General features: G+C 35.7%; 11 protein-coding genes across 16 annotated transcripts; 5 read left to right on the top strand and 6 right to left on the bottom strand.

Moving 5' to 3' along the window:
• The first annotated feature begins 1,871 nt into the window (after positions 1–1,871).
• chmp3 (charged multivesicular body protein 3) lies at positions 1,872–6,804 on the top strand. Its single transcript, XM_051133797.1, has 6 exons — positions 1,872–2,019; positions 2,288–2,348; positions 2,439–2,618; positions 2,883–3,004; positions 3,089–3,203; positions 6,427–6,804. The coding sequence occupies exons 1-6, from the start codon at positions 1,975–1,977 to the stop codon at positions 6,567–6,569; spliced, it is 666 nt and encodes a 221-aa protein (XP_050989754.1). The 5' UTR covers positions 1,872–1,974; the 3' UTR covers positions 6,570–6,804.
• Positions 6,805–11,994: 5,190 nt separating this feature from the next.
• On the top strand, positions 11,995–27,820 carry reep1 (receptor accessory protein 1). Its single transcript, XM_051133796.1, has 8 exons — positions 11,995–12,235; positions 14,838–14,910; positions 15,015–15,091; positions 15,235–15,355; positions 15,824–15,937; positions 16,856–17,027; positions 20,234–20,499; positions 24,461–27,820. Exons 1-8 carry the CDS (start codon positions 12,204–12,206, stop codon positions 24,536–24,538), a joined length of 933 nt encoding a protein of 310 aa, XP_050989753.1. The 5' UTR covers positions 11,995–12,203; the 3' UTR covers positions 24,539–27,820.
• A 1,189-nt stretch (positions 27,821–29,009) lies between these two features.
• Positions 29,010–31,828, bottom strand: mrpl35 (mitochondrial ribosomal protein L35). Its single transcript, XM_051133798.1, has 4 exons — positions 31,702–31,828; positions 31,176–31,326; positions 30,914–31,058; positions 29,010–29,335 (listed from the first exon to the last, which is right to left on the bottom strand). The coding sequence occupies exons 1-4, from the start codon at positions 31,730–31,732 to the stop codon at positions 29,147–29,149; spliced, it is 516 nt and encodes a 171-aa protein (XP_050989755.1). The 5' UTR covers positions 31,733–31,828; the 3' UTR covers positions 29,010–29,146.
• Positions 31,829–37,683: 5,855 nt separating this feature from the next.
• Positions 37,684–46,207, bottom strand: si:dkey-21a6.5 (sushi, von Willebrand factor type A, EGF and pentraxin domain-containing protein 1). Its single transcript, XM_051133795.1, has 9 exons — positions 45,824–46,207; positions 43,174–43,317; positions 42,951–43,089; positions 42,778–42,866; positions 41,164–41,227; positions 40,887–40,975; positions 40,523–40,635; positions 40,168–40,324; positions 37,684–38,372 (listed from the first exon to the last, which is right to left on the bottom strand). Exons 1-9 carry the CDS (start codon positions 45,870–45,872, stop codon positions 38,215–38,217), a joined length of 1,002 nt encoding a protein of 333 aa, XP_050989752.1. The 5' UTR covers positions 45,873–46,207; the 3' UTR covers positions 37,684–38,214.
• A 270-nt stretch (positions 46,208–46,477) lies between these two features.
• On the bottom strand, positions 46,478–51,681 carry nt5c1ab (5'-nucleotidase, cytosolic IAb). 2 transcript variants are annotated; one of them, XM_051132623.1, is made up of 6 exons: positions 50,996–51,303; positions 48,980–49,147; positions 48,661–48,790; positions 48,305–48,427; positions 48,042–48,226; positions 46,478–47,963 (listed from the first exon to the last, which is right to left on the bottom strand). In XM_051132623.1, exons 1-6 carry the CDS (start codon positions 51,026–51,028, stop codon positions 47,583–47,585), a joined length of 1,020 nt encoding a protein of 339 aa, XP_050988580.1. In that variant the 5' UTR covers positions 51,029–51,303; the 3' UTR covers positions 46,478–47,582. The 2 variants fall into 2 exon arrangements, with proteins under 2 accessions (XP_050988580.1, XP_050988578.1); XM_051132621.1 differs by lacking the exon at positions 50,996–51,303 and adding an exon at positions 51,316–51,681 and having other exon boundaries at positions 46,479–47,963.
• Positions 51,682–53,532: 1,851 nt separating this feature from the next.
• On the bottom strand, positions 53,533–74,818 carry zfyve28 (zinc finger, FYVE domain containing 28). Of its 3 annotated transcripts, none has more exons than XM_051132846.1 (14): positions 74,496–74,818; positions 71,128–71,268; positions 70,076–70,213; positions 69,658–69,860; positions 69,330–69,419; positions 69,098–69,187; positions 68,842–68,943; positions 64,784–66,214; positions 64,524–64,622; positions 62,204–62,367; positions 61,727–61,843; positions 61,526–61,627; positions 59,909–60,012; positions 53,533–57,433 (listed from the first exon to the last, which is right to left on the bottom strand). In XM_051132846.1, the coding sequence occupies exons 1-14, from the start codon at positions 74,532–74,534 to the stop codon at positions 57,302–57,304; spliced, it is 2,952 nt and encodes a 983-aa protein (XP_050988803.1). In that variant the 5' UTR covers positions 74,535–74,818; the 3' UTR covers positions 53,533–57,301. The 3 variants fall into 3 exon arrangements, with proteins under 3 accessions (XP_050988803.1, XP_050988804.1, XP_050988805.1); XM_051132847.1 differs by having other exon boundaries at positions 64,524–64,619; XM_051132848.1 differs by lacking the exon at positions 64,524–64,622.
• On the top strand, positions 74,272–90,678 carry cfap99 (cilia and flagella associated protein 99). Of its 3 annotated transcripts, none has more exons than XM_051132852.1 (15): positions 74,272–74,293; positions 76,670–76,814; positions 76,927–77,021; positions 77,178–77,290; positions 80,848–81,025; positions 81,580–81,660; positions 81,772–81,840; positions 81,930–82,016; positions 82,115–82,203; positions 84,591–84,795; positions 84,884–85,025; positions 85,107–85,258; positions 87,167–87,372; positions 89,516–89,702; positions 90,251–90,678. In XM_051132852.1, exons 3-15 carry the CDS (start codon positions 76,944–76,946, stop codon positions 90,371–90,373), a joined length of 1,710 nt encoding a protein of 569 aa, XP_050988809.1. In that variant the 5' UTR covers positions 74,272–74,293; positions 76,670–76,814; positions 76,927–76,943; the 3' UTR covers positions 90,374–90,678. The 3 variants fall into 3 exon arrangements, with proteins under 3 accessions (XP_050988809.1, XP_050988806.1, XP_050988807.1); XM_051132849.1 differs by lacking the exon at positions 74,272–74,293 and adding an exon at positions 75,207–75,504; XM_051132850.1 differs by lacking the exon at positions 74,272–74,293 and adding an exon at positions 75,466–75,533.
• A 35-nt stretch (positions 90,679–90,713) lies between these two features.
• On the bottom strand, positions 90,714–99,254 carry rtkn2 (rhotekin 2). Its single transcript, XM_051132853.1, has 12 exons — positions 99,074–99,254; positions 96,931–97,118; positions 96,748–96,800; positions 96,593–96,646; positions 95,413–95,530; positions 95,079–95,279; positions 94,887–94,981; positions 94,703–94,809; positions 94,463–94,594; positions 92,672–92,837; positions 92,481–92,588; positions 90,714–92,346 (listed from the first exon to the last, which is right to left on the bottom strand). Exons 1-12 carry the CDS (start codon positions 99,203–99,205, stop codon positions 91,754–91,756), a joined length of 1,947 nt encoding a protein of 648 aa, XP_050988810.1. The 5' UTR covers positions 99,206–99,254; the 3' UTR covers positions 90,714–91,753.
• Positions 99,255–99,576: 322 nt separating this feature from the next.
• znf365 (zinc finger protein 365) lies at positions 99,577–113,723 on the top strand. Its single transcript, XM_051132854.1, has 5 exons — positions 99,577–99,921; positions 102,847–103,568; positions 104,833–105,004; positions 108,315–108,361; positions 108,671–113,723. The coding sequence occupies exons 2-5, from the start codon at positions 102,859–102,861 to the stop codon at positions 108,810–108,812; spliced, it is 1,071 nt and encodes a 356-aa protein (XP_050988811.1). The 5' UTR covers positions 99,577–99,921; positions 102,847–102,858; the 3' UTR covers positions 108,813–113,723.
• A 13,836-nt stretch (positions 113,724–127,559) lies between these two features.
• On the top strand, positions 127,560–129,156 carry adob (2-aminoethanethiol (cysteamine) dioxygenase b). Its single transcript, XM_051134247.1, has one exon. It carries the CDS (start codon positions 127,802–127,804, stop codon positions 128,567–128,569), a length of 768 nt encoding a protein of 255 aa, XP_050990204.1. The 5' UTR covers positions 127,560–127,801; the 3' UTR covers positions 128,570–129,156.
• Positions 129,157–130,216: 1,060 nt separating this feature from the next.
• Positions 130,217–132,504, bottom strand: egr2a (early growth response 2a). Its single transcript, XM_051132620.1, has 2 exons — positions 132,164–132,504; positions 130,217–131,227 (listed from the first exon to the last, which is right to left on the bottom strand). The coding sequence occupies exons 1-2, from the start codon at positions 132,333–132,335 to the stop codon at positions 130,218–130,220; spliced, it is 1,182 nt and encodes a 393-aa protein (XP_050988577.1). The 5' UTR covers positions 132,336–132,504; the 3' UTR covers position 130,217.
• Positions 132,505–143,409: the final 10,905 nt, after the last annotated feature.

The following is a 143,409-nucleotide window of genomic DNA, read 5'->3' as shown; positions in this document are numbered from 1 at the left end:
AATGAGTGAATGAATGGATTCAACACTGTCAGCTTTATAATAGAAAAGGAAGGCGCTGCCAAACTGATTTTTAATATTTGGTGATTAAAATAAACAAACAAACAAACAAAATTATATATTTAACACTGTCGACTTTAGGACAGAAAATATCTGACTAAAAGTGAAGATTATTATTATTTTCATGTTAAAGGAAGGCGCTGCCAAATTGATTTATTATTTGTTGACTAAAATAAATAAATAAATAAACAAACTAACTAAATTATATATTTAACACTGTCAACTTTATAATGGAAAATATCTGACTAAAACTGAAGAGAGATTATTATTTTCATGTTAAAGGAAGGCGCTGCCAAATGGGTTTATTATATTGTGATTTAAATAAATAAATAATTTAATGAATGAGTGAATGAATGGATTCAACACTGTCAGCTTTATAATAGAAAATGTCTGACTATATGAGAAATTATTATTTTTATGTTAAAGAAAGGCGCTGCCAAACTGATTTATTATTTGGTGATTAAAATAAATAAATAAATACATACATACATAAAAACACTGTCAACTTCATGATAGAAAATGGGTTTTGAGTGGGTTTATTAATCCATTTTTTATCATCTGTTTTTAATTACCGGGTAAAATTAATTCGTGAGATTAAAACGTATCTGACACGTTTCATTAAATATGCTTATTCTTATCAGGAGTTATTTTTTTGTTGTGCAGTTTAGCTGTGCCTCATTACAATTCATGCCTGTAAGAATAAGATTATCATTTCAAATGTTCAAAGCCTGGTGAGAGCAAAAGAGTCTCTCTATCAAAGGGGCGCTCTGCACTCTTGGTTCAGCACAGCAGCACAATTTCTAAACCCTTTTCCGGTGAGCCACACACAGTGAAGAAGAGCACAAAGTGAATGACTAAAAAAAAATTTAACTAAAAATATTTAGGTATCTATCCTAAGATTTTTATCCTGGGTATATATCCTGTCAGCCCTCTCTTACAAAGCAAAGAGGTCAGATTCATAGAAATGTGTATTTTACAAGCTAAACGTATTATTGCTCTTAATTGGAAAAATATAAATGAACCTAGAATTGGAAAGTGGATTAAAGAAATGGCGTCACATATGTCAATGGAAAAGATCACATACATTGTCAAAAAGAAACAAAATGTCTTTGAAGATATTTGGAGACCTTTTAATAACTTCCTAAAGTACAATGCAAATGTTGGTAGTCTGCTACAAGAAGAACAAGCTCTGAGGGAGTAGGGTAGTATCGTGGTCTAAACATAGACTTGGGAAACACTCCTTACCTGATTTAAGCATCTTTTTTTTTCATTTATTTAAATGGATTTATTTTTTTATAATTTTTAATTTAATTTTATTATATTATAATAATATATTTATTATTTCCTTTTAATTAATTTGTTTTTTGGTTGTTTTTGTTTTGGTTTGTTTTTTTTATTTTTTTTTTTTTTAGGGAATGAGTTGATGGGAGGGAGAATAGGCTGTAAAATGTTTGCTGTGTCTGTAACTGTGCAATCTGTTGTGATATGCAAACTGAAAAAAAAGTAATAAATATATTGGTCAAAAAAAAGGTTTTTAATCCTAACTTTTCAAATCACTGTCGTATTATTTTATAAAATAAAATAAATACATAATCAAGTGTTTATGTATTTAAATAACTGTATGTTTGTTAAAAGATAGTTTTTAATGTTATTTAAAAATGTTACATTTTTATCATGTTTGACAGCATTTACTGTCTCTCAATGTAAAAATAAAAACATTAAAAACAATATGTGTTAAAAATAACGGGAAAATACGGTTCAACTCGTGCTTTTATTATGAAAAGTAAACTTTACTCACCACAACCGGATATTACCTATGTTGTCATACGTCGAGAGGCTGGAATCAGGAAGTGGACTTGTAATGTACTATTTTGATTGAGCTCGTCTGTCTTCAACTATCTAGTTTACAAGTTTAAAATGGGGCTTTTTGGAAAAACACAAGAGAAACCACCGAAGGACCTCGTAAGTGAAACATCGATTATGCCGGACGACCGAAGTTAACGGTTTTTATTAAATGTTACATTGTAAATAACAGCAGGCCTATAAATAGCTCGCTTGTCACATTTGTTGGTAACACTGAATTACGTAATGCCATAATAAACGACGAACTTTAAAAAAAGTTTCGTTTCAATACGTGTGTTGTTATGGAAAAACAAAATCATAGTATCGTTAGTTAAATCTAATCACAACAGGTAACTGATCTCAAACTGTCTTCAACTCTTTTCCACAGATCAATGAATGGTCTCTCAAAATCAGGAAAGAAATGAGGGTTATTGACAGACAGATTAGAGGTGAGGTCATGTTGTTATTATTAACTTGTTCGGTTACAGAACTGTACGTAACAAAATTTGTAATTGTGTGTCTTTTATATTTTTCCAAAGATATACAAAGAGAGGAGGAGAAGGTGAAGAGATCGATCAAAGATGCTGCAAAGAAGGGACAGAAAGATGTCTGCATCATCCTCGCCAAAGAAATGATTCACTCAAAGAAGGCTATTAACAAGCTGTACGCCTCTAAAGCCCAAATGAATTCTGTGCTGCTCAGTATGAAGAATCAGTTGTGTGAGTAGTTTTTATCTGCAGACCCAACAATGTGCTCTGTAACTAAATAAAATTAAATAGAATGGAAATTGTGGTTATTTGGCTACAAAATTCCATTTGAAGGTGTTTTTATTTTTCGATCAATGTCTAAAAAGAGATCTTTTACAGCTTTTATTAATGTTAGATAGATGTTGTTTTTTATTTTGTGTTAGCTATTGCATTAAATTATATAAACCTTATTATAAAGTGTTAGTTTTACATTTGTTCGTTTGTTTCCCGTTACAGCTGTATTAAGAGTGGCTGGTGCCATGCAGAAGAGCACTGAGGTCATGAAGGCCATGCACAGCCTGGTTAAAATCCCAGAGATTCAAGCCACCATGAGAGAACTTTCAAAAGAGATGATGAAGGTACGAACGTGAACAATAATTCAAATATTCTGCACAGAAACATCTCTGAGCAATTCTCTAATGTGGAGCGCTTTTACTACACAGGCTGGAATCATAGAGGAGATGCTGGAGGATACGCTGGAAGGGATGGATGATGAGGAGGAAATGGAGGAAGCAGCAGAGGCTGAGGTTGACAAGATCCTCTTTGAGATTACAGCTGGTAAGAAACCACGTAACCATCACCCACACTATTAAAAAAATGTTTGTAAAAGACTAAAAATTCTACAGTAAAATCACTTTAATTGGGTAACAGTAACCTTACTGTGTATGTTGAAAAACTAATGACATTTTACAGTAAAATAGGATTCATTTACAGTTTCAGTAGTGAAAAAAAAAGAATATATTTCCTTTTTTTATAGTGTGTGCTTTGGTGTGCACAAATGTATATTGGCTTCTTATATCACTTGGTTCTTTTGTGTCCTTTTGGCGTCTCCAAATGGCCTTTTCTAAGAATATATCTTTACATAAGCTTGCCGAAAATAGTTTTGTAAGAATCATCCTTCAATCTGTTGGTTTACTTTGCTGGATGTAGCAAGTAATGACAAAATTAACATAATAAGCAAGATAAATATGCTTAATTTCATAATATAGCATGCAATTAATCGTGATTAATCACACAAAAAGTGTGAGTAATCTAAATAGAAATTTTAATCTATTAATGGCACATTAAATATTTAATGTGTTATTTTAGTGCCATATGTCGGTGTACTACCACAATCTATTTACCTCAGCTTCTGGAAAAGATTTTGCCAGTCAAAAGTTTTTGAACAGTAAGATTTTTAATGTTTTTTTAAAGAATTCTCTTCTGCTCACCAAGCCTGCATTTACTTGATCCAAAATACTGCAAAAGCAGTAATATTGTGAAATATTTTTACCATTAAAAATAACTACTTTCTATTTAAATATATTTTAAAACTTTCAGCATCATTACTCCAGTCTTCAGTGTCACATGATCCTTCAGAAATCATTCTAATATGATGATTTGCTGTTTAAGAAACATTTTTTTTTGTAAATGTTTCTAATTATTTAAAAACAACTAATTTAAATATCAGTATTTAAAATAGTTGAGTACATTTTTTCCAGGATTTTTTTTGATGAATAGAAAGATTCAAAGATCAGCATTTATCTGAAATAAAAAGCTTTTGTAACATTATGCACTATACCATTCAAAAGCTTGGAGTCAGTGTCATATGTGAGTCTTAACTAACACAGGTATATTTGTAGCAATAGCCAAAAATACATTGTATTGGTCAAAATGATCGATTTTTCTTTTATGCCAAAAATCATTAGTATATTCAGTGAAGATCATGTTCCATGAAGATATTTTGTAAATTTCCTACTGGAAATATATGAAAACGTAATTGTTGATTAGTAATATGCATTGCTAAGAACTTCATTTGGACAAATTTAAAGGTGATTTTCTCAATATTTTTTTTTTTTGCACCCTCAGTTTCCAGATTTTCAAATAGTTGTATCTCGGCCAAATATTGTCCTATCCTAACAAACCATACATCAATGGAAAGCTTATTTATTCATCTTGTATAAATCTCAAATCGGAAAATTGACATTTATGACTGGTTCTATGGTCCAGGGTCTCACACACACACACACATGTCTGGTTTATTATCTTTGTGGGGACTCTCCATAGGCGCAATGGTTTGTATACTGTCCACACTGTATTTTCTATCCCCTTACCCTAACCCTACCCCTAAACCTAACCCTTACAGAAAACTTTCTGCATTTTTACTTTCTCAAAAAATCTCATTCTGTGTGATTTATAAGCTTTTGTACCCATGGGGACCTCAAGCCGGTCCCCCACAATGTCAAAAATTTCAGGTTTTACTATCCTTATTAGATTAATAGCAAAAACAAGTGTACAGACACACACACACACACACACATATTTACACTGCCCTCCAAAAGTTTGGAAACACCCCTGGCAAAGTGTGGTTTTGGATGATATCAGCATAAATCCTTATCATTTTCTGGTGCAAATACATTAAAGTAACTTGACATTATCATTGAAGACCAGCAATAATAATTTTCATTTTGATTACATAATAATGCCAATATATGCCTGTCAAAGTCAGACATGCCCCTTTGCCAGCTGTGATGCCTGGTTACTGCTTTAAACTTGGCCCAGGTTTTTAAAAGATTTTTGGGTCAGCACACGTTAATAGCTTCAACAATTGATTGACAATTAAGTTTAGAATACAATGAATTCAGGCCCAGATTATGTAGCGTTGTAATAGCTGCTAATGGTGGATATTTTGATGAATCGAAAATGTTATTTTTTTCTATGTATAAACTGTTTATGTAATAAAATATGTTTGTGTTGTCCATTATCAGTGCAAAATTATGACAAATTAAAAAGGATTCATGCCAATATTGTCCAAAACCTTCTAGGGCGTTTACAAACTTTTGGAGGGCAGTGTGTATATATATATATATATATATATATATACATATGTGTATATATGTGTGTGTGTATATATATATATATATATATATATATATATATAAACTGGGGGGATTATAGAAATTAATACTTTTATTAACTTTTATTTAACAATTTATTCAAAAGTGATTATAAAGACATTTATAATGTTACAAAAGATTTCTATTTCAGATAACTGCTGTTCTTCTGAACTTTCTATTTATCAAAGAAACCTGAAAAAATTATACTCAGCTGTTTTCAACATAATAATAATAATAATAATAATAATAATAAATGTTTTGGGAGCAGCAAAACAGAATATTGAAGGATCATGTGACTGGAGTAATGATGCTAAAAAAATGAGCTTTGAAATCACAGGAATAAATTACATTTTAAAATGCATTCAAATAGAAATAGAAAACAGTTATATCAAAAAGTAAAAATATTTCAAAAATGTACTGTTTTTGTTGTACTTTGAATCAAATAAATGCAGGCTTGGTGAAAAAAAAACATAAAAAATCTTACTGTTCAAAATCTTTTGAATGGTAGGCTTTATCATTGCCACATGCACTTGGGGGGAAAAAAGTAGCTGTGAAACAGTTTTGACCCAGAATTTGCTAGGAAATTTCACAAATAATTATGAAGAAAAAGCAGGTAACACATTTATTTGACATTACATTTTGAAGAAAAAGAAAACACTTTCTTGTTAAAAAATAAATAAATAAATAAATAAATAAATAAATTTTTGTTTTGTGTTGCTGTTACTGTAAATTCAAATTTAATTCGGGTCTGCCGTTTTTTTTTTTGTTTATTTTGTTTTGTCTTACAATGGCCATTTCATCTCGCTTCCCCAGCCTTATTATGGAAAGTGCTACCGGACAAAACATTTTATCTTTACGCATTGAATATGAATCAATGATGAAAGTATTGCTTTGTTTAATAACAGGTGCCCTCGGAAAAGCTCCCAGCAAAGTCACAGATGCCCTGCCTGATCCAGTGCCGGTTGGAGCCACGGCAGCCTCAGATGAGGAAGAAGAAGAAGAAGATATCGAGGAGATGCAGTCCAGGCTAGCAGCGCTGAGGAGCTAAAACATCTGTGTTTTTTTTTTTTTACCCTTGAGCTCTATAGGCATAGACAGCATATCTTACATCATCTGTAGCTTTTCTTACCCATGAAGACACTTTGGAGCATTTAGCACTAAATTCAGAATTCACATAAAATAAGCAGAAGTGTATATTGAAATAAAATGAACTCTGAAATCTGACATTTAGTTGTTATATTCATACGGTTGCAGGTGGATGGCTATTTCAAATCATTCACTTTTTATTTAAGCCCATTTTATTTTTAGATATTCTGACTGTGCTCATAGGCTATGCCTATAGTTAAGCAGCTTGTCCAAGAATCTATTGTGCAGTGGTGTCATATCGGTGTTGGTCATAAGTGTTTTGTCTTTTGTTGAATTTGCAGTTTTATCTCAAGCCTTATTTAGGCTACGTGGATAGTTCTTTTCCTATATCTGGTAAATTGGTTTTTACTAAGTAGGACAAATTCATGGAAGCCATTACTTGTAAATCTTGTACAAATACTGAATATAAAAATATATCTGTTTGCATTGTGATTTTGTAAGTAAAGTCGGTGGCAAGTTATAAAACAGGCTTACGGAATAAAGGAATGGTTGTGCTCGATAACTGACTGGCTTTTACACACTAGGTGTTTCAGACTTCAACAAGCTGATCACATTTCTGCTATTTTTAGACTTTTGTTAAGGTTTAAATCCACTTCTGTCTTTGTACGTTATTAATTATGAGTATTTTTATTATGCCTTTGCTTTTAGATGACCGAAATGCTTACATAACAGATTATGTAAATGCCTGTCAATTTATATTATAGTTTTATCAACCAGATCCCAGTTATATTTTCATTTTAATGTTTTAAAATTGGTCAGCTGAATAGTCAGTTTTCTAACATGTCTACATATGGAACAATTACTCTTTGTGCATTTTGGCATGACCAGTTAATATCTGCGTATTTGACATAAATTGTGCACTCTGGAGTGACAAGTGCATGGATTTTGTACAGGTCCGGATTATTTTTGCTTCATTTCAGACCTTGACTGTTGTGGAAAAACATTCACATCTGCACAAAACTGTTTTGTATATTGGAAACATTGCTAACACTAATAAAATTTTACAGGCAAAAAGAGTACATTTCACAACAGTGATGAAACCAGTGTCATATTGTAATCTGTTAAACTCTTACGTGAGTTGGAAACGTCTTGAAAAAAATCTTTTGTATAATATCCAAGGTACACATTTCTAGCAATTGTGCAGTTAATTGGTATACTGTATTTTCAGAAAGTTTTGGAATATTTGTCCTCTACCCAAATTTGTCACTACCAAAACACAGTAATGTATAATTTAATAATAAGGGTTATATTGACCTATTAAGATTTCACTTACACCTTCCTTGTAAATACATATATATTTTTTTCTATTTTATTCAGAAGTTTTCAGAGGTACATCAATAACAGTTACAATTTTACCAATATTTCAAGTTTGATTTATGAGGTTTGTTGCATTTTGAAATTTTCCTTATAAAAGGCATAAGGTTGATCAAACTTAAGAATTCATTAGTTTGAATATACATTGAACCAAACACTATCATAACATCTTAGTTGATAATTCAGCATAATTTCTTTTTATCAAAACATCCCATGTTTCGGTAGTGACAGTATTGTTTTGGTAGTGACCACATCACATTACAGAATTTTAACTCATACTAAAACACTACTAAAACATACTAAAATACAAAAAAAATTGCATAACTGTACTAAAATTTAGTTTATTTCCTTTAAATAAAGGATTATGTGTTTCCTTTTGTCACTACTGAAACAATGATGACATGTTTTGGCCATGACTGTTTTGGTAGTGACAATTTTATGGGATAACACCCCAAAAAACTAAGATATCATTACTAAAACGTCAGTGCTAATCAGCACATGGTTAACTAGCACAGTTCTGAACAGTTTGACACATATAAACAGCCAAAGAAACAAAGATGTCACTACTGAAACTTCACCAAATGTTTAGATCGAGACTGTTTCAGTAGTGACAATTTTATGGGATGTCCAAAACGTCACCAAATGTTTTGATCATGACTGTTACGGTAGTTACAATTTTATGGGATGACACCAAAAAAAACAAAGATGTGACTACCAATACGTCACCAAAGCCAAAATAATCAGCTCAGGGAGCCATGTCAGGGAGCTTGGAGGGCCATGGCGGAGCAGACAGTTCAGGAAACCATGGCGGGTCAGGCCATGGTGGGACAGACAGTCCTAGGAGGCATGGTGGGTCAGGGCGCTCAGGAGGCCATGGTGTGTCAGACAGTTCACAGTGCCATGGTGGAGTAGACAGTTCAGGAGGCCAAGGCGAGTTACTACGGTCAAGGGTATATGCCGACCGACATGTCTATGAGGTCTGCGGGAGCAGACTCTGGTGTGGCGGCCATCTTGGCCAGGAACTCTGGCGTGGCGGCTTGGGTGTTGGGAGGTTAATCAAACTAAACAAGAACAGGAAACATGACCATAAAAGGAAAAACAAGAACTGAAACAAGGGAAAAACACAGAACATAGTCTATATAACTGACTGAAACAAGGATGTCACTAACAAAACGTCACCAAATGTTTTGATCGAGACGGTAGTGACAATTCTATGGGATAACAGTCAAAAAACAAAGTTGTCATTACCAAGACATCACCAAAGCATTAAAAAAAAAAAAAAACAAGTTTTCACTACCGAAACGTCACTGAATTTTTTGATCGTGACTGTTTCAGTAGTGACAATTTTATGGAGTAATAGCAAAAAAAACAAAGATGTCACTACCAAAACATCACTAAATGTTTAGATCAAAACTGTTTCGGTAGATACAATTTTATGGGATAACACCAAAGAAACAAACATGTCACTAAACGTCATTAAAGCCAAAAAAAGCAAAGATGTCACTACTGAAATGTCACTGAATGTTTAGATCCGGACTGTTTCGGTATCGAAATGTCACCAAAGCCAAAACCCCCCAAAGATGTCACTACCGAAATGCCATTACAGCCAAAAAATCAAAGATGTCACTACCGAAATGTCATTACAGCCAAAAAATCAAAGATGTCACTACCGAAATGTCATTACAGCCAAAAAAGCAAAGATGCCACTACCGAAACCTCAATGGATGCTTTGATCGTGACTGTTTCGGTAGTGACAATTTTATAGCCAAAATATATATATCATATATATACAGTGGGTACGGAAAGTATTCAGACCGCCTTAAATTTTTCACTCTTTGTTATATTGTAGCTATTTGCTAAAATCATTTAAGTTCATTTTTTTTCCTCATTAATGTACACACAGCACCTCATATTGACAGAAAAACACAGAATTGTTGACATTTTTGCAGATTTATTAAAAAAGAAAAACTGAAATATCAAATGGTCCTAAGTATTCAGACCCTTTGCTCAGTATTTAGTAGAAGCACCCTTTTGATCTAATACAGCCTGAGTCTTTTTGGGAAAGATACAACAAGTTTTTCACACCTGGATTTGGGGATCCTCTGCCATTCCTCCTTGCAGATCCTCTCCAGTTCTGTCAGGTTGGATGGTAAACATTGGTGGACAGCCATTTTTAGGTCTCTCCAGAGATGCTCAGTTGGGTTTAAGTCAGGGCTCTGGCTGGGCCATTCAAGAACAGTCACGGAGTTGTTGTGAAGCCACTCCTTCGTTATTTTAGCTGTGTGCTTAGGGTCATTGTCTTGTTGGAAGGTAACCCTTCGGCCCAGTCTGAGGTCGTGAGCACTCTGGAGAAGGTTTTCGTCCAGGATATCCCTGTACTTGGCCGCATTCATCTTTCCCTCGATTGCAACCAGTCGTCCTGTCCCTGCAGCTGAAAAACACCCCCACAGCATGATGCTGCCACCACCATGCTTCACTGTTGGGACTGTATTGGACAGGTGATGAGCAGTGCCTGGTTTTCTCCACACATAGCACTTAGAATTAGGGCCAAAAAGTTCTATCCTGGTCTCATCAGACCAGAGAATCTTATTTCTCACCATCTTGGAGTCCTTCAGGTGTTTTTTAGCAAACTCCATGCGGGCTTTCATGTGTCTTGCACTGAGGAGAGGCTTCCGTCGGGCCACTCTGCCATAAAGCCCCGACTGGTGGAGGGCTGCAGTGATGGTTGACTTTCTACAACTTTCTCCCATCTCCCGACTGCATCTCTGGAGCTCAGCCACAGTGATCTTTGGGTTCTTCTTTACCTCTCTCACCAAGGCTCTTCTCCCCCCGATAGCTCAGTTTGGCCGGATGGCCAGCTCTAGGAAGGGTTCTGGTCGTCCCAAACGTCTTCCATTTAAGGATTATGGAGGCCACTGTGCTCTTAGGAACCTTAAGTGCAGCAGAATTTTTTTTGTAACCTTGGCCAGATCTGTGCCTTGCCACAGTTCTGTCTCTGAGCTCTTCAGGCAGTTCCTTTGACCTCACGATTCTCATTTGCTCTGACATGCACTGTGAGCTGTAAGGTCTTATATAGACAGGTGTGTGGCTTTCCTAATCAAGTCCAATCAGTATAATCAAACACAGCTGGACTCAAATGAAGGTGTAGAACCATCTCAAGGATGATCAGAAGAAATGGACAGCACCTGAGTTAAATATATGAGTGTCACAGCAAAGGGTCTGAATACTTAGGACCATGTGATATTTCAGTTTTTCTTTTTTAATAAATCTGCAAAAATGTCAACAATTCTGTGTTTTTCTGTCAATATGGGGTGCTGTGTGTACATTAATGAAGAAAAAAAAATGAACTTAAATGATTTTAGCAAATGGCTGCAATATAACAAAGAGTGAAAAATTTAAGGGGGTCTGAATACTTTCCGTACCCACTGTATATTAAACATTGAAACAAATAATAAAATTATCTTAGTAAACTTTTAAGATTTGAATACCTAAATGCTTTTTAAATGTGTTTTTGGTTGTGGGACAGCAGTTTTCACCAATTCTGTAGAATGGCCAATGCAAGACATAATTTACTATCAAAAAGCATTGGTGTAAAAACAGTAACACAACAACCTCACTGACTGTATTATCTGCTGCTTTACCAGGGTCTTTTGGGATTCTCAGAGGGTTATTTTACTTACCTCAGTCTTTCTCCTTTTGACCCCCTCCCTGTCCACTCATCCACAGCTTTGTGAAGGAAACCTGATCTTTTGAGTGTCTTTTGTAAATCTAGGTTACTTCTCTATAGAAGCTCTGTTTATTTCACAAAGACAGACATCTGAGCTTAAATAAGTGAGTTTAACCTCAGATTTGGTAAATATGAGTATTGCAGCTTGTTGTCAGAAGATTATTTAAAACAGTTCATTTGTTCTGTACAGTTCTGGTGTCTGAGAGAAACGTTATATCTTACCCAGGCAGCATTTTTGGACATCATGTGACATGAGCAGCTACCTTTTTACCCCATGATTTGAGGCACATGAAAATGCTGTCTGCATTGGCCCATCCAATCACTTACGGGTAGCTTATTATTTCTGTCCGTTATGTTTATTATTTTTATCCATTATCTATAACCCACATGTTCAGACCAGAGCGCCTGCGCTGACGCGTCTGTCAAACGATAAATGCCGACAACAGTCTCGAAGGAAACTCCTCCCTGTTGACAACACGCCGCTCTCATAGCGCAATGGTCTCCTGGATTATTTCTAGGCTTGTGGTGTAAGTCTTTATTCTGCTCTTGAAAAGCATTTTCAATGGGATGCATGAAAATTCAGTGCGTAATCTTTATATGAATAGGTTGTTTTATGAATAGCTTTTTTATGCGTAAACGCAAGGGTTTCTAGGGCAGCGCTTAATTCTAGGCAGAATGAAATCACATATGGTTATGTATCCGGCCCGATTCGTCCTGGTTAGTCTTTTGATTTTTCCGTTTACATGTTGACAGGCTATTTCAAAGGTTACCTTAGGTTACTGTACACCTGCAAGCTAATGGATAATGATGGTTTTCCAAAATAAGAATCTGACACCATGTGGCACGGTGAATTATGTAGGATATCACCCCGTTTTAGCTCAGCTTTTGAAGCTGTTCGTTTTATGTAACACTTTTAAGTGCAGAATCTTCAATTTAGCGGAAATGCACAATGTAGGGTGTCAATATTGAGTCATTGTTTGGAATCGTATGTACAGTAGAGCGGGTCTTTGATGTGTCAGTATAGAAAGACAATGGGATGGTCATCCAGCTGATGGTCACTGAGTTTTCCAGTATTTGGTTTATTTTTTAAATGAACGCATTTTGATGTTTTCCACGTAAATGTCTTTTGTTTAACGCTTCAGTCCTCTTGCTGTGTGTGCAAAATCTCTAAATAGCCGTTCAATTCATTTTAGATCACAATATCCGATGACATTGCACATATGCCAACACTTGTGCTGTAAACTAGCTGTGTGAAAGTCTAAAAATAGGCAACAAACCGGTGTTTTTGCTTGGCATGCCCTAGATAGTCTGCAGTGGGCTCTGTTTGGTCGGAAACGTTTTGTTTTGTGGGTCCCTGACGGTGTCGTTGTGACTCTGGATTCGGTTTGTGGGTCGGTCATTTGATCGGGTCAGAGGCGCAGCTGTTGCTGGGCTCGGGGACCTGGAATAGTGTTGAACTGAAATGCTTAAACACAGGTGCAGGGCACTTCTTTTGGTTATCTGGCACTTTCCAATCACCCATTTAACCTATACAGCAGTGTGAACGGTATTCGTTCCGTCCCATTTGATTTTGATCTTTTCTTTGCGCCCTTGACCAGCATTCACTTGTCGGGTCTATTTTTATCAAGCATGCAGAATGTAAACCTGGAACATAAACGGGGTCGTGCAGATATGTCGGCTGTTTACATGCTACTGTGGCGTTACAATAGGCAAGAACTGAAAGAATAATATTCTGGGCTGAGTAAATGGGAGTCCAGGCCTGCAGTAAAGGGCCCTTATCTCAAATATCAATAATGGAAAGGGAGTGGAGCGGTTTCCTTTCAGGGAAGTGGTGGGCCAGATTGAAGTTATAAGTGGCCATTGTTGTGTCATTTTGTAATACTAGAAATCACGTAACATAGTCGTTAATTTCAGTCACAAATAAACCCTACATAACCATTATATCTTTTCGGAAGAGATGAGCATTTTGCTGTATTTTGTGGTAGGGGAGGCTGGGGTTACTTGTTTTTATTCCAGTGAATATTTTCTCCAAAATGTGTCAATACCCCATTGTTATTGGCCAGGAAAATATTCAAATCTGGTAAATTAATTTAAAACACATTCTATAGCAGGGCGGGTGGGGTATCCACTATTTGGGGTAAGTTGTCACAGATAGAAATTGCTATTTATTGACACTGGCAAAAAAATACATTTGATATTTTAAATTACAATAAAGTGTTACGTAAACATGAAATTAAATGTGAAAAAAATACTTAAATTATCATAAGCTATTTTTAGAGTATTTGAAGTACCTGTATTTACTGACTACTCTGTTTATTGTTAAATAAGTATGAAACGTAATAAATAAAATAACAAAAAAAGCAACAAGTTCGCAATTAATCGCATTCAAAATAAAGGTTTGTCTTTACATAATGTGTGCTGTGTGCTGTGTGCAGTATATTTATATATATACATAAATATACACACATGCATGTATATATTTAAGAAATAAATATAATATATAGAGCTGCAAAATGATTAGTTGCGATTAATCGATTCAAAATAAAAGTTTATGTTTGCGTACTTGATGTGTGTGTGCTGTGTATATTTATGTCTATATAATATGTAAATACACACACATATATGTATATATTTAAAAAAAATTGTATGTAAACACTTGTATATAATTTACATTATATATAAATATTTTATATATAAATCTAACATATTTTTCCTAAATATATACATGTATTTGTGTGTATTTATATAGACATAATAAATATACACAGTGAACACACATCTAGTATGCAAACATAACATTTTATTTTGAACTAATTTTTTTTTTTATTGCGACTAATTGTTTTGCAGCTCTAGTAATATTATTTATGCTTATATTCATATATAATATAAATGATGTATAAATATAAATACATATATAGGTGTAAAGATTTCTTAAATCTACACATGTATGTTTGTGTATTGATATATGCATATACACAGCACATGCTCATGTATTATGTAAACAAACTTTTTTGATGTGATTTGACAGCACTAATTTTGAAATAAAACATATAAAACTCATGTCAGAGTTGTCTATTCGAATTATTTTTCATTTGTTTATCTTAAGCATGTTTTCTGCAATTTTCACAGGCTCATATTTGGTACCCTTTACCCGGCGTACTCCTCATATAAAGCTGTCAAATCGAAAGATGTGAGAGAATATGTAAGTACATCTCTGACATATTTCCATCAGTTGAGTTCATTAACATTAATGTTTATTTGCTTGCTGATTCTGTAAACTTTTACTATTCTGCTTATTTCCAACAGGTGAAATGGATGATGTACTGGATAATATTTGCACTTTTTACTACAGTTGAAGTGATTACTGATATCTTTTTGTGCTGGTGAGTACAATGTGCCATTGCTTTTGTCATTTCCTTTTGTTGGGAATTACCCATATTTTTATTTCTGCTGATGCATGTGGGCAGTATCCAGCATGACACATGAGCATATGATTGTATTTTATTGTCTTTTATTTCTTTTGAAGGCTCCCATTCTACTATGAGCTCAAAATCGCCTTTGTGGTGTGGTTACTTTCCCCGTACACAAAGGGATCCAGTGTGCTGTACAGAAAATTTGTCCACCCTACACTGTCCTCTAAAGAGAAGGTACAGTATTTGATGTGATTTTTCCTTTGTAATGATCTAGTTATTTTTATCCTGTCTAGGCTGTAAAGTATATTCAACTTTCATAGTCTAATACATATTCTAATTTTCTACATATTAAGCAAATGAGCAAACACTTAACAGTGTTTTATAATGCTAACAAACTGAATTGTTAGAGGTGCGGAGGAAGTACCTTTGACTCTTTTTCCTGTAACCGTTCTAAGTTCATTTCCTTGGCTGACGAGGATGAGCGGTGGTAAGGAAATGATACTGTTATTTTCCACAGTCTTTCCTCTGCTTTTTATTCTTGGGGCAGGAAATTCGTCATGAGGACACACTAAGGGCAAATGCATATGACAAACACCAAGAGAGAACGAAAAGTCATTTCAAAAAATGAAAGTGTACAATGAAATAAAACAGTACCATTTTTAATGCAACTGATGAGAAATGTTCTTTATGACTCTTTCTTAGGACATCGATGAATACCTTTGCCAAGCAAAAGATAAAAGCTATGACACCCTGATGCATTTCGGAAGGAAAGGCCTGAATGTGGCGGCAACAGCTGCAGTAATGGCTGCCACTAAGGTAGTAATCTAATACTGATACATTGGTGTTAGAGGAAATGTGCAAAGGCTTAAAGCTCTTGAAGTTTTTGTTCACCTTGTTATCAAAATTTGTTACCAAAATCTGCATATAGATTTGAATGGTTTCATTATTGTCTAGCATTAAACAAAAAATAAACATAATTACATGCATAAATAAAATATAAGGAAACAAATAAATGCATTTTTTCACAAACAAACAAAAAACATTAATAACAGGGATGCAAGTTTACCCTAAATTAAGATACGTTTCAGTACGCGTTGGGGATATTTATAAAATTATATTTTCAATAAATGGGAGAAAAATGTTTATTTGATAATTTCTTATAAGTTACTCTGGTAACAGCGTTGAATTGTTGAGCATGACAAATGCAGTAAACACTACAACTCATGCGAATACTGAAATAATGAGTCCAAATGATTTCAGATATTAAACGTCATAATATTTTCAAATTATCCATTTTTAAAATCTTTTTCAGAAGGAGAAAATCATGTTATAACAGGATTCCGCATCTATAATGAATTGAACATCAATTAAAAAGATGTCAAAATTATGAGTTTACTTTAGGCTTGATATGTTAGATAATAGTTTATCCAACTCCAAAGAATATGGGAGTTATTGCTTAAAAGTATCATTTTGATATATAACTTTTGGGTGCGTATCCCATATTAAATGGTTGTTAGTTTATTTTAGATAATATGTGTTTCTTTTGAAGTCAGTATTTACTATATTCATACCTTATTATAATTTAAGCAGATTGCATAAACAAAACATACTTGCACATCTTCAGGCTGATGTTGTATAAACAAAACAGACTGTTGATGATAATCTAAAACACAGCATGACAGTATTTAGAGCATCTTAAGGATTTCCATCTGACTCTCGGTGTTTTGGATCCAGGGCCAGGGCGTTCTCTCCGAGCGACTCCGCAGTTTCAGCATGCAGGACCTGTCATCTTTCCAGGCAGAGGGCCAGGCAAAGAATGCAAGTTCTGTAACCACTCAAGCTGCAGCCGCGCAGCACAGAACACGCACCATGATGCGCAGCAAATCAGAGACTGGTTACAGCAAGGGTAAGCAATGCCAAGCCAAACGATCAGTGCTGTATTCCTCTTAACCCTTTGAAGAAGCTCCTACAATCAGATTTATGCTAATCTTGTTGGGTTTAGCTGCTTCTCTTAATCATCCGTTACATGCAATTAATTCTTAACCTGAGTGTTGTGGCCCTGCCAGTGTCCTGGGTAAATGTTTGATTAGGAAATTGTTTATTATTCCGTGTTCTTCATCCAGTTTTATTGCGCATTACTGTGATTCAGTATCATGGATAGTTCACTCCAAAAAATACATTCTGGTAAAGTCATGTTGTTTCAAACCATATGAGTTTCTTTCTGCTATAGAACACAAAAATAGATATTTGGCAGAATGATCCTGCTGCTCTTTTACATACAAATAAAGTAAATGGCAATGAGCTATCATTGCTTTAAAAATGATGTAGAAAAGGACCAAAAAGTACCCATACGAGTGTCTGCAGCATTTCAAGTGCTCTGTAGTCATTAATGGCTTTGAGGAACCGAATTAAATTGTCACTCCCACTCTAGCTGTCAAATCTTATTTATATCTGCACACATTTGCATATGGCAAATCACTGACGTTAAACCATGCACGTTTTCACATGCCAAATGTTAATTTTCTCACTTAAAGCTATGGCTTCAAGACGACTTGACTGTTTTTATCGTGTGTGTGTGCGTGTTTTCATTCACTTCCTATTCACTTAAAGGAGAACTCCACTTCCAGATCAACAATTTACAAATAATTTACTCACCCCCTTGTCATCCAAGATGTTCATGTCTTTATAGGAAAAAGCATTTAAGGATTTTTCTCCATATAACAGGCTTCATTGGTGCTCTGAATTTAAACTTCCAAAATGTAGTTTAAATGCAGCTTCAAAGGGCTATAAATGATCCCAGCTGAGGAAGATGGGTCTTATCTAGTGAAATGATCAGTCATTTTTCTTGAAAAATAAAAATTTGTATACTTTTTAAGCACAAAAGCTTGTGTAGTACAGGCTCTGGGATGCACGTCCACGATGCTACGAATTATTGTTGGGTCGTTCTTGAACGATTCGAATCTTTAATGTGACTCGGGAAGAACGAGTTGTCTCAGGGAGTGATTCGTTCAGTCGCGCATGCGCAACATCCTATTAGGTTCTGTACAGGAATTAGTTCACCTGTTTCGAGTCTTTGGGTTTTCTAGTCGTTAGTTCATCTTATGGGGCTGTCACTTGATGAACGAACGACTCGAACCCGAAGACTTGTCAGATAAGAGGTGAGGTGAGCTAATCATAGACTAAAGACCCAGGTAAACAATGAATTAATCTTTTCTGTTTCTTATAGCATTACAGTTTTGTCTTGTTTGTAGTGTGATCAACGTTTGTGTAAGCAGTAGATGTGTTAGAGAAATAACACGTAACATTTTAATTGTATTTTGCTAAAATGAATGAAATGAGAAAGATTTGTTCATTTTGCTGAACGAGACTCAAAGGTCGGTAAAATGATCCGAACTTCCCATCACTACTACGAATCACGTCTAAGTTCATCGTCTGTGTACTCCGGCTCGAAAAGGTAGAGTATGGTGAAAAACTCCATCTTATTTTCTCCTACAACTTCAGAATCGTCCAACATCGTTGTACCTTTTTGTTTGTAAACAGCGTTTGACTTACTTGCACTTTCTTAGTCTTTGCGCGTTCGCTTTGTAAACACTGGGTTCCGCGTGACCTTTCAACGTGATTCAATAGTACGTAGTGTTGTGAACGTGCATCCCAGAGCCTGTGCTACACAAGCTTATGTGCTTAAAAGGTATACAAATTTTTATTTTTGAAAAAAAATGACAGATTGTTTAGCTAGATAAGACCCTTCTTCCTTGACTAGGATTGTTTGAAGCCCTTTGAAGCTGCATTTAAACTTCATTTTGGAAGTTCAAAATCGGGACACCAATGAAGTCCATTATATAGAGAAAAATCCTGAAATGCTTTCCTCAAAAACTATAATTTCTTCACGACTGAAGACATGAACATCTTGGATGACAAGGGGGTGAGTAAATTATTTGTGAATTGTTGTTCTGGAAGTGGACTTCTCCTTTAAGGTAAATGCAAAAGAACTGGTAGGAAATTCTGCTAAAGCTATCCATTTTTGTTCCTCAGATAAAGGAAAGTCATATGAGTTTGGAACTTTTCTTTGAAAAATAAGCATTGTTTTTATCTATTCCACCATACTGTATGTGTCAACAATTCATCAATACATAGCCAAATAACAAGACTTAAAGCGATAGTTCACCCCAAAATGAAAATTACCCCATAATTTAGTCACCCTTAAGCCATCCTAGGTGTATATGACTTTTTTTCTTTCAGATGAATACAGTCGGAGTTATATAAAAAAATGTCCTGGTTTAGACATAAGCAGCTGTTTTTATATGTAAACTTTGTGTGTTTTGACAGAAGCGATACATAACTTAGTTCAGTAATTAGGCGCTATTTGACAGGATTTTAGTGTGCCCACACTTATATACGCACTGGAACACCATGCATATGAAATGTTTAACCAGCAAGGCTTTAAAGCAAATAATGTACTTTTGTGATTGTGAATAAGTGCAGTTTCCTGTGAGTGTAACTCTACTGCTGAGTTAACACATGTGAATGTATGCACAGTATATTGAGACAGAGGTGCCAAAACTGCAACTGATAGAATAGCACAAGACTACAATATTTCTCCAAAAGCAGATGGTGGAGACATTTTTATCGTCCACGATCAAAACATATCGCAAACCCCTACTTGAGGGTGAGTAAAACATGGGGTAGGCCTAATTTTCCATTTTTGGGTGAACTATGCCTTTAAGGCCTGTTCACACTACGAACGATATCTGTAATGATAACTATAATGCTTTAATAATTAGTCTAATGCTATAAGAATATCAAAGTCCACACTATAAAGGGTCATTCAGACAGAATGTTTTGCATTAAACTGCTGCTTTTCCATTGTTTTTCTATGTACAAAAGAAATCAATAGAACAGTATGTTTCGTCATTAGCAGTATTGTCTTTCACACAGTGTCAAAACTAACTATGGTAACTCAATAGCTTCTGTCATTCAGCTTTGCATGAGTTTCAAGTCTTTCATAATGACATTATATAACACTTTGGCTTAATATTAAAATCATCAGAATAGAGAGTATAAGTGCAGTTGGAGTCACAATCTGTGTTTTGATGTGCTGTTGTAATGGTACAGGCCATGATTTTGACATGACCGAATATGAGATGTTGAATTTGGAGCAATATGCTTCCATTGAGCCTCCTGGTCCGCTGACACCCACCCCGGCTCCATCCCAGCCCACTCCACCTCATCCTGAGCCCACAACTCCAGTGCTTTCCCCTTATGAGTCCTTCCAGGATAAATCCGCATCCCAACCCATAGCCTCAGAGGAGCCTGAGGAGAAGGAGGAATTTGCCTCATCTGCTTCGGCCCAATTCAGATTTAAGAGGCGTGCCCCTGAGGTACCCCTGTTTTCTGATAGTTAGCTGCTGATTTGCCTGGCTGCAATGAGCTAACTGTTAGCTTGTTGTGACTAACCCACTAAATCACTAACCAATGCTGCTGAGAGTCAGCTGAGTGAGTCTCTAATGAGTCTGACACTCTCACCTCTGATCACAACTAGCATTCGGTTACAATGAGTCATAGGAGAGACGTGGCTGTCTAAAATGGCAGGGAAAGATGACTCAATACTTTTTGATGGATGAGAGACATCGTTACACACATATTTGTTTATAACATAAATCTCACAAAAGGTCAGTTTTGAAAATGCTACTTAGCTGACAAATTTTTGTTATTGAATAGTCTTTTGTTATTGTCTCTGATTGTTCTTTTCTGCTGGTAAAAGGTTCTTTATAGTGGAAAAAGGTTATTTTGATTATTAAGGAAAAAAATAGAGACTGTTCACTGAGGAACCCAAAATGTTCTAGCCTAGTTTCCATAATCGATTGTGCTATTTTCCTATTTATCACTGTGAAGCTGCTTTGACACAATCTGTATTGTATAAAGTGCTTAGTAGTGACTTGACCTCTGACGACCCCCTTACAGTGGACCATATTTTGTTGTGGTGGTGGTACTATGACTTCTCCAGAACTGGTCAGGTGTCAGCTGACCTGGAATCATGGGATGGGATTTCATTTGTAGATGTTGATCAGAGTTGCTCTGCCCTGTAAAGAACTGAGTTTGCTGCTTATAAGAATTGTCTGGTATGAACCATGCTTTGAATGGAAAAAAAACCCCAAAAACAAACAACTCATTGCACCCAAGATTAAGAATTAGTGACTTGCATAATGCTGCAAGAGCTACACAGGCATCTCTCAAAACCTTGATGTTCATCACTTTACTGTAATTGTCTATAAATGGAGAAAGTTCAGCACTGTTGCGTGTCCCCTAACAATCACTGCAAGAGTGCCATAATGTCATATGTTGATTCATTTCAGTATTCCTGCTGCTGCTTTTTACAGAGGTGTGGATGGACAGGAGTAGCATCTAAACACACACACACATTAATTTTTTTTTCTTGTAATTGTGATTTCATATCTAAAAATGTAGACTATTTCTTGTACTTGTGATCTTATTTCTCGTTATTATATAAATAATTTATATTATATGAATTATTATACACGTTATTTCTCACAATGGTGACACTTTTAACATAATTTCTTACAATTAATTACAAAGACTTTATATTACGCAATTGTAAATATATTTTGTAACTGCAGTTTTATATCTCACAGTTACATTTTTATTTCTCTGAACTGCGAATTTGTTTCACAACTGCAACATCTGTGTTGGATATTTTGACTTTTCTTACAATAGTGACCTTTTTCACATACGTTCTTACAATTATTTAAATGACTTTATATTCCACAATGACTTTACTTCTTGTAATTGTATATATATTTTGTAAGTGCAGTTTTCTACTTCACAGTTGGAACATCTTTCTTGTAATTTCAACTTTAATTCTTGTAATTGTGACCATATCCCACAATTCTGACTGACTTTCTTGTAATTGCAACTTGGTGTCATAATTGCAACATATTTCTTGTAATTTTGACTATATCCAACAATTTTGACTTGATCTTGATCTTGTAATTGTGACTTTGTTTTTTAAATTCAACATCTTCCTTTTAATTTTAACTTTAATTCTTGTAACTATGACTATTTCTCACAATTCTGACTTTTTGTCATTGTGACTTGGTTTTAATAATTACAACGTATTTCTTGTCATTTCAACTTTAATTGTTGTAATTGTGACTGTATCCCACAATTCTTACTGACTTTATTTCTTGTAATTCCGAATTGGTGTCATAATTGCAACATATTTCTTGTAATTTTGACTTTAAGTCTTGTAATTGTGACTATATCCCACAATTATGACTTTATTTCTTGTAATTGTGACTTTGCTGTTATAATTGCAACATCTTTCTTGTAATTTCAACTTTAATTCTTGTAATTGTGACTATATCCCACAATTCTGACTTTATTTCTTGTAATTGCGACTTTGTTTCATAATTCCAACATCTTTCTTGTAATTTCAACTTTAATTCTTGTAATTGTGACTATATTCCACAATTCTGACTTTACTTCTTGTAATTGCAACTTGGTTTCATAATTACAACGTATTTCTTGTAATTGTGACAGTATCCAACAACTTTGGCTTTATTTCTTGTAATTGCAATATCACGTTCATAATTGCAGATGAATCACATTCGATTATGAGTGCGATTTTGCGTAGCTTTTCACCAGCTTTACTAAGAAGGAGATGTGCATGACAATCGGATGCGATTTATCATGCAGCCCTACTTTATTTCTTGTAATTGCGACTTGGTTTCATAATTGCAAAATCTTGTAATTTCAACTTTAATTCTTGTAATTGTGACTATATCCAAAAATGTTGGCTTTTTTTCATAATTACATCTTTCTTGTAATTTTGACTTTATTTCTTGTAATTGTGACTGTATCCCACAATTTTGACTTTAGATCTTGTTATTGTGACTTTGTTTTTATAATGGCAACATCTTTCTTTTAATTTTAACTTTAATTCTTGTAATTATGACTATATCCCACAATTCTGACTTTATTTCTTGTAATTGTGACTTTGTTTCATAATTTCAACATCTTTCTTGTAATTTCATGTTAAATTCTTGTAGTTGTGACCATATCCCACAATTTTGAATTTATTTCTTGTAATTTTGTCATGGTTAATTGCAACGTTTTCTTGTAATTTTGGCTTTAAGTCTTGTAATTGTGAGTATATCCAACAATTTTGTATTTATTTCTTGCAATTGCAACTTGGTTTTATAATTCCCACATTTCTTGTAATTTCAACTTTATTTCTTGTAATTGCAATATCGCGTTCATAATTGCAGATGAATCGTATTTGATTATGAACACGATTTTGCGTAGCTTTTCACCAGCTTTACTGAGGAGATGCACACGACAATCGCATGCGATTTATCGTACAGCCCTACTTTATTTCTTGTAATTTCGACTTGGTTTCATAATTGCAACATCTTGTAATTTCAACTTTAATTCTTGTAATTAATATCCAAAAATGTTGGCTTTATTTCTTGTAATTGCAACATATTTCTTGTCATTTTTGCGTTTATTCTTGTAATTGTCACTATATCCCACAATTTTGAGTTTATTTCTTGTAATTGTGACCTTGTCTCACAATTGCAACTTTATTTCTCTTAACCTCATAATCACTCAATTCTGGCTTTACATTTCACAATCACTTTACTTTGATTTTAAAAATCTATAATTAAAAAAACCCTTCACAATTACCTTTTTATTTTTGATGCCATGTCTACACTAGGCCAGACTGTTGTCGTGCTGAACCTTGAGGCTGTTTACACTAAATGTGTCAAAGCGAAAGTTCCAAATGCATTTTGTCCTGTTGTCGGAAGTAGCGTAAACGCGTAGAGTACATCAGAAATAGAACAGGGAATTAATTTACTGTCTGTGCCTCAGAGTTTTACTGATTATAATGGGTTTACTTTGATTTTGTTGCATCACTTGTATCCAGTGTAGACACAATGTGGGAAATTTGCTTCCATAGATTGCTAACACCCAGTGTTTTGTGTTGTTTTGTTTTGTGTGAACATCATTTTATTCTTTTATGATCCAATGCTAGTGGACCGGTAAACCTATGATCATACCACAAATACAACCAACCTAACTGACTAAAAACAGGCCTTTGTACACAAAGCATGTTCAGTCATGCATTCTCAGATCATGTTTGTCTTTCCTTAGATTGGCACGTCACAGAAATATCCATGCCCTTGCTCATGTTGATCTGATCTTGTGATCATGTTGATCATGTTGTGATCAGACGAACTGCATTCTGATTGGAACTGCTGGTTCACTGATTGACTTATTTGTTTGATACATTGTCTCATATATCTTCTCTTTCACTCTCAGCCTCCTCCTAGATCCCTAAGACCCGTCACCCGATCCAGATCAAAGAACGCCCTCTCTTCGGACACTGAAGCCATGTGACTGTGCATATGCTCCAAGAGCGCTTTAGCTGTCTTACCTGCAACCTGAGGAGACGCAACAAGAGAAGGCAGAGAAAAAAAAGGAATGCAGCCAAAATGTTCAAATATTCAAAAGCAGCCTTGCTCTGTAATGAGGTAACCAAAGCGATGTGCAACCTTTCGCTTCTGATCTTTGACACTCAAGGGGGAGGGAATTCATTTAGGTAACACGTTCGTGTACATACTGCTGCTCTGAGACTCTTTGGGAGTTATTAAACTTGTTTTGTATATATTTATGGTATGTTTGAGTGTAGACTGATTTCTTGGTATGATTTTGGGAGAAACAAACGCATGCACGTCGTCTCCAGTCACCCATCCATAACCACTGCACACAGTCATAATAGTTATTGTTTATGAACATACTTTATTTTTAGGGGGACTGCACTCATTTTGGGTCACCTAAAGCCCGCTCGACAACTACTGAGCAGCAAGGTGTTTCCGAATCAGTCTTTCTTAGAACAGCGAAGTAGTACTGCACTGATGTGGTAGGTGTGTTTGACAGCAAACATAACATTTATTTCATGATTTATGTGTTAACAAATACAAGCGTTCATCTGTAAAGAGGGATTTTTAATACAAGCTTGTAGTTGAACCAAAAAAGGTATTGATCACAATACCTAACGTGATTTGTGATTTAAAATAGATGGACAAAGTGCAATGGATTTTACAGTTCTTCGAAACTTTCAATAGTTCAGCTATAAACTTAAAATATTGTGCTGTAACTTCATATACGTATAAAGCTAATCAGTAACCGTCTTGTTTAAAATGCACTAAAAAGCTTTCCTACACAGAAAGAGGCAATTAAGTTGGTATTTGTTTATAGATGTTCTTATTTTACTTCATTACATTAATTATTAGTCATGTACAGTTTATTTTATCATTTCAAAACACAGCGCTGATTGATCAGCATGAAATTTCACATATTTTGAAGTAATTCTAAATGGATTGTTTATCCAAAAATGAAAATTCTGTCATCAATTACTCACCCTCATGTTGTTCCAAACATGTAAGACTTTGTTCATCCTCAGAACACAAATTAAGGTATTTTTGATGAAAACAAGCTTTCTTACCCTGCATAGACAGCAATGGTACTACCACATTCAAGGCCAAGAAACAAAGTACATTGATAAATTAGTCCATGTAACATTAGTGGTTTAACTGTATGTGTGCAAAGAAAACAAAAATAACGACTTTTCAAACATTTCTTCTCTTCTGTGTCGCGTCCATTCCTCTGCTTGCAAACAAACCGCACCACAACCACAGCGCATCCGGGTTCTACGTCAGTTATTTTTGTTTTCTTTGCGTGCGAAATATTCTCGTCTCTTCATAACATTACGGTTAAACCACAGATGTCATATGGACTATTTTATCGATGTTTCTGAGCCTTGAACGTTGTAGTTTCGTTGCTGTCTACAGGGTCAGGAAACTCTCAGATTTTACAAAAAAAAAATCTTAATGCATGTTCCGAAGATGAACGAAGGTCTTACGAGTTTGGAACGACATGAGGGTGAGTAATTAATGAAAGAATTTTCATTTTTTTGTGTTAACTTTACCTTAAAACTGAATGTTTTCTGTTATTTCTTTGCTTGCTTCTTAAACCTCTTCATTTGCTTGATGTTGCATGTATTCACATTGACGATTTGAATGTGTCTCACTTTTTGGCCTCCACTTTCTGAACGTGTTCAGTATTAAGTACCTTATCAGAGTTGAGCAGGCGTTAGTGGTGATTTGGTACAACACAAAGCGGGTCCTTCAGTTAGTGTAGTCGTTTTAGTTTTGTAGCATTCACAGATTTAGTCATATGAGGAGGAACAAATGTCTGAAAACACTGTGCAATTACATTAGCGTGTATCACTAAGAAACTCACAGTTTGCCGTTGTATCATTCCTGATCACAGTCGAGAGTAAGTTGTAAATCTCTATGGACTATCAAACACATAGCAAACACAGCTGGATCTTAGAACATTCTATCCACCTTTTTTCCTCAACGCGATAGTAAGCCTATGGGCGAGACTTCCGGTTCATTCCGCTATAGGGAAATTACGAAAAGAATAACAGCGTGCAGTAAACGGTAAAACTGTTTGCTCTACAAACCAGTGTGTTCATAATTAAGATAATACGCAAAAATAATATAATAAATCACACCAATTTGCACGAGCTGTTTTGTACATGAATGAGACCGGAAGCCAGACCCATAAAATTTACAAACTCTTACAGGAAGAAAAAGGTGGATATTTAGAACGCTTTTCACAATGTGTTTTATACTGTGAGAATGATGACAATCCTAATCTCATAAACGTGCTTTGTCAAATTACAGATTTTATGTGTTTGAGATCTTGTAGCTGTTCAGATGCTTATATCACTGACAAAATATCTGGCTCAGGAACTGTTTTTGTCATTTTATCACACTTTTATTATTTAGACTTGATATTTTGACTTTTATTATTTAGAAATTATCTACAATGTGAACTGAAAAAATCATTGGAATAGTGATAATCTGGTTGGCTTTTTGTTGGCTTTGTGTTTCCAGTATTTACAGCGAGATTAAAATCCAGCATTTTCTCTGTAAAATGGTATGATTTTGAAGTGCTCTGTGTGGAACCATCTTTGGCCTTTTACAGCATATAAAAACAGCTGACTGTTGCTTCTTTGAATATTCAGGTCATTAAAGGCACAACCTTTGAAACTTCATACCGTGTGAAGAGCAGTTTAGATGTGCGTATAGTCATTCAGTGGGAAAATAGCTATTTATGAACCCATTTTAATATTAACAAAATGGTGTCCAAAATGAATCTCGTGGACTACTTTCTGAATTCTCAATTTTCGAATATGAAAGTGAGACATTACATATGCATGCTTAATCATGTCAGATGAATTTATGTTTTTAAATTCAGGGACTTGAGTAGAGGCTGTGCCTTTAAAGACTAGAAAAGTCCATTTGGAACTGAACTATCGTGTATTTTTGAGTTGTTTGTGCCAGGTTGTTCTGATTAGGAGAGTCAAAATGTCTTTTCACCATTCTGTTATTAAAACATAGCGGCTTGCAGCATCTCCATAAAAAAAGTATTTCCATATTCCGCAGCTGTCACATCTGGCAGGCCAGAATTTACTGCATCTCAATGTTCTCAAGTCCTTTACTGAATAAATCTTGAGTGGAAAAAGACAGAAGTTGATGTAAAAGAGTGAAATGATCTCTGTTAAAAAAAAATGTATTGGCATTCAACGATTAAAAGGTGAATGTGAAATGTGTCTTGTGATTTATTTAATCTGCAGAATACAAGATTCACTTTTATTTTCTCCCATGATCTGGTCTAAATAATAGTTACAAATGAAAGACTTAATTGTATAATCTACACTACCAGTCAAAAGTTTTTGAACAGTAAGATTTTAATGTTTTTCTTCTGCTCACCAAACCTGCATTTATTTGATCCAACGTACAGAAAAAACAGTACTTTTTTTTTTAGTATTTAAAAGAACTGCTTTCTTTTTGAATATATTTTAATTTATTTCTTTGATTTCAAAGCTGAATTTTTAGCATCATTATTCCAGTCACATGATCCTTCAGAAATCATTCTAACATTCTGATTTGCTGCTCAAAAAACATTTATTATTATTATTAAGTTAAAAACAGCTGAGTGGAATTTTTTCAGGTTTCAGGTTTGATGAATAGAAAGTTCAGAAGAACAGCATTTATCTAAAATAGAAATCTTTTGTCACATTATAAATGTCTCTATCATCACTTCTGGTCAATTTAAAGCGTCCTTGCTAAATAAAACTATTAATTTCTATCATTTGTTCCCCCCCACAAAATAAATAAAAAATCATACCGACTCCAGTCTTTTGAATGGTATAGTGTATAATGATACAAAACCTTTTTATTCTATTTGGATCTTTTTATTCATCAAAGAAACCTGGAAAAAATGTACTCGACTGTTTTAAATATTGACAAAAATAATCATAAATATTGTTTCTTGAACAGCAAATCAGCATATTAGAGTGATTTCTGAAGGATCATATGACTGGAGTAATAATGCTGAAATTTTAGCTTTGATCACAGAAATAAATTACATTTTGAAATATATTCAAATAGAAAGCAGTTATTTTAAATAATAAAAATATTTTTACAATATTACTGCTTTTGCTGTATTTTGGATAAAAAAAATGCAGGCTTGGTGAGCAGAAGAGACTTCTTTAAAAAAACATTAAAAAAAATCTTACAAAAACTTTTGACTGGTAGTGTAGATTGTATAATTATAATTATAGAATTGTTATGAATTTTCATTGTTATGTGTTTTCAGTATTTCATCAATAAACATTTAATTTAAATTCATTTCTGAAACCAACTGCATTGCATTAAAATGCAGAAAACTAATAATCCTAAATTCCTAATATAACTAAATATTTCTGTAACAAATTGAAATAAATAAAAGGAAATAAACTGTAACAATTGAAAATTTATTCAGGAGCAGTTAAACATGAATCCTCAACGTATTCTTAAATAGTGCATTCATACACAATTGTATTATGCTGTTATTTGCTTAAACACTGGACAGAATAAGGTTAGGATGGTTTTACACTTTCAGGTTCACTCTATCATGGTATTTCTGGTATGGGTCGTTGAGATACCAGTTTCTTCTTTTCCAATAGGGTGTTGTCATCTTGTCCAGCAATTTACATTGAGTTTTATTACAGAATACATGTTCTCTGAGGCGCTTCTTGCGGGCTGCTGACTTCTTCCACAGCTTTTTCTTATATCCAGCCTAAAAAACAACAGTATTATTGAACACATGAAGAACCAGTTTCAGTTCAGGTGTGTAGGCTGGACTATATACAGGTGCATCTCAATAAATTAGAATGTCGTGGAAAACTTCATTTATTTTGTGTATTAAATAAATTCACTGCACACAGACTGAAGTAGTTTAAGTCTTTGGTTCTGTTAATTGTGATGATTTTGGCTCACATTTAACAAAACCCCACCAATTCACTATCTTAACAAATTAGAATATGGTGACATGCCAATCAGTTAATCAACTCAAAACACCTGCAAAGGTTTCCTGAGCCTTCAAAATGGTCTCTCAGTTTGGTTCACTAGGCTACACAATCTTGGGGAAGACTGCTGATCTGACAGTTGTCCAGAAGACAATCACTGACACCCTTCACAAAGAGGGTACGCCACAAACGTTCATTGCCAAAGAAGCTGGCTGTTCACAGAGTGCTGTATCCAAGCATGTTAACAGAAAGTTGAGTGGAAGGAAAAAGATGCACAACCAACTGAGAGAAGCGCAGCCTTGAGAGGCTTGTCAAGCAAAATCGATTCAAGAATTTGGGTGAACTTCACAAGGAATGGACTGAGGCTGGGGTCAAGGCATCAAGAGCCACCACACACAGACGTGTCAAGGAATTTGGCTACAGTTGTATTCCTCTTGTTAAGCCACTCCTGAACCACAGACAACGTCAGAGGCGTCTTAGCTGGGCTAAGGAGAAGAAATGGACTGTTGCCCAGTGGTCCAAAGTCCTCTTTTCAGATGAGAGCAAGTTTTGTATTTCATTTGGAAACCAAGGTTTCCACAGTCTGTGATGATTTGGGGTGCAATGTCATCTGCTGGTGTTGGTCCACTGGGTTTTTTGAAAACCAAAGTCACTGCCCCCGTTTACCAAGAAATTTTACAGCACTTCATGCTTCCTTCTGCTGACCAGCTTTTTAAAGATGCTGATTTCATTTTCCAGCAGGATTTGGCACCTGCCAAAATCACCAAAAGTTGGTTAAATGACCATGGTGTTGGTGTGCTTGACTGGCCAGCAAACTCACCAGACCTGAACCCCACAGAGAATCTATGGGGTACTGTCAAGAGGAAAATGAGAAACAAGAGAACAAAAAAAGCAGATGAGCTGAAGGCCACTGTCAAAGAAACCTGGGCTTCCATACCACCTCAGCAGTGCCACAGACTGATCACCTCCATGCCACGCCGAATTGAGGCAGTAATTAAAGAAAAAGGAGCCCCTACCAAGTACTGAGTACATATACAGTAAATGAACATACCTTCCAGAAGGCCAACGTATTCTAATTTGTTGAGAGTGAATTGGTGGGTTTTTGTTAATTAAATGTGAGCCAAAATCATCACAATTAAAAGAACCAAAGACTTAAACTACTTCAGTCTGTGTGCACTGAATTTATTTAATACACGAGTTTCACAGTTTGAGTTGAATTACTGAAATAAATGAACTTTCCCACGACATTCTAATTTATTGAGATGCACCTGTAAATACCAAATTGGATTTTGAACATGATGCCCAATAATTGTATGATAGCTCTGAAAAATATGTGAGCAGGAAATTACCTTTCTCCTCACCCACAGACCACAGTGTAGCCTGAGAAACCTTTGAACAACCGACTTGACAGACTTCCTCTTGCCTTTCCTCAGACTGTAGTATGTCAAGTTCCTGACCGGCTGGAGCATCAGTGAAGGGATGAGGGGCGTTACTCTGCAGAACAGAGAAGATCATAATTAGAAAATAAGGAAATATTCTTTAATGGCTGTGTACGCACAATAAACAGAATAATATACACATTTGCAGAGATATAAAAGAATAAGGTCTTACCGATTGAGCAGGCTGGTCTGTTGGAGTGAAGCAGTGGGATGAGCAGCAGGCAGTGGTTTACAGACATGTCTCTGTACTACAGCTGAGAAGCGAGCTGTCTGTGTGAGTCTGAGACAGTCTCTGCCTAAAACCGACAGCGGTCTCAGCAAACCTGATCACCAGAGAAAGAACGAACTCTAGTTTACAGATCACAGCCACATGAATACAATACAGTGTTTATGGACGTTTTGTATTGTCTAATTTTACAGTAGCGTGACATACAAATGTAATTCATCACATTTTTCACATTCTACTAAGATATAAAGACGATGCAACAGAAAGACATATAATAAAGTCGAATGCAAACGCAATAAATTGTGGAGGAAAATGTGTCCAGTGCGCACTCGTCCTTCACATACTGTGGCAGATACAGGACATTTTAATTGCATATTCCAATGCACGCCAAATTTAAAAGTCTATAGAAAACTCGTATTCATTTTTAGCAACATATTTCTAAACTTACAACTTAAATATGCACATTTCATACCTGACAGACCTCTCGTCAAGGTGGCCGCCATCTTAAACGCCACTGACGCCGCATCAACTACAGTGGCCTGATAGGACAAACAGAACGCGCTGCGAAAACACAGAACACGGGGTAGCAAAAGGTCCTGCCAAAAATGACCTAAAACTGATTACCAGACATGAAATAAGCCTAATATGTCTGCTCTTTTTATATTCATCTAAATCTAGATAACTGTGAAGAATAATACTTGTGTAAACGGATGCTGGCTTTGTTAAAAAAAATTCATAATAATATTAATAATAATAATAATGATGATAACAATAAACGCCACTGAGAAAATATATTTATATATATTTATATATATAGTGTTCAGTATAGCACGATCCTTCTGAAAACAGTCTAATTATGCCAGTTTACTACCAATGTTAGAAACGTTATTTTTATTTATTTATTTATTTTGGAACCTGTGGTACTTTTCATGTGTGGCAATCTCGATTCCATATTTATTTATATGTATATACTGTACATAAGGGGATAAAATGCAGCTGAATGCCTTTTTAGCACCATTAAACTTGGTCTAAATTCAGTATTTGCTTGCATTCTTTGTGTGTTATCATTAAAAAAGGATGCAAGTTATTAACCTTTTAAATTTCACATTTAAAAATATAGTGTTTAATCATTTCTAAATATTATTTCAATATATATATATATATATATATATATATATATATATATATATATATATATATGTTGGAATTTAAAACCCTTTTCTCTATTTAACATTGGTCCTTATTTTTATATTTATTTTATTTTATGTTATTTATTAATGGACCATAATTATTGGACAAATAATATTTAGTACTAAATGAACTCCTTAAAATATTAAATAAATATTATTGAACTAAAATATAGTACATGCATGGTCACATTATAAGTAAGCAATACCTGAGGGTAACCCTTACGAAAATTAACCATGGTTTTATTATAGCAAAAGTGTAGTAACCATGTTTTTTTGGTGCACTGATTACAATTTGTACAACCAGTGTAGTTTTACTACAAATACCATGGTTAAACTATGGTTAGTGTAGCAAAATCATGGTTAATTTGTGGTTACCATGGTTTAACTATAGTAGCCATGTCTTTTTTTTGGTTTTATTTGTAAAAAAAAAAAAAAAAAAAAGGGTTGCCTCTCCATCACTCAGGATAAAATTATACTGTAAATGTAATCGACATAAAAATCAATAGATACTATGCTGTAATGTTTACCAAAAACTGCTGCAAATACCTGTATATTGAAACTGTCTTCTCTATCCTATTTAAACACATTCAAATGTACCGTCAACGCTGGTTTGTTTTGCGGAGCTCCGTGAATCACGTGACCGCGTGGCGGCGACACCGGCGAGATCAAAGCTTGTCGCAGCTGTGTTTTACAATGGCTCTGGCGTTAAACGCATACTCATGCATAGTTTTTCAGGTAGCTTTGCAGGTAGGTTTCTCGAAGCATCTTGGAGATGTTGCCACACTTCTTCTGGATTTACTCTGTTTCAGTTTGTTCTGTTTCTTCATGTCATTCCAGACAGACTGGATGATGATGAGATCAGATCTCTGTGTGGAGCACTGCCTGTTGTCAGACTCCTTGTGCAAACAAAAATCTCACTGGATTATTACAATTAATGGCAAAATGAATGTTTGTAAATGTAAGCTGATATTTCCACTGACACACTACAGCAAAAGATAGAAATAACTGACTTCAAACCATTTTTAGCTGGTGAAAATACTAGTGTTCTAATAATTATGGCCACCACTGTAAATAAATTAATAAATAAATAATAGGTCCTTGATTCTGATTAGCTGGGAGCTCTTTGACACAGGAACTGTTTTACCTTGCAACATTTCTCACAGAGAGCGTCATGGTGGAGGACAGGGGCGTCGTTAGGGCTAATCATTCGGGGCTCGAGCCCCGAAAGATTTCTCTTTAGCCCCGAATGTTTTGTATCGCCGTATGATTTCCGAGGAATTCACGGAATTTGTCATAGTTTGAATTAATTAATCATAGGTCGGTCATTACACTTTAAACAAATCGCGTTGTGGACTAGTATCTGTAAATATTACGCCGCAAAATACCATTTAAATATGAATCCTGCATGTTCTGCGTGTCTCTTTATGAATGAATGGTGCAGACGCAGGCGCGGTTTCCTTTACTACACACAAGCGCGCGTGACGCTCCAGGTGATTTCAGCGTCTGCCATAAAAAATGCATGAACATCTCCAGAACTGCTCTGAGAGTACTAGTGAGCAGTTCACTGGTTCATTTGAGTAAACCAGGGTTATATACTCACAGAAATGTAAAGGTATTTTACGGAAACCTGTCAAAATAAAAGTTCGGTTTAGCTTGTAGACATTGTGGCAGAAATACATTACAGTCATTCAGTCGAAGGTATGTACCTACAGTACTACTACTACTACTGTTGAAAAATTAATAAAACTTTGTTACACGATATTTCTCCCATCTTTTATATTTTATTAGTGCACCCCCTTTATTTGCCAAAAATAAAATTTAATTTTCATGAATAAAAAGATAAATTAATATTTTATGCCTTTATTTCATAACCAGAAAAATTTAAATACACAACACATCATTTCATAAGGCTGTTGTAGAAATAAATAAAAGTTGTTTTATGCATTTAAATAAATAGACAAGCTAAAACAAATCTGATAACATTAAAATACAAGGTGAGAAAAAATAAAACGCTTCATAGGGCCCTAAACATAACTTAACTCTTGATAAATTGACGTTAAATTGTATAAGTTTCTTTGTTTTAATTAAGTAGACATGTTTTTTGATTAATAAAATGAAATTTAGCCATTAAAAAGGAGTCCAGAAAAATTAAAACAGAAAAAAAAAAAAAAAAATTAGAAAAAAAAAATGGGGCCCTATTTTTGCATGCAAATATATATATATATATATATATTTTAAATGTATTAGTTTATTTGTGTAATATATTTTTGTAAAGTTATAATTTTGTGATAATACTTTGGTATGTTTGCTATTTGCAGTGATTACTATTTACTGTTTTTTCATAGTGTAACAATGTTGTTTTGTGGCACTGCTTTGGCAAAGTATCTGTCAAATGAACTTTAATCGAAAGCACAATATGACTTTGCTCACACGGTGAGTTCATGATCCAATGTTATTAGAGTATCAGAAGAGGGGTAAGGTCATCTACCTTTTTTCTTTATGTTTGCACACTGAACATGGGTTAACTTATAGCTCTTATTTTTGAACTCTCAAAGTGCACCAGATTAATGAATTTAACTTTAAAATATATCCAATTTTCTCCTGCGGGACATGCCCCCAGACCTCCCTAGAAGGATCCAGGTTCACCCACCTGTGTCTAACAAAATCTTACGTAATTATGATGTAAGCTCCCATCCACCACTACTAGTCCCTGATCTTTTGCCACCAGCCCCTGATGTTTTCAAATCCTAGAAACACCCCTGGTGGAGGACCAAGCCCATTGTAATTTTATAAATAATACTGTTGTTGTTGTAGTTTTAAAAGCTTTTTAAGGTGAGAACATAGTTTAAGCTATGGATTATTAATAAAGATAACGGCTAATTGAAATTTTGCTTTAATGTTCCCTTCCCATTTCCACCTCTCAACGTTGCGTCACGATGACGCTATGGGGAAACACATTTTGCCTTGAAATACTAAAGCCACACTGGCGTAACTACAATGCACACTTGTCCAATGGCATTTAAGCGCACAGAGTAGAGCTGGGAACTCGGTGTATACAATGCAGTGCTTGGTGCCATTTTCTCTAAATCTTTCTTGTTGAGCTTGTTGAGTTGTGTTTGATTAGAGTTGATGTAGGGCTGATGTTGCCCATCCCTGGCCAAATGCATTGTGTACACCAACCACTGTGTGTTGGCATTGCTGCCGTTCATTGCCCTTTCTATGATCGCACCGGCTGTGAGTTTGGTCAGCAAAGAGCCCCCTTTACCAGGCGCTTCTGTGTAAATAAACAAAAAGTCTTTTCTTTTACATTTTCTACATAAAATTTCACATTTTTAAAATTTTGCATCTACAAAATAACGAATAAATGTGCATCATTGTGTTGTTGCTGTTTTCTGTTTTTATTCAATTTATGAAGGTGATGTAAACTGTGTCATTATATATTCTATGGTAATTATACAATAATGTATTTTGCTGTACATTACAAAAAAAAATCATTTTATTCATTTCAACAAATTTACTGTCAGTACAGATGCCTTATATTTATTGTCTCTGTCTGCGTCCATTGCATCAGACACATTTTTTTTTTTAACTGACACGCCCCCAACTCGGAAACTTGGGGCTTAAAGGAGAAGTCCACTTTCAGAACAACAATTTACAAATAATGTACTCACCCCCTTGTCATCCAAGATGTTCATGTCTTTCTGTCTTCAGTCGTAAAGAAATTATGGTTTTTGAGGAAAGCATTTCAGCATTTTTCTCCATATAATGGACTTCATTGGTGCCCCGATTTTGAACTTCCAAAATGTAGTTTAAATGCAGCTTCAAATGGCTCAAAATGATCCCAGCTGAGGAAGAAGGGTCTTTTCTAGTGAAACGATCGGTCATTTAAAAAAAAAAAAAAAAGGTATACTTTTTAAGCACTTGTAGGGCTAGCTCTGGGATGCGCGTCCACAATGCTACAAATCACGTCGAAGTTCATCGTCTGTGTACTCCAGCTCGAAAAGGTAGGGTATGGCGAAAAACTCCATCTTATTTTCTCCTACAACTTTAGAATCATCCAACATCATTGTACCTTTTTGTTTGTAAACAGCATTTGACTTACTTGCACTTCCTTAGTCTTTGAGCATTCGCTTTGATCTTTCGACGTGATTCAATAGTACATAGTGTTGTGGATGCGCATCCCAGAGCCTGTGCTGCCCAAGCTTTTGTGCTTAAAAAGTATGCAATTTTTTATTTTCCAAAAAAAAATTATGGATCGTTTCGCTAGATAAGACCCTTCTTCCTCGGCTGGAATTGTTTAGAGCCCTTTGAAGCTGCATTTAAACTACTTTTTGGAAGTTCAAACTCGGGGCACCATATCAGTCCATTATATGGAGAAAAGTCCCGAAATGTTTTCCTCAAAAACCATAATTTCTTCACAACTGAAGAAAGAAAGACATGAACATCTTGGATGCCAAGGGGATGAGTAAATTATTGTAAATTGTTGTTCTGGAAGTGGAGTTGTCCTTTAAAGAAAATTTAGAGTTTCCCCCTCGTAATAACGACTTTGTGGTGACGTTCATGTGCGTTCAGCTCGTAATTACGATCTATCATGACTTGAACGCACCAATACATACCAGCAAAGGATGTGTAACCCGCATCAGTAAGGAAGTCACCACACCCAAGTTAATCAATTTGACTTCAAGTGTGTCCGGGTTAACCAGAAGGTTGCCTGCCACATGATAACCCAAGCCACGTCCTCTTCAATGGTCACTATTTGCCATATAGGGCTAATCCATATAGTTCCTTACTGGGCTGCTCTTGGACTAAAATGTAGTGGTCAGGCTCCACTTGACAGAGCCCTTGGGCCTTTATTTGCAAGAATTAACAGAGCGACCTCCAGTGGAGGATGTCTGGAATAACCGTCTTAGATACAGACAGTTGTTAGATGGATCTTAAAGAAGTCCTGTTGACTATGGCAGACTGTCTAGACAAAAATCATTTATAGTCTGTGATGTTATGAATGCTAACGCATATTACCTTATTTTTATTTTCAGCACCTCATAAGATGCAAGGTGGGATGGTACTCATTTATACACATTGTATATACCAATGGGTCCTGTTTTAATAAAAGTGGCTTTGATGTGGTTCTTTATTATCTCTATAAATCAATAAAACTGGATTTGTCATATGACAGTTCAGATACTAAAAGTAAATGTTGGGGATTTCTAAAGGGAAGTTTGACTCATCAAACTTGCATAAAGACACCACACTTTTATATCAAAGTTGTGAAAAGCTGTTTATTCCAGTTTACAACCTTGGAAATGGTCCAAAATATTTTGTTTTAAAAGTAATATGTGACACAGCACATGTTAAATACAAGAAATACTGCAAATTTATATAATACAATATACTTTAAGGACCCTAGGTAGACAAATGTAGTGGTACCAAAAACACATTCAAACATCTGTGAACAAAATAAGCATAATCCAGCAACTTAGTCCAAAAGTCTTTCAGTGCCATGGCTTAACATAATATCCGGTGCAAAAATTTATACAAAAGAACCCACCCCCCCAAAACACTGAATGGTTTCTCACACTTTCAAGACTTGAAAAGCAGTCAGAATCAAAAGAGATGTAACTCCACAACATAGTCAGTAGTAAACAGATTTTAAAAATGGAATGCAGAAAAGTGCGTCTTCATTCTTTAAATATTTAATAGTTACCAAGATAAAGCTTAGAATGGTTTTAAGTTCTAAACAGAAACTTTCATACAAAATTTGTGCAGCTGAAAACAGGTCGATGTACACAGTAATGTCACCAGCCTGCGTAAACAGGCTCTGCATCACAAGGGATTCCGTAGAAGCGACTAGGCGGGCGATCTTTTCGCAGGAGGGGCGTCCGAGCAAGGGAAAGCTCGCTGTCATTATCTCTTTTCCTCCGCAGAACCAAAATGATGATGAAGAGAAGACCCACTGTGGAGGAGAACAAGTATTTGAAAGAGTCTGACAGCTTACTTTTTGCTAAGCTCCGCCTTAAAAATGGTACTGGCACTGACCACTTAAAGGGTTACTCCACCCCAAAATGAAAATTTTGTTATTAATCACTTACCCTCATGTCGTTCCAAACACGTAAAAGCTTTGTTCGTCTTCGGAACACAATTTAAGATATTTTGGATGAAAACGGGTAGGTTTCTCCTCGTCTCCTACAGATAATGTACTCACCCTCTTGTCATCCAAGATGTTCATGTCTTTCTTTAAAGAAATTATGTTTTTTGAGGAAAACATTTCAGCATTGTTCTCCATATAATGGACTGATATGGTGCCCCGATTCTGAACTTCCAAAATGCAGTTTAAATGCAGCTTCAAACGATCCCGAATGCAGTTGTAAACGATCCCAGCCAAGGAAGAAGGGTCTTATCTAGCGAAACGATCAGGTATTTTCATTAAAGAAATACAATTTAAATACTTTTTATTCTCAAACGCTCGTCTTGCTTTGCTCTGCTTGAACTCTGTGTATTCTGACTCAAGACAGTTAGGGTATGTCAAAAAACTCCAATCGTACTTTCTCCCTCAACTTCAAAAATCATTTCAAAATCATCCTACCTCACTGCAGAAGTACCGACCCAGTCTTTGCAACGTGAACATGCAAAGAAGATCAAACACCCTTAACAAAAAATGTAAAACAGCGATATTGGGCGATTTTGAAGTTTAGGGAGAATATGAGATGGGAGTTTTTTTTAACATACCCTAACTGTCATGAACCAGAACAAAAACAGTCCAGGCAGAGTTAGACAAGACGAGCGTTTGGCATTAAAAAGTATATAAATTGTATTTCTTTCTCGGCTGGGATTGTTTACAACTGTATTTGGGATCGTTTGAAGCCACATTTAAACTGCATTTTGGAAGTTCAAATTCGGGGCACCATATCAGTCCATTATATGGAGAAAAATCCTGAAATTTTTTCCTCAAAAAACATAATTTCTTTACGACTGAAGAAAGAAAGACATGAACATCTTGGATTAAAAGGGGGTGAGTACATTATATGTGAATCTTTGTTTTGGAAGTGGACTTCTCCTTTAAGTTGTGTTACGAAGAAGAACAAAGCTTTTACAGGTTTGGAACAACATGGGGTAAGTGATTAATGACAAAATTTTCATTCTGTGGTGAAGTAAACCTTTAAGTTAAATAATAATTTTAGCTCGTATGACTGAGTACATTTACTACTGTTCAGCAAAATTTTGAAGGTGAAATCCATTCAGGAACATGTGATGGGAAATTCTGCATGAGGGCGAAAGATTTCCCCACACAGATTTCATAACAGGTTAAAGTCTATAATGACCTCGCCACACCGACCAACAGAAATCTGCTTGGTTTGAAAGTGATTTCTGTGAGATGCATTAAGAGTCATAAACTTTTTTTAAATTGAAGATCAGGGTAAATTTAACTTATTTTGTCTTCTGGGAAACAAGTATCTTCTTTAGTCTCTGAAGGGCAGTACTAAATGAAAAAAAAGAAAAATGTACACATCTCCATTCTGTTCAAAAGTTTTAACCCCTGGCTCTTAATGCATAGTTTTTCCTTCTGGAGCATCAGTGAGCGTTTGAACCTTCTGTAATAGTTGCATATGAGTCCCTCAGTTGTCCTCAGTGTGAAAAGATGGATCTCAAAATCATACAATCATTATTGGAAAGAGTTCAAAAACAGAAAAATGCTGAAAACCCCAAAAATGTTTGGGAACTGAAGGATTTTGTAATGTGAACATTCATACCTCCTCCACCAATAACAAGCAGTGCAATAGTAACAGGAGCAAGTTCACACGTCTCCCCTGCCTTTCTGAAGAAGGTCTCCATGCAGTAACCTGGGGCCGTGCTGCCCTCAGGACAAAACGCATCAGCGGGACACTGGATTGGATTTACATCAGGACTCTGCGATATATAGACAGGTGTACAAGGACACATTGGTAATCATAAATATACTCTCATTTAGAATTTTCTTACATTAAAAAGGAAGTGTTAGAAAAACCTACAGTATATGATTTGCATTTCTAGCAAGAGGAAGTCCAGCGGTAACAGTAAAGACTGTTTGTGTGTATGTGTGTGTGTTTAGAGGAAGTAATCACTTACAGGGCAGTAGTGGTTTTCAGGACATAGGTCACAGTTCTCTTGGCCCCAGTGGATCTGATAAAAACCACTGCTGCAAATCTGACACATGGTTTGATGGGAAGGCTTGTGCATTCCTGTTAAAAATCATTGACGACATTGGCGTTTCATAAGTGTGCTGTGGAAATTGATTTTGTTATTCAACAAAGACCTTTATTCATGTACTGAACTATGACAAAACTTGTATCACACTGATACGATCAATTTCATTATGTCCATCATGTTTTCGAAGTAGTTTTTATAATTTGGAGGACCTGTCTCCAGTTTTACATCACTGAAGCTGCATTTGATTAGGTAGCATTTTCAAATAAAACAAAGAAGAAGATACCTGGACGACAAGGCATGCATTCTTTGGAAGCGGTCTGTAGAGCCTCTGAGCCTGCAGGACAGACCCGGCACTGACTACAGCTGGAGGAACTATCAAAGGGTAGAAAGGAAGAATTGTAACAAAGAAACAACTGTTTAACAACTATTTCTGACATTCCTGTGGTACTGCTATACATATAATTTAACCTTTGTAAAAACACAATGAACTTAATGTTATTAAATATCCAAAGTGCCTTAGATGTATTTTTTTTGGTGCAATGTTCAGAAAAGGAACTTACTTGCAGTACGTGCCTTGTGGACACGGGTTACATGATGTTGAATTTTGCAAAGATGTGTAGAAACCTGAAGTAATAAGGAAGAAAAAAAACAGTAGAATAATCTTTTAAAATTCTTTTTAAATTAATTAATTTCTGATTACTTTTTACAACTCATAATTATAAGGTATATACTACTCATGTGTTTTTTTATTTTTCATAAATAAGTGTAGTTTTATATAATAAAGAATAACTTTGGATGATTCCAGTGATCTGCAATATAATAATACACACACTACCAGTCAAAAGTTTTTGAACAGTAAGAATTTTAATGTTTTATTTTTTTAAGAATACTCTGCTGCTCACCAAGCCTGCATTTATTTGATCCAAAATACAGCAAAAGAAGAAATATTTTACTATTTAAAATTATTTTCTATTTAAAAATAGTTTTCTATTTGAATGTTTTAAAATGATCTAATTAAATTTACAGCACCTTTACTAAAGTCTTCAGTGTCACACGATCCTTCAGAAATCATTCTAATATACGGATTTGCTGTTCAAGAAACATTTATTTTTATTATTATTATTATTATTATCAATATTTTAAATGAGTACACTTTTTTCAGAGTTTTTTTGATGAATAGAAAGATCCAAAGATCAGCATTTATCTGAAATAAAAAGCTTTTGTAACATTATAGAAATAAAATTTCAAAAACTTTTTAAATAATTTTTTTTTTTTTTTTTTTTTTTTGGGGGGGGGAAGAAATTATAGAAATTAATAATTTTCAAGGATGTCAAATCAAGGATGCTTTAAATTGAACAAAAGTGATGATAAAGACATTTATAATGTTACAAAAAAAATATATTTCAGATAAATGCTGTTCTTCTGAACTTTCTATTCATCAAAGAAACCTGAGGAAAAAAAAAAAAAAAAACAATAACAAAAACAACAACAACAACAACAACAACAACAATAATAATGACAATATTTTTTTTTTTTAGCAGCAAATCAGAATATTATATTGATTTATGAAGGATCATGTGACTGGAGTAACAATGCTAAAAATTCAGCTTAAAAATCAGGGATAAATAACATTTTAAAATATATTCAAATAAAAACAGTTTTTTCAAATAGTAAAATATTTCAAATTGTTACTGTTTTTGCTGTACTTTGGATCAAATAAATGCAGGCTTGGTGAGCAAGGATGTGTTAATTTTATATATAAATGCTGTTCTTTCTAACTTTTTATTTATCAAAGAATCTTACAAAAAATGTTTAGCAACACAACTGTTGTCAACATTGATATTTAATAATAAATCAGCATACTAAAATGATTTCTAAAGGATCATGTGGCACTTAAGACTGGATCATGGCAGATGAAAATTCAGCTTTGCATCACAGGAATAAGTTGTATTTTAAAGTATATTAAAACAGAAACCATTATTTATATTGTAATAATATTTTGCAATATTACCGTTTTTTCTGTATTTTTGAACAAATAATGTAGCCTTGATGAACATAAGAGACTTCTTAAAAAAATATTACAAGTCTTAGCTAATCCCAAACTGTTGAACTACAATGTATATAGCAAAAAAAAAGCATAAACTGAATAAATGAATCAATGAATGAAATATCACCTGGTGCACAGGCCGAACAGGACACAGAGCCTGTGTTATTACTGTAGGACCCATTAGGACATGGCTGGCAGACAGGGCTTCCAGTGACACTAATGAAAACAATGGTTAAAGGCTTGGCATATATATATTGTTATGCTTTGAATAAACAACAGCATAATATTTTTTCCTCTCACTTGCTATAAAACCCAGATAAACAGGGCTGACACCCCTGCTGTCCTGCTAGAGGCTGGTAGAAACCCTGGGCGCACAGACGACAGGCTCCAGGTGACACACACAGGCCTGCCTCAGGACAGCAAGAACACAGCAGAGTTTCTGAAAACACAGAAGGAGAAAGTGCATGTGTCAACTTCAACTCTTAATTCAATACACGTCCTTAACACACAAAAAAACACCCACCATTATCATAATAAGAGCCAGGAGTGCAGGCCTTGCAGGTGGAGATGTTGAGGCCGGAGCAGCTGGGAGCGGCAGTGGTTATGTTTGCACTGACTGTGGTGATCGTCACAGCAGGACTGAGTGTAGTCTGACTCATCACCACTCCTACACACAAAAAAAATCATATGACAATGGTCTTAAAGGCATAATTATGCATTTAAAGGCTTAGATCATCCAAAAACAATCTGTCATCGTGCAATTATCCACGTGTGATTCATAAATCAAGATTTTTTTTTATTTCTTACGTAAAGAAAAAAAAAAAAAAAATATATATATATATATATATTTTTGCAGAATGTTCATGCTTCTCTTTTTCATACAATGAAATTATGTTTTTTGAGAAACACATTTCTGGATTTTTCTCCATATAATGGACTGCTATGGTGCCCCGATTTTGTACTTCCAAAATGCAGTTTTAATGCAGCTTCAAACGATCCCAGAGAAAGAAGGGTCTTATCTAGCATAACGACTGGTTATTTTCATAAAAATAATACAATTTATATAGTTTTTAATGCCAAACGCTCATCTTGTCTAACTCTGCCTGGACTGTTTTTGTTCCAGTTCATGACAGTTAGGGTATGTCTAAAAACTCCCATCTCATGTTCTCCCTCAACTTCAAAATCGCCCAATATCGCTGTTTTACCTTTTTTGTTAAAGGTGCTTGATCTTCTTTGCATGTTCACTTTGCAAAGACTAGGTCAGTACTTTTGCAGTGAGGTAGGATGATTTTGAAATGATTTTTGAAGTTGAGGGAGAAAATATGATTGGAGTTTTTCGACATACCCTAAACTGTCTTCAACCAGAATGCACAGAGCAGAGCAAAGCAAGACGAGAGTTTTGAATAAATAGTATTTAAATTGTATTTTATAATGAAAATGACTGATCGTTTCACTAGATAAGACTCTTCTTCCTCGGCTGGGATCGTTTACAACCGTTTGAAGCTGCATTTAAACTACATTTTGAAAGCTCCAAATCGGGGCACCATATCAGTCCATTATATGAAGAAAATGCTAAAATGTTTCCTCAAAAAACTATTTCTTTATAAATTAAGAAAGCAAGACATGAACATCTTGGATGACAAGGGGGTGAGTACATTATATGTGAATCTTTGTTTTGGAAGTGGACTTCTCCTTTAAGTTGTAAATGTCTTATAAACCACAAATAAGGTCATAAAAGCAGTCAACATGATATGGTTTCTCATTTCGACTCAGTACTGCTCAGATTTTTGACAAGGTTGGTTTAAAGGTCTCTTGTAATAGCATCACGTGAATCACACTCACATTTCTTCGATTGTGTGCGTGTTTTTATTGTCTGTTGGTGTATACTTTAAATGGCACTGCATGGTTATTAACCATCAGCAGAAATGCAAACAGAGTCCTTATTGTGACTGTAATCACATTAGCCATGAGGCCGCTCACCCTCAGCGACACAAGCACCCACTGAAGAAATACAATTATTCTGAAGGGGTGGTCATATGACTCCATTTCACTCCAGAAATACTAAGAACAAGCGAGGGACCTAGAAACCATGTTTCTGTTTGTTCTCTTCCAAGCTGAGGAAAATGGTTTACTTGACTCTTACTGACTTGTTAAGATCATATGTGACCCTGGACCACAAAACCATTCTTAAGTAGCACATTTGTAGCAATAGCCAAAAATACATTGTATTTGTCAAAATAATATTTTTCTTGTATGCCAAAAATCATTAGGATATTAAGTAAAGATCATGTTCCATGAAGATGTTTTGTAAATGTTCTACTGTATTAAACTTAACTTTTGATTAGTAACATGCATTGCTAAGAACTTCATTTGGACAACTTTAAAAGCGATTTTCTCACTATCTTCACTATCCAGGTTTTGAGATATGTGTACCTCAGTCAAACATTGCCCTATCATAACCATACTTCAATTCAACATTTATTGAGCTTTCAGATTATGTAAAATCTAAATTTTAAAAAAATTACCCTCATGACTAGTTTTGTGGTCCAGGGTCACATTTGAGATCATTTTAACAAAACATTTGAAACACACAAATGACATGTTCACTGACGAATGAATCAGAGGTCATAAAACCATAAAAATGTCACACTGCGGTCCATGCATGTAATGTAAATAAACCCAAGTAAGCCAGTACTTGTTTACTTCACAGCAGAGCTGTATGGTGTTACTGATTTTGGTCTAAAGATTTGCTGGTATTGTTGGGTTTAGGCCTGTTTTAGTAATCAGGATGAATGTTGTTGATAAAATACTTCACATTTGTACTAAATGTGTATCTGTATTGAAAAACAACAAAAAAAAAATACATAGTGGAAACATCTAAACACAATTATAAATTATTTGATAACAAATAAATATTGTCTAGATAGACATTCAATATTATTTATTGTGAGAAGAAAAAAAAAGTCAAATAACCAAACATACCACATACAAAATGTCTGTAACTGAAATGAACATGGTTCATTCACAAAGCGAAATGTCGCTGCCGTTCAAAAAACATTTAACGTTACATGTTTTTCCTCACGACCATGCCACTTTGATATATTTTAAAAAGTTAAATACTGCTGGATGTTAAAAGTCATAGTTTATTATGTGTTAGTGACTCGTAAACTCACCCAAAACACAAGCGATGGCGAAAACAGACAAAACTCCCAAACGCTCCATGATCCAGCGGTTTACTTCAGGAGTCCCCACATCTGTTTATCCGTCTGAATTCATCACAGTAGACGACAGTATTACTAAAAGAGTGTATTATTGGGAACTGTTGAAGATTTCTGTTCTCATTCCCTCTTTCGAGCGCTCATCAATGTCATATGACACTAATCATGTGATCAGTCACATTCCTAAACAAAGACTGAAACTATTATTATTACCTTACTGTTGTACCATCTAACAACATTAAACTGAGCACGATCCATATGTTAGTCGTAATATTTAAAGTGGGTGACACATTAACCAACTGAACACCAAATGTCCAAGAGTTTCTCAAATGACGAGTTTTTTTTTTTGGAAGTCCCGCCCTTCAAAAGTCAACAGGACCTACTATGGTAACTGTAGTTTACACCCACACCCACTCCCTATGATCATTTATAATTAGGGGTTATTTAAAGAAGTAGAGAAATGGGTAAATTTCTGTAATTTCGTCAACCGTGTCATTTGTTTTGCTTTACACAAGTGACAGAGCAGTAGAAAAGTAAGCAATTTCAGATGGGTGGGAGAAAGTCTATTACTTACTTGAATATTCTGCACTCCAAGGGGAAAAAATATGCTCTATTTTTCAACATATTTATTATTGGTGTTAAGTGCAAAACACTTGAGCATGCCCTGAGTAATACATAGGATTTCACATCCATGATAAACACAGCAACAAGTGAACCAAATTTGTACATACAGTAGTAACACAGATCGATTAAAATACTGCATAACAGATATACACACATAAAAGTTACAATACAGAGTGTAAAACAGCCCTTTACGGTAAACAACAACAGAGACGGTCATTTAGAACAAGGCAAACGGCAAAAATATGCATGGATAGAAGTGTTAAAGATGATATTTCTGATATCCAACAAGAATTTGGTGCATTTTAGCTTCAGATAGACTGTGGCATGATAAATTAAATAACATTTGCTATTACATCAGAACAGAAAATGTAACATTTTAACTTAATAACACATATTGCACGTAACGGTTTTCTTTCTGTGTTTATTTATGGCTTGATATAACTTCGTAAACAACCTCAAAACTATGGTATTCAGTGGAGAGGGTCTTAATTTATTTTTAGGGTATTTACTTACATTCTGAATGTAATCAATTATAAAGAAACACTAAAAACGGTCAGTAGCCAGTTGACGGTACCCATTGACTTCCATAGTATTTTTTCCCCATACTGTGTAAGTGAATGGCTGCCGCCAACTGTTTGGTTACCAACATTCTTCCGAATATCTTCTTTTGGGCTGAACAGCAGGAAGAAACTCATATAGGATTGGAACAGAGTTGTTTACCTAAAAATTAAAATTCTGTCATTTCAGAACACAAATTAAGATATTTTTGATGAAATCCGAGAGCTTTCTGTCTATTCAGACTATTTTTCGTCAATGTTCTTGTTACCTTTCTGGGCCTTGAACATGGAAGGACCCTTGTTGTCTGTGGAGAGTCAGAAAGCTCTCAGAAGTCATCAAAAATATCTTAATTCATTTTCCAAAGAGGAACGTTTTACAGGTTTGGAACGACTTAAGGGTGAGTAATTAATGACAGAATGTTCATTTTTTGGGTAAACTATCCCTTTAAGGTGAGTAAATGATGACAAAATTTTCATTTTGGGATGAACCATCTCTTTAAAAACCTTTACACCCAGGATGGACAGAGCAGTATTCACTCTAGCTGCTTGGCTGACATGTCTTTTTTTACTTCCCTCGCTTTATTTGATTGAAGCTTCTGGGCAATTCCATAGGGAACGTGAGCCGCCACAGTCCCAAGTTCTGCCGCTCCCTCCACGTGGAACATTTGATCATCGAAGAAGATGTGAGGTCTGATCTTTTCCAGCATGGGGCCTTTAGGGGCTCCTGCTAGGAAGAGGGCCTCATCTGTCTCTAGACCCCAGGAACGTAACGTCTTGAGGGCCCGTGTGCCTGAACTGGCAGCACTGCGAGCTGTAACCAAATAGGTGCGGATGGGACAGTCCAAGCGTTGACCTTTGGCATAGAACTTCTGTTGGAGTTTCCCCAGAGCTTCCAAGAACCCCTTAAGTGGTCCCTATGAAAAATGATAAGAATTTAATATGGTCAGAAATAAAATATCCTTGTTTGCTATTGCATTTAAAATTGAACATACGTGATCAAGAGGTTTATTTTCATGGGCTTTCTCATGCTCAAAGAACTTTTCCAGTCCTTGGGCTTTGTAGATTCTCTCCGACTCGTCTGAGAAGAGAACGGCGTCTCCATCAAAGGCCACTCGCAGCTGAGTCTCCGGCACCTCTGTGATTTTTCCAGGTGAGAATACTGTAGCTGCTGCAATTCCTAAAACAAAAGAATTTCATATTGAATTATAATTTCTATTGTTAAAAGTTAATGAATTCTCCAAAGCCCTTCACTGACCTTCTTCAATGGCTTCTATGACTTTCCTTGAATCAGCTGACAGATAAAGGTTGGTGTGGTAGGCTTTCAGATACCCAATAGGACTGTTGCCTCCAGTCATACAAAAGCGCTCTATAAACAGCTCTGGAAATAAAAAACAACACAAGATATTCTTTGTGCTTTTACACAATGTGACTGCCACCAAACCGTTATGTGAATAAAAAGATGTTTTAATAACTACAATGGGAATTTTATTAATTTTAAACACATTAGATGATAAATATTGGTATAGTAGTTTTATGTTTCACAGGGATTCAAAGTCCTGGTGTTTGTCCAGTGTAAGACAGAGCTTTGTGGTCAAGCGTCTATTGACATACGGTGATGGTTAATTGAATTTATGAGTCGAAGTCCCACATGAGCATGATTGCTGGTCATCAGAACCACATCAAAGAGCTCTTCACTGTCTGGATAAAGCTCCCTGAGTCGAGTGTTCACTGCCTCCACTGCCTGCACAAGACAGAAACATATAATTTCCCTCTATACCCACAGCTCAGAATGGACAGAATAATTACTGGATGACAGAAATGATTTTTTTCTTTTATTAAGTTGGGATAACTTTTTTTTTTTTTTTTCAATCTTATGAATGATAACATTGCTAATCACTGATGTGTCTAGGTACATTAGAACAGGTTTGACCTTAATGAAGGGGAAAGCAGGTCCGGGTGTGAATGGCTCAGTCTCGTGTTGGATCTGGTATTTGAGGTAATCCTCCATTCCCTGCTGCTCATAAATGTCCTGCTCTCGATCCATATTGAAGAGGGCACGGGAGGACACGGCAAGGGTGATGGCATTCTGAGGCTTTGGCTAAATAAACATAATATTACATACTGACAGCAGGAATATATATATATATATATATATATATATACACACAGATGTTAGATCGATTGATAGACAGACAGATGGACAGAGACAGATAGATGATAGATTGATAGAAAGACAGATGATAGATACATTGATAGACAGATAGACAGACAGACAGATGTTAGAATGATGATCGATAGATAGATGATAGACAGATGTTAGATCGATCGGTCGATCAATAGACAGACAGACAGACAGATAGATAGATAGATGTTAGACAGACAGACAGATCGATCGATTGACAGATAGATGGACAGATGGACAGAAAGACAGATAGATATATAGATAGACAGACAGACAGACAGACAGAGAGATGATAGATAAATTGGACGGACGGACAGATCGATCGACAGATAGATAGATAGATGTTAGACAGACAGACAGACAGACAGACAGATCGACAGATAGATGGACAGATAGATATATAGATAGATAGACAGACAGACAGACAGAGAGATGATAGATAAATTGGACGGACGGACAGATCGATCGACAGATAGATAGATAGATGTTAGACAGACAGACAGACAGATCGACAGATAGATGGACAGATAGATATATAGATAGATAGACAGACAGACAGACAGACAGATGATAGATAGATCGGACAGATGGACGGACGGACGGAGGGACAGATAGACTTACAGACAGACAAATGATAGATTGATGGACGGATGGGTGGATAGACAAACAGACAGACAGACAGATAGATAGATAGACTTACAGACAGACAGATGATAGATAGATTGACGGATGGACGGACGGACGGACAGACAGATAGTCAGATAGATGTTAGATCAATTGACAGATAGAGACAGATACACGGACGGGCGGATAGACAGATAGACAGATGGACAGACAGACAAATAGACGGACAGACAGATAGACACAGACAAACAAACAGATAGATAGATAGATGTTAGACTTACAGACAGACAGATGATAGATTTACAGATGGATGGACAGACAGACAGACAGATAGATAGATAGATAAAAACAGATAGTCAGATGTTAGATCGATTGACAGACAGACGGACAGACAGACAGACAGAGAGATGATAGATAAATCGACAGATAGACAGATAAATAGATGTTAGACAGACAGACAGACAGACAAATAGAAAGATATATAGATAGGCAGACAGACAGATTGATCGATCGACAGATAGATGGACAGACGGACAGACAGATATATAGATAGACAGAGAGACTGACAGACAGAGAGATGACAGATTGATAGACAGATGATAGGCAGAGAGATAGATCAATAGACAGACAGACAAACAGACAGACAGATAGATAGATAGATAGATGTTAGATTGAACGATAGACTGATGGACAGACAGAGACAGGTAGCCTATTGAATGAATGAATGAATGAAGGAATGAACAAACAAACGTGTGTAATAAGACCAACAAATGTAATAAGACCAAAAATCTCAATTTCGATTTAAAATGTTTTAGGCAGACAGACAGAAACTAACATTAAAAATAGCCTGTGCAATAAGAACAAAACAAATGCAGTTAACAATATAAAATGTTATTTATATAAATAATGCAAAAAATGTCAACAGTTTTTTTTTATTGTTCTAGACAGTCATATTGATAGATAGACATTGCATTAATAAATAAATAAATGCCAACAAGTGACTTCACAAAATGTCCTCAAAATAAACTTTTTCTGTTGTAAATCCCTGCGTAATCTGCGTTGTTTCTGCAGTGATCCGAGCACGTATAAAAGCAACTGGTCTTCATATCGCTTTTGCTAAAAATGTACAAACGCTCCTACCAAATTCTGCGCTGCTTGTTTATCTCGGATCATGGTCGTCTTTTATGAGCTGCCTTGTTATTTGAACACCGTTGAATACAGGTTTACTCCTACTTCACCGTATTCCTCGACAGCATCACTGCACCAAACGCTATCACGGTCAGTCACGCCATCGCTTACGGTCGCATGTTAAATGTCTCGCTGCGGGTGGCGCGGGTATTTTTAGAGCCATTATCAAATACAGACACCTCTGGTGAGCTCAAACCAACCCTTAATGCTTTCAGTCACAACCGGTAGCTTCTATAGAAGACATATTATAAGCAACTTGGCTGCAGACTCACCGGTGTAGGTTTCTTGCTGGGACTCGACTGGTTACAGGTTTCCTTCCGCTCCCCAAAAGTGTGCATCTCTTTCATTTGTGGCTTATTCATGATGAACAGCTGAGAGACTGATGGTCAGAAGAGCCCTGCTCTGTATGACCTTCACATACACATACAAACACACACTGTGCAGTCGTATCCCCTGGGGCAAAGCAGAACCCAGAGAGCAATCAAACGAGCACACACTGATTTAGATGTGGTGCTCAGATTGAAGGGGACGGCTGCCGTCATCCTCACCTCCTTCCCACACCATCAGCACCACTACATCTCCATCATCTGCTGCTTCTGGGAATCAGTGATGGAGGACCTCCCTGTGGCAGCTATGAGTGTGTGTTTACAATCTGCAAATGGAGAAAATGCTTATTTGGACTCTGGGGGTCTCTGGCAAATTGATGCACATCTCAGAAATGTTCCCATGACAACTACTGGTGCTAAGAGGTGCCTAAAGAGAGGGAAAGCCCTTCAAGATCAGCACTAATGCACAAGAGCACTCCATAATGACTCTGGACACTTGCTGTGCATTGTATTTTTCATGAGCCTCAAAGTCAGAACATGAACATGTATAAACTACCATTCAGGTGCCGTTCAAAAGGTTGGGATCAGTAAGACTTGTAATTTTTTATTTTATTTTATTTTTTAAAGACGTTTCTTATGCTCATCAAGGCTGCATTTATTTGATAAAAATATATATTAAAAAAAAAAGAAAACAGTAATATTGCTAAATGTTATTACAATTTAAAATAAGGGTTTCTATTTTAATATACTTCAAAATATAATTTATTCCTGTGATGCAAAGCTGAATTTTCTTCAGCCATTTCTCCAGTCTTACGTGTCACATGATTCTTCAATATCAATGTTGGCAACAGTTGTGCTGCCAAATATTTTTTTGCTTTTTTAAAGATTCTTTGATAACTTATGAAGAACAGCATTTATTCAAAACAAATATTTTGCAACAATACCTTTGCTATCACTTTTTATCAATTTAACATCCTTGCTGAATAAAAGAATTAATTCCTTTCCAAAAAAAAAAAAAAAAAAAAAAAAAAATAGAGGAAAAAATAGTAATTGAATAGTAGTGAATTGTTAGAAAATATTTATATTTTAAATAAATGCTGTTCTTTTTAACTTTTTATTCATCAACGAATCCTGAAAAAAGTATCACAGATTCCAAAAATAAATAAATAAATAAATAAAAAATTAAAAAAATTAAATAAATCAGCATATTGGAATGATTTCTGAATGATCATTTGACACTGAAGACCGGAGTAATGATGCTGAAAATTCAGCTTTGATCAAAGAAATAAATTAGTTTTTTTATTGTATATTAAAATAGAAAAATGTTATTTTACATTGTAATAATATTTCACAATCTACATTTTTTTTGTATTTTTGATCAAAAAAAAAAGCAGCCTTGATAAAAATCTTTCAAAAACATTAAAAATCTTACTGATCCCAAACTTTAGTTTTCTTGAAAGTGTTCTTGAAATATAATACATTTTATTTATAATACACCTTTCTTACACTCAAGGTGTTAAAAAAAGTCTCTTATGTTTATCAACACTGCACTGATGATTTAAAATACAGTAAGAACGGTCTTATTTTGATGTATGATTACAATTTGAAACAACTGTTTTCTATTTTTAATTTGTTTTAAATTGAAATTTATTCCTGTGACGTAAAGCTGAATTTTCAGCAGTATTACTCTAGCAGTTGTGCTGCTTCATATTTCTTGTGGAAAGGTCAGGATTTTTTGAAGAATTAAAAATGTTCAAAAGAACAGCATTTATTTGAAACAGAACACTTTTGTAACATTATAAACAATTTTTCACCATTTTGATACATCCTTGTACATTTCTTATTATATATTATTAATGAAATCTCAAAGATTTCAGCATTTAGTCCAACAAAAACCAGGTATGTGATCGCAATATCCACTCAGCATCTCATAACACAGGAATATATCTTGTGACATCATTCGCACTCAGAAAACAAAGAAACAAGACAAAAAAATGGCAAAGATCTCCAGTTATGTAAAGAAAACTTCATTTATTACTTTCATTGCATGACATAAATACTTGGTAGACTTTGAAAACGTTTTCTTTACATCTTATTGACTGAACCGGCCATTACAAAATAAGAACAAGCTTTGAATAAATAGAGTAAATTCTCTCATTGTGATTCTCTTTATACAGAAAAAAGTAATTTTGTACATATATAATTTCATTATTTTTGTTCTCTGTAAAATAAAACATCTGTAGAATTTTAAAGACTCATATCTTATTTTCAATTAATACAAAAAAAAGGCAAAAAAAAAAAAAAAGAATGAGAATCGGAAGAGGGCACAAATCAGAAACTGAGCTTATCGCGTGACAGGCTGGAAGTTGAGTCTGCAGATGCTGAACCTGCCGTTCGAGGAAGTGTTCGACATTTGGCTGATTCCCAGTCCTTCTCACTTCAAACCAAAATACATTCCAAGAGCAGCGGTAAAAATGAACCCCCCCGGTATCGCGCCAATGTACAATCAAGACATTCCTGAGGAACAGTCATGATAGCAAAACAGGAAGCCACGAGAAAGACAGAATTGATTCATTCGGCAAACATCTACTTGATCGTACCGCTAAATAAAGATGAAAATCGGTATAAGTCACTATATCATATCCATCCCAGAAGTAAAAGCTATATAAGCAGTATTTTAAGTGGTGTAGTGTGTCAGCGTCAGCCGTAGCCGTCTATCCCAATACTGACGGTACTAGAATCAGGTCAGCTGACTACAAGTGAGCAAAGGCAAAGCAATCAAGAGGTACTTTTCAATCTTATCATAACTTATTGTGGTAAAAGTGGTAAATCTGGAGATGACCTTAATAACAACAACTGCAAAGTAGGCCAAAGAGACATGTTTGAACAAAACATAGCTGTACCCTGCCATTCCAAATGCCATTCATCAACATAAACCTCTGAATATTTATAATTTGCAGAATTGCAGTGTTTTAAAGCTGTAGACATTGTCTTGTAAATGCAGCAGTATGATGAGAGAGGACAGGTTTGACAGGAATGATTTGACTTAACACTTGGTCAAAGGTCATGAGACAGAAAGAGGTAAAGTATTAACCAACCACCAACAGAATCTGCCTCAAGTGTGACGTATATGATAAATATTGCTAGAACCGCTCATACTCAAATTACTTCACAATATGCATGCAAACATATTAGACCTTTACCTTACTAGAAACCTGTTGTATGTGGCGCCAAGGATTTACAATATTGACTTTGGCAAGAAGGAATGTGTTTGACAAATAAGGCAAAACTCAAATCATGTAATCCATAGTAGTGTCAATCAGATTTTTTAGTGTTGATAAAGAGCATCTAATAAAGCATCTGCTGAGATTGTTTAATAACACTTATGTAAGATCTCAGAAACAATTTTGTCTGTAGTTAACATCTGAAATCTGGTGCAAGGTCCAAGTTTAATGTTACTGTAAAACGACTTGAGATCATTACACATGATAAATCAGCAAATGTGCATTTGCTTGTCAGCTGGAGCTCATTTCAAATGCCATACAAAGTGCATTCCATGCTCGCCAGTAGTGTTTGTCATATCAGATGAAGTGTTTTGGTGAAAACAGTTTTGCAGCACAATATCATTAGGATCGATTTCAGATCTTGACTGCAAAACCAAGTGCATTTATATGATTCTTGATTTGAATTGACAGCAATTACAAATCTTGCCTGTTTAGGTCCTTGCACACAGAGTCTGAAATTTGTCCAACATTTTTGCGTTTATAAAAAAAAAAAAATAAATAAATCACATTGTGTCAATCACATTTAAGCACTGCATCCAAAACTTTCATCCAACATTAAAAAAAATAATAATAAAAAACAATAAAAATATTGGATCGGTTCGGGTTCAATTTTGTGTTTTCGCATTTGAAACAAACGCATATGAACATTTCTGACTTTTTTGATTTCAGGAAGATGACAAGGTCACATAAGCCGATGATTTGCAGTTAACCTTGAACCAGAGATTGAGGTTTCAAAAGCAGTGATCAAAGCTAAAGCATTTTCTGATAATATTGAGATCTGAAACCAACAGAACATCATCTTTCATTGGTAAATGTCAAAAGAGGTCAGATTTCCAGGTCATATTTGACCCTAAATTCAATAGGAAATCAAAAGAAGTGCATTTTGCATAAAGAAAATGAAGCTGATTTTTTAAAAAAAATTAAAATAGCATAATTTAAGTATACGGTGATGTAAAAAAATACTGTGTAAAATAATTCACAATTTAAAATAATTTTATGAGTATTTACACTACCAGTCAAAAGTTTTTGAACAGTAAGATTTTTAATGTTTTTTTGTTGTTGTTGTTGTTTTTTTAAGAAGTCTCTTCTGCTCACCAAGCCTGCAATTATTTGATCCAGAGTACAGCAAAAACAATACAATTTTGAAATATTTTTACTATTTAAAATAACTGCTTTCTATTTGAATATTTTTTTAGCAGCAAATCAGAATATTAGAATGATTTCTGAAGGATCATGTGACTGGAGTAATGATGCTGAAAATTCAGCTTTGAAATCACAGGAATAAATTATATTTAAAAAAAATATTAAAATAAAAACGTTATTTTAAATAGTAAAAATATTTTAAAAATTTACTGTTTCCGCTGTACCTCTTTAAAAAAAAACATTAAAAATCTTACTGTTCAAAAAATTTTGACTGGTAGTGTATGTTTCACATTACAATAATGAGAATGGGGATTGCATGCTTAATTAATCTAATGTTATTGGCTCTAAACATTGGCTTAATTTTCTTTATGAAACTTTTCGATTTTTTATTAAGTGGTAAAATATGACCCAGATGTCATATTCTAGACAGGTTTCATGAGATTTGCCATTATACATTTACAAATATCAATTAACTTTCTACAATTACAGACAAAGTAGTGGTTGGTCACTATATTTAAAAAAAAGTGTGCAAAGACAAAGAAAGGCATCTGCCTTTTAGTGTAGCAGACAGTGAGGACTGACTGAGACGGTAGTGTAGGCATACTGTAACGGGACAGAACCGTGTGAGAGGGGTAAACAGGGATGAGGTAGGGACTTTAAAGTGTTTTTTGTACCAGAGGGAAAAGCAGAAGCCTCCCAAACTGCTGTAAAAGGCAATTACTTTACAGTATAAGTTAGAGAAAGAAAAGAACATCCAAATGTTGCACATTCATTTGCATGAGGAATATGAGAGAATCTTCTCTTTTGGAAGATACAATAAATCAAACTTTCAGCATATATATACACATCTTTTTTTTGGCCATTCGTCTAAATCCCAAATATCACTTCTCTGTTTTACAGAAAGCAGCATTATTTTCTAAATAAAACATTTGAAAAAAAAACAAAAACAAAACATCTGTGCTATATAGTGCCATAAAGGTGTCACTGATGGTGCAGTTAGTGTTAGTATTATTGTCTTCATATATGTCACAGTTTTGTTATTCTCCTATTAATAATGTGCTCACAGTTTACATTCACTCTGGAAATCTGAGCCCGTAGATCCTCCGGCGCTAATAAAGCCAGATGAAATCCTATATATTTTTGGCTGCACTTCTGTTTTACAGAACAGCCCGCTTGTTCCATGCTCGGTTAAAGCAAATCTGTAATAAGCTCATTATTCAAAAGCAAAGCCCTAAATAAATACTTTGGCTCCCATAGCGATGGGGTACTTCCTTTATGTGCTTGAGGCGCTCCCAGATCCATTCATTTCAGTCCTTCTCGCTTTGTTTCCCTGGTCAAGGCTGTTTCTTTCGCGTTGAAGTGATTGCATTTAGTGTTCATAATTACATTTTCTTTTGAGGATGATGAAAACGATGTGCGTGTGTATTCTTGCTGAAGTCTCAAACCTCAGTAAAACTCATGGTAGTGTGCTTACGTCTGTGTGTGTGTGAGAGCGAGCGCTGTGGTCAGATACCAGTCCTGTCGCTGTAGAAAGGCGTTACGTGGAACATGTAGCAGTGAGTGCAAACTCTCACCGGTTTCATCTGACCGTATCTAGGCAACGGGGCTGAGTGCGATGAGCAGCGGGAACAGAAGATCTGCAATAAAACATCATCATCTCATTAGGATTTGAATCAGCTGAAATGATTGTTCTAAACAATTTTCATTTAAGCTGAATGCTAGAGGGAGCAAAAGTGAGTGTGTTTATTTTACACAGATTAAGCTTAAAGGAGTAGTTCACCGTCAGAATTAAAATGTCCTGATAATTTACTCACCCCCATGTCATCCAAGATGTTCATGTCTTTCTTTACTCATTAAGTTTAAGGAAAACATTCCAGGATTTTTCTCCATATAGTGGACTTGTAGGGTTTCCAACAGTTTGAACAGTTCCAAACTGCAGTTTTAATGCAGCTTCAAAGGGCTCTACACAATCCCAGCCGAGGAATAATGGTCTTGGACATTTTCTTTAAAATTTATATACTTTATATAATTTATATACTTTTAACCCCAAATGCTCATCTTGCACTAGCTCCGCGATGTGCATACGCATCTTCACGCATTGCATAATCACGTTGAAAAGGTCATGCACGGTTAGTTTTTGCTGGTTCAAAGAGGCAGGGTAGGGTGAAAAACTCGCCCTCATCTCATTTTCATTAGATCAGACGCTTCTTCCTCAGCTGGGATCATGTAAAGCCCTTTTGAACCTGCATTGAAATGGCAATTTTGAAGTTTAAGTGCACTATTTGGAGAAAACTCCCATCTCATGTTCTCCCTCAACTTCAAAATCGTCCAATATCGCTGTTTTACCTTTTTTGTTGAGGGTGTTTGACCTTCTTTGCATGTTCACTTTGCAAAGACTGGGTCGGTACTTCTGCAGCGATGTTGGATGATTTTGAAATGATTAAAAACCAGAATACATAGAGTTCAGGGAGAGAAAGACAGGATGAGCGTTTGAGATTAAAAACTATTTGAATTGTATTTTTTTTTAATGAAAATAACTAATCATTTCGCTAGATAAGACCCTTCTTCCTTGTCTGGGATCGTTTACAACCGCATTTGGGATCGTTTGAAGCCGCATTTAAACTGCATTTTGGAAGTTCAAACTTGGGACACCATATCAGTCCATTATATGGGGAAAAATGCTGAAATGTTTTCCTCAAAAAACAATTTCTTTATGGCTGAAGAAAGAAAGACATGAACATCTTGCATGACAAGGGGTTGAGTACATTATCTGTAAATTGTTGTTCTGGAAGTGGACTTCTTTAAAAAAAAAAAACGTCACTTATTCAAATGCTCATACAATCATACAAAGGCTGATTAGCAGTTTTTCTGTTTGACTTTTCAATGTTCTAGTGGATTTTTCAAAATAAGCAAGTCTTGTGCGTGCGTTTCCATTCTGATGTCAAAACATTAGAAACACTCATGTAAACGTGGTTTTCTTGTGTTTTTATAATGAGCTAATTTTTGGCAATTATCCTATTTTTTTGTACGGTTTGTTTTGAGCCCAGTTTCTCAGTGGACTTTGTTCTGCAAGTATTTCCCCAATTATTTTTACCATACAGAGCAACAAAATTCAAATTTAACCAAATCATCCAAAATGAATCACAATATTACAGACTTTGATTTGAAGGGTTAGTTCACCCAAAAATGAAAATTCTGTCATGAATTACTCACCCTCATGTCAAACCCGTAAGACCTTCATTCACCTTCAGAACACAAGATGTTTTTGATCAAATTTGATAGCTTTCTGACCCTCCATAGACAGCAACACAACTACCATGCTCAAGGCCCAGAAAGGTAGCAAAGACATCGTTAAAATAGTCCATGTGACATTGGTTCAACCTTCATTTTATGAAGCTACGAGGATACTTTTTGTGTGCAAAAAAAAAAAAAAATTAACAACTTTATTCAACAATTTCCTCTCTTCCTCTTGCACTGCTGTCTACGCAGGGTCAGAAAGATCTCAGATATCATCAGAAATATCTGCATTTGTGTTCTGAAGATGAAGGTCAAGAGTTTGGAATGACATGAGGATGAGTAATTAATGACTTTAATTTAATCTCTTTACAGCACAAAATGGAATTTTGTTATATGAGGGAAAATATTCAATTTTTATTATTTACCATTATTTTGCTAATTTATATTACCTTTGGGGACATCTATCACTCACTTCAAAATAATTTAAAAACTAAAAAAAGAATGTTAACTATTGTACTAAATTGTATTAAAATAAAACTAAATATCCTATTATTATAAAATTAAAAAAAAAAAAAAAGGAAAAGCCCTCTAAAAGCTACTTTGGTCAAAAATTAGATAATGATACTGAGTGAATGTTCTTGACACATATTATACATTCATCAAATACTTTTACTTCAAACTCACTAAATCAGAAATACTTGGAGCCTGATAAAAATGTTTATTTTAAAGAAAAAACATCAGATGGACTTTTTGCATCTGGAGGCTTTTGCATCTAAACTCTTCCTATGTATTTGTGGAGAAAATAAATGGGATTTTTACGCATGGAAACGGCTGAACTCTATTCTGACAAGGGCTTGAGGATCAGGCCACTGTACCTTTCCACAGCTCCTGCAGTGATGTTTCCTTCTTATGACTGTAAATGGCGCTTTACATGCAATGCAGGAATTGCAGGCCTCATCTGGAACCCATTCAGGAGGGTCTGATGTTGAAAGAAGAACAGAGAAAAGGTTTTAAAAAGGGTCCAAACAGTGTTGTAAGCAATGTCCACTTATAGCATTACATATTAGCATTGCTCTAAAACCTAGTACCCTGGCAACATATGAATTCCATTAACATTATTATTGAATTTAAGTTTGCTGATGCTGTTGTTTAAAAGCCCACAATTCTCATTAGGAATTACTGGAAATGTCAAACCTGTTCACATACTTGCGCTATGACATATCTTAAAACCTTTTAAAAAAATATCTGTGCACAGTGCAAGCCTATGATGCTTTAAAGGAGAAGTCCACTTCCAGAACAAAGATTTACAGATAATTTACTCACCCTCGTCATCCAAGATGTCTTTCTTTCTTCAGTCGTAAAGAAATTATGCTTTTTGAGGAAAACATTTTAGGATTTTTCACCATATAATGGACTGATATGGTGCCCCGAGTTTGAACTTCCAAAATGCAGTTTAAATGTAAATGATCCCAGCCGAGAAAGAAGAGTCTTATCTAGTGAAATGACTGGTTATTTTCATTCGTCTTGCCTTTCTCTCCATGAACTCTGTGTATTCTGGCTCAAGACAGTTAGGGTATGTCGAAAAACTCCAATCCAAAAATGATTTCAAAATCATCCTACATCACTGCAGAAGTACCGACCCAGTGTTGGCAAAGTGAACATGCAAAGAAGATCAAACACCCTTAACAAAAAAGGTAAAACAGTGATATAAAATGATTTTGAAGTTGAGGGAGAACATGAGATGGGAGTTTTTCGATATACCCTAACTGTCATGAACCAGAAAAAAAACAGAGATCAGGTAGAGTAAGACAAGACGAGCGTTTGACATTAAAAAAGTATATAAGTTGTATTATTTTTATGAAAAAAAAAAAACGGTCTTTTTGCTAGATAAGACCCTTCTTCCTCGGCTGGGATCATTTACAACCGCATTTGGGATTGTTTGAAGCCGCATTTAAACTGCATTTTGGAAGTTCAAACTCGAGGCACCATAGAAGTCCTCTACACTGAGAAAAATGCTGTAATGTTTTCCTCAAAAAACTATTTCTTTAAGATTGAAGAAAGAAAGACATGCACATCTTGGATGACTAGGGGGTGAGTGAATATATGTGAATCTTTGTTCTGGAAGTGGACTTCTCCTTTAAATTGTCTATATCCAAATATGCCTTCTTTGCTACAATATAGAGTATATAGAGAGTAAGTGACGAGCAGTATGTCTGAATTCACAGCTTCAAGAAACAGTAGGTGAAAAGTACCCGGATGACCAACTACTTTACTATCCCGTATGACCAAGGGTGAGGTTTCATAAAAGATGGATAACCTATATACATTCATACTACATAGAACAGTCTTTATCAGTCACAAAGTATGTCCTGTTAAAAAAAACCTGCCAAGTGAGGGAGAACACAATTTCAGATGGAGCTTAGGAGTCATATCATATACATCAAAATAATCTTCTTCATATTGTGAGAATATAGGCGCAGTACTGAACTAACCTTCAAACTGACCCTCTCGGGCTTTGGCAGCGAGCTCTGATGAAGAGATGGTCTCTTGACAGAGAGCACAGTCTTCCAGTACAGCACTGCCCAGACATGGACCTGAGGTGCATATCAAACAGCATATTAAACTAATGGTGTCTGCGCGATAAAAACATGCAGTTACAATATCTGTGTCTTTCAGAAGTGTGGCTCACTAACCTTTCTTGGGCTTCTCATTGTCTCCTTGGTCAGATTTTGTAGCCATGACCTCAAACAGAGTCTTTAAGATGCTTCGCAGGTCACTCGCATAGTTTGTTTGCAACTGATCAGCCACACCTTCAGATATTAGAAAAGACAACAAGCATAGTTAGTTTTACAGAGCTTGTTATATATTTTATAGTCGGAATTACAGTGCATTTAGTAGGTTCTACTTTACAGTAAACCTAGCACATTTTATATCAGGTTTCTTGTCCATTTAGTAGGCTTTAAAACTTACAGTGCACTTAGTAGGTTACACTTTACAATTAACTTAGCAGGCTGAATACTGAAATGTTAAACATTATCACTGAATTTAAATTATAGGACTGTATCTCAAAAAAGTCAGCCAATGCAAACTAGGTTTAAAGATGTTCTGCCATTCAAGAATCACATATACTTCATGCGACTACAAATCCCACAGATCATTAGGTAACACACCTGATATACAGACGAAAAGGCGATGGATGAGGTCACTACTGCTATGGAAACGTGAGCGAATTTTGTTGTGAGCAGCGAGTTTGGCAGCTTGCAAAGCCACTTGAATCTCCTGATGATCCAGATCCTCAGACATGTCCGAGCTAGTTGTCAGACTACTAACAGGGCTGAAAGGGAAGATTATTAGGTTAAGGACAAACTAATAACAGCAATAATAATAAAGTAAATCTATTCCAAGATATAATTGTCTTGTGCTCGATCTTTGAAAAATGATCAAGAGTAAAAAAAAAAAAAAAAAAGTATAACTATATAAGTTATTATAAGTAATTCCATGGTTTGAAACAGGGTCGAAATTGCTGGCCGCGTTATCACTCTAATCGCGTTAATCCAGAAAGCGTGACCCTATGGCTGAGGGAACACTATGGGGATTTGTGCAACAGCTTGCTGGAAACACAGAGCACATTTTAGGACTTTTTCACATATCATTCACACTGATGTTAAAAGAAAATTTCTAAAAAAGTATAGAAGTTGTTATATGGATGCTAAGATGTTATTATAAATGTGAGTTTAATGCAGTTGCTAGGGTCTTCTGGGTGATAGCTAAGACATTCCTATGTGCAACAATATTTGGAGAGGTTGTTTTTAGCATTGGCAAAAAGAGTCAAAAGAACCCACTCCTTTAAGGTATACATGTAAACAGTCATACTTTACTGCCTTGGGGTGAAAGGCAGTGATAAGAACTAATTAAACATTGCTGTGTTTGTTTAAACAGAAACACTTCTTTGAAATGCAAAATCACAAACCTCTAAGCCTTAGCACCAAAAACTACGAATAACCTATAGAGTGCTTTATGTAAAACCCACAAATAAATGAGCATTTTTGCACTTCCTATTCCATTGTGCATAAGAGAATGGGTTTTTTTTGCAGTTATTTTGGTTAAATGCCTGAAATATATGAACTTTTTATCTCGTAACTCATAACTGCGAGTAATAAAGTAAGAATTGCACGATATAAACTTGCAGTTCTGACTTTTTTCTTAGAATTGCATGATATAAACTTGTAGTTTTTACATTTTTCCTCATAACTGCAATAAAAAATTTGCTGTCGCACGTTATTGTCAGTATTCCATGATATAAACTCGTAATAGCGAAAAAACTCAGAATTTTGTATAAATCTATACTATTCTGAGAAATAAAGTCAGAATTGAAAGTTTATATCTTGCAATGGTGACTTACGCAGAACCGTGAATTTATATGTTGCAATTATGACTATAACACGCAATTGAGATATAAACTCGCAATTCTCTCAGATTTGAACTTTATAACTCGCAATTACAAGAAAAAAGTCACAATTGCAAGATAAAAACTCACATTTGTGAGAAAAATAGTCAGAATTGTGATTTTTTTTTCATCTTGCAACTGAAAGAAAAAAGTCAGAATTTGAGAAAAAGTCACAATTACCTTCTTTTTTTTTAATTCAGTGTCAGAAACGGGCTTCCACAGAAATGAGTCCATATTAGCACACGCTCAAGATATTTACTCTTTTTCCATAACATAAAAGATTTTTAATACTTCACTCATGATTTTTTAAGCTTTTACATGCCTGGAAATAGGCAGGGGGGGGCATTAAACTCCATCACGTTGAACAGGTAAACTCATCTACTCACTGGAATAGTGTTATACTCGTGCTCTTGCTAACTATTAAACTTGCAGACGTGTAGATTTTAATAAAAACTGATAAAGTCGTTGGAACCTTAGTGAAGGTGACGTTGAAGTCATGTGAATGTGGTTTATATTGTTGTTTATAGCCTAACATTAACTTTTTACTTCTGGCAATTGTGCTTGGACCACAAAATTCATGGACCTTGTGTTCAGTTGTAAAATTTATCTTGATGACCAAACGTGCAATAATTGTAAACTTTTGTTAGTTTGTTTTGTCAAGAAAACCAGTTCATGCTAACTTCTGGGTTGGACTACAATACATCATCCCTGCAGCACTCTATCTTATTTTTACTCATAGGAGTGGGCACAGCCATTCGTAAATTTTATGGGTCTGGCTTTTGTACAGCTAATTTTTTGCTTGTTTTGCTGCTTTATATTGCAAATTGGTATGTCTTACATATTATTCTAATGTATTATCTTATTCTGAACACACTGGTTTGTTATGCAAACAGTTTTAACATTTACTGTACGTTGTTATTCTTCACCTTATTTTCCTACAGCGGCTAATGAACCAGAAGCCTTCCTTCGGCATTGAAGAAGAAGGTGTATCGCAACAGTACTTACATATTCTACCTTAACCTATCAGCCAAAAGTTTGTTTACCTGGGTGTGTATGAACTCGACAAACTGCATGTAGTGACAGAAACACCATCAATGTCACTGCTGGGGACAGAACTGAGAGGGGACTCCTGAAAACTGCTGCTGAGCATTGCAAAATAAAAACACATATGGAAGCAACAGATGAAAATGAAACATGAGAACCAAAAAGTAATGAAATCAACTCAAAAAAGTGTCAAAGTAGTCAAATCAAGAAAATCTGATTCACTTCAGTGAAATTAAATTTCACACACAAGTAAACGAACCTAGAGAGCTTTCTGTTATCCTCCTTGGGTTGTTTTCCAAAACCTTCTGATTTCCCTTTAACCGTAGTTTTAGGATGCGTCCGGCATCCTGTCTCTTGATGGGTGCAACTTGGTCCTCCCTCCCCTTGTCCCGGGCCTCTATCCTGAGTCAGAATAACCCCTGGGGCGCATTTCTCACAGCAGGGATAGTGGGAACAGTCCTGACTGCCCTCCTCTTCTCTCATTTGGTTCTGCACAGAACAGTGTGGTACAGAAGGGGTAAGGTGGCCCTGAGAAGGGGGCAGGGTGAGTGGTAAATGTCCATTTCCCTTCCCTGGGCTGCCAGCAGCTACTGCTGACTGGATAACAGAGCTTGTAATGGTGAGCTTGTGCTTCTCAAACCCCAGCGCCACGCCCTGTCCAGCAGGCTCCATGGCATCCTCATGGTTGTCGACACATCCGCCAGTGCAGCACACACAGGAGTTAAGCAGGCACTGAGTGGCAACTAAAGCCCCGCCCTCACCAGCATCCGGAACGTCGGCTGAGTGAGGTACGACGACGGCCAAGTCGGTCAAGCTTGGGGAATGAGGGTTAAAAATAACCGTGGCCGACAACTTCATTCCACCGGTCCGATTGGCAATTTCTTCCGCAGTCTGTACGCTTTCTTCGTCCTGCAATCCTTCCCAGCCGTTCATCATGGGTGACCTTTCAGAGTTGCCTATGGACTCGGCTGACTGGTGCTGACAACCCAGATTGGTGTCGTTGCTTGACTGACAGACCGTCAACCAACCGTTACACGAGGAGTCAGTCAGTGGGGCGGGTCTACTGTGTTCAGGGGATCTGAGGCATACGGTAGGAAGCGGAAGCTGCCCACGGCAGAGCTCACTAGTCACACCAGACTCCAGATCATCCATAAAGAACACTCTATCATCATCGTGGTAAGATCCCGGGACTCTCCGTGGGGATGCCTGAGTGCTGGAGGCGGCACTGGAACCTTCGAGACTGCTTCCTCTATAGGGTCGAGGCCGATGGGCTGGAGACTGATTCTGACTTGGAGGGGAAAGCAGTGTAGACATTTCATCCCCCACTTGATGTACCATCATGTTAAGTTGCTCTATCTCTTCTTCATCATACTGCATGGAGCATGCCAAGTCTGCATCCGTGGTTTCCTCCTCTTCACTCCCACTGGAGGTTTCAGGCTGCACCTTTATCTCCTCATCCTCTTTCCATACAGAATCTTCTTCCTGGGCTACACAAAGTGTGAGATCCACCACCTCCTCAACTCCGTCGTCCTGTTCCAGTGTCTCTAAATGGGTCTCAGGACCAGTGGAAGCAGCTGGGTCGTTGGTCGATGGCATACTTGAACCTGCAGGGAATTCTCCATCCTGGGAAATGCAGAGGCTGCGCTCCAGCGTTATGAGCTCTTCTTCTGTCAAAGTCTGCAGCAGGTCCCTGATAGGAAGAAGACAATTATGTGATTCACAAATCTGCCTTGTTCTTCAGTTGCAACATCAAAGGTTGTTAGGGTTTACATTTTAAACCTCAATGGTGATGTAATTTAGCAATTAAAATAATATGAATGTCAGTTCTATCGAACCACCATAAAGACCGCAGGGAAGGCAATTTTTGTGGGGGGTTTTCTTTTGTCTGTGATATCCAACAGTTTTCTACAGAAAGAAGTACTTTCGAGCTAAGCTACAAGGACACAGTAAATTCTCACAGAAATAAATGTCAAAGAACATTATATTCATTCTATGGCTGACAAGCAATACAAAGCCAGATATTACAAATCTATACAATTTCATGTGTTAAAGAGAAACCCAGTGATGTGCAAATAAACTCAGGCATCTTTTAATAACCTGTATAAGACACTTGTATACTCTATATGGTGCTGACAGGTGTTGTTCTTTCAAAGGAAACCCTTTGAAATCTCAATGGTGATGTAATATAGCAATTTGTCAAAGGAAACCCTTTGAAAGACTAGATGTGGTGCAGTGAGACTCTGAAAGTTACCTATTGTCCCACTCGATTTCTGACATACTCTTCGTGCCTGCACTCAGTGTTGGGAGTAATGCATTACAAGTAATGCAAGCCACATAATCAGATTACTTTTTCCAAGTAACTAGTAAAGTAACGCATAGGGTTGGACGATTAATCATAATCGAAACTGAAATTCAGAAACTTTAAGCCAGAGGTCCCCAACCTAGTGGGGCGACCCACTACCGGGCCGTAGCAGAATTTCCAGAATTTCCCACTGTTCGGCATGTAATTCGCAGATTAATATGCCAATTTACACGTTCAAGCTATTTACAATTAACATCACACAAGCAATGTGCAAACTTAGTTGTGCGCAATAGTTCAATTCACTGTACAGAAAAAAAAAAAAAAAAAAAAAAAAAAAAAAAAAAACAAACTGACAAAGATTCCTAATGCTGCATTAAAGGTGCATATTCTCTCAGAGATGACAAGAGACAAATCTACTTCAACATATGCTGATAACGGTGTATAACTGACTAAAATTAGCGCTCCCCATCCCCCCGGCCCAAGAGAATATTTTCAAACCGCAACTGTCACGCGGAGTAAAAAAGGTTGGAGACCCCTGCTCTAAGCAACATAATTTTTCCATGCCGGTTATTTCGTTTTTTAATTTCTGTTAATACTTACCATTTTAAAACATACTACTGCATGTGTAGTCGGCACTATACTGACATGTATGACCATTGCACTTGTGTCTTTCGCAGCGTCTTGGTCATGAGTGGCATGTTTAAGACATCGTATCAAGTTAATACACGCAGTCAGCTCATCAATGTCAGTTCCAGAGCAGTCTCCAAAACAGTGGACCAATTGGAACACCAAAGGCGGGGCTAAGCACTGCCAGCTTTTGTTTACAGTAGCAGGATGGCATAGAGTGCATTTAGGTCACGCCCACACCCATTTAATTTCTCAATACATCTCCTCCTCTCAGGTTCACATAGGGTGGTGAAATAATCCTTTAACATGGTTGAAAATAATAAATGTTTCCAGTCGCCAATTAAGTTTCAGAATAAAATGACATTACGCTCTACTTTCGTGTCCTCGTTTTTTTGGGTCGACGGCTTATAAAAACATAGTTCTGTTTATTAGCTTGTTTACTGTACACCTTGTCACATAGCAGCTTGTTCTGTTTTTTTTGTTGTAAGTCAGAAATGACAAGGAGGCAGGTTCCCACAATACAAAGTCAATGGAGAGCATTGGATTGGTTTCCCCCCCGGTGTGGTTGTGTGTCTATGATAAATGCACTCTGTCTCTATGAAACACTCGTACGTAACCTACACGCATGTAAACAATTAAAGTGCATATATTAAACCTGCATTGCATATTTATTTAATTGAAAAGCAGCGTTTGGGAATTTTAATAACTTTATGCCTTACTATGATTTTTTTAAATGGGTTTAATATGTGGAATGTGCTTCTTCCTATTTTGTACAATTTTGCCAATTACTCCACACGGGCAAAATGCAATCCAGGATTTTTTTTTTAACTGAATACTTGAATAGAATCGAGGAACGGTTGCAGCCCTAATTTAATTTACAGCCCTAATTTACTCTGAGGTTGTAAAAAGCTCAGAGTAATCATGTCATCTCCATAAGAACGCTACAGTACAGATGCAAATTTATAAGCCTAAGGCTTATAAATTTCAGTTTTGGTGTGAAATTAAAAAAAAACAAAAAACAAAAACAAAACAAAACAAAACAAACAAACAAACAAGCAAGCCCAGCCCAGTCAAGAAAAAGTAACACAAAAAGTAACAAACCATTTCTTTCCATAAAAAGTAACTAAGTAACACATTTAGCTCCTTTTTTTTTTTTTAGGGAGTAACGGTATATTGCAACTTTCCCCAGCACTGCCTGTGCTACTTCTGACAACAGTACAAGAGCTGTTGTGGTGTGCTGCAGACATGTTGTAAGTCTTCAATACATTATTGACTACAAATATCATGCAATCAAAGCAACCTAACCACTTCATAACCTCTGGCTACACCTGCATCAGATTACCAAATCAGTGATGTCAGTGAATGACTATTGCGAACACTAACCCTACCTTATTTTTCTCAGCAAAGTACGGAAAGGACGGAAGAGTTCAGACATGTCCTCTGGTTTGCGGTCAAGGTTAAGAGGCCCTTCAGAGTAAATAACAAGGCCACTGATAAGACAAAACATGACAAAAGATACCATTACCAGGTGAGCAGACAGAAATGTATATAAGCAAAGAGAATGACATATGCAGTGCAATGAAAATTAATACTTTGAGGTGGATTACACGTAAAAACAGATCCTCAGAATGACATACCACTTACCAAACAATGGCAAGTCTAGGGATTGTAAACATGAGAGCTGGTTCATAGTCGTCAATCATGTCTTGTGTAAGATACTCAAGCTTAAGGGCCCTTTAGATGGGAGATATTTGATTATTAATAGTGTATATAAGAATTAAACAGCCAAGTAAATAAATAAAATAAAATAAATACAAATACAATGCATATACTGTATTGGGAGGTAGAAGCCTCAATCCTAGATCTGAATACTCACCTCTCAACTGTCTCACAGAAGAGCACAATCACCTCCTGCTGGATGTAATACTCTTTAGGAGACTTCACAGGCACCATGGCTGACACGTAGCTGCAACAGGAAACAGACAGATCCATTGTATGATTACATTAATATGACATTCTGCAAAAATAATAGTTTTAAATGACAGGTTTACAAAGCTAGTCTGCTGGTGTGCAAATAGTACCAACAAAGGTAACTTGTAATAATTCATGAAGTGTCCATGAATGCACTCTAGGCATCATCATAATTATATAACCACAAGGTCACATAAGTGAATGCAAAAATCAAAACCGCATTTTTAAATTACCTGAGCTCAAACTCAGCGAAGAGGCTGTCAAACTGACGCAGCGCCTCCTTCATTCGGTCCGTGTAGTTGTTGAGATCTCGTAGTGCTTGGTCTCTTGTGATGTTGCGTACTTCCTCCAGGCTACGGGTGAGGTCTTTAGCTAGCGGTCTCATGGCCATGCTCTCGATTTCACGATTCATAATGATCGATCCTGCTGCCAGGCACTGGAGAGAGGAACGATAATAATACCATCACTGCTTCTAATGGGTTCCGCCCCGTGCCAGCTATGATACACTGTTGGTAAAATACTGTAATGGAATACTGCTTTTCAGTAAAGCAGATCATCAAGTTCTTTATCATCATGCTGTTTTGAAAGTTAACAAGACAGATCTCTAGGGAAGATGCCTCGTTCTGAATGCAAGCGTTTAGTGTGCACTACCTCTGCCCCAAACCACAGCTGCCCGGCAAGGTTGTCATGGCGGATCTCTTCTGGGAACTTCACACAGAAGTCTCTGTTGGCTCGGTCTTCGGGTATGCATTCATCCATGATCTGATTTATGATGTTTAACACATTGTCCTATACAAATATTGATAATATACACAACAAGGTAGATATATATAAGTAGGTATAATATAGGTATAATATACACAGCTTGGTTAGAACATTCACTTTTAAGAGTTTAAACGAGACAGGTCATTTATACAGCTGAGGTCAAAAGTTTACACACACCTTGCAGAATCTACAAAATGTTAATAATTTGACCAAACTAAGACAGATCATATAAAATGCATGTTATTTTTTATTTAATACTGACCTGAATAAGATATTTCACATAAAAGATGTTTACATATAGTTTATATGAGTCCATTGTTTGTCTTGAACGGTTAAACTGCCCTCTGTTCTTCAGAAAAATCCTTCAGGTCCCACAAATGTTTTGGTTTTCCAGCATCTTTTGTGTATCTTTTGTGTACTTTTCTAACAATGATTGTATGATTTTGAGATCCATATTTTCACACTGAAGTCAACTGAGGGACTCACATGCAACTAATACAGAAGGTTCAAACGCTCACTGACGCTCCAGAAGGAAAAACACTAGGGGTTAACTATTATTTTCTCTTGTGGACAATATGTAAACATCTTTTATGTGAAATCTCTCATTCAGGTCAGTACTAAGTAAAAAAATAGCATGCATTTTGTATGATCCCTCTTTTCATTTCTGCAGAAACTTTTAACTTCAACTGCATATTCATATTCACTTTAGAAATTCCTATGATTTGCTTTGAAGAAATTGCTGATTTTCCCAGGGCTAGAATTTATGATTTTAACATTCCCTGATGGTACCAGGATTTCCCCTTTCAAAACATTTTCAAATAGCAAATTCTAAGAGACTCAAACATTCCAGAATTGAAAACAAACACCTGCTGATCAAACTGGCTATACCAAAGCTCTTTACTGTAAGACCAGTAAGTGAAATGAACTAGTGAAATAACCTGGCAGGACCGGAACTGGTTGACTAGTAGTGTACATCTCTGAGGGTCCTTCCTGCCGTCCAGACTGTCCAGCTCAGTGGCCACTTGGTTCAACTCTTCATCTGCATAGTAGAACTGGGCCAGCAGCTGTGGATCTGACCTCTGTATGGGGAAAAAAGGGAATTTAAAAAAAGCAAATGTAAACAGATGGTCTGAAAGATCTAATCAAATACCAGATGATCAAACAAACTAGCTATGCAAGAGTCATGCAGCATGACGTGTGTCTGACATTGCATGAGAAAATATTATTATTTAAAGAGGCGTATCTTGCAACGACAGCCATTCGCACACATCAGAAGAGCATGTAAGATATGAAATGACTGTAGCTATAGATGTCAGCACTGGATTAAAGAGCACTGATGAGAATTTAGACCTTTGGACCCTTTCTGCTCCACTGGGCCCTCAACAGGGAACATCCTCCATGAATTGCATCATAGACTGGACACTGAATAGGTTCCAAGGTGTATTTCAAAAGCTTACACACACACACTACTGCTGTTTGAGCTCACAGTATAATTTTATTAGGAAATTACTTTTATTCAGAAAGAATGCAATAAATTTTAGACTTCAATCAATTTGAAAAATGCTATTCTTTTCAGCTTCAAAGAATCCATAAAAAATGCATCCATTTCATTTTCTCCTCAAACTTTAAAATCGTCCTACAGCACTGCAGAAGTACAGATCCAGTGTTTACAAAGTGAACATCCAAAGAAGATCACACACTCCTTACAAAGAAAAGTAAAACACCGAAGTAGGATGATTTTTGAAGTTGGAGGAGAAAATGAGATGGGAGTTCTACATGAACCGGAAAAACAGAGTTCAGGCAGACAAGACAAGACGAGCGTTTGAGGTTAAAAAGTATATAAACTTTAAATTGTTTCGCTACATAAGACTCTTCTTCCTCAGCTGGGATCGTTTAGAGCTCTTTGAAGCTCCATTTAAACTTTTGGAAGTTCAAATTCAAGGGCGTCATTGAAGTCCAGTTTATGGAGAAAGATCCTAAAATCTTTTCCTCCAAAAATTCAATTTCTTTACAACTGAAGAAAGAAAGACATAAACATCTTTGATGACAAGGGGGTGAGTACATTATCTGTAAATTTTTGTTCTGGAAGTGAACTTCTCCTTTAAGTTCATTTAAATTAGAAGTTGTCTAACAAATCTTAAAATTGATAGCTCTCAATTACACTGTAACGTGGAATGTATAGTCAATGGTTAAATATTTGGGAAAAAGAACAATTTTTTTAGAGACATCGCTAATATTGGTATCAGTGATACGCACCTTCAGTCATAAAAAATATTGAACAAAAAAAAAAAAACATACTGTATGTTGCTTCTACATTAATTTGAAGATTAAATGAAAAATTATTTCAATATAAAAGTATACTTAACTTTAATGTTAAGTGTGATTAATTGCGATTAATTTCAGAAAAAAATTGGATTAATTAGTAAAAAATAAAAATAAAAATTAATCGATTGACAGCACTATACAAAATGTAATATTTTTGATCAAATAAATGCAGCTTTAGTAAACATTAAGGACATCAAAAAACATATTCTTAGAATGTTAGAAAATTTCCAAATTTTTTTGATAGCTGTGTTTATTATAATACATGTCAGTGCAAAATCTCCAAAATTAAACTAGGGTGCTGTGGGTAGTTGCCAGTGCATTGCAATGTTGTTACTAATGTGTTCTAAGTGTTTTAATGTGTTGCTAGTCGAGAGCTCATGTCTCTGATATCCTGGTGTTTAAATATAGTCCATTTTTTAACACAGTTGAGAATTTGTTTTTGTATTGTTGTCCACTGGGTGAAACTTCTCCAAACTGCATACTTCATCATTTATATCCATACCAAAAACTGTTTATGATGATTTACACACCAAAGTTCTGTTCAATCCCCTAAACCTAAACAGAAACAGAAAAATAAGGACCAAGTTTACCTTAGCAAGCAGAACTAACTAATAAATAAAGCCTGTAGCCTATCTACAGTTAGCGTTATCTGCAAGTTGTGATATAGTATTTGGAGTATTTCCAGTTTGGGAAGCCTCTGTTTTCTAGACGGTGGCTGTTAATAATCTTCACATGAATTTGCCTGGGAAGTGGCACGTGGCTGGGATGTGGACCAGAGCTAAGTATAAGCTGATTTGAGCAGGTCGGCCCAATGATGCCCACACAGTAGAAATCAAACCGCTGGAGACTCCAATTCACCATTCACGCTTTGGGCGACTATTTGGGTTGCGACTTCAAAGTAATGAAAATTATGTCCGCCTACAGGTTTATGGTTATAGTACGACTGTAAAATTATGGCGGTACTGATAAGGACCTGCGTTATGTGATGCACTAACAGTGACTTACTTTTTTTAAGCCTCAAACAAACAACTTGAATATTTTACAAACATAAGACCAATATTTTCTATTTGACTATCTGTTAATTTTAATGAACTTCTGACACTGCAGTTAATTCCTGATGACAACAACAGGCATGTTTGTGAAGAACGTATCCAAGTGAGTCACAGTCAGCAAGGTAGAACTGCACCCATGGGCCAAAGCTTCTTTGACAACAATGAGTGTTTGTATATCTCAAGAGACACCTTGGGTTCAATTCCAGAAAAACACTTTTGTCCACTAAAATCCTGTTACAAGATTACTCACTTTTTAAGTCACATTACCAAAAAATGACCGAAAAGTGACCTGAATTTCTCACTGAAAGTCTAACATCAGCTGACAACAAAACAAATCTGGAATAGCAAGAATCTTTTATCACTAAACTCATTGAGAGCTATAGTGAAATGTGGTTTTAGAGTAAAATACAAAGAAAGTTTGGAGCCACACAAAAGGCTTTTAAAGACCAAACACAGCTGAGAAGAGCTAATGTAGTGAAACATATCTGAGGCAGTCTAAATCTATTAATATATGTTTTTACATCGCATATTTTAACAAGGAATACGATTAAATAGCTGTAAACATGCCCATTCATTATGAAGGGACAAAGTCATTGAGTGAATAGTAAAATGCTGTGTTTCAAAACATAGTGAAGATACTACCCACACAGAAATATTAGCATATGATTTCCAAAATTACTGTCAAGTTAGGCTGGTCACATTGTACGACGCTCAAACTGCTGTCTAGGTAGGTACCTCGTATCATGTGATGCCAAAATAGCTGTTAGTATTATACGACGACCCAAAATGCTGTGTAGGTAGGCTGTCCACATCATATGATGTCCCAAAAGCTGTCTAACAAGACAGCTCGCTAGGTTTTAAAACACATGCACTTAATAATAAAGCTCTATGATGATTATTTCTTAAAGCTGAACTAATGGCAAGCTTACCTTTGGCTTATAAAGCCACTTTCGGAACCGATTCATCATTGGTCACCTCGCCAGTTTAGCGACAGCTCCGTACCAAACCCGAACCGGACCTTTAAACCCGCACACAAACACACAGCTAGCGAGCTAAGCTAGCGCCTGCTCTTTCACAAAGCCGCGTTGACAGTGTTAAGCAGAAGCCAAAAAACAGACACAGGCAGTGTTAATCCACTATTAGTTAATCACGGGCTCGGACTCTGCCCTTACACCCTGCAGTCGAGCGGCTGTCTTTGTCCCCAAACACACGGGCTGCTCATGACTAAGCTATTGAGCTAGCGCTCAGTCTGACTACGGAAGTTGCACTGCTTGACCGATTACACTCGGGTTGCCAAACACTCCTCGTTTTTATTTCTAAACGAGTCTAGCTGTTTTTTAATCAATTTTCATTTTTGTTTTCTTAACTAAGCAAATAAAGAAAAAAATAACTTGTCTTCCCGTTATTATTTTCACTATTTTATACACATTTATTTAACTTTCCTTTTTTGTAGAGCGCTTCACGTTACTGAAATGCTATTTAAATAAATTGTTATTATTAACAATATTATATTTTTCACTAAATGTTTATTTTTTGCACGAGAGAGAACAAAGGGAATAGTAATAGGCTACTGACGTTTCCTCTCAGGAAAAGTAGGACCGCCTTGCTGTTGCCAGGCAACAACTAAACACTGGCGGATGGATGTTTTTGATGGGACGTTATCATACATGTAAACCTATTCAGATGGTTTAAGCTAGAATTTAAGAACTTTTTTAATACACGGACCAATTTAATTATGCTCTAATAAGCTAAGTAAAAAATAGACACACTATCGTGCTGCTATCTATTGATCCGAAAGTATATTTAATTTGGCTGAGAAATCCAGTGAGGATGAACTACAAAGAACTTGTCAACGAAGTCACAAGGCTCCTGGACGAGTTTCAAGAAGACAAACAATGCATTGACAGTTTTACACAGGATACTGCCAAGGATCTTAAGGTATTCCAGGCCTGTTCTCCTCCGTATAAGTATGCATCTCCATATTACTTCATTATTACATTAATTAAAAAAATAATTTTCCCTTGAGAAAGTAAGGTAATGGATTACTCTTTATTTTCTGTCATTTAGTTACAGTTGCTTCTGATGTAATTGCATTAAATACTGTATAGAATATAGAACAATACTATGTAAAACAATAGTGGACTTAACATCAAAACTGGTCAATTAATGTTAAAATATATGTTTTTATTGTGACATTCTCCCTTTAAATACTTTGGTCAGTTCCAGATTAATTTATGCAGTTATATTGTTATTGTCAGTATTGGGGAAAGTTACTTTTAAAAGTAATACATTACAATATTGCGTTACTTTCTTAAAAAGTAACTGATTACATTACTTTTTATGGAAAGTAATGTGTTACATTACTTTTGCGTTACTTTTAAAATCTAGACAGGGCTTGCTTGTTTGTTTTTAATATTAAAAGTTGTATTTTTTTTGCAAGTGTAAAGCCCTTTCACACCAAAGTGAAATAAATAAGCCTCTGAAAGAAAAAAAAGTAATTTACACTTTAGCATTAAAAGAAAAAAATAAAGCACAAATGTTAGTTTATCTAAAGTCATTTTTCTTATTAGGGTGGTTAAACTGGATCATCAAAGGTCAGCAGCAAAGACATTGGTTAATAAAATGGGATTAAACACATAAAGATTAAGCCTATTTGTGTTATTTTGCATTTAATTATTGCAGGTTTGCGTCATATTCTGAGTTTGCATTTCACAGTTTTAATTCATTTTGATGAAGACTGAATCTGACAAACCAATTTGCAATATCAAGCAGCAAAACAAGCTGTTTTGTACAGCTAAAAATAGCAGGATGCTGATGAGACTGGAGGCCAGACTCATAAAATTTACAAATGGCCGTAAACAAGAAGGTGGATATATATTATAAAGAATTAAAAGAGCAGTTTCATGTCTGTCCTTGTATTGTTCAACTGGTTGAGGTTTATATGGGATTTAGAAAGTGATAAACAATGTAATATTTAAAGAGAGTAGTTAGTACATGAAGATGTAAGTAGTAGCTAGTAACTAATTATTTTTTTAGAGTAACCCAACACTGATCTTCACTAGGGATGAATAATAATCATAGTCTCATGTCTTCTGTCTTTTAGAGTCTCTCCTCTGCTGACCAGAAGTTTATTATTGATACGTTGTATGGATGTGTCACACACAAAAAGCTTTTGGACGTTGTGGTCAACATCTTTTACAATCACCATGGAAAAAAAATATTCAGAGTGGACCGAAACTTGTTCATCGGTAAATGCATTTTGTTGATGTATTAATTAGAACTGATGTATTGATGTATTGATGTTAATTTAGATTCAGGTATTAAGAAAAATAACAGATCTGATTTTGTCTGTTTTCTCAGTTGTCTGTTATCTCGCCATGTTCTGTCTTGATGATCTTGGCCTGGAGCATTTCAGTAGAATAATCAAGTCTCTAGACATCTCAAAAATGCACAAAGTAAGCAAAACGCATTTATTATACACATAAATCCTTTCTGTGCACTATTTTATGGACCAGTTTAGATTATGAACCAGCAAATAATGTAAATCCATGTAATGTAAGTACTGATATATCAGCATTTACTCATTCTTTGCTTTCTGTCCGGTGCCTCAGTTCCTGAGTTTTTTCTTTAACGTCAGCAACCTCACATTACACATCCAGAGGGAATGGAGTCACATCTATGATGCTGCCATTGTAGATAATAACTGGATCACCCCTTTGCTGAGGTAAAATGATAATAATAAACTAGATAAAAAAGTTTGTCAAGACAAACTTTAAGTTGGCTTGAGAAAGCCGGACCAGAAAGTTTTAAAAAGTTTGAAAAGTTTAAGAAGTTTAAGAAGTTTTAAGTTTGGATGGTTTTCAATAGTTTGAAGTTTAAAGTAGTTTTAAAAGGTTAAAGTTTGAATGCAGTCTGTCAGATAGATAGATAGATAGATAGATAATTAACATGTTAGTATGATTCTAACATTAGCAACATTAACATTAACAAGTTACTAGCATGTTGCTAGCAAATTTTTAACATGATTAGCAAGTTGTTAGCATGTTGCTAGCATGTTTCTAGCATGATTAGTGAATTGTCAGCATGTTGCTAGCATGTTTCTAGCATGATTAGCAAGTGGATAGCATGTTTCTAGCATGATTAGCAAGTTGCTAGCATGTTTCTAGCATAATTTGTGAATTGTCAGCATGTTGCTAGTATGTTTCTAGCATGATTAGCAAGTGGCTAGCATGTTTCTAGCATAATTAGTGAATTGTCAGCATGTTTCTAGCATGATTAGCCAGTTGCTAGCATGTTTCTAGCATAATTAGTGAATTGTCAGCATGTTGCTAGCATGTTTCTAGCATTATTAACATGTTGCTAGCATGTTTCTAGCATGATTAGCAAGTTGCTAGCATGTTTCTAGCATGATTAGCAGGTTGTTAGCATGTTTCTAGCATAATTAGTGAATTGTCAACATGTTGCTAGTATGTTTCTAGCATGATTAGCAAGTTGCTAGCATGTTTTTAACATGATTAGCAAGTTGTTAGCATGTTTCTAGCACGATTAGCCAGTTGCTAGCATGTTTCTAGCATAATTAGTGAATTGTCAGCATGTTGCTAGTATGTTTCTAGCATGCTTAGCAAGTGGCTAGCATATTTCTAGCATGATTAGCAGGTTGTTAGCATGTTTCTAGCATGATTAGCCAGTTGCTAGCATGTTTATAACATAATTAGTGAATTGTCAGCATGTTGCTAGCATGTTTCTAGCATGATTAACATTTTGCTAGTATGTTTCTAGCATGATTAGCAAGTTGCTAGCATGTTTCTAGCATGATTAGCAGGTTGTTACCATGTTTCTAGCATGATTAGCCAGTTGCTAGCATGTTTCTAACATAATTAGTGAATTGTCAGCATGTTGCTAGCATGTTTCTAGCAAGATTAGTATTTTGCTAGCATGTTTCTAGCATGACTAGCAAGTTGCTAGCATGTTTCTAGCATGATTAGCAGGTTGTTAGCATGTTTTTAACATGATTAACAAGTTGTTAGCATGTTTCTAGCATGATTAACCAGTTGCTAGCATGTTTCTAGCATAATTAGTGAATTGTCAGCATGTTGCTAACATGTTTCTAGCATGATTAGCAAGTGGCTAGCATGTTTCTAGCATGGTTAGCAGGTTGTTGGCATGTTTCTAGCATACTTACCAAGTTGTTAGCAAGTTGCTAGCATGTTTCCAGCATGGTTAGCAGGTTGTTGGCATGTTTCTAGCATACTTACCAAGTTGTTAGCAAGTTGCTAGCATGTTTCTAGCATGATTGGTAGGTTGTTAACATGTTTTTAACATGATTAACAAGTTGTTAGCATGTTTCTAACATGATTAAGAGTTTGCTAGTATGTTTCTAGCATGTGTCTAGCATGATTAGCATGTTGCAAGCATGTTTCTAGCATGATTTGCATGTTATTAGCATGGTTAGCAATTTATTAGCATGTTGCTAGTATGATTTTAACAATTAGCATTTCGTTACCATGTTTCAAGCAGGATTAGCATGTTGTTAATCTGTTCCTAGCATGACTAGCATTTTGTTAACATGTTTCTAGCATGATTAGCATGTTGCAAGCATGTTTCTAGCAATGATTCGCATGTTATTACCATGATTAGCAAATTATTAGCATGTTGCTAGCATGATTTTAACATATATAGCATGTGGTTAGCAAGTTATTAGCATGTTGCTAGCATGTTTCTAACATGATTAGCATGTCGTTAGCATGTTACTAGCATGGTTAGCCAGTTACTAGCATGTTGCTAGCATGTTTCTAACATAATTAGCATGTCGTTATCATGTTACTAGCATGATTAGCCAGTTACTAGCATGTTGCTAGTCTGTTTCTAGTATGATTATCATATTGTTAACATGTTACTACCATGATTAGCCAGTTACTAGCATCTTTATAACATGATTATCATGATTAACAAGTTACTAACATGTTGTTAGCATGTTTCTAGCATGATTAGCAGGTTGTTAGCATGTTTCTAGCATGATTACCAAGTTGCTAGCATATTTCTGGTATGATTAGCATGTTGTTAGCATGTTTTAATGTTGTTAACATGTTGTTAACATGATTAGCAAATTGTTACCATGTTTCTAGCATGATTAGCCATTTGCTAGCATGTTTCTAGCATAATTAGTGAATTGTCAGCATGTTACTAGCATGTTTCTAGCATGATTAGCAAGTGGCTAGCATGTTTCTAGCATGATTAACAGGTTGTTAGCATGTTTCTAGCATAATTACCAAGTTGTTAGCAAGTTGCTAGCATGTTTGTAGCATGATTAGTAGGTTGTTAACATGTTTTTAACATGATTAGCATGTTGCAAGCATGATTAGCATGTTATTAGCATGGTTAGCAAATTTATTAGCATGTTGCTAGTATGATTTTAACAATTAGCATTTTGTTACCATGTTTCAAGCATGATTAGCATGTTGCTAGCATGTTTCTAACATGTGTCTAGCAATGATTCGCATGTTATTAGCATGATTAGCAAATTATTAGCATGTTGCTAGCATGATTTTAACATATATAGCATGTGGTTAGCAAGTTATTAGCATGTTGCTAGCATGTTTCTAACATAATTAGCATGTCGTTAGCATGTTACTAGCATGATTAGCCAGTTACTAGCATGTTGCTAGTCTGTTTCTAGTATGATTATCATATTGTTAACATGTTACTAGCAGGATTAGCCAGTTACTAGCATCTTTATAACATGATTATCATGATTAACAAGTTACTAGCATGTTGCTAGCATGTTTCTAACATGTGTAGCATGTTGCTAGCATGTTTCTAGCATGGTTAGCGAGCTACTAGCATGCCTCTAGTTGCTAGGCTTGGCTAGTGATAGATAGATTAAATCCTCAAGCCAACTTAATAATAAATAGTGTTTATTAGTGCTGTGTATCACATTGTTTAAGTGTAATATGTATGACACTTCATACCTTCAGCTGACCTTAAAAGGCTGCTGTTGCATTAAATCACACTATTAAAAATTGAATACATGTCCCAAATTATAAGTGTCTGTATGTCATCAGTTGAATTTGGTATATTAATTAGGTAAATGTTTTTAGGAATCATTCAGTTATTAATGAGAGTATGAATTCTAGCTGGAGGCTTGAAAAGGTGTGTCTCAGTGTTGCCTGATGCCACATAACTAATAGATCCTGCTCTAAACAAGCTTTTGCACTTTTATTTCTGTTATTTATTGATGGTTGTTAGCAAGCATTGTGCTGGTGTCCTTATTCTTATTATCAGATGGTGCAGTGAGATTGAGGTGCTCTTGGATCAGCTCGCCAAAAAAATGGCCAGAGGAAGTCTGCCAAAAAAATCTCCCAGGAAAAACACTAAACCCAGGGAATTTGATCTGACCCAGCCCAAAGCTCGACCACTCCCTGCTCCCGAAGTCATTCCACAGCAGGACAAGCCCAAGCCGGCAAGTATCAAAATAAACACTTGAGATAATGGAATATGTGCTTTATGAGTCAGTCATGTTTTTAAATTTAATGAACACACAGCTAATTCATTTAATCCGATCATCATTTTATTATTGCATGGTTGGTTGTTTGGTAAAAGGCCAAAAGATTCATAATTGACTCAGAACCTTCAGACACATACTATGTCTTTTTAATGCTAGCAGTGACACAGATATTAGGTCAATATATTATGACAGTGATTCATAACCAGGAGGCTATGGCACCACATAACACATAAACTGCTAAATTAAAACTAACAACTAAAAATCAATAACTATTGATTTTATTGAAGAACATATGGTTTATGAAACTTCTAGAATCACAAAATAAATAATGGTTAATAAACATAATATACTGATACTCTCCACTACTATTAAATGTCATAATTACAGCAGAACTATGAATGGCTTTGAAATATAGCATTTGACAAGGCTGGGAACTACTGCATTACGACATTGTTCACTTTTGATGGTAAAATTATGTTGATTGTGGCATTTCTTGCCTTCTTTCTCAGGTACCAGCCACCACTCACAGATCTCCGAAGGAACCAGAGATTCTGGATGAGTCGAAGCAGAGAAACCGACAGAAATCTTTAGTAAGCCCACACAGATATACTGGGAAGCAAACTGCTTTGAATCTTGTTGTAATCATTACATTAATTTGTGTTCAGACCTTACCTCATGGTGTTTTTTACTTTCTCCATTAGCAAATCCTGAATGAAGCAAACTCTCAGCAGTTCAGATGTGCAAACCCACAGAAGTCTGAGAAAACTCAAGTTAGTGTCTTACAGCACAACTGAACTGAGCTGTTTCACTGCATCACAGAATTCAAAAGCTATAAATGTTTATATTTTTTGCTGAGCAGAGCGTGATATCCCAGATTCTTCAAAGCCGTGATGCTGAACTCCAATTTGACAAGCTTTATACTTCTGGCAGCCCTGCCACCCAAAAGGTAATTTGGACTAGATGTGCTTTTGAACCTATTTTCTACTACTGAGGATCTTTGTGCTGTTAAAAAGTGTTTGAACGTGTCTGTTTACAACGGCGCAGACAAACAGCTTACCTGTCAGACTGAACACAACTGCCATACTGCGAGAGGGAGCTTTATATAATCGTCAACTGGAAGAAGAGATACAAAGGTAGAGTCACACTCTTCAGTGGTAATCAGATTTTGTTATTTTTTTCTGTGCAATTACCCAAACGAATTCCCAATTATTTGGACTAATTATTTCAAATTATTCATCATTACTCCAAAGCACTGAAAAGCAACTAATAGCATATTAAAGAAATAATTCTCCAAAAAACTAAAAATCTGTCATCATTTACTCAATTAACTCACATATTTTCAAACTGTATTTTTCCCATGAAACACAAAAGGAGACTTTTTTGCTCTTTTCCATATAATGAGAATGATTGTCAGTGGGGGGTGTTTAATTTTTTTTAAAAAAGAAAAGAAGTACTATATAGTTGATATTCAAAATTTTGAATTTCTTTGTGACTAATCAAATAAATAAGCAGCACTGGGTCATTTGTACAAAATGAGCTTTCTTTCTGGTGTAGATCTGCTCAGATCACTACAACTTTGTTTGGGTATGGCTAACATGACATGGATTTTTTAATTTTAATTAGGCCTGTCAGTTTAATTAATAAGTTAGGAAAAAAATAACGCAATTAAAATATTTTAACACAGTTAACCCACTGGCCTCGCCCATACACATGTACGTCATCTTATATTTCATACAGCTGACAGTTGATAAAATATGATGCAGGGCAACAATTTTGAATGATTGGAAATTTTGTACAAAATGAGTTTTCTTGCTGGTGCAGATCCGCTCAGATTACTACAATTTACTGGGTATGGCTAACAGAATCTAATCTTATAGTGGTAATCTAAGGTGTACCACAAGGCTCAATATTAGGTTCTTTGGCCTTTTAAAGATCAGATTTTGTGAGGAACAAATTTAAATCAGAAACAAACACAAATCTCATTTATATGTACAGTTGAGGTCAAAAGTTTACATACACCTTGCAGAATCCTCAAAATGTTAATTATTTTATCAAAATAAGAGGGATTGTATAAATGCATGTTATTTTTTATTTAGTACTGACCTGAATAAGACATTTCACATAAAAGATGTCCACAAAAGAAAATAATAGTTGAATTTATAAATGGCCCTGTTCAAAAGTTTACATACACTTGATTCATAATACTGTGTTGTTACCTGAATGATCCACAGCAGTGTTTATTTATATAGTGATAGTTGTTCATAAGTCCCTTGTTTGTCCTGAACAGTTAAACTGCCTGCTGTTCTTCAGAAAAAATCCTTCAGGTCCCACAAATTCTTCAGTGTTTTAGCATTTCTATGTATTTAAACCCTTTCCAACAATGACTGTATGATTTTAAGATCCATCTTTTCACAATGAGGACAACTGAGGGACTCATATGCAACTATTACAGAAGGTTCAAACACTCACTGATGCTCCTGAATGAAACACCATGCATTAAGAGTTGGGGGGTGAAAACTTTTTGAATGAAGATCAGGGTAAATTTAACTTATTTTGTCTTCTGAAAAAAAAAAAAAAAAGGATTTTCTGTAGCTTCTGAATGGCAGTACTAAATGAAATAATATGATATTTAGGCAAAATAAGAAAAATGTACAAATCTTAATTTTGTTCAAACGTTTTCACCCCCCCAGCTCTTAATGCAGGGGTGGCGAACATCGGTCCTGGAGAGCCTCAGCCCTGCATAGTTTTGCTTTAACCCTAATCAAACGCACCTGAACAAGCTAATCAAGGTCTGAAGGGTTACTAGAAATCAACAGGCAGGTGAGTTTTAATTAGGGTTGGAGCTGAACTCTGCAGGGCTGCGGCTCTCCAGGACCAGAGTTCGCCACCCCTGTCTTAATGCCTTGTGTTTCCTTCTGGAGCATCAGTGAGTGTTTGAACCTTCTGTAATAGTTGCATATGAGTCCCTCAGTTGTCCTCAGTGTGAAAAGATGGATCTCAAAATCATACAGTCATTGTATTAAGAATCAAGTTTATGTAAACTTTCGAACGGGAAAATTTTTATAAATTCGACTATTATTGTCTCTTGTGGACTATATGTAAATGTCTTTTATGTGAAATATTTTATTCAGGTCAGTACTAAATAAAAAATAACATGCATTTTGTATGATCCCTCTTATTTTGGTAAAATAATGAACATTTCACAGATTCTGCGAGGTGTATGTAAACTTTTGACCTCAGCTGCATTTAAATAAGGTGCATGACAACATCAGACTAGAACACTAGGTCTAACATCAGTTGCAGTATGCCATTGTTGCTTGAGTTGTGTGGACTAAATTTATGGTTCTCCTAAGGTGACTTAGAAAATCATGAGATAAATGTGGGATCATGAAATATTAAGGTGAGCTAACCCTTCAAGGTCAATCATAAAACTCATGGAGGTGTTTTCCACAACATTCATGCCATGGTGTAAGAAAAATCCTTGTGTGTTCTTCTAATGTATATGTATTTGGGTGTTCAGATTAGAGCGATTGTCACAGGGTGCAAGCGAGCCATCTGCGTTCCTGCAGTGGCAGAAGGAGATGAAGGAGAAGGATCTGCAGGAGGAACTAGCTGAGCTGGAGCGCCGAAGACTGGAGGGACGGATCAGCCACGAGGAGGCGGTTCTTGCACGAGAACGTGTTTTAGAGCGTAACCACCATAAAGCTCAGCAGACTAAAGAGGAGGTGATGTCATAATAAACATCAATGTTTACAGCAATACATGACTCAGTCTTTATTATGTATATTATGATGCAATTTGTGATTGGTTCAGACTGCAGAGCTCATGCGCAGGTATGCAGAGAAACGTCTGAAGGAGGAAAAGGAAATGAGAGAGCTGGTGGAGCAAGTGGCGGATGGTCATAAGAACTCCAAAGCCGCCAAAGCTAAGCTGCAAGAAATTAAACAACGGATAGGTATAAAAAGCATGATATGTATAGCATAATTTTCACAAAGCAGTAAATGACAATAAAACACGCTGTATTATTTCTGAGCAGTTAAGGAGGTCTCAGAGCAGAGCAGGGAACTCCTCAGCCAGGCTCTGGAGGAAGCCCAGGCCGAGCTAACCAGGAAGATGGAGCTCATCCGCCAGATTCGTGCTTTGGAGTCAGTACCTCTGGTCAGACAAAAGTTTGTGGATGACACTGAGGTTAGTTAATTATCTTCTTAAAGGGGTCATGACATGGATTTTTTTTTATTTTCATTAGGTCTGTCAGTTTAACGTGTTAATTAATTAGTTAGGAAAAAATAACGCAATTTAAATATTTTAACATATTTAACACAGTGGCCCCACCCCAACACATGTAGGTCATCTTATATTTCATACAGCTGACAGTTGATAAAATATGATGTAGGCCAACAACTCCATAAATGCAGTTATGCCCTAAAATTCAAGATAGTAGTGCAAAAAAATGCCCATGTATATCTTTTGTCTCATATTTATATCACATGATGTCCCACAGGCAGCAAGAGCAATATGACATGAGTGCTGATTTTGTCCTGATCTATCACAAGCTTAAATGTGATTTTATACAACAGTTCAATAAATAAATATATTTTAAGCACAATATTATGTTTGCTCAATTTTGCAGATAATATGTTACCTTTGAAGCCATAGCAGAATTCTTGCGTGTGTCCAAGCAACACAGCAGTGTTTAGTTTCTGAATGAATCCGCGTTTTGAACGAATCATGTGAATCAATGATTCAAAGACCCATTTATAAAGAGAGACATTTACTTAATTCCTGAATGAATCAGCTGTTTGAATGAATCAAATTGAATGAGTGAATGACTTATAAAGACATTTACCACCACCTGCTGGCAGATTTAGTTTCTTATTTAGAGTATCATTTCATTAAAAAAAAAAATAATAATAATAAAAAATAAAATAAAATAATAACAATGAAAACATTTTTTTTAATACAAAATTTTTTAATTCTGTCATCATTTACACACCCTCGTGTCATTTCAAACCTTTCTTTTGTGGAGCATAAAAGAATGTATTTTGAAGATGTTTCTCAAATTATTTTCTTTTATGTTCCCTAGTTTATGATGTTGATGTTTATGAATGTTTAAGTGTAATAAATTTAATGTTGAATCAAAAAAATATTATTTTCTAAAGCTACGATTTGTGATGTCTACTTGATACTTTCTCATTTAACACAAAAATAGCTTTAAATAATCTTTTGTGGGTATTTTCACAAATTTATTTTGCGATTAATTTGATTAATTAATCAACACATCATGTAATTAATTAGATTAAAAATGTTAATCGACTGTCAAAATGGTCATTTTCAAACAAAGCAGTGAAATCATTTACTTACAGTTTGTGATGCAGCTGCAGTCAGATTTAATACCGCTTCATCTTTCAAAAAATGTATTTGTGAACTCTCCATGACACTGTACATTGTTTACAAAACAAAATACTCAGATCAATCCTCAAATCAGGGATGCCATTAAAAACAAACTATCCACTTGTTTCTTATGCTCGGATCCTATGGATATCTGTACAAAGATGCAAACGAGCTGTTTAAACCAAACACATCAAAGCAAATGTTCCTTCACTCCATTTGACAGAAGCTGGACTGTGTCAGAAAACAAATGCGCATCTGTATACTGTATCCAGTGAAGACAGCATCAGTGATTGTAATTTCTATTTGCTTTTGAGGCAATGCGACACTCGCATTCAGCATAATAAAGTGTCAAACTGTTAAGCGACTGAACGGCAGTGGGTGGGGCCTATGCTGAGAAGATGAATATTCGTCGCTGTGTTACTCTGGAGGCAGTGTTTATGCAAACAGCTGTGCCCAGGTGACATCACCCTGGCACCTCGGATCCAAACGAGCCATTTTTGGAGCTTGATTAAATAAATGCTTTGTTTATAATGAGACGGTTTTAAGCTATGAAACTTGCAGGATGTTTTAATGGTACCAAAGCCTCTTATAAAAGATCAAGTTTATGTCATGACCTCTTTAACTGTATAAAAATTTAATTATATACACTAGGAGATGCTTGACGCACTTAGCCAAATTAATGTTTCATGATCTTCAAAAATTTAGACTGCAGGTCACGATTTGCTGTGTGAGATGTCTCTGGCGGAGCTGCGGGAGCGTTTGGCACTCCTGAGAGAGTCCGAGCAGTGTGAGTTGGAGGACAGAAGACAACGCATCTTTCAGGAAAAACAGCTCAAAGAGCAGTTACTGCTAGAACAGCTGGACAATATTGCTCTACGCAGAAATCTGGCAGAACAAGCTGCTTTGCGCAGGTAACATACCAGTCCTATCACTCCTGTTACCGCATCACCATAACGTTAAGTCTGAAAGAAAAATAAAATAAAGACAGAATACAAATGTTTGTTTTTTGAATCAGAATCAGAACAGCTTTATTGCCAAGTATGCTTACGCATACAAGGATTTTGTTTTGCTGTCACAGGCTTCCAGTGCACAGAGACGACAACAACAAACAGAAAATAATATAAGTTGAGAATAAAAAAATACACATATGTAAATATAAGTAGACAAAAATTGCATTATAAGATTTAAGAAAATAAACAAATTTTGTGGACAGGAACTAACCTGGTTCAAATCTTCCCTCTTAGATCACTATGAATTTGTTTGGGTAAGGGAACAAACATCTGATCCTATAGTGATAAAGTATGGTGTGCCACAAGGCTCTGTATTGGGTCCTTTGCACATTTAAAGATCAGGTTTTGAATGAACATAAAAGGGCCCTATTTTAATGATCTAAGTGCATGGTCTGAAGTGCATGGTGCACTCAGGGCTTGTCTGAATCCACTTTGACTAGTTTAAAGGGGTCATCGGATGCTAAGTTCACTTTTTCATGTTGTTTGAACATTAATGTGTGTTGGCAGTGTATGTACAATATATATCTACACTATAATGATAAAAATCCATGCAGTGGTTTTTAACTAATCTGTAAAAATAATATCCCCTTTTTCAAATCGAGCCATTCTCAGATGCCTGTCGGTGTGACGGCTGCTCCCACAATAGTTGATTGACATGAGTGTCTTACCTCAGACCAGCTGTCACAGTCCAGTAACTTTCCTTGTTTCGATGCCGAAGCAGGGATGTAAGTTAGACAAGAATATCTCCGATTGAGCGATTGAGGTGTTGTGTTGCTGGATGTAATAATGAACATAGTGGTCGTTATTTACTCCCCACATCTGAGCCGCTGAAGATGCAGAGGATTACGTTTGTTTGTGAAGGGAATGCACCTCCCGATCTACATATATGCGTCCATGTTTGAGCGAATCATTCATGATCCAGCTTCACTTACAGCAGAAGTGTGTATAAGCATTTTTTATGAATCTTTGCGATCGCCTTTCCTTATAACGTGGTAGTTAAAAACGTTTAGCGGCTAAATGCAGCTAAATGCGGCTAAAGTAAACAAGGTCGTCATTCCACAGAGAGAAGAGAGGGGGCGGGGTGAGCAGAGCTCATTTGCATTTAAAGGAACAACCCCTTAGAATGAGATGATTTTTGCTGAGCTCATTTTGACGAGGTAAAAACGGTGTTGTTTTACAAAACCACTGAGAATTTTTAATCGAAGTATATTAGAGACTTTTCATTAAGACCCTAAAGAATCATATCAACTTGTGGAAAAAGGGCATCCGATGACCCCTTTAACAAGGAAAAAAACGGTTGGTGCGCCAGGGGCATAGTCCAAAAGGCTTGTACCTACCTATTGTCTTAATGGGTCATGGGTGTGTTTTGGGTGTAACATGCAATTAACCAATCAAGAGTCTCATCTCCCATTCCCTTTAAAAGCCAGTTGCGCTTGCACCATGGCAGATTCGCTATTTACATGGTAGAATTTGCAAGAGCAAAGACCGAATGCTTCTCCATGTACACAATGATGTTCTACATCGTAATGCTTTAATTTGTAATATTTGGCATGTTTGTTGGCTGCTGCGCATCCCTGTGTGCGTTGCGCACCCGCCTATAGACACATATTGCTAACGTGCCCTTTAAATAAAGAAAAAAAAATACTGCGCAATTTTGACTTTTAGTTGGTCAGTGGTGCAACCTTTTTTAGCAATGCGCCTGAACACACCTCATTTTCAGTCCAGCAATGATAAGTGCGTCAGGCTGAAACTAGCAAAAAACACTTGCATCGCTCCTGACGTCGAATTGCACCAGGCGTATGAAAGGACTCAAAGAATTAATGTCAGCTTTACTGGTGCTGTCATAAGAGCAAAAAAGGGGACAAACCAAATGCAAAGAAAATTTTAACTTGTTAATCACTCATTATAACTTTTTTACTTATTATGCTGTTATATAGTAAAAACATTTGAATTAAATTAGAAAAATGCTGAAGTATTTTCACGTGTGGTCTCAGAATTAAATATTTGGAGGGAAAAGCTGACTGGTTTCTGTTTTGTGTCACAGCCAGGAAGAGAAAAGGATAAGAAGTGAACTGCGGGAGGCTGTCAGTAGAGACGAGAGAGTGCTGGCCCTTCAGAAGACCCTGGAGCAGAAACAACAGGAAAGACAGAAGAGAAAGAGTGAAAAAAACAGTATGAAGAAAAGTGAGCAGGTGCTTCCACTCACAGTGAAGACCAGCCTCAACAAAAAGGTGAGAATAGACTAGAACTCATAGACTAGAACACACTCAATATGTCACAAATGTGACCCTGGACCACAAAACCAGTCGTAAGAAGCATGGGTATATTTGTAGCAATAGCCAACAAAACATTGTATGGGTTAAAATTATCGATTTTTCTTTTACGCCAAAAATCATTAGGATATTAAGTAAAGATTGTTCCATGAAGATATTTTTTACATTTCCTACTGTAAACATATCAAAGCTTATTTTTAATTAATAATATGCATTGCTAAGAACTTCATTTTGGCAGCATTAAAGGTGATTTTCTTAATATTTCAATTTTTTTTGCACCCTCAGATTTCAGATTTTCAAGTAGTTGTAACTCAGCCAAATATTGTTCTATCCAAACAACAAGCTTATTTATTCAGCTTTCAGATGATGTATACATATCAATTAAAAAAAAAGAAAGAAAAAGACCCTTATGACTGATTTTGTGGTGCAGGGTCACAGATTTTGCCCCAAGAACACCTCAGATGTTTAATATTGTGTTATATTTCAACATTAAATGACACAAACAGCAGGTTCTGGAGGAACAGCATTGGCAGGAGTTGGAGCGCAATTTGGAACAACAGATTTACGGGACCTTGCAGCAGACATCTAACAAAAATGGTGCTGGTCAAAACCACAGGCGAGTTTTCTGAAAAATGTAAATGTAAAATTAAGAAACTGATATTGTAAAAATATGTCAAGACAGTGTAAAGCTAAATAGTAACGATACTTGGTATAAAGCATGTTATCTATATTTTAAGTTGCTTTTCAAGGTATCTAACACAGGCCTGGATGATGTTACTAAAGAATTTGGGAGGAATAGCAGATTTACAGTGTTTTGGCTGTGGAAAAATAAACAATGATTGCATGAGTTTTCCATACTGAAATATTTCTAATCCAAATACTACAGTAAAAGGCTTTCTCTGCATTGAATAAGGACACCAGAATAAATCAGTTTAGTACAACATTTTAATGTTGTTCCATTTTAGCAAAGTTACTACAAATGTGTTTTCCTAGATTAATGCCCATACAAAAATTAATGTTTGATAAAGAGTGAATTACTCCAAAACAACTATAATAGAACAGTTCCAAAGAATGTAAAACCATGTATTGCACAAGTACCATAATAACATGGATTACCCTGAAAATAACCTACAACATTTAGTGGAATGCATTATGTGTGCGCTACTTAAACATTCAGAAGTGTACATAAATGAAACAACGATAGTAAACAAAAATCACATTTACCCACAAAGACATTTTCACACACTGTACCCTACGTACAGTATTTCATAGTGCTCAGACCTTGTATAAAGATTGAACTTTTTTAACTACTTGATCAAATACAACAAAATGAAGATCAAACCCTTAGTGTCTAACAAAGTTAAAATGCTAGTTAACCATTTAGAGGTGACTAACTGTATAAAAATCATTCAGTCTAAAAATATATATATATAAAAACAATTACCCAGTTCATGATGCATCTTAATTGATGCTTTAAGAAAAACATGCACCTGTTTTCACACCACAAACACCAAAAATCATATTTTGACATCATGATATGACAGGAAAAATAAAACTTAAACTGAAATGATGCAGCAGCTGTGGGCCAAAAGTGCTTGGTTTTTAGTGGTTGTATCATGAGTGGTTATTAAAGACTGATCGTTTCAAAAGACTTGATATGCAAGTGACTTAACGTTAATCCAGATTCTAAAGTTGAAATGAATTAGGCCATCATTAAGTCTTGAAAATGAAAGTTATCTACCCATCAACCACTGGAATGTTATTTTAAATAGTAAGACTATAAAAAAAAGTAGCAAATTTTGTTTGATTTTCGGTGTTTGTTCAAGCTAGAACAAACAAGGTAGGTCATTTATACATTTACATTCACTCCCAGCATTCTCATCCACAGTCTCTTGACCCTTGATATGGATCAATGAAAGGCATCAGGGAGTTTATCTCCTTATGAATCCAAGGGCATATCTTCTTTTCATAACAGATCATTAATCAGAGATGTCTCACACCTCATTAATTCACCAGGCCTTTGGGTGCATCTTCTCTCTGAATGACATCCTCAATTTGTTCCTGGGGGCCGGCACAGGTGGCTGAACAGCCTGAGTGTATTCCTTCCCAGGATTTTCAGGTATATCAGACTCGTCATCTCTTTTCTGAGAGATGCAAGGGTGCTGGCAGGGCTCGATCTGTCCAAGAGGTGCGTTTTTGCGAGTGGATGTGTGGCTCTTCTGCAACTGCTGAATGATGGCAGAGAATTTAGCATCGAGCGAGGGTCGCCCCGTCCGAGGCCTCGCCCCCTTATAGTTCTCTTTCTCCTGATTGGATAATACGCTGGTGGGTTGAACAAATGGTAATTTATCAGGAGGGGGTGGAGGTGCTCTCCTCTTCTTTTTGCTGGCCGTGACGGGACTCGTAATAGACTGATTGCTTTCTTTACCTGGTGACAGAACCGTTTTTTGGACCACTATTGGCCGGGATCCTTCAAACAGTGCTGCCCAATGTGGAGGCTCCGTGTCCTCCTCTTGACCAATGAGAAAGCGGCCATCAGTTTCCTCAATCTTATTGTGAATTATATCAGTCAAGCTCTCAAATTTCCCAGGGGACCCGATGCCTGAAAAGAACACATTTTTAAAGAAGCAATTGAAAAACAGGAAGTTGGATTAAAACTCGTTCCTCACAATTCAGTCAAACCAAATAAGCATTTGTGTTTTATAAAGAATGCACATGATGTAGTTCATTACTCACTCAGATCATTATAAACAGAGTCAGCTTGCTTTGTGAGAAAGAGCGGGGGTTTGCGTGGTGACAAAACATCAATATCCATGAGCTTGTCACATGTATGTTGCCACTGACCTAAAGAATAAGTGCATATTAATTGTTAACGCCTTTAGTTTAGTAGAAGAAAAAGGTTTCTGACAGACATCAGGTAAACTCACTTTGGTCATAAATGTGTTGCCAGAGGGCGTCCAGCCACTCCTGCAAGACGTCAGAGGTTTCAGTAATGAACACATGACTGGAAGAGTCTCCATTTCCTGGGTTTATCAGGTTAAGTCTAGTGCCAGCCCTCTGGTGGTCCTTTCCCACCACACGAATACGAGTGTCCTGTATAAATGCAAACAGAAACTCTTTACTACATATACAGTATATTATAATGGTTCTCCCAAGTCATGTAGCAATGTATCCCAAGTGATAAAGCTTTGCCTGTTATTTGCTATTACTGCCACAATTTTTAACGCTGACCATAATTAAATTACCAGTACTGTGGTTAAGCTTATAAGATCAGAAAGGCTGCATTACCACAACAGCAGTCTCCAGTAACTGTCATACAGCAGATTACTACATAACAGTCATTGGCTGACATTAAATTTTTTAATTTTTACATTTACTTGACCTCTGTTGTGATTAAAAGCTTACTTTACAAAACACTAAAAACACAGGTAGATCTTTAGTAAAACTAAAAATGATTGTGTTGTCAAAATTTACTTGTAGTATTTAAAACAATTGACTTTAATATGCTCATTTTAAACTTAATAGCCAGTATAATAATATAAAACATTACATAAAACATAAGCAGTGCCATTTTAGTATCATTTATATACTATTATAGTGCTTACTGCTTATTAATATTTTGACTTAGTTTTTATTATTATTATTATTTTTTTTTAATTTTCATTTTACCAATGGTTTCATGTGCTTTTGTCATTTACTTCTTTTATATTTCCATATAGCTTTCATTTTGGCTTTAGGTGCATGATGCCTAGAAGGGTTTATTGTGACTTGTGGTGAATAAATTCAAGCATTTTAAGGCATTTAAGCACATTTAAAAAAAAAAAAAAAAAAAAAAAACATTATTTAGCAAGCCCATAACCACCTAAACCAGTGATTTAATATAACAGATTTTAGCAAATCCAGGTAATTTACCATAGAAATATGACCATTATAGCACTACTTGTGGTCTGATTTCCCCAAAGCTTTGCATGCATGTTTAAAATCACCTGCAGCATGTTCTCACCAGGTTTAGAGATTTCATTTAGGCTTTATTGGCTTTTGGGTATATTTGGACAAGCCCATTTTCTAAACAACCCCATTAGAACTTCTCAAAGGGTAAGTTTTAAATTTCTGTAGATAATTATTGACCTAGAGAGTCCAAAGAATTGTACAGCAGTTTTTTTTCCCCCGGATTGAGCGAAGAACCTAGTACTAGTTCGCAAAATTATATTTTTTTTTTTTTATAATTATTGATATTCGCTCTCCATTTCTGCACTGGTTTGGTTCCAATCAGGTGAAAAATCTAAGACTACTTCGCAAAAGTGATTAAAAAAAAAATAATAATAAAAAAAAAAATTCCAAAACACCCTAATGTTTTGCCATTGTGACGGCCGAATGCGTTTTGTCTACCCATGAGCCAAGGATTCCACTGACATAAGGCACTTGAGCCTGTGACGACCAGTTTAGGAGTTATGAGCGATTTTGTACTTTTGTTTGCTGTAGCGCCCCCGTCAGGCTGATTGGGGCAAGCATTGGTGACATTGTAGATGGTGTGAGTACTACCATCCCTCCGAGTTTCAAGTCTCTACAATTTACAGTTGTCCTGCACAATCAGTTTTATGTGGAGATTGCTGATGCTTGGCCATTCTAACAAGTACAATAGGGTTACAGTGCTACGCACTTGAACCCCTGGAAATAAATTTGTGGAAAAAAAAATCCATTTTAGAAATGTTCCTTACCTTGTTTATGGGAATGTTGAGGCTGGGCTCCACTTTTGCTTGGATTTCTTCAGGAGAGTAATAGCATGAAATCTGTCCAGCCTTTAGCACACAGTATAGCTTACAGCGGCGCTGCAAACCTTCAATGCTTTGCTAAGTGGAAAATCAAAACGCTGATCTTACAAATTTCATTTAATTACAAATGTTAGTATGAATTGTTACGGCATATATTCTTCCTGGAAAAAGAAATTCCTGTCTTACCTGTTGGCTCAGGTATCCGCTCATCATCTCTTGTGTCATGCAGTCAGGTTGTGCCACCAGCTTACAACACAAGTTACCATACAACGGCAGCCATGATGAAACCTCCACTGTCAGACCAACGGCACAAAGTCAATCGGAATCTGAGTGCTAGTCAATTATTAAAACGTGGCTTGTTTGCTCTTACCATTCTGCAGGATTATAAGAGAATGAGACTGGAAAGATCCCTCCGCCTGCTCCAAACCCAGAGTGGTGTACGCCAACAATGAGTACCGTGCACCTCTGTCATAAAAAAAATTAATATTAGACATTTCTCTACTTATTCAATAAAAATAGGTTAATTATAAAAATCATGAACATAATATCCATCCTTGCATACACTGGTATTGGATTAGACTGGAGGAAAGTGTCTGGATCTCCTCCATCCAGAAGAGGGCAGAGTTTCCTGCCTGAAGTTCTGCCAAAAGAGGAGCGCAGCTTCCTGGCTAGTTTTTTTGGCGTGTTGACAAAGGTTGTCTCCTCCTCCAGTCCACAGCTATACAGCTCAAATGTCAGTTCAAAGTCTGGCTTGGCTTCAGAGCTGTTGAAAATATTTAAACTGAGCTTAGAACTCAATAGGCTGCGGTCAGGCAGTTCAAGCTCGTTTAAACGATACAATTTTCATATAGCTCTTAAATGACGAGATTTGGAGATAGGGAAAGCTGAGAACTTACAAAATTTTGACACCTTCAAAGCAAATATCAGTCATCGATGGGTCTGCAATCACCATTTCAGTGTCAAAAATCTCTGAGCCAATCTTTATCAAACAGAAGACTGCCACCCGCTGTGCATCTGTTGGGATCAGATACACATGACATCAGCATAAATTGCTATATGAACATTTGTAAATACATATTTTTCAATTTAAAATACCCGGTTCCATTTTAAAATATATGCATTAATATAAATGCTTAATTTTCCAGTCTACATTGTCACATATTACTTCAGAAATCATTTTCATATGCTAATTTGGTGCTAAAGAAACATTTCTCATCCATTTTGAAAACAGCTGTGCTTCATGAAAGCCCATTTCTGCCATTGAATATATGAAAAAAAAAAAAAATGTAATTTCGACTTTTTCTCTTGCAATTTTGACTTTTTTCTCAGAATTGTGAAATAAAGATGAAATTGCAAGTTACAAAATCAGAATTGCAAGATATAAACTCACAATTCTGACTTTTTTTACTTCACAGCACACAATTGCAAGTTTTTATCTCACAATTTTGAGAACAGTCAGAATAGCGAGATACAAACTTGCAATTGTGAGAAAAAAAGTTGCAATTCTGACTTTATTTCTAGTGTTTATATCAAACAATTCTAAGTTATAAAGTCAGAACTGTGGCTTTATATCATCTCACAATTCAGACTTTATAATTATAACTTTTTAATTCTGAATGAATAAATTACATGTTTGTATAATACAATTATGAGTAAAAAAAAAAAAAAAAAAAAAAAAAGTCAGAATTCCCAGATGTAAACTCGCATTTGCGAGAAAAGTTAGAATAGTGAGAAAAAGTTGCAATTACCTTTTTTTTTTTTTTTTTAATTCAGTGGCAGAAACAGGCTTCCATAGTGCTGCTGAATATTTTTTCAATTTTTAATTTTTCAAGATTTTTTGATGAATTGAGCAGCATTTATTTAAAATAGAAAGTGTCATTTACTGTCATTTTTTATCAATACAATGCTTCGTTACTTGATCAAATTTTACCCTTCTTAAAACATCTGAATGGTAGTGCCCAAGCAAAACCATAAGCTTATTACAAAAATCAAAATCAAAACAGACAGCATATGTTTGCATAATTTTCATAACACTATCAAGGACAGGATATTTTTTTTATTAAAATTGTCACTCACTCCCTTTGCTGTTAAAGTGTTCTGTATCCTTCCAAAACAATGGAATTCGCAGGCCTGCATAAGCAAAAGAAAAATGCATGAACCACAAGAAACACTCACATATTAATAATAAATATAACAGACAGAGTTATAACAGAGAAAAGCTATTTTCCTACCAGATATGGCTACCTTTCCATGACAAGGGACTTGGTCCAGAGAGTCTGAGGACCTAAAATAAAAGAAACAAGAATTTATTTTCCATTTATTTCTTATAGGCATGTCTGATTTACATTCAAAATAAAATTATTTTCCACTAAACTAAACTTTGTCACAGCTGTCAATACACCTGCTGCTCTTACCTTCTGATGTCCTGCTGTTCTTTCCTCCTCTGGGCTTCATTCATATAAGCTTTAATTCGGGCATTACAGGTTAACAGACTCCTGGAAGCGTCCAACACCTGCTCTTTTTTAGTGCTGGCAACCAGAAGCTTGTAAGCTCCAGCTCTCATTCGCATCTCAAACTCCATCTTTTCCTGAATATCACAATCCTACAAGAAGGATGAAATAGTCAGGAGAAATAACCACAGTTCTGATTAAACAGACTAGACTGGATGAAAACAACTCTACCACACAAATCTATTCTACAATAATTCCTAAGGCAGATGCATACTGATTCATAGAGAGATGAGATATGGTTTGGACACTGAAGAAACGAAAAATGATGCAATGAAGTAACTTTAAAACAGTTGGAAGAGAAGATGAACTCAACCTCTTCCAAGCTGTAAGCGAGTGTCTGGTGATAACCAGTGTTGGGAAGGTTACTTTGGAAATGTAATAGGTTACAGATTACAAGTTACTCGATTTAAAATGTAATAAGTAGTGTAACTACTCAATTACTTTATTAAAGTAATATAACTTATTACTTTCGATTGCTTTTCTAAATTTCTAAAATTTTCAATTGTTAATAATTTCGAAATAGTTAAACCAGGCATTGTTAATCTTACAGTAGCACTCAACATTGATTACTGTCAGACTTTTAAAATCCTTTATCACTTTAATTATTATTATTATTGAATTGAGTTTTAATATTTTATTAGCTAACCAAATGGAAAGCTTTGACTAAGAAAAATTATAAAGCGTCTAGGCCAACGCAAGTTTCCCAGATGAGTGCGTGTTATTACCTTTTACCAGTTGTTATCGGGGAATAACATACATTGGAATGTCACGACTGACCAATCAGAATCAAGCATTCCAGCCGTGTAATAACTGTATTTAAAAATTTATTTTTAGATAATTTTAGATCATCCTGAGGTTAAATTCAGATTTGAAATCATCACAAGAAATAGTTTCATAGCTATGATACTGGTTGTGAAATCAAATGTTTGCATAATTATGACATAGTCATGAAACAATGGCATCTAACAATGCCTTGGAAAAAAAACAATTGATCTTAAAAACTAAAGTATATGCATAAACCCAAATAGGAAATAAAACGGTTATTGAATAAGCATGTGTCCTATGCTGTGTCCTAAACTCTTGAAACATTGGTGTCTCATTTTAGAGCAATCAATGCAGTTTATAAAAGTAGAGTATTAAATCTGTGTGTTTGTGTGAAAAAAATTCAGATGTAACCCCCTTTGTAATCATTAACATTTTTCAAAAGTAACTAATTTAATTACATATTTTTTCTCAGTAACTGTAATTACAATTACATTTATTTTGTAATTAAATCACGTAATTCCGTTACATGTATCTAGTTACTCCCCAACACTGGTGATAACCAACAATAACACATGGATTGATGAAAGTGAGTGGAAGTAATGGAAGTCTGACTCGTTTCCGCGAATCGGCTCATTCGAAGAGTTTATTTCAAAACTTTGATTCAGTGATTCTTTTATCCACGCACACATTGCTGTTAACAGCTGGTGATCTTTTTATCAATTGTAATTTTAATTTCTCGGCTCATTATGAATCACAACTTCATGAGATTTTCGTTTAAACGAGTCAGGCAATTTGCTGACGCGTGAACTGCTCGCAATGATTCAGTCCAATTCGTGAATCGGTTCTGAGATTCTTTGCAAAAAGTCCGATTCATATGAAACGATTCTCTCACGCAAGTGGGTGGTGAAGAGTCAGACAAAACAAAGTAAACACTCACACTTTCTAATCATTTTAGAGCTGTGTGATGATGTTTCAGAATGAAATCCGCCAAGATTACTTTATTTGCACTGAATGATGAACCGTTTGTGGGATTTCAATACAGAACACAGGTGAAACACGATCACACGCTCCCATACACAAACTACCTTTAGTTTCTTAGAAATCTGTCGTATGTACAACAAATTCATGTCCTTTATTATCTGCTGCGCGTCATTCACACTTGCGCATCGCTTCATATCTCTGTCTCTGGCCTGAGAAAGCATTTAATGTTACCGGTTAGTCTTCAATAATAACACCCACATTCCAGTGAAAACCCAAAACGTAAACGTCAACACAACCTCACCTCATTTTGAAAAAACATGCTTTCTCTTATTTTCTTTCTCTTAATCTCCATGGCGAGAGAGGAACACGACGACACCGTGGACCGAGTGGCAATATTTCGTTTAAAATGTTGAATATCCCGCGGTGAATCCATACTGGCTTCTTCCTCCAGACAAGCCCCTCTCCGCACAACAAACCAACGGATTACACAACCGCCAATCCACCAATCAGATGCTTTCAAAGCTCTCCGGTGCCTACACAACAGTTGGGCGATACCATTTTTAAATTCGGAAAGGTTGGAATAGCGATGCAGCTAAATAGGTTTGTATTGGTAAGTTGAATTCATTATTACAGTGATATGAAATGAATAATAATTTAAGGTAAAAGTACATTTAAGAATGTTTACGCAAATGTTAATGAAGTGGGGTTGTGTTGTAACCGTGATTTTGTGCTCGTCCCCCCCGTCTGTCTTCAAATAGTTTAAACTGATGGTCTGCCGCACTGCATTCTAATGAATCCTCAATATTCTGACCGAATCTTTTCAGTGAGAGGCTTCTGGATCTTTGTAGATCGATTGTAATTTAACACATAATGCGATGACATTTTGCAAGCGTTTTGCCCACGAAAACTGCATTCAGCATCATATGAAAAGAAATCAATGTCACCTCTGTCGCTGCTGTCACGCTCATTCTTGACAACGTCGTTAGTACCCAGATGACTTCATACACCTAGATATCGCTTTACTGTATCTCAATCAGAGAGGGTTACCACTGGGGTTTGGACAGAAATACCAAGCAACAGATAAGCCGAAGGATCAACAGTTTGATTAAAGCTTACAATACACAATCTCACTGGAGCTCGTTCATTAAGGTATGGTTGCATGCTTGGTGTTATAGAAAATGTCAGCTGACTACCTGTCTGATTTCAGCCTCCGGCCAGTAGATCTCCTGCTTGCATAAGAAGATTTGCATAAATGTGTCTATCGCAGTTTTATAAGATATAGAAAAAAATGATGGGTAGTTTAAATGTGAGATGACATAATCGTCGGTTGATTTAAGCATGTAAGTAAACCATTAAAACAAATGCATTTGGTCTGCCATGATCAATTTGATTTGCCAAAGCTTTACATTAACCTATTTAAGCTGTGGATATTAGAAATAGTCTATGGAAATTATTTTATTATATTCTGAATGAACAGAGAGCACGCAGCCTAGTCGTGACATCTTAAGTGATGTCAGTTTTCTGCCACTGACTGTCTTTTTTTGTATTTCAGTTATATATATTCATACATTGTGTCTGTGTTAGGCCATGTGAAAAGCTTGCTAGATTAAAATAGCTAGTTAGACTGCGAGGTTTGCAGACTAGTTATGGGTTTTTCAATGGCCCGTGCCAATATCTAGAGAGAGAGTATAAGGTGGCCGATATTGCCTGGGGCAATTTGTCACACATTTACTCCATTAATTATTTCCAGGTTCATTTTTAAGTCAATTTCTGTACCTTCAAATATGTGTTACAAAAATCTGTGGAAAAAAGATACTATTCTTTCTTTTGATAAACCATTTGTGAAGTCCAGAGGCATGTTGTCCAAAAATGTGAAAGCAGAATAACACATAAAAGTTTCATTAATTATCCTAATGCTGACCACAGATCTTAATTTACTTATGAATTGAAAATTACAGGTTTAAATTTTTTTTTACCATCCAGGTTTATGCTAACCAGATAACCCTTGACCAGCTTGACCCATCTGACTTACCTGTACTGAGAACACAAGTTTCAAACATTACATATTAATTCTATTAATGTTAAAAAAGCGTTAAAAAGACACAAAAATCACTTCAAACATTTGCATTATATGCAAATAATGTGCATTGACAAGACAAGTTTACATATATTATTTAAAAAGCGCTACAAATATCTCCATTATATGTAAATAATGTGCATTTGCAAGACATTTTTATGTATTACTTAAAAATCACAACAACTTTTTGCATTAAATGCAAGCAATGTGCATTGACAATTTTTTTAAACATTGCTCTAAAATCACTACAAATCACTGTTTGCATTATATGCAAATAATACACACTGACAACAGTTTTTTTAAATATTACTCTAAAATCACTACAAATTTTTGAAGTATATCTGCAATGCAAATAATGTGCATTTGAAAGACAATATTTTAGCTGTTACTCAAAAATAAATATATTTGCATTATATGCAAATAATGCACACTGACAACAGTTTTTTAAAATATTTCTCTAAAATCACAATAAATGTTTGCATCAATTGCAAATAATGCACATTGACAAGTTTTTTTAAATAATACTCTAAAATCACTACAAATACTTGCATTATATGCAAATAATGTGCATTGACAAGGCAATTTTACATATAATATTATTCAGAAAGCACTACAAATATCTCTATTATATGTAAATAATGTGCATTTGCAAGACATTTTTATGTATTACTTAAAAATCTTAAAAAACGTTTTGCATTATATGCAACCAATGCATTTTTGAACATTGCTCTAAAATCACTACAAATCACTATTTGGATTATATGTATGCAAATAATGTGCATTTGCAAGACAATATTTTATGTTACTCAAAAATAAATATATTTGCATTATATGCAAATAATGCGCACTGACAAGTTTTTTTTAAATATAACTCTAAAATCACTACAAATTTTTTGCAGTGTATCTATGCAAATAATGTGCACTTGCAAGACAATTCTTACATATTTCTCTAAAATCACAATAAATGTTTGCATCAACTGCAAATAATGCACATTGACAAGACCATTTTTAAAAATAATACTCTGAAATCACTATAAATATTTGCATTTTATGGAAATAATGTGCATTGATGTTACAGTTTTTTTAATAAATATTACTCTAAAATCACTATAAATATTTGCATTTTATGCAAACAATGCACATTGACAAGTTTTTTTAAATAATACTCTAAAATCACTACAAATACTTCCATTGTATGCAAATAATGAGCATTGACAAGACAGGTTTTTTAAAAATGTGACTAAAATCACTACAAATATTTGCATTTTATTCAAATAATGCACACTGACAAGACATTTTTTTTTTTAAATGTACATAAAATCACTGTAAATATTTGCATTATATGCAAATAATGTCCATTGACAAGTTTTTTTTAATAATACTCTGAAATCACTACAAATATTTGCATTATATGCAAATGCACATTGACAAGACAGTTTTTTAATCAATACTCTGAAATCACTCCAGATATTTGCATTATATGCAAACAATATGCAGTGACTCTGAATCAGTCATGCAAATGCTAAATATCAGCACTAAAATGCATCTAAACAATAAAAGGACCAAATAAAGACTAATTAATCAGTCTGTCTGATATGTTTGTCTATTAATATTTTAGATATCTGTTTATGGTTGCAGAGGTGCCCAAAGTTTTTACTTCAAGGGGCCAAAAATCAGACTTAACTGAAGGCCAAACGTAAATGTTGCCTTATGTAAGACTTTATTACATTAACATTTTCATATTTTAATTTTCATTTATATTGTTTATATTTCAATGCAAAAAGGAAAAAAACATAAAACAAAGAGATGAATTATGAAGATATGCTTAAATTACATATTTTCACCCTGTTTTCCCCCCTCTTGTGTTATGGTGGGGCAAATCAAAGGTGATGAAATCAAAGGTTGTGCCCGTGTGCCCTGGTTTGGGCATCTCTGCCATACAGTATTTTTATATCAAAGAACTGGTCTGCTAAATATGTATTATTTGTTGTTGTTAGGTTATCTGTGTCATGCAGCAGAAAGTGTGCACACGCAACACAGCGCTGTTTGTGAAGAACGGGCAGGCGTGTGGAGCCGGAGCCCCTCCTCAACTCCCTTTCCGCTGCCCACGATGTGGAGAGCATGAACGTTTCCACAGTCTTTCTTCTCTCAGAGCCCATCTAGAATACAGCCATCCGTTCCACACCAAACATGACATCAGCCTCCTATCCACGAGGGATCTCTCAAACACAGAACGCATGGAAAGCTGCAAAACCTCCAATTCTGACATGCATAAAGTACGTGATGCCGGCACCAATACTAACTCAACCGCGAGAGGAGAGCACAAGCACTTATTTGGCGCTGACCAAACTCCATCGCAGCAGCCCACAGAGCAAAAGCTTGTGCCACCGGAGAGGAGCCTCAGCGTTGGGGATGCATCGGCTGGAGCCGGACCCCTTTCTGCTCCAGTGGCATCAGTGGAGAAGAGGCTGGAGGGGATGATGAGGACAGCCAACAGCAGCATGGAAAGGCGGCTGCTGCGGCTGAGTTCAGAGCTGGCACAGACAGACACGGCTATCCTGTGTGAGCGTGCTCACTCGCATCACCTGGCCCAGGAGAAACAGGAAGTGCTGGAGCGAGAGCGGGCGCTCAGCAGACAGGTAGACGCTGCCGTTATGGTGATCGCCACACTGAGGCAGCAACTCAGCATCTCAGAGCACGAGTTGGAGAGGAGAGAACAGTGAGTGAAATATTTCACTGTATTCACGACTTATATTTAAAGGAACAGTACACAATTACTTTTTTAACTTTATTCTTTCTGTGAAAGACAAAGAGAGATGTTTAATAGAATGTCCACTCTGCTCTGTGCAAACATTTTTCAAAACATCTCCTTTTGTGTTCCATACTTGAAAGAAATTCAAAGCCATCTACCTTATTTTTCCCGTATTTTTCCTGGCTTCCGGTCTCATCTGCATCCAGATATTTTTAGCTGTACAAAACAGCACATTTTGCTGCTTGATATTGCAAATTGGTGTGTCTTACCATATTAATGAATGTATTATCTTAATTATGAGCACACTGGTTTGTAGTGCAAACAGTTTTACTGTTTACTGCATGTTGTTATTCTTCTTGTTATTTCCCTTTAGCGGCTGATGAACCGGAAATCTCACCCATAGGCTTACTTCTGAGTTGAATAATAAGGTGGATAGGGCTGGGACATTAGGTGATATGTGAGTGTATTATGATGAAATAGAGAAAGTGCTCAGCCCTCTTCCTCATTTTTACATTAGATTTCTTAAAGGAACCCTCCACTTTTTTGGAAAATAGCTCATTTTCCAAATCCCCTAGAGTTGAACAGTTCAGTTTTACTGTTTTTGCACTTTTAGAATAGCTTAGCATAGATCATTGAATCTGATTAGACCGTTAGCATCTCATCAAAAATGACCAAAGGGTTTCCATATATTTCCTATTTAAAACTTGACTCTTCAGTAGTTATATTGTGTACAAGGACAGACGGAAAATGAAAAGTGCGATTTTCTAGACCGATATGGCTAGAAACTATACTCTCATTCCAGCGTAATAATCAAGGAACTTTGCTGCCGTACCATGTGTGCAGCAGGTGCAATGATATTACACAGTGCCTGAAAATAGTTCCTAGCCATATCGGCCTAGAAATTTTCCGTCAGTCGTAGTACATGATGTAACTACAGAAGAGTCAAGTTTTAAGTAGAAAAAATATTGAAAATCTTTGGTCATTTTTGAGCAAGATGCTAATGTCTAATCGGATTCAATGATCTATGCTAAGCTATGCTAAAGATCGGCTGAATGGAATCGAAAACGGTGACGCTAGGGGAAAATGAGGGAAAAAAGTGGAGTGTTCCTTTAAAGGAGTGGCAACAAGAAACTGTAGGAAACTACTAACATTTATGATTGTCAAGGGGAAAATATGAATAAAAGTGCCTTGTAAAGCAGTTCTCTGCTAACTACATTTTACTGTATTGCAGGGAAGTTATTACCATCCAGAAGTTTCTGGAAGCAGCTGCTCAGCATGAGATGTGTGGGAAGGTTCGTTTGCGTCGGTTCATCGAGAATCTCTTGCGGAGGATTTCCCTGGCAGAGAGACTACTGGAATATTATCAAAGCGCCCCCCACAGGCATTATTGCACAGCTCACTCTGTATGTCCCTGCAGTTTCCAAAAAATATGTATATCTCATGACTCATTTTATATATATATATATATATATATATATATAATGAATCTACACTCCATACACCATTATGACAAAGCAAAAAACTGATTTGTGACAACTTTGCAAATTTATTAAAATTAAAAAACTGAAATAAGTAAATTGCATAAGTAACCTTAATGTGATACTTTATAGCCTCAAGTCTTTTGGGTATGATGTAACGAGTTTTGCACATCAACATTTGGCAATTATCTGCCATTCTTCTCCTCACTTCTTCACCTCTTAAGCTCTGTCAGCTTGGATGGGGGCTGCCAGATATTTTCAGGTTTTCCAGAAATGTTTGATTGGGTTCAAACCCAGGTTGTGGCTGGGTCATTCAAGGACATTCACAGAGTTGTCCATAAGCCACTTTTGCTGTGTGCGCAGGGTCATTGTCCTGTTGGAAGGTGAACTATCTGCCCAGTCTGAGGTTCTGAATGCTCTGGCTTAATCTCAGTATTTTGCTGTGTTAAGCTTTCTTTCTACTCTGACGAGTACTTCAGTCCCTGCTGCTAAAAAACAGCCCCACAGCATGAGGCTGATACCACCACACTTTACTTTTGGGATGCTACTGTGCAGGTGATGAGCAGTGCCTGGTTTCCTTCAAACATGATTCTTCGAATTAAGGTTCATCAGACTCTTCACTGAGGAGAGGATTGAGTTTAGCCACACCACCATAAAGACCGGATTGGTGGAGTGTTGCAGTAATATTTGTCCTTCTGTAAGTTTCTCCAATCTGCATATATGATTATGAAGCTCGGCTAGAGTGACCATCAGCTTCTTGGTCTCCATCAGTTGCTCAGTTTGGCCAGGAGGCCAACTCTAGAAAGAGTCCTAGTTGTTCCAGACTTCTTCCATTATGGATAATGGGGGCTACATGTTTCTGTGAACCTTCAATGCAGCAGATTTTTTTCTGAACTCTTCCCAGATGTGTGGCTTTATGTAATCCTGTCTCTGAGCTCTACAGGCAGTTCTTTTGACTTCAGACTGTTTTTTTTGCTCTGGGGGTTAGTCAGCTAATTTTTTCTTTAAAACGGGTCATAATTTTTAAAATTCAGTTGCATAAAAATGTAGAAAAAGTCAAAATCCCAGGAAGTGCTTATTAAAGACTTATTACCCTTTGGCTAACCGGTAGTCAGATAAACTAGTTTTTAAGACACACTGTCTTAACGTAGAGGCTAAGTTTATGCAACCGGCCCCTGATGTGCATTTTCAGCTGTTAGATCTTTTATTGAGAGGTGTGTGCCTTTCCAAATCATAGTCCAAAATATAAAAAAGGTGCCACAAACCCAAACAGGGCTCAGGTGCAGGACAAAAAAGTCAAACTGTAGCAAAAAAGAAACGTGATGTCTACACATCACTGTACGGACATCACGTTGGTCTTTTGCTACCTTTTCAGATCATACCCATTCAATTTGCCACAGACATTTACCACTTAAAGTATAGTAACATCTAAAAGTGATATGAAAGCTCCTTACCTAAATTTCAGGTGTCCTAGAAAAGGGTATGAATACTTATGCAATGGAATAATTTCAGTTTTTATTTCTAATACATTTTTAAAAGTTGTTACAAACCTGTTTTGTGCTTTGTCATTATGGTGTATGGAGTGTATATTGATGTGGGAAAAAGTTATTTAATGCAGTTTAACATAAGGCAGCAACATAAAATGTGTAAAAGTGAAGGGGTTTGAATACTTTCGCAAGGCACTGTATATATATATAAATGCATTTTCAACAAAATGTCATAAAAAACATAATGACATGTTATTTTAATAATTTAAAATGTAAAAGACTTCACAGCAGTTTTTAAAGTTATAATAATTAAAAAAAAAGACCAATATTGCCAATATTTCAAGAATTTCTGCCTTTTCTTTCTTCCTTTCTTTTTTTAAATCTCCAAACAGTTAAACCTATGGGATTATTTTTGTGCCAATAAGAATGAACGTAACTTTATAAAACTGAACGTAACTTTCCAAGAAACGATCAAAAATATGCCACTGCAAAAGAAGAAAAACACAATGAAAATGAAAAAATGAACTCAGTCGCACGAATTTAACATGCTCTTCAAATATGCTTCATTCTTTGTTAATGATTTTCAAAGAATCGTTTTCGCGAATCATGGATTCTGAATGCGTTGCCACAGCTTTCGCTTACGCTTCGCAAATTTTCGTTTGCTGTTTTGGCAAAAACCTCTCGTGGGGGCGGGCTTAACAGCGATCTACTCTGATTGGCTAATGAGCTTTTGATGGACAGTTGCTCTCTGAACTGGAAGCACGGACGGTGACGTCAGTGGCGCACATATTGGAAAGTTGTTGCGGTGTGCAATACGTCGTGCTTTGTTTATATTAAGTATTAATGTTATTAGTATTTCACCTACGGTCGTCTCTTAGTTTCTAAAGATGAGCTCCCAGGAGAGACACGGAGCGGCATCATCTTCCACCTCAGCTTGTCCCTCAGGGCAGCTTGAAGTTCGTGTTGCTAAAGTAACGTTAATCAATAACATCGATAAAAGTTTTATTCATGTACAGTGTGCAACAGTTCTGATAGTTTCTATAAACAAAGCACGACGTATTGCACCACTGACGTCACCGTCCGTGCTTCCAGGTCAGAGAGCAACTGTCCATCAAAAGCTCATTAGCCAATCAGAGTAGATCGCTGTTAAGCCCGCCCCCACGAGAGGTTTTTGCCAAAACAGCAAACGAAAATTTGCGAAGCGTAAGCGAAAGCTGTGGCAACGCATTCAGAATCCATGATTCGCGAAAACGATTCTTTGAAAATCATTAACAAAGAATGAAGCATATTTGAAGAGCATGTTAAATTCGTGCGACTGAGTTCATTTTTTCATTTTCATTGTGTTTTTCTTCTTTTGCAGTGGCATATTTTTGATCGTTTCTTGGAAAGTTACGTTCAGTTTTATAAAGTTACGTTCATTCTTATTGGCACAAAAATAATCCCATATAAACCACCTTTTTTATTATTTTAACCAAATTAAAAAAAATCCAAATATGACAGAATGATTTATATTTCAGAATTTGATAAGGTATTTTCATATGCATTGTATATATAAATTGCATGTTCAGAGTGATTTGTAATGAGGAAGAGCATGAAGTCATTGACACATGTACTGATATAAAAAGGGAAATTCAGTAATGAATCACCTGATATGACCCACTTGTACAATTTTCCAGGTTTGCAATAATTAAGTTCTATTTCAGAAATATGTCAGCTCTCTGCATTTCTCTCATTTGTCATTATTTCAGGTGCCTCTGCCATCAGAGCTCGGTCCACATAGAATAACACAAAGCAGGTATTGAATTATTGGTTTTACAGTTTTAATGAGCAATTCATGTAACCATTTAACCACTAGCTTCCTATACAAATCATGTCCTTATTTGACTCAAGACACTCATTTGGCTTGTAGTAGACAGGTTGTCCCCTCTAAGTAATTCATGAGATCCTATCAGGACAGTAGAAGATCATGTTGCCCTGCCATAAATAATGATTACCCTTTCTTTCCATTGAATCAGTCTTAATGTGTGTACATATTAAATACACTTTTTGCATGTGTGGTGTACAATGATGATAATTATCTTATCCTGCTGTTCTTTGACACCAGGTCTTCAGGAGACCATCTTGAGCAGGATGAAGAGCAGCAGTTACTTGGTCAGTCTGGATGGGGACTGTCTAAAGCTTCTTCTGGAAGACTGGGTTATGACAGCTGGTCCCAGCGGAGGAGGTCAGATGGGTATGAGGTTTAGGGACAGAGGTGGAGCTTAGCAATGAATGTATAAGCAAATAACACTATTTAAAATATTAATAAATAAATATATTGAGTATGATACAGTGGGGTCCAAAGTCTGAGACCACATTGAAATCGGGTGGTTTTTTTAAATAAATTATTACTTGTATTCAGTAAGGGTGCATTAAATTGATCAAAAGTGACAGTACAGGCATTTGAAGAAACTGAAACATGAAAATTATTATGTGAATAATGTAATAGCAGACTTTTGGTCCCCACTGTACGTAAAAATGAGTTATACAAAAGCCCAAAACAACAGCGATGTCCGACTACAGATGGCTGATTAGTTATTTGATACTTATTTGATTCTTGAATGTAATTATGGTCCATCTGTGAAATATTTTAATGAAAAGATTGGCTGTAGAATGATCACATTGTGAAGCTGCCCTTTAATTCAAAAACATACAGCTGCCATTACAGGTTGCTTACATGAATGGACACTATAGTTAGTAATGTTATATGCTTGTTGTTTTCTAACTAACACTACTGTTCAGGAAAATGAATGTAGTTATATTATCTAAATGCAGGATGATGTTAAAACAAAACCTGTGTGGTACAGGTCGGATCTTTTGCCACTTTAAGCTTGTAGTTTGTTCACAAACATTCTCATAGAAAATGCACTTGTTTCTGCAAGAAGAAAAAGTATGTAGCAAATATTGAAATCATTTACTTGGCTCTTTTTTTGAAGGTGTATTTTAAATAGTGGTGCTACATTTTAAGGGATGGATATACATTTTCCTGTTTATGTTAGCCAGCCTCATTAAAAGGAGAGAGAGGAAACTTTAACAGAGAAGAAAGTTCTCTTTTTTTAAAAAAAACAAACAAACAAACAAGCAGCTATTGGAATATGTATAGATGTTTTAAGTGTTCTTAAATTCATTGCCAAGAAGTTTGATAATAGATCCTTTTTGCCATTCTGTAAAATTGGAGCAATAGCACTTAAGGTCTTTGGCTGAACTGTGAAACAATTCTGTAAAGGAATGTATTTTACAGGGATAGTTCACCCAAAAATGAAAATCTCTCAATAGTGTTCTCTGAAGATATATTTAGTACGAAAGCCAATTTCCGCCACTGAATAAAAAATTAAAAAAAATGTTATTGCGACTTTTTACCTCACAATTCTGACTTTTTTTCTCAGAATTGCCAGATATAAACTTACAATTGCAAGTTAAAAAGTCAGAATTGCAAGACATATAGTTCGAATTGTGGGATATAAACTTGCAATTGCGAGAAAAAAAGTCATAATTGCGAGTTTATCTCAGTTCTGACTTTTTTTTTTTTTTTTTCAGAATTGCTCGATACAAACTTGAAATTCTGGCATTTTTTCTCAGAATTGTCAGATATAAACTCCCAATTGCAAGTTATAAAGTCAGAATTGCAAGATATAAACAGGCAATTCTGACTTTTTTTCTGAGAACTGTGGGATATAAACTCGCAATTGCGAGAAAAAGTCAGAGTTGTGAGATACAAACACAATTTTGAGAAAAAAAGTCAAAATTGCAAGTTTATTTCAATTCGGACTTTTTTCTCAGAATTTCATGATACAGACTTAAACTCTTCTTTTTTCTCAAAATTGTCAGATATAAACTCACAACTGCAAGTAATAAAGTCAGAATTGCGAGAGACAAATGCAATTCTGATTTATAAAGTCAGAATTAAAAGTTTATATCTCAGTTCTTTTTTTTTTTTAAACAGCCCTTGATTTTTATTTTCTTGAATGTGTTTTTTTATTTTTTTATTTTTAATCTCAGTTCTGACTTTTTTCTCAGAATTGCTTGTTTGTATCTAGCAATGGGCTTCCATAATTCTGAGAAACGGTTTGAATGTTTTTTTTTTAAATAATGGAAGTCAATGGTCAACAAAAACAGGTTACAACTGGTTATACCAACATTTTTCAAAATATCTTCTTTTTTGTTTTGCAGAGGAAAGAAATGGATTCAGGTTTGGAATGTCATGAGAGTAAGCAAATGATTTGGTTACAAAAGTTTTGAGAATTTCCATTTTTTGGGTAAGCTATCCTGTTAAGTAATTATAGCATTGAAATTAAATTAACATTCCATATTCAAAAATCTTAAGCTCTATGGACAGCTTCTGACTGTTCTGCTGTTTTTTTACAAGACACAATTCATTTTTGTGAAATTCAGTAGTATATTACAGACACCATAAAGCTTAACTTGTACAAAGAGCTTAAAGAGTTAGTTCACCGAAAAATGAAAATTCAGTCATTAATTACTCACCCTCATGTCGTTCCAAAACTATAAGACCTTCGTTCATCTTCTGAACACAAGTTAAGATATTTTTGATCAAATCTGAGAGCTTTCTGTCCCTGCATAGACACTAATGGAACTGACACATTCAAGGCCCGGAAAGGTAGTAAGGACATCATTACAATAGTGGTTCAAGATTAATGTCATTTTGTGCACAAAGAAAACAAAAATAATAACTTTATTCAACAATTTCTTTCTTCTGTGTCAAAGAAAACGGTGTCAGAAAGCTCTCGGATTTCATCAAAAATATCTTCATTTGTGTTCCAAGGAATGACATGAGGGTGAGTAATTAATGACAGAATTTTCATTTTTGAGTGAACTAACCCTTTAACTCGAAAATATTTGAATTCTCAGTCAGTTCATTCTCAGCTCTATACAACTGGAGCAATAGCACTTATTTTCATCTTTGGCAAAACTGTGAGACGATAGCAGTATACTACCAAAGTCCATTAAAGGAGACATCGGATGCCCATTTTCCAGATTCTTTAGGGTCTTCATATGTATGTACCATACTTTAGTTAAAATTCCTTGATGTTGTGTAAAACAACACCCTTTTTACCTTGTCAAAACAGCTCTGTTCACAGTGACCCATTTCAGTGCATGTCTCTTTAAATGATAATGAGCTACTGTTCACTCCAGATGTCAGTATATCCGTATATGGCACGGAGGTGGTCTTATTTAAATAGCTATCTGTCTACATAGAAACCAGCTTCAAACTGAAACAGCTTGCTGCATGACACAGTTTCAGACTCAGACAGCCCATAACAAACTGGCTGCATGTTTTATTTTAAGCTTTTCTGAGCTGGCATGCATGCCAGAAACCTAACTCAGTGCAAAAAGAGGAGAAAATGTGAACATTTCATCTGATGTCCCTTTTAATGTACAAAAAATAAAAAGGGTATTGCCTATAAGCCAACAGATCTGAGGAACAGGGTAGTGCTTTTGGCAGAGTTTGCTGCATTATAAATAGTTTGTAGTGGTCTAGAAAGGACCACTGCATGCACATATTTGGGTAGAACCTTTATTTGACTTTGATTTTATTGCACTTCGACTTCACGGTATTCAAAATCAATGTTATGTAAATACTAGTACCAGGGTAGATCTCATTCACAGCACCTTAGTCTTGATATGAAACCAGTCAGTTGCGAAATGAGGGCATTTGCTAACATTTCAGCTCAGGCTACTTACGTTCTAAATTTTTCCCATATTATTCTACAAGTTGCATGTGACCAGCTAAATAAGGCCTTTCGGCTTCATGTGTGATACTTTTACCTTTTTAGAAAAAAATATATAAATGAACATCCCAGCATAACAAATGGCACTTGGATTTTGAGTACAGAAGACGAAAGTTTAAAAAAGACTAGTTATAATTCTTGTTTTAACCTCTGTTTGTGCTGTTTTGTTCAGTGGTGGCAATGTCATCCACTCCATTGTGTGCTCAGTTCTGACACTGTGATTACAATCTTATTTTGTCTTTTGTGGTTCCTTCATGTTTCTGTATCACTAGTTTATGTTGTGTTTCCTTAGAAGGAGATCTAAAGTACTGTAGTGCCGTGTGAGCATGAGGTAGTTCACATCCATCAGTATTTTATTGTGAGTGAGCATGCTATAATGCTTTATCCAGTGGCTTGTGCAATATGTGACAATATTTTCATAACGGGAGGAAAAGAAACAGCACTGTACAGAAGAAATTTGGAGGACATTATAGGGTCAAAAAAAGATCAAGTAGGGCTCAACCTAATTCACATGTGCTTTTATTTCTGTATTTATTTATTGTAGATCTGATCTGAGACAGTGTATTTTATTGTCTCATATCAGTACCAACTAATGTTATGGATACTGAGCATAAACCACCATTTATAAAAACTGACAATGTTTTTTGACAGACTGAAAATATAAAGATGGATGATGCTAAAAAATAAAATTAATAGGCTACTAGTTAGTTGCTAATCTATCATATTTCAGTTCCTTATAATATTTGGCCTTTTTTCTGTCAGGTTCACAATGTACTAAAGAGTTATTTATCTATTTTACATTATAATGTGTGGTTTTCAGGTGTTCAGAATAGATTTTGGTACTTACAACATCAACCATCATACCAGGCTTTACATTAAAATAATTATTATCTGTCATATCAATAAAACTTTGTATAATGATGCATATCTACAATAGTTGTGTGAATTAGGTTGGACCCTAGAAGTGTAGTATGCCATTATAGATGTGACAATCAGAAGTAGAACAAAGCTTAATAGCTTAAACGTTTTTTGTTCTATTGTTTGGTGTTTCTTGATAATACTGAGTATAATTTGAGCTAATGTTTAATGTCGTGCCATGTTGTTTTTTGTTCAAAATATTGAATTTGTTTTCTCTAGACTTAATTATCTTAATGTTTGTGCCTTTCTCTTTGAACATTGTTGTCTGTATTACACTTGTGATACTGTGAGAACTGAAGTCTCACGTGATCCTTGCTGCTGTACGTGATATTATAGAAATGAGATTAGAATTGATCATTAAAGATTGATTTGTTAATGCTATGCCTGTTTTCCATCTCTTGTGGCAACTGCAGCATTATTAAAATCTGAATGGTCATTCATTTGATCAGACCAACTTGTTTTACTGTGTTTATTTCTTATATGATGTTCTAAGTTTGTATAGGTGACCCTGTCTTGAGTAGCATGGGTGCAATTGTAGCAATAGCCAACCGTACATTGTATGGGTCAAAATGATTGATTTTTCTTTTGTGCCAAAGATCATTAGGATATTAAGTAAAGATCATGTTCCATGAAGATATTTTGTACATTTCCTACCGTAAATATATCAAAACTTAATTTTTGATTAGTAATATGCCTAGAAAAGAACTTCATTTGGACAACTTTAAAGGTGATTTTCTCAATATTTTAATTTTTTTGCACCCTCAGATTCCAGATTTTCAAATAATGTATCTCAGTCCAAATATTGTCCTATCCTAACAAACCATACATCTGTGGAAAGCTTGTTTATTATATAAATCCCAATTTTACAAATTTATGACTGGTTTTGTCGTCCAGGCTCATATTTTTGCTCTGAAAACACAACTTGGAAAATAAAAAACTGATATGATGACAAGTTACTAAAAGAGCTAACAGGTGGCGTTGATGTAGGCTTGAACCAAATGCTGTATCATCGATTGATTTTTCTCCACAAGGAATCTAAACAGGGAGGCGATATCTGGTATTTCGAGTGAAATCCAGAGAAACTTTTTCAGTGGCGGGGGCGTCATGACAAGCGTTGGCATGTTTACATGTTTTCTACTCTTCTTATCGCTAAGAAAGCAGTGAAACATCGCTTCTCTTGTTGCTCTTCTTCTGAAAATTACAACCACAAAGTGGCATCATATCAGTATTGTATTTTCAGAGTTGTTTTGTGCAGTGCCGGCCCGTCCAACAGGCGATACAGGCAGTCACCTTGGGCCCCGCTTTAAGGGGAGGGCCCCACGGCTGAGAGATTGACAATCTGATTTTTAGGTGTGTTCGACTTGAAGCGGCACTGCGCAGAAAGATGCATTTTTAAAGTCAAAGTACCGCAAGAACTATAGAGGGCAGACAGCTCTGCATGCTTTCAAATCACTCTTGCGGTACTTGAATGTCATACACGGGTCGGTGTGCGCAGCGCAACTTCAAGCTGCACACAGCTTCTGACTACATAGCTAGAGTGACGCACCAGCGCTGTTCAGTGCGGCATGTGTCAAAGTATGAGAAAAAAATGATCAGTCTGTGGGTTCTAATTTACTTTAGTAGAATGCGTGCACGGATTTTGCATGTGTTTGAGTCTGTTTACAAACCTGTTGTCTATTGAGAACATTTTAATGACGTGGTTTTGCTCCAGATTCATTTAATAACAAAAGTCGACATTTTGAAATAACTTCCTTTTGTGATCTGACGTGGTTTCACATCACAGAATGAGGCAAAATCATTATTTTATGTCGTATTCTGTAGTAATAAAGGCTGTTGATTAGCTTTGCATTGCATCTAAAAATACCTGATGTGGCTCGAAGAGCAGATAAATCATTTAGTCGCAATCGTACAGATGTCTCCATGTTTCATGGGTTAAAACGTCTCTATATGAGTTTTATTCAGCTTTTTCACCTTTGTCCATATTAGGGATTTCCTGTACGAATGAAACATTGTATTACATGTATTACACATATTAACACCTTATTTTGGGTAAAAATTGTATAATATTATAAAGATTTTTTTTGTTTGTTGTTTGTCAAAGATTTTTAATCATAATTTATTTTATAATAAATTCTTATACCTTTCTAAACATTTAAAGTTAGGCCTTATGTATGTTAACAGGTCATGCCACAGTTTTCTGTAAAATATATTGATAATCATTACCAATAATTATTGTTTTGTTTCATGTTTTTACTTAGTAATAACAATAATCAGAATTAGTCATATTGATCAAAACAACATTTTGGCCAAATTGTGCAGCCCTACAAACAAACAAACTCAGTGGTCTTTAGAATTTTTGTTAAATAAAGTCTGAAAATCTTTCAGTTTAGATTTTGTTGTTACGGTTCAGATTTTGGAAATTACTTATTACTGCCTCTCAGAATAGTCTCTCGCAATGAAGTTTTGTTACACATTAATGCTATTTTTAAATGATTTGAAATGAAAGAATGATAGAGAGACTAAAGAGAAGTTGTGGTAGAATCCAAATAATATCTTTCCGGAGCTGGAAAAAAGGATGTTTTGCTATATACATAATACACTGCTCAAAAAAATAAAGGGAACACTAAAATAACACATCCTAGATCTGAATGAATGAAATACTCTTATTAAATACTTTGTTCTTTACATAGTTGAATTTGCTGACAACAAAATCACACAAAATTTATCAATGAAAATCAAATTTATTAACCCATGGAGGTCTGGATTTAGAGTCACACTCAAAATTGAAGTGGAAAAACACACTACAGGCTGATCCAACTTTGATGTAATGTCCTTAAAACAAGTCAAAATGAGGCTCAGAATCATCCGCCAACTCCTGGACAGTCTGTGGTGCAACGTGGCGTTGGTGGATGGAGCGAGACATGATGTCCCAGATGTGCTCAACTGGATTCAGGTCTGGGGAACAGGCGGGCCAGTCCATAGCATCAATGCCTTCGTCTTGCAGGAACTGCTGACACACTCCAGCCACATGAGGTCTAGCATTGTCTTGCATTAGGAGGAACCCAGGGCCAACGGCACCGGCATATGATCTCACATGGGGTCTGAGGATCAGCAAACCTTCTTGCCACAGCTCGCATTGATGTGCCGTCCTGGATGAGCTGCACTACCTGAGCCACTTGTGTGGGTTGTAGACTCCGTCTCATGCTACCACTATAGTGAAAGCACCACCAGCATTCAAAAGTGACCAAAACATCAGCCAGAAAGCATAGGAAATGAGAAGTGGTCTGTGGTCACCATCTGCAGAACCACTCCTTTACTGGGGGTGTCTTGCTAATTGCCTATCATTTCCACCCGTTGTCTATTCCATTTGCACAACAGCATGTGAAATTGATTGTCAGTCAGTGTTGCTTCCTAAGTGGGCAGTTTGATTTCACAGAAGTGTGATTGACTTGGAGTTACATTGTGTTGTTTAAGTGTTCCCCTTATTTTGTTGAGCAGTGTATTTATTGCTGTAGTACTTGTTTTATACATACAGTGATGGCAATGATCACAGACAGACTTGTCATTTAAGGAAAAATTGAGCCACATTTAGCATGTTATGTTAAATTACAGACCCAGATCCAATGTCTAATGCAATAATGCAATAAAGTTTTTTTTTTTTTTTTTTTTTTTTCCATTGAGATTATCGATCAATCCTTAAAAACAAGTAGAATAGCCTGCATTTCTTATCATTTATGAATATTAGTAGGCCTATGTTTATTTTGTTTATGCTCTGTTTATTTTATGTAGTTTTTATGCATACTTCATTTATATTTTATTTATTTGTGTTTCATGTGTATCTATTTACTCTCACTTTTTTATCTGATTACATTTTTTTTAAAAAAACAATGTTTGTTGCTATTGAAATAGTCATTTTATGTGCTTTTTCTTCACTCATCAAATTTCTATGACAGTTTTCTTACACTTGTGGGGCCCGTTTTCATTATCTTGCCTAGGGCCCCACAAACCTACAGGCCGGCACTGGTTTTGTGGTAAAAAATTACAACAGGTAGCGCCAGTAGCTCATAGAGTGCAACCATTTGACATTATCAAAATAATGGCTCCTCCCATAGTCCAAAATATATATAAAACGATGTGGATTTTTTAAATAACGTAAATCTTTCATTGGTCCACTTCCAGAACAACAATTCACAATGTACTCACCCCCTTGTCATCCAAGATGTTCATGTCTTTCTGTCTTCAGTCGTAAAGAAATTATGGTTTTTGAGGAAAGCATTTCAGGATTTTTCTAAATATAATGGACTTGGTGCCCCGATGCAGTTTAAATGCAGCTTCAAAGGGCTCTAAACGACCCCAGCCAAGGAAGAAGGGTCTCATCTAGTAAATACGATGGAGTTTTTCACCATTCTCTACCTTTTTGGAGCCGGAGTAACAGACTATGAACTTACACGTGATTTGTAGTAGTGATGGGAAGTTCAGATCATTTTACAGACTCGGACCTTTGAGTTCTTTTTTGACCTTTATTCTTTTTTCGAGTTATTTCATTCATTTCGCAAATCATTTTAGCAAAATATAATTAAAATGTTACGTATTACTTCCCTAACACATCTACTGCTTACACAACAGTTGATCACACTACAAACAAGACTAACAAGACGGGTTCGAATCATTCGTTCATCATGTGACAGCCCCATAAGATGAACGAACAACTCGAAAAACCCGAAGACTCGAAACAGGTGAACTAATTCAAGTACAGAACCTAATAGGATGTCGTGCATGCGCGACTGAATGAATCACTCCCCGATACGACTCATTCTTCCTGAGTCACATTAAAGATTCGTTCAAAATGATCGAATCGTTGAAGAACGACCTGTCACTAATTCGTAGCATCGTGGACACGCATCCCAGAACCTGTGCTACACGAGCTTTTGTGCTTAAAAAGTATACAAATTTTTATTTTTCGAAAACAAATGACAGATCGTTTCGCTAGATAAGACTCTTCTTCCTCTGCTGGGATCGTTTAGAGCCCTTTGAAGCTGCATTTAAACTACATTTTGGAAGTTCAAAATCAGGGCACCAATGAAGTCCATTATATGGAGAAAAATCCTGAAATGCTTTCTTCAAAAACCATAATTTCTTTATGACTTAAGACAGAAAGAACATCTTGGATGACAAGGGAGTGAGTACATTATTTGTAAATTGTTGTTCTGGAAGTGGACTTCTCCTTTAGTAAGAGACAGCATTTATTTTATGTTAAGCCATGCAAGTCTTAATACCCAGGGTTCCCTTTAATACTGCAATGCAAAGGATGAACACTAGAGGATATCCTTGATTTTCCTGTTTATGCAAAACTGATTTTTGGATCTCTGAGAACAGCCCAAAGTGCAATTGTGAGTATTTGATTAGTTTTCTACAGCAAATTCAACCCTGGATTTGTGGTGCCACCTTAGATGAAGCCTGTTAGAAGCTAAAGACCTGTGGAAACAAACTGACTGCTTCCTTACACAGTGTATGAAATAGTTTTATTAACACCAACATCTTATGTGACATTTTAAAATGTGAATTTTCAGTCCAACTTTGAAAGATGTAGAGAAATCCTTGCATGTTTTCTTTGAGAATGTTTCCAAACAAGTTCCCAGAGCTATTGGTAGCAGCATTATATTTGAAAATGATACTTTTTCTTTGTAAATAATCATATATTATGATACATATAATTTTTTTTTCCACTTTCAGATCTCAAAGATCTGTGTTATACTTAATTTAAGAAATAACTAAAATTCTGGAGGAACTTTACTGCTATTTTTGTGATATTATGCCTTATATTGTAAACTAAACCAGTTTTGTTCCACATTTTGTTCCAAACCTGTATGATGTTCTTTCTTTTGTGGAACACAAAATGAGACATTTAAAAGAATGTTTGTGCTGCTCTGTTCCAATTAAACTTAATGGGAACAAATGCTGTAAAGTTCGAGAAAATGACAAAAAAAAAAAAAAGGTTTTCTAGAAAATACTGGGAAAAAAATTAAGGATTTACTTTAAAATAATTTTCACATTTAGAAATTGCTTGTGAATTTTTAGAATTAATTACAAAGAAATGGCAAGTAACACACTGAATTAAACACAAAAAATTTGTAAAACATAGTTTCAAAGTGTTACTCCCATAATGTTTTCAACCTCATTTTATGGTGAAATTGTGTACTATATTTCAAGTCTTTTAAAGCAGTATCTCTAAAGGATTTTTGTCACAACAGCCCCTGGCCACAAGTTACTTTCATTGTATAAAAAGAGCATCTTTAATATTTTATCAAACTTTTCCTTTTGTGTTCACTGAAGGAAAGAAAATCATTATGGTTTGAAATGATGTAAACAAAACTGTGATTTTGGTGTGAACTATTCCTCGACGTTGTTCAGAAAATGCTCTGTAGAGCAGCAGAGCTTTGGGGCCTCATGCTCAGAGAGTTTGGCTGTGTTACAGAGAAAATAAACCTCCAGAATGGAAACACACATTAACCAGACGGCATAGATCTGTGGTCAAAGGGCGAAGACCTCTCTGCTACATTAAACAAAGATATCATCTAGGAACAGAGACGGGAGAGTGAAAATTGGAGCTGTAGTGGTACTAGCTGAAATGGGAAGATGGTGGATGTTAACATGTTTCTTTCCTGTGTAGTGTTCTTGAGGATCAAAGAATCGCTCGGTTGCGTTTTTGATTGGTTGGCTCTCATTGTCGTCTTTGCGAGCGTATTAAGGGCTCTAATGGCTGCAGCCTCTAAGGCTCTGACTGACGTCACTCATTACATTTAGAATGCTGAGGTCATGACCTCTCCAATTTACATTTTTCAGAAGGTTTTTGTCTAACGGAGGCCATTCATGACCATTTCAGCCTAATCCAACATGAAGTACAGCTTGTGTTTAATACAACCTGTATGCTGTAGCTTATATAGGTCAAAGCTGGACAAAATTAAATTTACAAATGTGATTTTATATAAACAGAAAGCATATTAAATGCAAGTGTCTTCTCTAATGTGATAAATAAATTTTGTAAAAATGTCAAACGATAGCTGCTATAATTTTCCAACATCATTCAGTGTAACAGATACAGTTGAGGTCAAAAGTTTACATACACCTTACAGAATATGCAAAATGTTAATTACTTTTACCAAAATAAGAGGGACTCATACCCAGAATGCATGTTATTTTTTTATTTAGCACTGATATGAATATGATATTTCACATAAAAGACATTTACATATAGTCTACAAGAGAAAATAGTGGTTGAATTTATAAAAATGACCCTGTTTACATACGCTTGATTCTTAATACTGTGTTGTTACCTGAATGATCCACAGCTGTGTTTTTTGGTTTAGTGATAGTTGTTCATGAGTCCCTTGTTTGTCCTGAACAGTTAAACTGCCTGCTGTTCTTCAGAAAAAATCCTTCAGGTCCCACAAATCCTTTGGTTTTTCAGCATTTTTGTGTATTTGAACCCTTTCCAACAGTGACTGTATGAATTTGAGATCCATATTTTCACACTGAGGACAACTGAGGGACTCATATGCAACTATTACAGAAGGTTCAAACACTCACTGATGTTCCAGAAGGAAACCCATTGCATTAAGAGCAGGGGGTGAACATTTTTTTGAATTTGAAGATCAGGTTAAATGTACTTATTGTCTTCTGGGAAACATGTAAGTATCTTCTGTAGCTTCTAAAGGACAGTACTAAATAGAAAAATATATAATATTCAGGCAAAATAAGAAAAATGTACACATCTTCATACTGTTCAAAAGTTTTCACCCCCCCCTTAATGCATGTTATTTTCTTCTGGAGCATCAGTGAGCATTTGAACCTTTTGTAATAGTTGCATATGAGTCCCTCAGTTGTCCTGAGTCTGAAAAGATGGATCTCAAAATCATACAGTCATTGTTGGAAAGGGTCCAAATACACAAAAATACTGAAAAACTAAAGAATTTGTGGGACCTGAAGGATTTTTCTGAAGAGGCAGTTTAACTGTTCAGGACAAACAAGTGGCTCATGAACAACTATCACTAAACAAAAAAAAAAAAAAAACACACACACACACATTTCAGTCACAACACAGTATTAAGAATCAAGTGTATGTAAACTTTTGAACAGGGTCATTTTTATAAATTCAACTATTATTTTCTCTTGTGGACTATATGTAAACGTCTTTTATGTGAAATATCTTATTCAGGTCAGTGCTAATTAAAAAATAACATGCATTTTGTATGATCCCTCTTATTTTGTTACGATAATTAACATATTGCAGATTCTGCAAGGTGTGTGTAAACTTTTGACCTCAGCTGTATATAAAAGAATAAGTGATCATACTATTATATTTTAAATTATTAAAAATGTCTTGCTGACGAATGGGTAAAACCTAGTGGGTTAAATTATAATGGCAAAGATTGGTAAAGATTTAAAATTACAATTAATTTGTATGCAAAGACGCGGAAGAGAAGAAATTATTGAATCAAGTCGTTATTTTTGTTTTCTTTGCGCACAAAAAACTATTCTCGTAGCTTCATAACATTAAGGTTAAACCACAGATGTCACATGGACTATTTCAACGAAGTTCTTACTACCTTTCTGGGCCTTGAACGTGTCAGTTGCGTTGCTGTCTGTTCAAAGTAAGAAAGCTGTTGGATTTCATCAAAAATATCTTTGTTTGTGTTCTGAAGATGAATGAAGGTCTTACGGGTTTGGAACGACATGAGGGCGAGTAAATAATGACAGGATTTTCATTTTTGGGTGAACTATCCCTTTAAGCTAACTGGGGTCACATACCCCACAGCTCTTGTGCTGTATTTACAGCAGTTGTTTCTAAAAAAAAAATTGCATAAGTTTAGTCAGAAGTTCACTGCAAAGGCAATAAACTTCTGCCTGTGAGGCCTCTGTTTGTTTGAGTTGGCTATGAAGAAAGTTTACAAGCCACATTATTAGCAGACAGAAAGAGTGAATAAGCAGAGCAATATTATTAGAAAGCACACTTGTTTCTGTAACTAAAAGTGTTATTCCGTCATTCACGTCATAACGTAATGAGGACTGGAGAGTTTGTGCTTTTATTAATGTCTGGTGTGAATTCGGATGACATGGTAGCGCATCCCTATGATGTCATCAGAAGTGTTTCTTCACAGTCATATTGTGATTCACATGCAGTGTGTATGCGCTTTTCCAAGCTCAGAGGACTGGAGTAGGCGGTGGTGTTGCATCCTGTTACATAGCTTTAGCTTTTTATAGATGCTCTGTTTTTATGTGTATGCCAACAAATGATTAGGCGAAGTATGCAGGAATAACAACATGACCACAGATGACTAAAGTCTCTTTAGCTATAAATATATATTTTTTAAACAATGTCATGCAAACATGTTTGTGAGTCATAATTGGTTGGGCAACAGCCAGCATGTCAACAGTCTGCTTCTACACCGATAATGAGATTACTGGTTCATCACTTTCTATCGTAGTCCATCATTAATTTTTTAATCTGATTCATATAACACTTAATTGTATAACAAATGATTACATTGTGCCAGTGTGAAACAGATCACTTTCTGCTGTCACATTTCCATAGATTGTATGGACCATTCTTCAGACAGTCAGAGTTGGAAACGTCTTTTTCCACAAACTTTATATGTATGCAACTTGTATAATTTCCAAAGTACACATTTCTAGTAATTAGTAATCATGTTGTATTTTTAGAAAGTTTTGTAATATTTGTCCTCTCACCAAATGTGTCACTTACAAAACACAGTAATATGTCATTTAATAAGAAGGGTTATACTGACCTATTAAGATTTTGCTTACATCTTCCTTGCACAGATATTTTTTCTATTTCATTAATACGTTTTTAGAGGTAAACCAACAATTACAGTTTTAACAATATTTCAAGTGTGATTTATGAGATTTGTTGTATATTGAATCCAATTTTTCATTGTAAAAGGCAAAAAGTTGATCATACTAATTTCAGTTAATTTCATTAGTTTTAAAATACTTTGAACCAAACACTATCACAACATCTTAGCTGATAATTCAGTATACTTTATTTTTGAAAAAACATCCCATGTTTCATTAGTGACAGCACATTTTTGGTAATAACAGTAATACAGAATTTTAACCCACATACTAAAAGACTACTAAAACATACTAAAAATGTGCATATCTGTGCTAAAATTTTGTATATTTTCCCCAAATAAAGGATTATATGTTTCCTTTGTCACTACCGAAACAATGATGACGTTTTGGTTGTAACTGTTACAGTAGTAACAATTTTATGGAATAACATAAAAAAAAGATCTCACCACTGAAACTTCACCAAATGTTTTGGTTGTGACTGTTTCAGTAGAGACAATTTTAGATACTTTTGAACCTTGCTCAAAGATGCTAGTCAGCACATGGTTAGCTAGCAAAATTCTGACCATTTGTACACATATAAAAACTGAATGTTATGGAATATGTCCCAAAAAAGTGTGTTTAATTATAGAAAAATGGTGTTTGGTAGTGACGTTCTTTAAAGATGACACATGAATATTTCCTGATCATAAATGGGGTGTAGTTAAAATCAGTCTCAGCCAATGGACGAAAAATTAAGTAGTGACATGAAAATTTGTGACCATTCGTAATTTTTTTTACATAAAATTTAATATTTTTTACATAGAAAATATAAATGTTCTATTTTCTATTTTTAAAAACAATTATGGAATAAAATGCTAAACTTATTTCAATTACCCACTAAATGACGATTTTATGTATATTAAAAGGGTCATCGGATGCCCATTTTCCACAAGTTGATATAATTCGTTAGGGTCTGAATAAGACGTCTATATCATCCTTTGGTTAAAATTTCTCAGTGGTAGTGAAAAACACCATTTTTAACTTGTTAAAAGCAGACCCCTTTTTTTTAGAGCAAGCCATTTTTTTGCATTTGCCTTTAAATGCTAATGAGCTCTGCTCACCCCGCTCTTCTCTTTTGTGGGGTTACGAGCCGTTCTATTTATTTGCATTTAGCCACGAAACTTGCTAACTAGCACATTATTAGGAAAAGCAATTTGCGAAGATGCATAAAACCCCTTATACTCACTTCTGCTGTAGGTGAAGCTGGATCATGGGTGTCACTAGGCCATTTTTAGGGGGGGATATAGCTATATATAAATTTCATAAGAAAGTTTCGGTAAACTTCGATCGGCTCCTACCGTCTTTCAGCACGTTCTTCTTTTTCAATCCGCAGACTGCGGCGGCACAGAGTGAGAAACAGAGGACAAGGTGTGTTTATCAGTAGAGTGTTATAATATCTGCATCTGTGCAGTTCTTTGTCATAAAAGGAGCAATCGATTCCCCATCTACTGTAGTTTTCGCTGTGTTCACCCCTCATCACACCACAACTGACTTTATAAAACAATCATGTTTTCATTTTCAATATAATGCATATTCCAGTGCATGTGCAATAAGGTTTGCATACTTAAGGAAATAGGGTTGTACTAGAAATACAAACCATAATTTTGTGTCTGTGTAGGTATATATATATATAAGAGTTCAGACGCAAAACCAGCTAAATCCATCTGACGTCTTTCTTTAAAAAATGCGTTTTTATCAGGCTCAGATGTATAGGTTTCTGTGTCAGTACTGGCACTTCTGATTGGGCTGAGGCTGGTATTTTAGCGAGTTTGAAGAAAAAGTATTTGATGGACATATAATGTGTCAGGAGCATTCACTCAGTATCATTATCTCATTTTTGACCGAGATGGCTTTTAGCTGGTTTTGCATCTGAACTCTTCAATATATATACTTACTTTCTCCATGTTGTTTGAACATAAATGTGTGTTGGCAGTGTGTGTACACATCCACCCTATAATGATAAAAATCTTTAAAATCTTTATAAGTCCCACGATAGTTGAGTGACATGGCCGTCTTACCTTAGACCCGCCCTGAGTGAGTATTATATATATTATAATACCCTCATTGGGGGCTGAGCCCCCCTAAAATAAAAATCCTAGAATCGCCCCTGAGCTGGATCATGAATGATTCGAGCAAACATAGATGCATTTATGTAGATCGCTGGGTGCATTTCCTTTTGAAAACAAAAGTAATGTTATTCCTCTGCATCTTTAGAGGCTCAGATGTCGGGAGTAAATGACGACTGCTATGTTCATTATTACATCCAACAACAAAACATCTCAAACGCTTAAATTTGAGATATTCTTGTCTTCCCCTGCAACAGTGTCAACATAATGGCGGACGGTTTACAGCTCACTCAGGGCGGATCTAAGGTAAGACGGCCGTGTCAATCAACTATCATGGGAGCGGCCTTGGTTGGTGTAACGTCACACAGACAAGATGCTGAGAATGGCCTGATTTGAAAAGGGAATATTACTTATAAAGGTTTTAAAAAATACCACTGGGTGGATTTTTATCATTATAGGGTGGATGTGTACACACACTGCCAACACACATTAATGTTCAAACAACATGTAAAAGTAAGTTTTGGATTCAGTGACCTCTTTAAGCTTACTTATATTTTAAATATTATTGTGGGTTTCAATAGATAACAAAGGGATCTTTGTAAACATCTAAGATTTGAATACTTAACTACTTTTTAAATGTCATTGTTTTTTGGTTGTGGGACAGCAGTTTGCACCAGTTCTGTAGAATGACCCATATTACACTGTTTGTAAAGTGGTTCAGTAGAGGGATGTTTCTGCATAATAGACTTCAGTGACACATTTTTATAATATATGCCAATACAGTAGGTCTCCCGTTGTCAGTTTGTAATTGCAGTATACTGTGGCTGCAGAATATATGGATTTTATAAGTATTTCTTTAATTTAAAGATCATTTACTCACCCTCATGTTATTTCAAACCTTTAAGACTTTATTTCTTCTGTGGAAAATAAAAGAAGGTAGTTTAAAGAATGTTGGAAACCAAACAACACTGGAGTTCATTGTCTTCGCTTACAAAAACAAACAAACAAAACAAAAAAAAAACATGGTTTTACTACAAATAAAACCAAAAAAACATAGTTTAACTATGGCATTTGTAGTAAAACTGTGGTTATATAAATTGTAAGCAATATGCCAAAAAAAAACCATGGGTACTACACTTTTACTACAACAAAACCATGGTTAATTTTTGTAAGGGTTTTATGTCATACCGTTCAAATCTAATTTTCTGTGCTTTAATGTCTGATCCAGAAAGTAAATAAGGCTCAGCGTCCGTTTAGTGCATTGTAGTCTGGGTGAAAGAGGGACTTTGTGTACTGCCCATTCTTCAGTGCACTGGAGATAATTTTAAGATAAAATGTTTCAACCTGCAACTGATATAGGACAAGCTAACATGAACTATTTTTAACTGAACACTACTTCCCTCCCCTCTCTCGTTCTCTCTCGTGCGCTCACGCACGTACGTTATCACCTTGTTGCCAAAGTCGCATAACAACAATCATTTGTGATTCTGTGAATTTGTCACGGAAGACGGCAAAATTACAGCCAAAACTCGCCCTAGGCATTGGCCATGTTTACTCTCAAGCTTCTTTTAACCAGCTTGTCTTATTTAGTGAATATGACAGTTGGTTAATATTAAGTTCCGCTCCCCTCAAACTCACAGGGGCCGGCTGCATAAACTGCTTAGACTATAGTCTTAAAAAGTTATGCGATTTTTTTTTTCTTTTAGACTGGTCATAACTTTTTAAAATCAGGTCTAATTTGAATTGAAAAGACTGGCTATCCCTTGGCTAATTGCTAACATAGGCTATGTTTACGCAGCTGGCCCCAAAATACTAAATAAATCTGTTTCTATATCCATTCCTTTTGAGTTGGCATTTACAACTTTAAAAACGTATCTTTTTGTGGAATCTGTTTGTTTGTGCTCTCTTTCTTAAAAATAAAATCCACTCTGTTTAATGCAATGATATTTATCATTTTATATGTCCAAATACAGTTCTGTGGTCATCAGTGACCTCTTTTTGTCCAGTCTCACACTTATCACAGCATTTTCAGATTTTGTCTGAGTTGTGGTGAAAGACTGAAGTGTCGTTGCCCTTGAAGGGCATATGTTCTGGGAGTTGTAGTAAGTCGTTAACGTGTAACATCTCACGCAACGTCTTCGTGTGATGTTCACGAAGATCTTTTCATTCGCGACAGAGGAGTTTGGATTAAGTTTGCAGATATTAAAACACGAACTCTGGAATGATTCGTTTTGCGGTACCACTTAAGTTTCACAGTAGTGAAAAAACTACGTTTCCCATAATCCTCTGCATGACGTATATCAGTGTTGACATTGCGTACGTGTGAATCAGATGCCTGTATATGGAGTAGTCATGGCTAGAAATGACTTGATCCTAACGGTATTCTTAAGGCTGCGCTTAAGCTTTTACACATGGTGTCGATTTTGACGGTGTAAATAAGAAGGGCATCTCTAAAACAGGATCTGGACGTGATATCGCAGAAGGAGCGAGGCGCGTAAAAAAAATTGGCGCGTTAAGTTGAATGTCAAGTTGACGCTGGACACTTGCGTTATGATGCCACGAGACAACATGACTTCCACTGTCCAGAAAATCGCCAAACAGGCCCTTACGACTTTCCGAAACCCCTCGGTTGTCGGAGAACACAATAAAGTGTTTTTGGAGAATCTGAGCAAGCTGAAAAGCCTCATGGCGGAGGTCAGAGCGGCGGATTTGAGGATCGCACCCCGGACCATCGAGGGCGCCCCGATGCCGTCCCAGCGCATCGCGCCTCCCGTGACATACATGCACATTTACGAGACCGACACGTTCAGCATGGGGGTGTTTTTATTAAAAACGGGCGCTTCGATACCCTTGCATGATCATCCGGGGATGTACGGCATACTCAAGGTGATTTACGGCAAGGTGCGAATCAGCTGTTTCGACAGGTTGGATAAGCCTAGAGATGGTGCCAGCGGCGTGCAGTTCAACCCTCCGCTGATGCCCTTCCAGAGGAGCTCACTTCGGCCTTCGATGCTGAGGTCGGTGGGGGAGTACACGGAGGAGAACGGCCTGTGTGTGCTGTCACCCCAAAAAGACAATATCCACCAGATAGACGCTGTTGACGGACCCACCGCTTTCCTTGACATATTATCACCGCCGTATGATCCAGATGAAGGGAGGGACTGTCATTATTATAAAGTTTTGCATGCGCATTCAGAGGCTGCAGACAGAAAGAGCGAAGCTCAGGAACAGGGTGACCTGTGGCTTATGGAAATACCACAGCCTAGTGAATTCTGGTGTGGTGGTGAACCCTACCCAGGGCCTAAAGTGTCCCTCTGAAGGATCTGACTGTAAACTGGCTGCCTTGTTTTTTTCCTTATGATTTGAAATACCTAAGCACTTATCACGGCTGCTGTCTTTAACTTTTTATCGTCTTTTGGCTATTATTTTGTACATGCGTCCATACATTTCCAATGTTTGCATGCAAACTGTTCTGATTTTGTGTACAGGTTCAACAAAAGAACTAGTCCCTGTTCATTCTTTGTTGCCTGGATTCACTCTGTATAGCATGTGATAAATATTTAAATACTTGTGGCAGATGTGAGATTTGGTTTAACAAAGGCTTCTATCAGAGCAGAAATCTGCTCATCATGTTTCCGTTGATATATTGTGTTAATAATGCATTAAGTTATCAGAACACTGAAATGTTCAGCAACAAACTTGACAAATTGGCCGTGTAACACTGGATACCTATTTGAACACTCCTGGTAATTATGACAATAAAGCACTTGGCTAGGATGTCAATTTAACTAATGAAAGTGAATAAGACTGTTGAAATATGAACAATGTGATGTGAATTTTGCATAAAACATTAAAGTTCTGATTTGCCTTAGACTTCAGCTAATAAAAGATGCAGTAGAAAGTGATCTTGTTGCTTACTTAAATACATTTTAGATTCTTTACAGCCAACATCGACTACAGTTCAAAGGTCTTTTATGCTCACCAAGGCTGCTTCTTATCAAAAATATACAGTAAAAACAGTGACAGTGAAATATTACAATTTCAAATAATAGTTTTCTGTTTTAACATACGTTAACATGTAACTTATTCCCGAAGCTGACTTTGACTAATTTGTCAGTGTCACCTGATTCTTCAGAAATGATTTCAATATGTGACCCTGGACCACAAAACCAGTCTTAAGTAGCACTGGTATATTTGTAGCAATAGCCAACAATATGTTTTTTTATGCCAAAAATCATTAGGATATTAAGTAAAGATCATGTTCCATGAAAATATTTTGTACATTTTCTACTGTAAATATATCAAAACTTAATTTTTGATTAGTAATATGCATCGCTAAGAACTTCATTTGGACAACTTTCTCCCCTCAGAGAATAAACTATACATCAGTGGAAAGCTTATTTATTCAGCTTTGTGGTCCAGGGTCACATATGCGGATAATAATTATAATTATCAGTGCTGCTTATTCCATAGTATTTTTGCAGAATTTAAGTTCAAAAGAACTTTTTTTTTAAATCGAAATCTGTTCTGGCATTATGAATGTCTTAATGTCAATTTAATGCGTCTTTGTTGAACAGAAGTACCATTTCTTTCACACATAATAGAATTAACCTTTTGAACGGTAGTGTATATTTTTCGTGCAACCTTATTAGCCGCAGTCAGTAGTTTGGCAAATTGCGACCTCTGGTGTTATAACTCTGTAATGCCATACAGCATTTAGAATCTCAACAAATGCACCTTGCGTTTATCATTATTTTATTAAGACACATAACAGTAACAATGTCAATAAAAAGACTCAGTGTAAACACTATATCTCAGAACAACTGCAATTCGCACCACATGAAATATTCTGTGATACGGACGTTGTCTAGTTACTACAACAAACCACATTCAACACTTAAATCATAAGCTGCCTTTGTTTGTGCGCACACAAAGTCTCAGGTTTAAATGGGCCGAACTAGTCAGTTCACATCGCTGTACCGTCGGCACTCGAGCTGTGAGAAGGCGCGGAGCCCTTTTTATCTTTCTGTCTCTGGTGGATTTTTGTGTGCCTCCTTCGCTCGTCGCTCCTGGCGAACTTTCTGCCGCAGAAGTCACAGGAGAAGGGCTTCTCGCCCGTGTGTGTGCGTATGTGAGTCGTGAGGTGGTCGCTCCGGCTGAAGCTGCGCATACAGATGCGGCACTGAAACGGCTTGTGGCCGGTGTGGATGCGAACGTGGCGCGTCAGCTCATCCGAGCGCGAAAACCTCCGGTCGCATCCCTCAGCCGGGCAGGGATACGGCCGCTCATGGACCGGCGTCTTGCACGGCCGGTTCGGGTACTTCCGAGGCCGCACGATTGGCCTGAGTGGGACGTTTTGCGGACTGGTGCAGTCCATAGCCGCCCTTGGCCCGTCTACGGGACAAGCCAGTGTAAAATGTCTTATGGTGTTCAAGGGAGTCAAAGGTGGAGGGACTCTAATAGACTCCAGTGAGCACGAAAATGGTTTAATGTCCTGAAAAACAGCCATGTTGTCCCTTTGGCTATTGCTGGTCTGATAGAACCCACCATAATCGGGAATAATAGAGAAAAGCGTCCCGTCTATGCTTGACTTTGGAGTTGAATAAGACGGAGTGGCGTATGTTATAGGACACGTCGTGGTCGACAGGTAAGCCGAGGGGTCCTGGTACCCATCGGCACTACAGGTGTACGGGGGCGGCCCTGTGTACATATGCTCCATGTTGGCAAGAGTCTGGCCTATTTTGGAGCAGTCTGGCTCTGAGGGGGAGCCTGTGGAGAATGATCCCGGCGAAGGTGGCCTGTCTTGCACCCCTGCGCTGACAAAGTTGATTATTCCCTCGTGATTCCAACTTCCCTGCGCGTCGATGGAAATTTTCCCTGTGTAGGCGACAGGCGCACTGTGTGGAGAAAACTTGCTCAGGTCTGGTAGTTCAAGGCCCCGTTTTTCCACGCCAAAGCTGTCGGTGCTCAAGCCACCTGTAAGAGTGAAAGCAAGACGTTACTGTTGAGCAATTGCGTGTTTTCACTAAATCGCGCATTCGGCACGTGTTACCAGGAATATTCAGTGAGCTATTTGTTTTCAAAAGATGGTATGTAGGTGGCAAAATATATGCGGGTATCTCTTGATATTCTGGTTGGACCAAATGTAAGATCGCAGTTAAATATTTTAGTCTAATAGCCTGCTGAATGTCCTTCCTCTTAATGAGCCGGAGATGAGATATAAATAGCATATTTAAAGTTGTTTACGAAGATCATAAGGAAATCGTTTTACCTCGGAAAATCAGCGTTATGTATGGACGCGCGTACGTTTTAGTAAAGAGTATTTCCACACTTTTCAGCTTTTGTGACAACATGCCCCGACAGACTACACTCTTAAAAATAAGGCTCCAAAGCGGTGTTTTTGCTTTGATGTTATAGAAGAACCGTTTTTGGTTCCACAAAGAACCTTTCAGTGAACAGTTCTTAAAAGAACCATTTTAAAAATCTATAGAACCTTTTTCCACTATAAAGAACTTTTTCTAAATTTGAAATGTTCCATGGATGTTCCAGGTTCTGAATGGAACCATCGATGCCAATAAAGAAGCTTTATTTTTAAGAGCGTATACGCTTTTACCGCAATAAAACACGAACAGGTGCATTTAATAAAAACAACGAAAAAGTACAAACTAACGTGCAAAACTTTTTTAGACAACATAAATGCAAATGAATAAATCGTTAAAATGTACTAAAAGGCAGTTAGAAAACAAAAGTTGTGTATATTTGTTTACCTAACAACTATTACATAGGACGACTGGAGCTAAAATTATTCTAATTCACCATAGCTTTAGTTTCAAAAACAATTACAGGACACACTAAACGACATCCTCTGCGAATATGACTTTAATTACTGTAAGCATCCTAATATTTTCTTACCTCCCGACGCGTCACTGAACTGGTCAGAACAAACCCCCACATCCACATGAGAGAAGCCAGTCGGCACTGATGTGGGGATCTCATCCAGAGAGTAGCCGTGTGACGGCAGACAGCGCATCAAATCACTGAGCGACGCGTTAATTTTATCCCTGGTACTAGTTGTCGCTGTCATTTTGATCCTCGGTGTTGTTTGTAAAAAGAAGCTGAATTTTATTAAGTTGTTCTCAGAGCTTTTATGATCTAGTTGATGTGTAGATATGTTCACTTAAGTGCTGTCATCATAAACGCCCGCATCGGTCTGTTAGAGCTCATCAGCTCCCTTCATATGTGCCGCCGCAATAAGTGAAACTTTATGTCGTAGTATGCATTTAAGAAGCTCCTGTCAATGCCCCATGACGTCACTGACCATACAAGGACAGAAAAAACGGGTTGGGCTTTTTTTTTTTTTTTTTTTTTTTTTTTTTGCTTTTGGCCATGTGACGACACGAGCTCGCTGTTTAGACTGATCTCTGACTCTCACATAACTTTAATTTGTTGTTAATGATTTGTTGTGCAATTATTGATATTATGTCGAATTAGATTTGCGCTCTGTGAAACACTTAGATGCTTTTTCACTATTATTGACTTTTGGTGTTATGTTATTATCAGGAATTCCGGTTAAGTCGCATGCCATAAATGGATATTATCCGGTAACCTCGAACACGCCCTTTTTGACTTATATGGGATGTATCCGGGAAACTCGACACGGAAAAAAACGAGCCACGCCGAGTTCACGTCCCACAGAGGAACCGTAATAAAACTAAATTCAGGAAAGTGATATTTGAATGTGTTGGAAAGTTATTCTAGTTTCTAGAGAGTTAAGGAAACATATTTATTAATACAGGCCACAGAACGTTTATTTTCCTCGGTAACAAGATCATTGCGATTAAACATCTTGATTACTGAAAATAGACTTTAGTTAGGCTGTATTTTTCACACTGTAAGTTACAGAAACAGTACTGGCAGATCATTACTGGAACATTATCTATTAACTTTATGGACATTTCTTTTAACTCTAAAACTCTAAAAGGCAACGAAGTGTAAATTCAAAATACAAAACACCTGTCAAATAAATAAATACCGAAAATTCCAACAAATTAATACAGTAGACTGTGCCCGTTTTTAAAGTGTAGGTTGTAGGAGTTGCAAACAGTTTAATATTTAACTATATTTTACACTTTCACAGCATTGTGAAGTATTTCAAACATGTCAAAGTAGTTTTAGAAGCCATTTAACAAAATACACTAAGTACAGCAAAAACAGTACAATTCTGAAATATTTTCAGTATTTAAAAAAAACTGTTTTCTATTTGAATATATTTTTAAAAAGCTGATTTTTTTGCATCGTTACTCCAGTCACATGATCCTTCAGAAATCATTCTAATATTCTGATTTGCTGCTCAAAAAAACAAAAAAAATAATAATAATAATAATAATATGTTGAAAACAGCTAAGTAGATTTTTTCAGGTTTGTTTGATTATATGGACCGTTCAGAAGAACTGCATTTATCTGAAATAGAAATCTTTTGTAACATTATAAATGTCTTTATCTTCTCTTTTGATCAATTTAAAGCATTCCTGCAAAATAAAAGTATACATTTCTATAATTTCTTTACAAAAAAAAAATACTGACTCCAAGCTTTTGAATGGTGTAGTGTATAATGTTACGAAAGCTTCAAATAATCCTGAAAACTGTTTTAAATATTGATAATAATAATAAATGTTTCTTGAACAGCAAATCAGCATATCAGAATGATTCTGAAAGATCATGTGACACTGAAGACTGGAGTAATCATGCAGAAAATACAGCTTTGATCACAGGAATTAATTACATTTTAAAACATTTTAAAATAGAGAGCAGTTATTTTAAATAGTAAAAATATTTCACAATTTTACTGTAAAGAAGAGACTTCTTTAGAAAAACATTACTGTCCAAAAACTTTTGACTGGTAGTGTATTATATATGTAGCATACGATATATTTAAAATATAGCCGTCTGTTGTATGGTCTTATTCTCGTATGTTCTCCCTCAGTATGACTGACACATGTGAGGCCGTTGTCGGCTCTTCATCATCATCTCTCTCGTCACTTTTTGTTTTTCTGCCACCATGTTCTATTTTCATCCGTGGCAGCATGAGCAACAGAGCGTTTGCTGTATGTGCGACTGAGGCCTAATTCATAGCCACCCACACTATGGAACAGCCCCTTCTCCATGGAGTCCTAGCGAAAGAGGAGCCTCTCTGAATAGATGTGCATCTGCCCTCCTCTTACTTCTGTACAGACACCCCCAGCCTGCCTGCCTTCTCTCTGTTCCCATTCACACTCGCCCACATGCGCAGGCACTGCATGCTGACTGAGCTTCTGTGCATGCCAGTATAACACATTACAGTTAGTGCAAAACCAGCATCTCTTGAGATCTTATTTAATGGATCATAGTCCAATTTCATATGAAAGGATTCAGCCATAAAGGTTTTATCTACTGATGTACAACAAAAATAAGCTTCCAGACATGAAATCATAACATGTTTATGGTAATTTATGTGTTTTTGCCTGAACATCTGTAAACATCAGGCAAAAGTAAACTGAACAGCAATTGATGCTTTATTGCTAAGGACTGAAATATCATAAACATATCAAAAATCGTAAGCATACACATTAAAGTAGAGATTGATCTATATCTATCTATCTATCTATCCAAATTTATTTATTTATTTAATTACTTATTTAAATTATTTATGTCATTATATTTATTTATTTATTAAGTATATTTGTTTTATTTTTAACCTTAGGAATGTTCTTTGGCAGTTGTGTATGTCTGTGTGTTTGTTTATTTCATTGTTAACTTTTGCTTGAAAGGGTTGTTTTGTTTGTTTGTTTGTTGAACCCTTAGGAACTGTTTGTGCCAAAAAGGTTCTATTTATCAATTTATTTATTTATTTATTTATTTCCTCAGGAACTTTTTGTGGCAGAAATGTTAAATGTGTTTATTTATTTAATTTTTAACTTTAGAAACTTTTGTCAAAATGTTTATTTATTTTATTTGTAACTTTAGAATTTTTTTAGGCAAATATTTATTTATTTATTTATTTATTTGCTGAACTTTTTGTGTCAAAGAGGTTTATTTGTTTATTACATTTTTAACTTTAGAAAATAATTATTTACTTATTAATTTGTTTATTTATTTACCTCAGGAATTTTTTTGTTCAAAAATGTTCTATTTATTTATTTATTTATTTATTTTATTTTTAAGTTTATAAACTTTTACTCAAAATATTTATTTATTTATTTATTTACTTACGTTAGAAACTTTTTGTGCCAAAAAGCTTATTTATTTATTTACTTGCATCAGGAACTTTTTGTGTTAAAGATGTTTGTTTATTTGTTTGTTTATTAACATTTTTTTTAAACTTTAGAAACTTTTGTTTTAAAAGGATTATGTATTTATTTATTTACCGCAGGAACTTTTTTGTTCAAAAATGTTCTATTTGTTTATTTATTTATTTCATTTTTAAGTTTATAAACTTTTACTCAAAATATTTATTTATTTATTTATTTACTTACGTTAGAAACTTTTTGTGCCAAAAAGCTTATTTATTTATTTACTTGCTTGCATCAGGAACTTTTTGTGTTAAAGATGTTTGTTTATTTGTTTGTTTATTAACATTTTTTTTAAACTTTAGAAACTTTTGTTTTAAAAGGATTATGTATTTATTTATTTACCGCAGGAACTTTTTTGTTCAAAAATGTTCTATTTATTTATTTATTTATTTCATTTTTAAGTTTATAAACTTTTACTCAAAATATTTATTTATTTATTTATTTACTTACGTTAGAAACTTTTTGTGCCAAAAAGCTTATTTATTTATTTACTTGCTTGCATTAGGAACTTTTTGTGTTAAAGATGTTTGTTTATTTGTTTGTTTATTATTTTTTTTTTAAACTTTAGAAACTTTTGTGTTAAAAGGATTATGTATTTATTTATTTACCGCAGGAACTTTTTTGAACAAAAAAGTTCTATTTATTTATTTATTTTATTTCATTTTTAACTTTAGAAAAGTTTGTGGCAAAATATTTATTTATTTATTTACTTGCTTATGTCAGGATTTTTTGTGCCAAAAAGGGTTATTTATTTATTTATATCATTTTTAACTTTAGAAACTTTTGTGTCAAAAGATTTATTTACTTGATGATTTTTTTTCCAAAATATTAATTTATTTACTTAAGAAACTTTTATGTCAAAAGGATTACTTATTTATTTCTTTACCTCATAACCTTTTTTCCAAAAATATTTATTTATTTATTTACCTCAGGAACTTTATTTATTTATTTATTTACTTACTTTAGAAACTTTTTTGTGAAAAGATTTATTTATTTATTTATTTATTTATTTTATTTTATCCTCAGGAACCTTTTGTGCCAAAAAGGTTCGATTTATTTATTTACTTACTGACGTACTTTTTAACTTCAGGAGCATTTTGTGCCCACAAAAATTCAGTGTATGTCTATGTATTTTTAAAATTAACTCAAGATAATATAATACATTTAAATGATTAGTTTCAGAAATGTTTTGTGCCAAAACTTTCAGTTCATTCATTAATTTTCTGATCAAACCATCAGCGAAGACTGTTATTTCGAATGACGTCTAATTAATGAGAATTAAGGTCCTCGGTATTAAAAGCACACTTCTCTTCCTGTCACCTCTGATGCAGCTCAGATAACGTGGCTGATCTGAAAGTGTCATCGCCACATCAGCTCTGCTACATCCTCCTCCAGCAGTCAGCCTGAGCGATGCGAACAGCGGCCGGCTGTCATTCAGAGAATCAGATGTTTGCTGTCTGCGAGAACCTGCTCCAAATCTGCTGCCTGTTAGTTCACAATTTAAACTGGAATATCATTGCGTCGGACAGCTCTGTCTGTTATTATGATTTGTGGGTTCAGGTGTCTTGTTAAAATGAGCAGCAGTTTTCTCACAAAAGCCAAACATCTATTCATTCTCAAAATTGTCGGGGGCAGCGCAAATGTTTGCTTCCTTTGTCTTACGCCTACAGACGCAAAAATTTCTTGCCATTGTGTCGGTGCCGCTATTCACCAGAAAAAAAAAGTTAATTGCAGCTGTGGAAGACACAATACTTATATAACTCACAACAGAACCAGTTTTAGCAGAAATATAATCAAGAGTGATATTAAAAATAATAAAAAATAACAGATGCTATTGATAATAACAATGGAAAAAATTATTGGCATTTCAGCCATAACCATCATTATCAAGCTAGAAAATTGATCATTACATTCAATTACATTGTTAAATAAAGTGAATTCTTCATAGCAGATGGTAGACTATTTCGGCGGGTTGTTTGGTACCCCCCATCCCAACAGCCCCCTCCCTTTGTGCCCCTCTTATGCCCTCTGTGCCTTGCACGCCCACGCAGCGCCATGTTGGGATGGGTTCACAGCCCATTTTGTTTGCGTTGGCTTTGGTGTTGCGTGGGGGTTTGCTGACCCCTGCACACGACGATTAATCAAACGTCACTCTGTGATTTCTCCAAAACTCATTATTCCTTTTTTATAACACAACACGCCTCTGTTCAATGCGTTTTTTTGATAAACCGTCCCTTTAGGCCTGTACACACTTCCATCTGTATCTTTTTACTTCATTTACTTCAAAAAATCATTTCAAGTTGCTCAAACCTGATCATTTACATCATCAGTTGTTTTATTTACAAAAAAACAAACACTTAATTTTCTTAATTTGAAATTTATCATTTAAAAGTTTGTAGCTGGTCAGATTTGACAGGAAAAACAGTAATATTGTGAAATATTAGTTCCACCTAATGTAACTTTTAGTATATTTTAAAATGTACTATTTTCCTGGGAATTTTTTGGCATCATTACTCAGTTTTCAGTGTCACATGATCCTTCAGAAATCATTTTAATATACTGATTTAGTGCTCAAGAAACATTTATTATTATTATTATTATTATGTTGAAAACAGTTGTGCTGCTTAATATTTTTGGTGCAGACATGATTCTTTGGATGAACAGAAAGTTAATTTATTAGAAACAGAAATCATTTGTAAAGCTATAAATATATTTGCTGTCAACTTTCTAGCTGAATAACATTCATTCATTCATTTAAAAAAAACTTTTAAACATCTGTTAGAAAAAATGAGGAAGTCAGAATAGTTTTTCCTTAATTCTCAGAAAAAAAACCCTCTCAGAAATTCTCAGAAGAAAAAAAAAAAAAAACCCTGTGTTTTCACACACTTCAACATTGCACAATTCCATTTAGAGTTTAACACTTACCATTCCTGATGGCTGCGTTCTGCCGAACGTTTGTTTAGTTTTCATGACCAGCGCTGAGCTTTTCTTTCGTCCGGGGGCTTTCTTCTGCACGCCCCAACACAGACAACCCTGATAACATATAGTCCTCTACATCTGTAAGAGGAGGTTCGTATATGCTTTTCTATTCATTCGCAAACCAACCAAAAAACTGGACAATGCAGTTGTTCCCACCTCCAAACACCCTCACGATTGGAGCTGCTATGGTAATGAGTGAGATTTGGGGAGGCCAGCAGATTGGGCCGGAGAGCGTCTCTTCGAATCGGGAGGGGGCCGCCGTAGGTGTGAGGGTTTGCTTTAAGCGTGTTACTCTTAAGGCGTGGCGTCCCAAACAGCTGACCCTCTAGTGATGGAGGTCCGGAGCAACAGCAAGTCAGATGAGAGCGTTTTTGATTCCCAGAATGTTCCCAGAACAGGTTTTGGAGGTTTGTATTTGATTAGCCAGTAAAGTGTTCTTCAGAAAAATCCTTCAGGTCCCACAAATCCTTTGGTTTTTCAGCATTTTTGTGTATTTCCTTTCCAACAATGACTGTTTGATTTTGAGATCCATCTTTTCACACTGAGGACAACTGAGGGACTCATATGCAACTATTACAGAAGGTTCAAACAAGCACTGATGCTCCAGAAGAAAAAGTGATTCATTAAGAGCTGGGGGGTGAAAAATTTTGAATTTTTCTTATATCATATATATTTTTTTTAAATTCAATATTGCCCTTCAGAAGCGAAATTTAAATTCAAACAGTTTTCAATCCCCAACTCTGAATGCATCATTTTTTCTTCTGGAGCATCAGTGAGCATTTAAACCTAATGTAATAGTTGCATATGAGTCCCTCAGTTGTCGTCAGTGTAAAAAGATGGACCTCAAAATCATACAGTCATTGTTGGAAAGGGTTCAAACACACAAAAATGCTGAAAAACCAAACAATTTGTGGGAACTGAAGGATTTTTCTGAAGAACAGCAGACAGTTTAACTGTTCAGGACAAACAAGGACTCATGAGCAACTATTACTAAACACAGCTGTGGATCATTCAGATAACAACTCAGTATATATTAGGGGAACATTTTATGTTTGCTGGGAAAAGCCTGGACAATAACGTTGTCCTAAGTTTCAGTTTTGGTCACTTTTTTGATGTAAACACCTGACTGGAGAGTGATAAAGACCTCTGTGAGTCTCTTTCTCATCCATTAGATGTCTTTAATAGTCAAAAATGGGGAGAATTAAAGTCTGTGTAAAAGGGAATTCGGAGAATTGTCTTTGAACACTTTATAAATGTTAGAAATGTATTGCATATGTCACGAGTTGGTCAGTTAGTTAAAGTTGTCCAAATGAAGTCTTAGCAATGCATATTATTAATCAAAAATTAAGTTTTTATATAATTACAGTAGGAAATGTACAAAATATCTTAATAAGACATGATCTTAATATTCTAATGATTCTGGGCATAAAAGAAAAATCAATAATTTCCAACCCATACAATGTATTGTTGGCTATTGTTAAAAATATACCTGTGCTACTTAAGGTCATATATTTCACCTACCTGACCAGAAATGATAAGAAAAACATGAATGTTTTAAAGATTCTTGCCCTGAAATCCTGGTTCAGTTCCAACCACAAATGGCTTTTGATCATTTTCAGCAAACAGTAATCAGCAAAATATGCGAGTTTCATTCGGTTCAGTGACATTGTTTATGTTCAGTGCCGCTAATATGGCCGATTAATGATAACACTATAGTGGAGTTAACCGTTAAACAGTTTTTTTTTTTTTTACCATTTTTGTGTTCTTTTTTGTGTTTTTTGGAACTGAAATCATGTCTCCATGACGCAACAGAGCTACTGAGCATTGCCCCTCCATCAGTGATTGGCCCACTCAATCAGGAGTTACTGTCATTATCATCATTACTGTCACTCATTGTCATTAGTTACTACAGATGTCAGTTTGCTAGATAGCTGTGCCTTCATTACGTAAACGCATATTAGCTGGTTGTGAAAGTATACAAAACAGCTCGGTCTCCTTTAGCGTATTTGACAGTTGAGGCGGTACGTTTGCCGCGAGTGGGTGTGGTTTCGGCGACAACAGCGGACACGCCCCCAGTGTTTCTTCAAGATTTTGATAACGTATTTTATTTACTTTCATGATACATTTGTGACCCTGGACCACAAAACCAGTCTTATGTTGCACGGGTGTAATTGTAGCAATAGCCAAAAATACATAGGATGGGTCAAATTTATCGTTTTTCTTTTTATGCCAAAAATCATTAGGATATTATGTAAAAATATTTTGTACATTTCACACCATAAATATATCAAAACTTAATTTTTGATTAGTAATATGCATTACTCAGAACTTAATTTGGACAACTTTAAAGGCAGTTTCCTCAGTATTTTGATTCTTTTGCACTCAGATTCCAGATTATCAAATAGTTATATCTCAGCCAAATATTGTTCTATCCTAACAAATCATACATCAACGGAAAGCTTTTTTATTCGGCTTGCAAATAATGTATAAATCTCAATTTTAAGAAATTTACACTTATGACTGGTTTTGTGGTCCAGGGTCACATTTATCATTCAAATTTGGCCTCTCATTTAAAACTTGAAAGTTAGTCTAAGCTATTTACTTGATTTACTTACCTGCATTTTTATTAATAGAACTTTTTTTCTCAATTATCAAGCTATTTTATAGTAAAGGCAATTTGTTTGGGCATAACATTGCCATGACAGACCGATACACAAATGGTTTCACTGCAGGCTGGTCATTAAGATTTTGGCTGATATTTCAGAATCGCCATCCAACAGAATCGCAAAGAATTGCTTACATGCCTAGAGCTTGAGATGATACAGCAGCTAAATTACTGTTTAATCCACTGCCAGAGAACAAGGGACAGTCTGTAATTAACAATTAGGAAATGAAGCAGTATGTATATTATTTGTTTCATGTGAAACTGTGATAATGTCACAACTCTACCAGAATCAGTTGTTTATACTGGGTGTGCTATAGATTGTAATTTATTGAGTGTTAAGGTGGTTAAAACAGGACAAAGTGAATGTTGCACAGATGCTCACATATATACTTTATTTCTATATCAATATATATATATATATTTCAAATCTGTTTTAGTTGTAGTTTGCAACGTTGCAATGGTATTTGATCAATTAATATATAATTTTAACATATTCTAAGTAGATATAAGCATACAAAAATACCCCAGGCCAAGTATTTCTGAGTAAGAAGCTTCAGATTTTTTTTTTCACAGGGATCAGTGAACCCCCATCACGCAAAATTCCCCGTGCGTAGGAGGAAAGAGCAGGAAGATGGATGACCAAGCCTCTATAGTTTGATGGTATTGCCCATGTCATCACCAAGAAACAAAGACGGAAAGCAGCAGCATGGAGAGGATGGGGAGCGTGGATCATTAGATGAAAAATCAACACCAGCTGAAATACGAGTCTCGCTCTCATTGTCCATGACTTTGTCTCTATGCGTTTCATCTGTGTAAAAGTGGTGTGTTTTTGAATTTCATAACATAAATGATGGTTAATTTGATGTTGTTCATGTTATGTCTGATTTCAGATGTTCAGCCTTGTCCTGTTCAGCCAGCAGATATTGCTCAGGGCTCCTCAAATGATTCTTTAAACGGTCCAAGACCAAACATCCACCCCCAATGAGCACATGCTGGAGTACACATATTCAATAAAACCAGCCAATCAGAATACATCCTCTAGAAAATCAATACAAATATCAGATGAAAAGAAGCTAACAAGAACATTTTTTGTACTTCGTGCCAAGAATTTTGCATTTTACTACAGTTAAAGGGATAGTTCACCCAAAAATGAAACTTCTGTCATCATTTACTCACCCTCCATTGACTTCCACAGAATTGTTTCATACTATGGCTGTGTAATAGTAGTGTACATTTTAATATCCAAATTCAATGTGGAAGAATTTTTTCAAAAGTATGGTAATAGTTGAGTATGTCACAAAAATCTCAACCTTTTTTTATTTATTTATTTATTTAATTTTTTTTTAAATGTGTATTTCATTGACAGGCCCAGATGGAATCTGGAGAATTTTTCCTCACTTTTTTCTGCCCCATTTTAGGACAAAATAGACAGAATGGATTTATGGTGCGTTCAAGTCATGTCGGATAGATCGTATTTAGAAGCTGAACGAACATGAACGCCACCACAAAGTTGCCATTACGAGTGGAAGACTTGAAATTTTCTTTAAGCCCTGAGTTTCCGAGTTGGGGGCGTTAGTGAAAATCGTGTTGGATGCAGTCCAAAGATATTTTGAAGAATGTTAGTAACCAAACAGCTGACGGTAGCCATTGACTTCCACAGAATTGTTTTTCATACTATGGAAGTCAACGGCTACCAGCATCTATTTGGTTATCAACATTCTTCAAAATATCTCTGTTCAACAGAAGAAGGAAACTCGTACAGGTTTGGAACAACTTTGAAACTTGAAAAGTAATTGAGCTTTGTAACAGCTTTAAATTGAATTAATTTCACATAGGCTGATATTCTGATGAAAACATGTTTGTCTACATTTTTCTCACTGTAAGAGTGGGCGTGGCCATTTGTAAATGTTGTGTCTGGCTTCTAATCTTACCTGCCTCCAGCTATTTTTAGCTGTACAAAACAGCTCGTTGACCTTGATATTGCAAACTGGTGCGTCTTACAATATTATTTTAATGTATTATCTTAATTATGAGTTTCACCGTTTACCGCACCTTATAATTCTTCTCCTTTAGTGTCACATGATCCTTCAGAAATCATTTTAATATGCTGATTTGATGCTTAAGAAACATTTGAAGAGTTCATTTGCAAAAACGGATAACGGATTTATTCTTTTTCAAAAATCATG

The sequence above is a fragment of the Labeo rohita genome, chromosome 17, assembly GCF_022985175.1.
Source record: "Labeo rohita strain BAU-BD-2019 chromosome 17, IGBB_LRoh.1.0, whole genome shotgun sequence".
Classification (NCBI taxonomy): Eukaryota; Metazoa; Chordata; class Actinopteri; order Cypriniformes; family Cyprinidae; genus Labeo; species Labeo rohita.
This window is presented reverse-complemented; position numbering and strand designations above follow the sequence as displayed.

What these genes read in the sequence shown, in the direction of transcription:
- reep1 (XM_051133796.1), top strand. Translation starts at nt 12,204, where the DNA reads ATGGTCTCCTGGATTATTTCTAGGCTTGTGGT. An exon ending in ACTGATATCTTTTTGTGCTG is followed by an intron (nt 15,092 to 15,234) that starts GTGAGTACAATG and finishes TTTCTTTTGAAG; the next exon opens with GCTCCCATTCTACTATGAGC. An exon ending in CAGTAATGGCTGCCACTAAG is followed by an intron (nt 15,938 to 16,855) that starts GTAGTAATCTAA and finishes TTTTGGATCCAG; the next exon opens with GGCCAGGGCGTTCTCTCCGA.
- rtkn2 (XM_051132853.1), bottom strand. Translation starts at nt 99,205, where the DNA reads ATGGATTCACCGCGGGATATTCAACATTTTAAACGAAATATTGCCACT. An exon ending in GAACAGCAGGACATCAGAAG is followed by an intron (nt 96,801 to 96,930) that starts GTAAGAGCAGCA and finishes CTTTTATTTTAG; the next exon opens with GTCCTCAGACTCTCTGGACC. An exon ending in CAGTCTAATCCAATACCAGT is followed by an intron (nt 94,982 to 95,078) that starts GTATGCAAGGAT and finishes TTTTTATGACAG; the next exon opens with AGGTGCACGGTACTCATTGT.
- egr2a (XM_051132620.1), bottom strand. Translation starts at nt 132,335, where the DNA reads ATGACAGCGACAACTAGTACCAGGGATAAAATTAACGCGTCGCTCAGT. An exon ending in GTTCAGTGACGCGTCGGGAG is followed by an intron (nt 131,228 to 132,163) that starts GTAAGAAAATAT and finishes TCACTCTTACAG; the next exon opens with GTGGCTTGAGCACCGACAGC.
- cfap99 (XM_051132849.1), top strand. Translation starts at nt 75,397, where the DNA reads ATGAACTACAAAGAACTTGTCAACGAAGTCACAAGGCTCCTGGACGAG. An exon ending in GGACCGAAACTTGTTCATCG is followed by an intron (nt 76,815 to 76,926) that starts GTAAATGCATTT and finishes CTGTTTTCTCAG; the next exon opens with TTGTCTGTTATCTCGCCATG. An exon ending in TGGATCACCCCTTTGCTGAG is followed by an intron (nt 77,291 to 80,847) that starts GTAAAATGATAA and finishes TCTTATTATCAG; the next exon opens with ATGGTGCAGTGAGATTGAGG.
- chmp3 (XM_051133797.1), top strand. Translation starts at nt 1,975, where the DNA reads ATGGGGCTTTTTGGAAAAACACAAGAGAAACCACCGAAGGACCTC. An exon ending in CAGTATGAAGAATCAGTTGT is followed by an intron (nt 2,619 to 2,882) that starts GTGAGTAGTTTT and finishes TTCCCGTTACAG; the next exon opens with CTGTATTAAGAGTGGCTGGT. An exon ending in CCTCTTTGAGATTACAGCTG is followed by an intron (nt 3,204 to 6,426) that starts GTAAGAAACCAC and finishes GTTTAATAACAG; the next exon opens with GTGCCCTCGGAAAAGCTCCC.
- si:dkey-21a6.5 (XM_051133795.1), bottom strand. Translation starts at nt 45,872, where the DNA reads ATGGAGCGTTTGGGAGTTTTGTCTGTTTTCGCCATCGCTTGTGTTTTG. An exon ending in TTATCTGGGTTTTATAGCAA is followed by an intron (nt 42,867 to 42,950) that starts GTGAGAGGAAAA and finishes TGTTTTCATTAG; the next exon opens with TGTCACTGGAAGCCCTGTCT. An exon ending in ATGCATGCCTTGTCGTCCAG is followed by an intron (nt 40,636 to 40,886) that starts GTATCTTCTTCT and finishes GATTTTTAACAG; the next exon opens with GAATGCACAAGCCTTCCCAT.
- nt5c1ab (XM_051132621.1), bottom strand. Translation starts at nt 51,405, where the DNA reads ATGAATAAGCCACAAATGAAAGAGATGCACACTTTTGGGGAGCGGAAG. An exon ending in AAATTCAATTAACCATCACC is followed by an intron (nt 48,428 to 48,660) that starts GTATGTCAATAG and finishes TTTTATTTCCAG; the next exon opens with AGCTGTTTATAGAGCGCTTT. An exon ending in CATAGAAGCCATTGAAGAAG is followed by an intron (nt 48,227 to 48,304) that starts GTCAGTGAAGGG and finishes CTTTTGTTTTAG; the next exon opens with GAATTGCAGCAGCTACAGTA.
- mrpl35 (XM_051133798.1), bottom strand. Translation starts at nt 31,732, where the DNA reads ATGGCGGCCACCTTGACGAGAGGTCTGTCAG. An exon ending in CTTGACGAGAGGTCTGTCAG is followed by an intron (nt 31,327 to 31,701) that starts GTATGAAATGTG and finishes TCTGGTGATCAG; the next exon opens with GTTTGCTGAGACCGCTGTCG. An exon ending in CAGACCAGCCTGCTCAATCG is followed by an intron (nt 31,059 to 31,175) that starts GTAAGACCTTAT and finishes TCTGTTCTGCAG; the next exon opens with AGTAACGCCCCTCATCCCTT.
- znf365 (XM_051132854.1), top strand. Translation starts at nt 102,859, where the DNA reads ATGCAGCAGAAAGTGTGCACACGCAACACAGCGCTGTTTGTGAAGAAC. An exon ending in GAGTTGGAGAGGAGAGAACA is followed by an intron (nt 103,569 to 104,832) that starts GTGAGTGAAATA and finishes ACTGTATTGCAG; the next exon opens with GGAAGTTATTACCATCCAGA. An exon ending in CATAGAATAACACAAAGCAG is followed by an intron (nt 108,362 to 108,670) that starts GTATTGAATTAT and finishes CTTTGACACCAG; the next exon opens with GTCTTCAGGAGACCATCTTG.
- adob (XM_051134247.1), top strand. Translation starts at nt 127,802, where the DNA reads ATGATGCCACGAGACAACATGACTTCCACTGTCCAGAAAATCGCCAAA.
- zfyve28 (XM_051132846.1), bottom strand. Translation starts at nt 74,534, where the DNA reads ATGATGAATCGGTTCCGAAAGTGGCTTTATAAGCCAAAG. An exon ending in TTCGCTGAGTTTGAGCTCAG is followed by an intron (nt 69,420 to 69,657) that starts GTAATTTAAAAA and finishes TTCCTGTTGCAG; the next exon opens with CTACGTGTCAGCCATGGTGC. An exon ending in CCTTTTCGTCTGTATATCAG is followed by an intron (nt 61,844 to 62,203) that starts GTGTGTTACCTA and finishes TAATATCTGAAG; the next exon opens with GTGTGGCTGATCAGTTGCAA.